This window comes from Cydia pomonella, chromosome 22 (assembly GCF_033807575.1).
Source record: "Cydia pomonella isolate Wapato2018A chromosome 22, ilCydPomo1, whole genome shotgun sequence".
NCBI lineage: Eukaryota > Metazoa > Arthropoda > Insecta > Lepidoptera > Tortricidae > Cydia > Cydia pomonella.
Window position 1 is genome coordinate 13,884,184 of NC_084724.1, and position 143,792 is coordinate 14,027,975.

General features: G+C 37.9%; 1 protein-coding gene across 1 annotated transcript; it reads right to left on the bottom strand.

Annotated features, from left to right (window-relative positions):
* Nucleotides 1–9,994: 9,994 nt before the first annotated feature.
* On the bottom strand, nt 9,995–121,558 carry LOC133530379 (orexin receptor type 2-like). The gene is made up of 8 exons (XM_061868293.1): nt 121,423–121,558; nt 65,797–66,446; nt 62,530–62,686; nt 54,322–54,460; nt 52,875–52,978; nt 33,842–33,941; nt 22,260–22,381; nt 9,995–11,068 (listed from the first exon to the last, which is right to left on the bottom strand). The coding sequence occupies exons 2-8, from the start codon at nt 66,307–66,309 to the stop codon at nt 10,905–10,907; spliced, it is 1,299 nt and encodes a 432-aa protein (XP_061724277.1). The 5' UTR covers nt 66,310–66,446; nt 121,423–121,558; the 3' UTR covers nt 9,995–10,904.
* Between the last annotated feature and the right edge of the window lie 22,234 nt (nt 121,559–143,792).

Consider the following 143,792-nt stretch of genomic DNA (forward strand, 5'->3'; position numbering starts at 1 on the left):
AAAACGATAAAAAAAGTAAACCTACATTTTACGTACCTATAAATTAGTGATCATTCAAAAAAACTAACGAGCTGAAAGTGATACGCTTAGCTCGAGTTTCACACTCGTTTATTTAATGAAAAGTACGAAATTCAAGTGCAAAAAAAAAATACAAAAACTAATATCTGCATACACCTCCGGGAATTGCACCCGGATCGTCGCTGTTACCACCTATTCTACGCGGCTATTTGCCAACTGCGCCACTATAGGACATAGTTAATATACGTAAATCGGTGAATTGTAGAGATAGTAGAAAGTTAAAAAAAAGTGCAAGTCGGGAAAAGTGCAGCCATCCAAGTTAAGTAGGCATCCCTACTGTTGTTTCTTCTTACTGTAATCTCACTTTAGGGGACTATGCAAATAAAAGAAATGGGTTTTTATTTTTAGATTCACTAACGAAAACATCTGCACAGATCTCCCTAGAGGGGATATTTCTAGAACTCCTACTAAGCATATTTAGTGCCTTGATTAAGCGAGGATAGCGAGCGAAATTAATCGTCGACCAAATTGTCAAGGAAGTAAGTATCTTGATTAGAATTATACCTACATATTTTTATAACGTGCCTTACGCTTTTTTGCCAAGATTATGAGAATAATAAATAAACAGAGATTGAGTTCAAACTTCAGCGTTTGCGTAATCTGTGTTGTTTGATGAAAGAAGCTTTGTAACTTGGCAAACTTTTAGGAAACGGGAGCTGACTTAATCACAGTCAACAGCTATTTATACAGAAAAATACCTACTGTTAATAGAGTTCTTGGGATATTTAATTCGACACTCATCGATCTTTGACAAATCTTGACCTTCAATTTTTGCTTATACTATCTAAGTAAGTTTTGGCATTTAAGATCTATTTTTTTTTTTCAAATTAGATTAATGGCAAATTGGACACTACTAAAACCGAGTTTTGAATATCGATACGAACTCTCGAATATTTAATACGATTACGAATATCGATAGATAGGTATATTTTCAGATATTTGTTGTTTTGTGTGTTTTTCGTGATCTCTGTATGTATGTCTACTTAATTAATATATTAATTATATTTATGAAATACATTATCTACGACACCTCATAGTCATGGTCATGGTCATTTATTTCATAAAGGCGGTTTACAAAAAAATATATAATAAATATAATAATAATTGGCATCAAATTACAATATTGTAAAATTAATAAGTTAAACTTGGTCACAATATGAAAAAATAAAACATTAAAATTACGAGTACCATGTGGTTAAACGCAAAATAGTTATTTGTTTTACAAGGAGGCAAAGTTGTTGTTTAACTGCTCGTGCTAATATTGATACCCGAGCAAGCGAAAGATTCCAAAATTGAATCACGAGCGTAGCGAGTGGTTCGAGAAGTGGAATCTTGAGCGTTGCGAGGGTTTCAAGGCACGAGGGTTAAACTAACTTTGCCTCCGAGTGAAACAACATTTTTCATCACACCAACGTGAGGAAAATACTAAGTATGAAATACCAAAAAAAAAATCAAACCAAATCTAATGCAAATGAATGTAATTAAAAATTTATCATCCAATATCGTCATTTAAAAGTCAAATCTACCAGCTAACATAAGGAAACAACTCAAAATTTTCATCTGATTACTTTGCCCCACATGTGGATAAAATGCAACTTTCTCATTAGTTTTTGTCGTCAAGCTCACCATACTTATTAACCTATCGAATGAGCTAATGGTTTTACGGATACTGGAAAGCGATATGTAAATGTACTACATACCTATACGAGGCCTGGATGTTAGTGAGATGACGATATGAGTTGTGCTGGTGTCCGACTTTATTACCTACATATAACATGAGTATCACATGATTATCCACCTGGTTTCTTGAGCTTAATAGTCGCCTCCAAACCTCCCCTTATAGCGACCCCTTTCCTCACACAAAGTTTACCTTAAGTTCATATTAGCCTCACTGGATCACTGTTCACTCTGAGTACTGATAACGTTGGTCACAATATACTAGAGACACATCATTATTCTAATAACACCATAAGAACGTTCTTGACTTGATCTAAAAGCAAATATCACTGCCGCGTCGATCTGTTCGCACACAACCTCCTTTTTCATACTGTCGTTCTCATCTACCCTCTCACCTTCCCTCAAAAAATCCCAATAACCTCGAAGCGGTTACTTAAGTTAAACGTGACTACTAGCGCCATCTACTCCATGACGTTGGCAAATATTAGCGGGTTCGCAATACGTTGGCGACACTCCCGCCCAGAAAGAAAATGCTACTCTTAATTGAAATTAGATGTCTATAGGCAAACATATAAATAAATCAACAACTAGATAATAAGAACACTTGTGAATAACAATGTGTTTTCTCGAACCGCATGGTTCACCCTTTGCGTCGTGAATCGGCACGGCCTGAGACTTTGTGCAATTTCTGATGACGTTACAGAAATGTGCTGAGACACTGCGTTTCTGAGATCGATCCAATCGTGCATCTGGTCTGAGTTGAGTTGTGATTGTGAGTGATCTGTCTTGAGCTGATAAAGAACAGGATTCTGAGTCTGGTCTGAGCATTCATCAATGTTTGTGCTGAGCCAAATAATAACAGGATCCTAAGACTGATCTGAATACTGATCAATTTCCGTGCTAAACTGATTGAAAGCAGGATTCTGAAACTGGTGTGAGCGTCCATCGATGTCTGAGCTAAGCTGAGTGGGATCACGGCTGCGACCTGTCATACTTGGTCCATTACTGGTCTCTCCGTCAACCCATGACCAATGTTATTTCTTACACTCCAGCGCGTACGGTTCTCGATTGCTCCGAGCAGTCTCTAGTTGCAATTTAGGTCACGAGAAGAGACCGCGTCATGCGGCCCATGTGTCAGAGAGTGGCAATGCGATCTGATATCAAATATCGGTATTATTAAACAGTGAGAGCTCCGTTCGCGATAGGTTTATCCCATCTGTAACTACCATCTGTGATTCGCTCTGTCACTTTGTCACTTTGCTCTTTTGACATCGTTATTAACATAATAACCTATTTCACCACTTCAAGTGTCACAACTATTACTACAGCAGACGTAAACAACTGTAACTGTTTTGAACACTGCGACGACCGCGAGAACGAAAAGAACATACGTTTTTTATATGCAATGATAGTTACCACACAGACAAATGCGGCCATCTTATCCGAACGGGTGTATGTAACCTAAATTCCCACTACTTCTCTTTACTGAATATTACTCGCAGTAATCTACTATGTTAAGTATTCGCTTTAAATCTATTCGCTTATCCATTAAGGCCACTGTTGACATGTCCATCTCTGGGTGCACCCACTTCATGTCCGGCAGCCCTCCCCAGCCAAGGGAGAATCACGCTATTTTTATATAATCACAAATCAGAATGTAAAATAGAATCTATTTACAACTCGACCACACTCCTTTTTAGGGTTCCGTAGCCAAATGGCATAAAACGGAACCCTTATAGTTTCGCCATGTCCGTCTGTCTGTCTGTCTGTCTGTCTGTCTGTCTGTCTGTCTGTCTGTCTGTCTGTCTGTCCGAGGCTTTGCTCCGTGGTCGTTAGTGCTAGAAAGCTGAAATTTGGCATGGATATATAAATCAATAAAGCCGAAAAAGTCGTACAATAAAATCTAAAAATTTAATTTTTTTTAGGGTACCTCCCCTACACGTAAAGTGGGGGTGATTTTTTTTTTTCGCTTCAACCCTAGATTGTGGGGTATCGTTGGAAAGGTCTTTCAAAACTAATAGGGGTTTTCAAGAAACATGTTTTGATAAAGTGAATATATTCGGAGATAATCGCTCCGAAAGAAAAAAAAAATGTGTCCCCCCCCCTCTAACTTTTGAACCATAGGTCCAAAAAATATGAAAAAAATCGTGGAAGTAGAGCTTAAGAAAGACATTAAATGAAAACTATAGCGGACATGATCAGTTTAGCTGTTTTTGAGGTATCGCAAAAAGTTTTCCCTTCATAGTAAAAAGACTTACTTTAATTAGGTACTGATTATGCAAATTTGCCTATTTGTTTAACTCGGGTGAAAGGTACCATTTACTACACTTTAAGCTCCAGTTTAGCTTATTGTGACGGAAGAGTAACTACGGAACCCTACACTGAGCGTGGCCCGACATGCTCTTGGCCGGTTATTTTTTTATGCTAATTGGACATTCAACAGACTTGTCCAATCAGGCTCCCACTTCGAACCGTCAAATCCAAAACAAGTGATGTGATATTCAAGGCACCTTTTCTTACCGTTCATTTCGATTTATCAAGCAGATATTGAGTCAAAATGAACTCTGTTTTTTTTTGTTTGCAAAGTGGTTTTTATTCTTCTTATCATTCTCTGGTGCGTTTATATCGCGCCTGGTGTGAAATAATCTAGTTTAAATATGTTGGGACAGTCAAGTTGTCAGCAACAGTTTTAAAAGTATTATATCGCGTCCGTGATTTTATTCACGTCGATTTACGCATAAACATTTTTGCCACACTTTATTCTGTCTAAATTGAGCTACACTGATACCGCCTTTGGGGGGTGGATGCTGGCGAGTACCTCGGTATTAATTCAACGCATTCAAAATGCTTTTCTTTTCTGTTTCTTGCCGTTCTCACATCACACCATTTTTAAACCGTTATAACCTATTAAATATGTCTGCCAGACCTACCTTACACTTTGCATCATTGCTTTTTGGAGTCATTCGCGATTAACAGCCGTCTTATCTATTTGAAAAACTTAAGATTTCGAAGGGTCATATACGTGGTGTCCTCAGGCTTAACGGCACGCAACACAGTAAGTCCGCTTTTCGTGGCAGCTTTCGATATGTTTACTCTTTGATTACATCCCCGTGCACATGCATCAGTCCTGCTAAGGATGGTAGAAACAGCAATACATATACTGTACATCCGAGGTACCGATCCATCTTCCTCATTCCGATCAGATCTTAAATTAAGCAAAATATCGCCAGCCTTCCGCAGCACAGTGTTTTAACTGCTGTGTCCATCAAATTGACCCAATCTGTTTCTTTTATTCACGAATAATCACTTCACAACTTTAACAACCATGCGAGACATATAGATGGGTACTCAGTAGCAAATTCTCAACGTGTGCCAATTAATAAAGAATACAGTGGGTGCGGCGTATACTCTTTAAGGCTTTGCGCTTTATTGACTTCGCATTCGCAAAGGCTTTTGATTTCTTTAACTGGAGTTAAATGTTCAGAGTTATGAGAAATGGGGATACCGTAACACGTAATCCTTTTATAGTTGAACGAGGAGTGCAACTGTTCACTGAGATCTGTGAATAGACAATGAGTATAGGAAGGTTGTGAGGGTGATGTCCAAGTTGGTGGCCAACTAATCAATAAACTCAGTTTTGCAGATGACATGAGTATCACATGATTATCCACCTGGTTTCTTGAGCTTAATAGTCGCCTCCAAACCTCCCCTTATAGCGACCCCTTTCCTCACACAAAGTTTACCTTAAGTTCATATTAGCCTCACTGGATCACTGTTCACTCTGAGTACTGATAACGTTGGTCACAATATACTAGAGACACATCATTATTCTAATAACACCATAAGAACGTTCTTGACTTGATCTAAAATATCACTGCCGCGTCGATCTGTTCGCACACAACCTCCTTTTTCCTACTGTCGTTCTCATCTACCCTCTCACCTTCCCTCAAAAAATCCCAATAACCTCGAAGCGGTTACTTAAGTTAAACGTGACTACTAGCGCCATCTACTCCATGACGTTGGCAAATATTAGCGGGTTCGCAATACGTTGGCGACAGTTTTTGAACAATCAAGAGGGCCTTTCCCAGTTGGTGTGGTGAAAAATATATTCCTAAATTCGTGTAGGGAATAGCAGAATAAGTAAATTAATAGTGCTTCGACATATTTAACATATTCAAAATCGAATAACCAAATAAATTGAATAAATGTAATTAACCGACTTCAAGATTTCAAAAGGAGGAGGTTATCAATTGGGTTGATATGTTTTTTTTAAATGTTTTTTACTGTATACCTCCGTCATTTCTGAACCGATTTTGAAAATTATTTTTTTGTTTGAATCTATATATATACAGATTGGTCCTGTTTTTGTCAAAACTCAGTTCTGATGATGGGATCCATGAGGAATCGAGGGAACTCTTCAAATGTGAAGAGGATACATATAGTGATTTTTGTATTTTCATCGACAAATCAAGCATTTACATTCAAAAAGTGACATTTGATGAAATGGAATTGCTGATGATGATCAGAATCGAACTCTTCAACGACGCATAGTTCACGTTTGGCGATTTGTCCTCTTCGCTGTGTTTGTGAAGCAGTTAGGTTTTCAAGGCACATTTTTGTCAAGCTTGAGTTCTGATGATGGATTCCATGAGGAATTGAGGGTACCTCTCAACTCTTTTAAGCAAACTTATAGCCATTTTTAGGGTTCCGTAGCCAAATGGCATAAAACGGAACCCTTATAGTTTCGCCATGTCCGTCTGTCTGTCTGTCTGTCTGTCTGTCTGCCTGTCTGTCTGTCCGAGGCTTTGCTCCGTGGTCGTTAGTGCTAGAAAGCTTAAATTGGGCATGGATATATAAATCAATAAATCCGACAAAGTCGTACAATGAAATCTAAAAATTTAATTTTTTTTAGGGTACCTCCCCTACACGTAAAGTGGGGGTGAAATTTTTTTTTCGTTTCAACCCTAGAGTGTGGGGTATCGTTGGAAAGGTCTTTCAAAACGAATAGGGGTTTTCAAGAAACATTTTTTGATAAAGTGAATATATTCGGAGATAATCGCTCCGGAAAAAGAAAAAAATGTGTCCCCCCCCCCTCTAACTTTTGAACCATAGGTCCAAAAAATATGAAAAAAATCGTGGAAGTAGAGCTTAAGAAAGACATTAAATGAAAACTATAGCAGATATGATCAGTATAGCTGTTTTTGGGTTATCGCAAAAAGTTTTCCCTTCATAGTAGCCCATTTGTTTAACTCGCGTGAAAGGTACCGTTTCATCCCTTGGTTAACAATTTATTATACTTTAAGCTCCAGTTTAGCTTATTGTGACGGAAGAGTAACTACGGAACCCTACACTGAGCGTGGCCCGACATGCTCTTGGCCGGTTATTATTATTATTTCATGCATGGTGCGGAATAATTTTTTTTAAATACAGTCGAATACCTTATTGCGGGTATTTTACCAGTCAACCAGCAAATCTGCAATGTGTCAAGATGGAGACATAATTAGGTGTAGAACGCTGTCTTTTTAATTTCATTGTATGAAATCCAATATCAATCTTTCTTTCACCGGTCTCCCTCATTGAAGTCGGTTTTTCTTTTTCTTAAAAATTATTAAATATTCCAATGAACATGTGAAGTACATGTGAAGTGAAGTATCATTTTCGTTAATAACAGGAATCTTTTTATCCTTTGAATATCTCTAGAAGAGAGAACTAAAGAGAACTAAACAAAATATACGAGTAATTTTAACAAGTCACTATTTAGAGACAAGCGCCATCTACCTTCTATTTTCCGTACTACGCAAACCATTTCACGACGAATGTTACAGAAAAATTGTATCACTCGTAATTCATGGATATGTTTATAGATGGCGCTTGTTTTCAGAATTCCCTGCAATGCGTGTTTAAACGGAACCAAATTGATGGAACTAAAATAACTTCAGTGATAGTACATTGTAGCGTCTATCCTTGCAAGCTGCTACAGACACTGTTTAATAGATGGCGTTACATGCCAATATTCGAAGCGTTCTGTAACAGACATGCTTGTAGATAGAAACCATCCATCTCTGACATCTACTTTGCAGCTACAACTTTAACTAAACTAGTATCTGTGAGCCCTCGCGAACTTCCATGGCTCCGCCATTTAAAAATGAAAATCTTAAAACGTAGTCGACAACAAATGTATACTTATAGGTACATAATTATCGGACCAGCTCACTAAATCTCACGAGAATCTGTTGAGATGTACGTCGTATATCTCAACAGATTCTCGTGAGATTATACGACCTGTAGATGATAACAGCCGGACAGACATATGAAAGCAATTGTTCAAGCTGACACAGAGCCTCACGCTCAGTAACTAAATTTTGAAGTCTAAGGAATTACGCCAAATCTAATGACGTACCGACTCTCGGCCCGATTTGAAATTTAAGACACGTCAAATATTAGGTCTAGATACGATATGGACCGGATATGTCAGTGTCAAAAGTGACGTTTTTTTTTTTAAAGAACGTATGTAAATTTAAGGGCCGATACAGACGGACTGCAACCCGACTACAACTTGTATGGGAACTGCATGCCGACTGCACTTCAACTGCAACGTCGACGTGCAGTTCCCATACAAGTTGCAGTCGAGTTGCAGTCCGTCTGTACCGGCGCTAAAATGGTCAAATCCGACCAGTGGCGTTTTTCATAAACGCACTACAGGCTTCGATTAGCTATTCTTCGCTTGTCATGATCTATCATGATTTATGTTTTTGTAAGAAAGAGATAAATTAATGCATTAAGATTGTAAAAATGTATGAATAAGGAGATACGAGTGTATAGGCTTGCCGACTTCCAAGTAGGTAAATAAATAAATAAATGGGAAAACACATACAGGAAAAATTTGAAAGAGGCCGCGCCACTGACGACCAGCTGGCGGACGGTTTCAATGTGTGCGTGTCATGAATGTATGTAATGTACCTAGGCGGGCTGAGAACATTTTCTTCAGTTTGCTACGAACACCTTTCTAGCTTGGTGATAAGGTTCAATTTAATAAGTTAAAAAAAATTGAGAGCGCCCTCCACTTTAGGTACTACTTCGTGGATTAATATCGTATTTTACGAAATATAACGTGATAATTGATTAACTTATCTATGAAAATGTATTCTGTCTCTTTTTTTCCCTCGATCGGTATAGTTTTTGCAACATTTGACTGTCAATGTGTATGTGTGTCACGCGTAAATACTAAGAAATTGGTGTGTGATGGAATCCTAGTTGTGCTTTAGCGAAACTACGTCCTTAGTATTCTATAGGTCCATGGGAAAACATAAAACTTTGTAATTTATTTCCATTTCACCCAAAAGCGTTCAGAGTGCCCTTTTGTTTCCGGCCGTCCGTGGACTCTACAGATAAAGGCTTTTTGGGTAATGTACCTACTATTGTATTGAAATGATTAATCCTAACGAGTTTTTCACTCCGCCGAATTATTTGGTATTCTTGCTACTTTTCCGAGCAGAATTAAATTGTTATAAAATGGAATGCTTCGGTTTGAGTGTTTATTTCAGTGAGTGTTGGGGTTAAACCGGTAATTGAAATTTCTGAGTTCTTAGTTGTTTGTGTCTGGATATACTCAAAGCTGCTTGAACTTTATGTGCTTAATTTTCTATTAACTATGTGATATCATCGTTTCTTAACAATACCTCTGCACACACCTCTCACACCTGAGGATGTCGAAGATCAGGCAAAGTGGAGAAGATTAAGTAGGACAGCGGACCCTGGCGCTAGGCAGGGAAAACGCTAGGTTGAAGAAGAAGAAAAAGAAGTGTCTGACAATTGATTGTAGCATACATATCATTATTTATTAGACGATCAACGGTCTTTTTAGGGTTCCGTACCCAAAGGGTAAAACAGGACCCTATTACTAAGACTCCGCTGTGCGTCCATCCGTCTGTTTGTCTGTCTGTCACCAGGCTGTTTCTCATGAACCGTGACAGATAGGCAGTTGAAAGTTTCACAGATGATGTATTTCTGTTGCCGATATAACAACAAATACTAATAAGTACGGAATCCTCGGTGGGCGAGTCCCACTCGCACTTGTCCGTTTTATTTTCAGGCGGCTTGTGACTTGTGATTTTAGGAGGGAAAAGGGGTAAAAAATAAAATTATAAATTTAATAAAACACTTTTATAAGATTTCAAACATTCATTATGACAATCATATTTACAGTATTATAAATATCATATCAAACTATTCATACAGTTTACACTTACCTATTTAATAGTAGGTATATAGTTAATAGTTAAGTATATAGTTAAATGAAATAAGTATTTATACAACCTTTTACATAAATTTGGACTGTAATCAATTAGGCAATAAAAGAATTAGGTTTCGTAGAAAATTATCTTACGTTAAATGCATTCTCAAAATATTTACATCAATCCTTATTATATATTATAGTCTATCTAGTCCTATAAAAAAGTCTACGTTATAGATAAGCTTTCAGGGCAGTTCACATTGTATGACGTTCTTTTAAAACGGTTTTTAATAATAATAATAAATAGTGCGTCATTGAAGTTTTATTGTCAAAGATATCGTATCTTTCTTTTCACAGTACGTATGTTGCTTGAGATCATTAATAATATATTTTCATTAATTTTAATCAGGAATTTAGTGAAACATAACTTATATTTACACTATATTGAATAAAAGGTTTTTTGTTCCAGTTTAATTTACACTGTTGAAAACTATCTCGTCAAAACGGCTATAAGGCTGCTAAATGAAATTATTTGAGGGGCGCGTGCCTTACCGGGCTGTTAGAGCTCCGGAAGTAGGCTGTGATTTAGAATTGACTAGAAACAGAGGTTAAAATTGGTTAATTCAAATAAAGTACAAAGTGAGGAACTAAGTACGGTCGAATTTCTGCTGAGAAAGGGTAATTTCAGACATTTCTAGTTTGATCTACAAAATTCTTATCAGTGCTCGTGGCGCAAAGTAATAAGCGATTGTAACGTTCTTAATAACTATTAACCTTTTACCAGGTGTAAAGGTTACAGGAATTACGCAAAATTGAACCCTATCACTTTGAAATAAAGTTCAAAAGTTCTGCCTAACCCCCGTTTTGTTGAACGTGGAAATGATAAAGATCTTTTTAATATGCAAATTACATCCTTCTACGAATATCCGTTTGTCATTTCACAGACGAGAGATCTCTGTGTGAGAGACTGCATCTCGAAGGATGGCTTAGACTTGGCGGTATAGGTGAGGGTCGTGGAGTGCTCATGCACGGAGCCGGTGGAACAGCAGAACGCGCGCTTGAACTGGTGGCGGAAATTTTCTGGAACAAGAAGTTTCAAAATATCAATGGATGAATAAACAATTCACTTTCTGATAGAAACCGCGCCGTCGGCAGGGTGTTCATCCTCATACCCTAGAGCCTAAATGGTCGCGCATCGTGCGATTTAAGAGGAATGTCCTCCCGCAGTAGCTCCGGTTGTGGAATGAAGTCCTTGCCGAGCTTTTCCCGAGGGTCTTCAGAATGGGGTTCTTGAAAATAAGAGTGTACAGGTTTTTAAAGGGTTGGCAATGTACATGTAACACCTCTGGAGTTGCAGGCATCCATATGCTACGGTGACTGCTTACCATCAAGCGGGACGTATGCAGGTTTTCCACCGACGTGGTTTAAAAATTTTTACAGAGAGAGCTTCAACTCTGTCTTCGTTGTCTCTTTCTAAGGTTTGACGAGGGTTGCATTTATCTAATTAAACCTTTTCCGGTTTAGGTTAATTTTTCAGGCTTGTCGACCTGTGTCAAGGCACCTATGTGCCTATGTCCCTTCCACCTACCTAAACCATCCGTTATTTTATGCACGTAGTCAGTACTTGAGCTAGCACAACAGGAGTTCAAACAAACTTAAAATTCACGTCACTCGGCAAAGTTTTCACGCTCACATCTAAATTTATTGTGTTGATTAGTGTTGGTTAGGGTGTGTAATCTGAATTCAACCAGAATTAAATTATCCGGATCTACAGTCGACACACAGAAGTCTACCGCATAATTTAGAGCCAGAAGGAGTCACGTAACTATTTGTCAAGAAAACGTACGTTCTCTAATTACGGCTATGGATCCCTATTTCAACCCCTATAAGCAAGGATCGACTTTATTTTTTAAACAACAGAAAGATAACTGGGCAAACCTATGATAAAACAGTCCATAACGGGTTTTCTTTCACAAATGCATAAACGAACATGTTAGAGCTGGACGCAAGTTACTAATAAAATTCATTTACATTTCATTCTCGTCAAAATAATGGCACAATTATGCGGGACAAATTCTGATCTGGAATAGGCTGCCCTTAACTGAAGGCCCTCATTACATTATATGGCTCACTCTTATTTTATTTTATCTGGGCCTAATTTAACGAGACATCTTTTCTTCTGGGCTATCTTCAATGTCTGTATTTATCTTCGATGCTATTTATTGGTGTTCAAAAATCCTTGAAGATGTTTTTTCACATTCAAATAAATTAAAACAAGCGAAAAAGCTATGGAAATGATTAAAAAATATACAGGGCGGAAAAATCGAATGCCACATGGATGGCAACTACCTTAAATATTGTAAATAGCACATTTTCTGTAAGGGAGACTTTCCTTTGTTTTTAAAAACAATAAATACTGCATTTAAGGATTTATGAAAAATCGCTTGCCTCAGTCGGGACTCGAACCGGTCAAATGTGACAAAAAATAATGTGTGTATTTTATGATGCAGATTGAAAGGGTTACTGATAAGGTTCATTTTTCTCTAAATAACAAATACAATCAGAATAACGGAAGGCCATGAAAATTGTAAACGAAAAATTAAAACACACAAAATAAAACAATATTCATTTAATAACCTTACTAAAACCTTGCTAACTAAAGTAGTTGTTCAAAATGAGCCCCGTTTCGGCGTCTGCATAAATTTAATCTTTTGAGGAATTGACTTTTCGTAGCTCGTTGCAGTGAATTGTGGTGAATATTAGTAATAGCTGCATGGACTTCGGTTTTCAATTCGCATACGTTTTCGTAAGTTCTTTTATAAATAACATCCTTCACGTATCCCCACAAAAAGTAGTCCAATGGTGTTAGATCCGGAGATCTGGCCGGCCATTTAATATTCCCTTTTGTACCGATCCATGTCTGGAAATGGTTATTTAGATATGTAGTCGATAACCTGCTGTTATGTGCTGGTGCACCGTCTTGTTGGAAAATAAAAGTGTCGTATTCTTCGGGTAGATAATTTAATGCATTTCGCAATAGGTCCAGGATTTCGAGGTATTTTACTGTATTCAGGTGTCCTTCAAATATGTGAACCATAACAACCCTGTTTTTCATTATCCCGCACCAAACGTTAAAAGAGAATCTCACCTGATTATTAGTTTCATGTGTACGCAGCGGGTTTATACGGGACCAATAATGGTTATTGTGACGATTGTACATACCATTATTACTAAAGTTACTTTCATCTGACCATATTATGTAATCCAAAAAATTTTCGTCTTGAGCCAATTTTGCCTTTTTCGTTTACAATTTTCATGGCCTTCCGTTATTCTGATTGTATTTGTTATTTAGAGAAAAATGAACCTTATCAGTAACCCTTTCAATCTGCATCATAAAATACAGCACATTATTTTTTGTCACATTTGACCGGTTCGAGTCCCGACTGAGGCAAGCGATTTTTCATAAATCCTTAAATGCAGTATTTATTGTTTTTAAAAACAAAGGAAAGTCTCCCTTACACAAAATGTGCTATTTACAATATTTAAGGTAGTTGCCATCCATGTGGCATTCGATTTTTCCACCCCGTATATTCTTCCACCCTGAGATAACCGCAGCCAATCTTACAAATAAGGACCAACTTATTCTTCGTACCGTCGTAGATATCACATATTTATGTTATTCGCTAGATCCTGGTTCAAATTTAATTTACCGCGGCCGCTGCTGAAAACCATCGCGAGCTCGGACTTCTGGCCTTCTGGAGGTATTTCGGTGGTTCCGTGGGAATATGTCGAATCCTGCACCGCAACAGAAAACTATCTCGCCAACATGATTTTTTAGCTTCAAAGATGTTGTATTGGAGTTTGTAAGGTATCTATCGGCTTTAGTTGTTTGAAAATAAATGATGTAGGTTATTTGAATTAGAGGCCTATTTCAGCAAATTTATCGGTAAGAGTTTGCAAATCATTTAACACTACGTCGTTGTCACCCCCCAGGGTACCGTCATCTAAATACCAAACATTAAAGCAACAATTTAGACTCTCAATGGTGGGTTGATTTGCCAAGCTTAACAAAGCCGGGCCCCAGGGATCTCTCCGTTGACATCCGACAGACGACAACATGGAATTTTTTCTAACAGTTAATTTGAGGGGATACTGTAACATCACACACAAGCGAGCTTGTGAAGGCCCTTTGCACCTCTGGGGTGCTTTAGGACAACAACAACAAGTGTAACATTGCCAAACAAAGTTGAAAAGCTCCGGTGTTTTTTCTTTGACTTGAGCGAGCAAGGTAACACGGTCGACAGAGTTAAAAGTATATTTAACATCGACTTTTACCAAAACCTCACATTCTTTTCTATTAAGCTTCTGTACCGTTATTTGAAGCCTATTTAATATTTGAGCGTGCGATGCTGTTTGACAGATGACGTAGCGGTTCATTATAGGCTGACACCTACCCCCATAGGTACTCGTATTTCAAGTTTTAATCCCCTCCACCAGGCGCCCGTGGCGTGGTGTGAAGCCTATATTAAATTCGCCTGTGGCTACAACACTCAGTTGCAATAAACCAAATCACTTTTATAATGCCCGTCGAGGGTATTTTTAACTCACTGCGTTTTCTCCTACCATGCAGGTTGCAATAAGCAACATCTATAGTCTATACATACAGGTCAACTGGTATGTCTCTTCATATTGAAATAATAAATAATATCTAATGCAACCCTTTTTGGAATGTGGTATATTGCAACTTCGTTTTATTTATATTTTGAGACCCAATGAGGGACTCCGCGGCCACACGCCACGGGCGCCTGGTGGAGGGGATTAAAACTTGAAATACGAGTACCTATGGGGGTAGGTGTCAGCCTATAGTAAACCGCTACGTCATCTGTCAAACAGCATCGCACTCTCAAATATTAAATAGGCTTCAAATAAGGAATTTCGCTTAATAAGCGTTTTATTGTAAGGTAAAACGCTGCTATTAATGAATGTCCGAAATATATGCACCGCCGCCTCGCAGCCGCCCTTCGAGCCAATATCCAGCTGCACGGTCTGGAAATAGTTGGACAATTTCGTTGACACATCAGTGCAGCAGCAATTGGCGGTCAGGCGACGGTAGGCTGACCCGACTGCTATTGGCCTAATTACACCATCTTTGTTGGTCAATGTACATAGGTTGGCACCGTAAAGGACATTTGTTATCCGGGTTTACCGATCGCGAGAGCATGAAATTGGTCAGGGCTGTTAGCTCTTTAAGAAGCGAATCATCACATATGTGACTTAGAAGGTCTTTCAAGTGCTGAGGAGATAAGCCGTCGATACCGCCCGCAGAGCCATTTGGAAAGGAAAAAACAGATTTGAAAATATCGTCAGAGGACACATGGAGACAAGGGCCGGATGGGTCAGGTGGATCAGGGAGGGACAGGTTGGCATCCGGGGTGGGGTGTTTACTTCTTAGGGCTTCAAGGGTGTCCGCTGTGTTAGGAGCTATTACGTCGCTGGAGAATAATAGCCGCGCAGCTCCTTTGATATTCCTTTCCCCCATCTTGGTTTCTACATTACGTGTTAGGGACAAATTTTGTTTAAGCCGCGATGTCGGCAGATCATTAAAATCATGGGGGTTGATGCAGTTCTGCTTAATTAAGGAAGTTAGTGAAATACCACTTTGCCTAAAATGTTATTTTAGTTAATAAAGTTTTTTTTTCATAAGTTTTGCTTTAACCCAATGGGTATCGTTGAATTAGTCTTCAAAATGAATAGGGGTCTCCAACAACCGTTTTTTGATACAGTGAATATTTTCGGAAATAATCGTGAAAGAAAAAAATGTCATTTTCCCTCTAACTTTTGAACTATGAATCCAAAAAATAAAATAAAAGTAAAACTAATTCAATGAAAACTATAGGTAGCGAACATGATCGGTCCAGCCGTTTTTGAGTTATTGCAAATAGTATTATTTTTTAGTAAAAGCTTGTATTGTATATGATACTTACTAATAGCCCCAGTTTAGCCTATTCTGATAGAATGCTAACTACGAACTATGGTAACACTACACGGAGCATGGCCCGGTATGCTCTTGGCCGATTTTTTTTTACTTTGTTTTATCTCCTTCATTGCCAATGCCCTTTGATTTACTTATGCCTAAGCAATCCATAAGGTCTCTCGTAATCGTCCCGAAACGATTTCCATTAAAGTCAAAGATAAACTGAATTGTATTTATATTTTATCAAAGAAAACAGTTTACCCGCTTCGGCAATTTTCGTATAGAACTCCTCAGTTTTGGAAATCAATAAAAAATGAATCCTTTGTCATCCGAGATGAAATGAATCGGCATCTTATTCATCAAAGATTCAGTATTATTTACGATTAATATACTATACTTGTATCTGACAGAATAATCGTAAACTGCTAGAAGTTCAAGTACTTAAATCAGTATTGAACCTAAATGGTCATACAGAATTCAAAAATAATCAATGTTAACTAAATATTATTTTCTAATCCCTACCCAATTATATCTTACTTTATATAATACATATTACGATCTTCATTTTTAGGGTTCCGTAGTTCACTAGGAACCCTTATAGTTTCGCCATGTCCGTCTGTCCGTCCGCGGCTTTGCTCCGTGATCGTTAGTACTAGCAAGCTGCAATTTGTCATGGATACATAAATCAGGCATGGCGACAGAACGGTAAAATAAAAACTACAAACAAAATTATTTAGGTTATCTCCCATACAAATTGATTACTTTTTTTTGCTTTAACCCAAGGAGATATCGTTGGATACTCTTTCAAAACAAAGGTCTCGAACAATTTTTTTGTGATGAAATGAATGTTTTTGGAAATACTCGCTACGAAAGAAAAAAAAATGTCTCCCCCGTCTCTATCTTTTGAACCACATGAAAAAAATTCGTAATTCAAAAGCTTAATAAACACTTTCAACGAAAACTATAGCGATCATGATCGGTCCAGCTGCTTTTGAGTTATTGCAAAAAGTCTTTTCTTCTTAGCAAAAAGACTTCCCACCAAAAACAGTTTCATGTAAAATAACCTTACCCCATGTGACGGTAGCGCAAAGGAACAAACATTCATACACACATACACATTATCCTCCGTTCTGATGTCACTTAAAAATGATTATACTTCGTATCCAAATCCAAGACAACAAATATAATTTACTAGCAGCAGTACACGTTATCGTGCAGTCCAAGTCACACATTTTAGAGATTATAGTATTTAAAAAACAAGTTCGCGCTGTCCCTCTCACTCGCTACGCTGCGTTCCTGCTTCGACATCGCTCCTCCAGTACTCATTACATGTTTTTGTGTTAGTCCGAGTCACACGTATTTTCGCCAAAATAGTGTTCCTCTAAATATGTGTACCTAATTGTGTTTCGATTAATGTTTATTGTGCGCTGAATAAGAAGTATAGAATCAAAACATTATTTGAACTGCCGACCGCCGTACCCTCGAACGAAAAATTGATGTTTATTCAGCTCGGCAAGTCTAGTCTCGTTTGCCATACTTACATGGCAGTTAAACTTTCAATTTGAAATTGTAGGTATATTCGTTTAGCTTAATAAACTTATTACCTAAGAAATCAAGTAAGTAATTTTTACGTCCATACGAAATCACTTACTACAACTACCTTCTTTTTTGAATAAATAAATTACGGCAAAAATAAGTATGGGGCTACAAATAGATTACAATTTGAACTTTAAATAATTGTAATACGTACTATTATAGTATTATTTACTAATATAATATTATTTAGATTTCATTTTATGATTGCATAAAATGCAATGTTTACTTACAATTTTTTTTTTTTTTTACGAGATGCTTTCGCGTACAGATTTAAATATACAAACCATATCTGAATAAAGTTAATATATACTAGGTAATCGTTTCACGAAAGCGGCTTTTACCATGTCCGATCTACCCTACCATACAATAAAACAGATAACAATGGTAATTCTTGCCGATTGGTAATAAGTGCCTATGAATGATAACAAAACGCGTCTTTATGCAAATGTACATACACAGTACCAACAAGTTTAATGAGCGTCTTATGAGGATACCTTTAGGTAGGAAATATACAGGAGTAATGTCAATCAGTACACAATCTATAAGACATTGGAAGACTATTTAGTCTGACTGACAGTTTAAAGTGTTTAATGCCATTAATCGACGTATACAAACGGGACGTGCTATGCGTGCTCCGATACCGTGCGCCCCATGCCCCATATGAGGGCCATAGTGAATCTATCGTATGGATCATGACGGATTAGGTAGTAGGCTTTAATCGGACATCGCGGTATCGTCGAGTCTTGGGTCCAATCGATGTGGTCGCCTCCTAAATTTGATCATCAGTTAGTTACCCGCTTTGTTATTATTAGACAGCTTTGATTAACATAATATAATATAATTTTAAAATGAAATATATTATGGAAAGATATACTTGATTTGTGTAATATTGTGGACTCCGTCTAATAATAATTCTCCTTTCCGTGAGTACTTAGAAGCTTAGGTTTACTGTGCAACAAGATATTCATCAAACAGAAAATCGGTATTAACTGTGTTGATTAAAGTTTTAATGTAATTTTATAATGCACATTAATTAATAGTTCAAAATTAAAACACATATTAAATAAATATTTTCTTATAAATGAGATGTCGACGTGGTACTATATTTGCCCCACTTTAATAGTGAAGAGGCTATCATTACTCCACAATCATTGTGTCGAGGACTCCGCTTTCACAGCGTCGAGGTTATATTTGCCCCACTTTAATAGTGAAGAGGCTATCATTACTCCACAACCATTGTGTCGAGGGCTCCGCTTTCACAGCGTCGAAGCTATATTTGCCCCACTTTAATAGTGATGAGGCTATCATTACTCCACAATCATTGTGTCGAGGGCTCCGCTTTAACAGCGTTGAAGCTATATTTGCCCCACTTTAATAGTGATGAGGCTATCATTACTCCACAATCATTGTGTCGAGGGCTCCGCTTTAACAGCGTCGAAGCTATATTTGCCCCACTTTAATAGTGAAGAGGCTATCATTTCTCCACAATCATTGTGTCGAGGGCTCCGCTTTAACAGCGTAGAAGCTATATTTGCCCCACTTTAATAGTGATGAGGCTATCATTACTCCACAACCATTGTGTCGAGGGCTCCGCTTTAACAGCGTCGAAGCTATATTTGCCCCACTTTAATAGTGATGAGGCTATCATTACTCCACAATCACTGTGTCGAGGGCTCCGCTTTATCAGCGTTGAAGCTATATTTGCCCCACTTTAATAGTGATGAGGCTATCATTACTCCACAACCATTGTGTCGAGTGCTCCGCTTTCACAGCGTCGAAGCTATATTTGCCCCACTTTAATAGTGAAGAGGCTATCATTACTCCACAGTCATTGTGTCGAGGGCTCCGCTTTCACAGCGTTGAAGCCATATTTGCCCCACTTTAATAGTGAAGAGGCTATCATTACTCCACAATATTGTGTCGAGGGCTCCGCTTTCACAGCGTCGAGGCTATATGTACCCCACTCTAATAGTGAGGAGGCTATCATTACTCCACAATCATTGTGTCGAGGGCTCTGCTGTCGTAGTGTTGAGGCTAAGTTTGCCCCACGTCATAGTGAGGATGCTATCATTACTCCACAATAATTGTGTCAAGGGGTCTGCTGTCGCAGCTGTCGCAGTGACGAAGATATATGCCGCACTTTTAGTTATATGTACTATACAATTCCACAATAATCGTATCGAGGCCTCCATTTCCGCAGCGTCGAGGCTATATGTGCTTCATTTTAAGTGTCGAGGTTATAATGCTTCGGTCATTTGGTTCTTCGGTTGCTTTGCTCCTTTTGGTCGCTTCGCTCTTCGGTCGCTTCGCACTTCGGTCGCTACGCTCTTCGGTCACTTCGCTCTTCGGTCTACAGTCGGTCATTATACATATCTCAAAATGATATCGTCAAAGATATATAACGTTGCTCTACTATAACAGTGTTGATGCCAATGTAATGATTGAAGACTTTAATAGTATTGGAAGTAGCTTTACGCATGTAAATATAAGGGACTAAAGAGCAAAAATATTTAAGGTTGAGCTAAAGTTTACAGGACTTGTAAAAATAATGAAATATAAAGGAGGTTCTTGTTACGCTGAGGTAATTTAATAGTTAACACCTAAATGCGGCCTATAATACCTTAAACAAAATGTACGCAATGTCATTGCCCTTACAGACAAAGAAATGCTGTATGTAAACAACATATAGGAAAAAATATATCTGTAAACCCTTTAACCCAAATTTATGATTCGTACTCATATCACGCTGTTATATACTCCTAATAACTTCAAACGTCAGCTTTGATATGCTGTCAAGAATATACCATATCAACGAGCCTAATGTAATAAATCCGGTACAATTTACTTACGGATTCTCAGCTCCAAACTTCAGGGGAACATCGCCGCATCAAACAAGAGGTGAACCGCCGTTGATGCACTATCCCGCGACGCGAAATAAGTGCTGTAAATTGTGCAACCATGCAACTAGAGTTATGCTGCCACGTGTTGCAGTCGCTTGCGCTAAGTAGCTAGATTAATAATCGCAATAAAGGGTTGAAATCCTTTAACAATAACATTATTATTGTCTGAAATGTAAATGCTCGGGTTGTCATATTGTCTTGCTGTAAAAGAAAGCTTAAATAGTTTTCATTTTTCGTCGCAATGCACACTGTACAGTTTTATTGTAGGTAACGTTAAAAAATGTTACTCCTTAAAATGAATTACAAGTTACAAGTCATGCCAGATATTTTGTTCACAAATATATCATAACTCAACACATAATCTACCTAAGTTCCTTGCCACTTGTTAGCGTAGTAGCCATCATCGTTCAGATACGCATAAGCAGATGAGATTAGCTATTTAGTTATAAATAATATCATATTACTATTTCTTGATCTGTGGTAATAACTAAAATTAGTCCATCTATATTTTCAAAGTGATAAGTTTCAAATACTTAATACCTACAGGATACTCTACTAGTAATTGTCCAGACTTAGTTTTAAAGTACTTACATATAGCCTTGATATTTATGGTAGCTTTACAATGAAGAAAATTCTCCTTTATCTACCTCACTCAAAGGCTATTTACCGAGGAAAGTATTGATTGCTGTATTCAAAATTAACTTTAAAGTGTCGTAACATAAAATTAGATTATATTTTAGGGTCAGTAACGCGCATGTAATATACCTCTGCAGTAGCGGGCATTCATAGGCTACGGTGATTGTTTACCATCAGGCAGGCCATATGCTTGTTTGTCTCCGTTGTAATTACATCCAGAGAATGGTTGGTAAATTCTAAATTATACAAAATGGTTTGTTTATATGGTTACAGACAGAAAATGCCCATCTAAAACTTATTTAGAGCCAACTAAAGCTTGAAAACACATTTACACTTAATGGCGTCCTGGCTTGTAAATGACATAAAAATAGTTGTACCTTGTGAATATTAAGATATATACAACTTTATCAATATACTACAGTGAAATCAAAGAAAGTTTTATACTTTTTAATATTAACGAAATGAAATACCAAGAGCAATTTCACTCCTTAATTTTATTATGCTATACATACATTTTACATTTATACTATGTGGATACATAAATAATTATTTAAATTGGATATAAATTAATAACTTCTAGGTGGTACGTTGTTCTCTTTAGTCAAAATCAATAATATCAGTATGTTCGTAACATACTGATTTGATATCGATATTTTATTTTATTTTCGCATTCAGGATTTGAATTTAAATACAAAGCTCTGAACATCTGCTAGTAAATTATATTTGTTGTCTTGGATTTGGATACGAAGTATAATTAATAATCAAACGAACTTACCTGTGAAGTTTGATTACAATTATGCGAGTATCCAAATCCAAGACAACAAAGACCCGCCCCCCATCCCCAAAAATGAAAATAAAATAGTCTCTGTTAATAACACAAAAATAACTCTGAAATAATGAGTACTGGAGGAGCGATGTCGAAGCAGGAACGCAGCGTAGCGAGTGAGAGGGACAGCGCGAACTTGTTTTTTAAATACTATAATCTCTAAAATGTGTGACTTGGACTGCACGATAACGTGTACTGCTGCTAGTAAATTATATTTGTTGTCTTGGATTTGGATACTCGCATAATTGTAATCAAACTTCACAGGTAAGTTCGTTTGATTATTAATTATTTCTTCTGACATAATATGAACAAGTTCAATGACATTTGCATAAAACTTACCACTCATGAAATTATAAATGACGGGATTGATAGCTGAATTCACGTAACACATGTTATGTGACACCAGCGCCAGTAATGAAATGATATCGTTGTTGTTGACGCGATCAAGTACACCAGTATATCTGAAACAAAAAAAATGTATATAATAAAAAAAATACCACTTTCCTTCGGTCTAAACTTGAAGAGGTTTGTCAAGAAATATAATACGAACTAGTAAGATGAGGTAGGGGAAGTGCGCCATGCCGTCTAAGTGCGCCTACCTTGAATATATCGAAAACTGCTTAAGTATATACTACTAATATTACTAGTATTCTACAATACTTAAACTCTACGAGTGTTGTAGAATACTAGTAATATTAGTCGATATATTCAAGGTAGGCGCACTTAGACGGCATGGCGCACTTCCCTACCCCACCTTAGTTCGCCCCGAACTGAGAACACGCGGTCCCTACCAATGTATCTACACTATGGCCACTCATTCTTTCTTGCAATGGAGTTGATCAAAATAGCAAAACTCCTCACAAATAGCTTTTGCTGTGACGTGCCCCTAAGCAGCACTATATTTCAAGTTGAATGTATATCCGAAACGAAGCTGACAGGCAAGCTTTTATAATTAAGCATAAAATCAATATATTCAATGTGGGTACATGTAACGATATTTTAGCACACCCTTTGTCTAAAACAGCTAAAGATTTGTACAAACTTGTCAATTTAGGAATTAAGCGACGGTAAAATTGTGATTTTGATTTGTAACAATGGGGGTGACATCATCAAACATGATATAACCCCTTTATTTAATAATGATTTAAAAAAAAAGTTGAATGTAGAAACTTCGCTACGCTTCGCTCGCTCGTTCGACAACCTCCTCTCTTCGAGAGGAACGGCTCGATGGTATACTTGCCATAATATAAGTTGCAACGATATCTCAAAGAACTTGTATTGCAAGCCTTTGCTTATTACATTTCATGATTTTTTTCGAAATTTCGTATCGATATAACTATTTATTAGCGTCATGCACCATCCCAATAACGGCGTTAACCTGTTAAATCGTTAACCCAGTGTCAATTAGGTAAGCATGTAAACTCCAGGTTGAAGTAGGTTAAAATTGCGGGTGAAGCGCATCGAAGTTCTTACATTCAATTCGGAACAAACTTGTCAAAGTGGCACGTCCGTGCATTTCGAAGTTTTTGGTTCTTGTTTGTTTGTTCCATGTTTGTTCCGCAATAAGTTAAGAAAAGTTTTCTGATTTTTACACAATTTGATTTAGCTTCACTGCTTTATAAGTATGTATGTACTTAAATTTATTTCTATATATGCTTCAAATTTTATAACTTAAATTTGAAGCACTTCCAGTTGTCTGTTTGAGCTGAAATTTGGCATGCTTCTGTATTTCCAAAGACGATGCAATAATATTCTATCATGAAGCTGACTTGCCAGCCTAGCCAATATGACAATCGCTATCGCTACGACAACGAAACGCTGTGTCTCTCTCTATCACTCCTCCATATTAGTGCGACTGTGACAGTTGCGTGTCGATCGCTACGGAGCGTAAGCGATTTGTATGTTGGCTACGCGGACTGATGATTTAGTCGGTATATAGCCAAGGAAACGTTTCGATGAAAAAATAGACACCTTGAGTTTAGACTCATTAGAAAGATCTCAAGATGTACTTGATAGATATGCAAAGTTTATACCTTTTTCAGTTATAATAGTGTTTGGTTAGATAGTTAGTGGTTTTAGTCTTTATGTTGGAAAATGATTTTATGTTAAACGATGCAAATGAAGTTATTATGATGTCATTGTAATTTTTGTTTTTTTTTTTTTTATTATAATATAAGCACTTTGATTTTTGTATTTTTTTTCGAATCTAAATGTGATTGTAAAAATGGAATGTACCTACACCCTAGTTATTTCATGTTGATAAAAGAATAATGTTTCTTATAGAAAACCATGCAACGCGTTATATAACGTTTGTTAAAATTTAGGTTATACTATTTTTTGTTCTAAATCATGCATTAGTCCTGATAAATTCGATACAAGATATAAGAGTTAAGAGATATAACACTTATATCATACTACGGTTTGTAATTAAAACTGTTATTCCATGGCAAAGGACCACATGAGTGTTTTAATGCCTAGTGTGGGTTTATGAAACGAATAAAATAAATTTGAGTTTCATTATGTAGCAGTCACAAAAACTACTTTTATGAATAAGGAAATTGATGTTTAAAATAAAATACATCTAGTGTAATTTTATTCCGTATAATTGTTATGTAATAAATTCAATTATTTACGAATTGGAAGTTGTGAAACAGAATAAGTATTTAGAGATTCTCGCATTGGCTTCACAGGAATAAATAACATAGGTATAAACTATCGGAAACATCTTGTTTATAAGATAAACACTATTCGGAGATCAAGGAACATCGCGGGCAATATTGTATTATGATAACGAAGAGAAACGGATACGAGTTGTCTGTTTACGTACTAATTTAGCGATGAAGTGACAACGCTCGACTTAATTTGATATTTAGGTACAAGTTGTATGTTGGAAATAGGTACCCAGTACTCTATTTTTATACAATTTTGTTGTTTGACGATTCTTTCGTGAAATTCTTATTATTAAGTTTGCCATATCTATAATAATTCAATGTTTTTTTGAGAACAATAATAACTACATCAATATATTGCTCTGATATTTACCTAGATTAAGATGATATTTGTAAAATTGGACGATTTAAAAGTGCTTGTTGCTAGGCCTATTTGCATAAAGAATATATTGACTTTGACTTTAAGAATTGGTTTTTAAGCGTTAGTACGCGTTAGGTTTACAACTCAGTACATAATGGTGGTCAACTTTTCATCTAACTTTTTAATATTCTCTGCCTTCGAGTGAAGTCTCAGTAGCTCAGTTGGTAGAGATGGGCCAGTGATCTAGTCACGAGTTCGAGCCTCATCCGTGATAGTATTTTTTACTTATTTTAATTTATTTCTAACCTTTTTATCATCATCGTATATTTTAAGCCGCAGGCACCAGCGATTGTTTTTTTCGTTCGCTGGCAGGCACCCGTTGAGTGATTGATTGCTAGGAAGGCCGGAGCCATTTTGGCATCATCTTTCTTCGAACCTACAGGTTGAGATAGGTAATCAACCATAAATATACTGTTAAGATCATAATCCTTCTTTTAGGTTTGTTGTAGTCAGATAATGACCTCATAGCGCGGAGATTACATGTCCTATCTCTATGCTCGGGTATCTTATTCCGAAGCTTCAGGCAATGGAACTCGTCTTTGAATTCGGATCCGGTGTTTATAGTTCGCAATGCTTGTAAATAACTAGAGACGCCGCGTTCGACGTCCGTAAGCGGCCCGCGGCGACCAGAACCCCTAGTGTACATTTTTTCGATAGCGAAACGTGACGTACGCGTTTCCGTTCTCATTTTGTATGGGATTTAGAAACAGCGCGCCAAGCGGGACGTTTTGAAAACTCAAAATCCCATACAAAATGAGACAACGCAAACGCGTACGTCAAGTCTCACTATCGAATAAATTTACACTAGGGGTACAGATGTATTTACTTAACCGAAATCAGAATACGATTCGAAAGTACCGTTGGCACAACAGTACTTCTAATTACTTAATAATGATAATCATAAGTCAATCTATGATAATACCTTCATACCGAAAGCCCATGACTGAGCAAGCGAAGGTTCTCCGTTTCAGCTTGGGCAATTATACTTTCGTATTATGTAGGTCGTTTGTCCGGCTGCTCGGCGGTTTGTATTTCTCACTTAATTCTCATGAAATTTTTAGCTGCTTTGATTTTTTAACAAATTATAGTATGTAATTTTTCTAACTCAATAGGTAGGGTGACAGGTGTCATCTCCATATGCATAATTTATACCCTTAAAACGCCAAATCTCGCAAATTGTATTGAAATGACACCTGTCAGCGTATCCATCGAGTTAGTAAAATACTATAGATTTTGCAATTTTTGTTTTTTTCTAAATTGCCTAAGCGTAGGATAGGATATCGCAAGGCAACTCGCAGAGGCTATAATGGAAACCAGTCACGTCTACACACATACATATTTCGGCGCATTTTTTGATTAATAAGTGGTAAATCTTTATGGTGCAACTCTGTCCGCCCGTCTGTCTTTCACGTCGCTATATCTCTCTGTTAAATATGAATTGCGGAAAATTATTGGAATAACGAAAACTATAAATTGAATTTGATGTTTCTCCAAGCTTTGAAACTGAAATTAGTATCTTCATTTATCTGCACACTCTACCATTGACAGTTTTATTTCATGTATTCATTCAAAAAAGACAAATCTGTGGTCAATCGTATTCTAATCGCGGTTTAATATCAACCGAAGACATTTCTATACTGACCATAAAAAACTGTCTTGTTTTACTTAACGCTATAGGTACAGTCAGCATCAAAAGTAGAGGATCAAACAAGGTTTCAAAAGTATCTGCCATTCTATAACAGCTTAACAAAATGTGATGGTTCTATATGTAGAACAATTAAGACGGTAAAAGATATACTTTTGAATGTAAATTTTAGAGATTTATCTATATTTGGAAAAGTTATCCAGAATATCAGATACTTTTGGCGCGTTGTTTCATCCGCTACTATTGATGCTGACTGTACACCAATGGCATGAACTGAAAACTGCGACCTTAACACACGATATATGTACGACAAAAGCGGAACCATCATACTCTCGCTAGAGATTAACGACTCACTCGAACCAAAATTGCCCAATACTAATGAAGTTTATCTAAGGTAATATATCGTGTAAATGTCAACAGCCACATATCAGAGTTAATCGCACTGTTGGCACAGTCATGTCAACACAAAGTGTTTGTTGAATGATTATTGTCGCTGTGCCAAAACCGTGATTTACAATAGCAGTTACAATTTGTTACTAAATTAAACTTTACGACATATTAAATCTATTTATAACATATATGCCTACTAAACGACAAATTTATTAGGTAAATTTTATGCATGGTAGAAGAGGAAACAACAAAACACATTCTCCTAGACTGCAAACAGGTTGAAGTATACAGAAACAAATATCTTGGGACTCCGTGCACACTAAGAGAGGCAGTTAGCAACCTGAAAACTTTGCTAGGCTTCGTGGAGGAGCTGCGGTGGTTAGAGTAGCGCTACTTCGTATCACGCAAAATAGGCACATGCAGAATATTATAGGACATTATTACACAAATTGACTAAGTCCCACAGTAAGCTCAATAAGGCTTGTGTTGAGGGTACTTAGACAACGATATATATAATATATAAATATTTATAAATACTTAAATACATAGAAAACACCCATGACTCAGGAACAAATATCCATGCTCATCACACGAATACATGCCCTTACCAGGATTTGAACCCGGGACCATCGGCTTCGTAGGCAGGGTCACTACCCACTAGGCCAAACTGGTCGTCAGAATGGATGTCGATTTGCGGAAAATGCCCAGAAGCACTAACTAACTAACTAGGTAAATTTTAAAACATATTTGCAAACGGGTCTATCGCACACACCCGCGTCGAAACGTCGGAAATATGTTTTAAAATGTGTTAGGCATCTTTACTTAAGAGGGAAGAATAGCTTTGCGATCCTAACGAAATAACGGTACTTTTTCTATGAAATTCCATTTCCGTAGAAAACAGGGCTATAACGGCGAAAATCGAAGTTCGTCAATTGCGGGTTTTTTTTCTCTGTCACTCTAATTACGTCTTAGTGAGAGTATAAGAGAAAGATCCCCGCAATTTGCGAATTTCGTCCCCTGTTTCCACTAACAAAATCTGAACATATCACTTTGATGTCGATTGCTTCAGCATAATATTATTCTAGATTTATAGGTCTTTTTTTTGCAAATTTTGAAAAAAGGAAAACATATAAACCTAGTTTTTTATTGTGTCAATAACAAACTAAATAAATCGGCCAAGAGCATAACGGGCCATGCTCAGAGTAGGGTTCTGTAGTTACTCTTCTGTCAAAATAAGCTAAACTGGAGCTTAAAGTATAGTAGATTATTAACCAAGAGATGAACTGTGGGTGTACGTCTTTTTACTATGAAGGGGAAACTTTTTGCGATAACTCAAAAACAGCTAAACTGATCATGTCCGCTATAATTTTCATTTAATGTCTATCTTAAGCTCTACTTCCACGATTTTTTTATATTTTTTTTACCTATGGTTCAAAAGTTAGAGGGGGGGACACATTTTTTTTTCGGAGCGATTATCTCCAAATATATTCAATTTATCAAAAAATATTTGTTGAAGACCCCTATTAGTTTTGAACGACCTTTCAAACGACATCCCACACTGTATGGCTGAAGCAAAAAAAAAAACCCACATTACGTGTAGGGGAGGTACCCTAAAAAAAAAAGATTTTATTCTACGACTTTATCGGCTTGATTGATTTATATATCCATGCCAAACAGCTTTTCAATTTATTATTAAAAAAATCCTACTGCTTGAACAAAGTATTATGTTTCCATGTTTCCAAGATATATCTTAACAACGTAATGAAGGGTTGATCATCCCGGAAATTCCGAAAATACTGACAGGTATGAAACAATACCTACTTGAAACGTAACCCGTAAAAGTACTTATACACATTGTTCGGACATCTGTTGCGTAGACCGCTTTTAAATTAAAAACATTTTGTGATTACGGATATATATCTAGGAAGAAGTAAATTAAGAAGAATTAAAAAAGCCGACTGGATATTAAATTTGTGGTTGGAGGACTTTATTACGCAGCTTAATATTAGAAAATTGGACATACTTTAATAGTAATTTGAAAGGTTATATCGGTGATATCTCAGAATATTTTATTTTTAAACCACAGCGATGGCAATTAATTACACGGCTCTCTAAGAAAAGTATCACACAAATAATATTATGAGATCTAATACTACAATGATATTATTTTGCATTTTTCATCACACTTGCTCGAAAAAATCTTATTTCATGCATGCTGAAAAAGCCTATATTGTTCCCGCGAGAGTTATGGATTGTAAAAGAAAGCTATAAATCCCCAGGGAGTTATTTAAATTTGTTACAAATTCATACGAATTAACTAGGTATAAATGAGTTTTACTTTTTATATATTAACGTTTATAATTCAGTATTTTTGTTCATGTTTATAAATAAGTTGTTGGCAAAGTTTTCATTTTTGGTACAAGCTTTTATCGCTGACTGTACTTTTCTTTCCACAGGTAACTAATACTCATCGAGCCAATTCTAAAATCTCCAAACACAATTAGGTAGCGTTGTTTTATCACAGCGTTCCTATGCCCACCTCCAATGTCCATCACCAGATCAGCTCGACGGTACCATAATATTGTATTGTCACTCGATTTACATATGTATGCAAATTTTCAGCTTCGTCGTAAACCGGGAAGTTGGTCAAATTTAACTTGCAAGATTTGACCCGTACATACATAGGTACATTGCAAGTTAACAAAAAAGCTTGTAATATTTAATTTGATTAATTTGATAGCCGTTTTTTTTTACACTTTTTTAAATTGTGGCTGTACGTCAAATAGGTCTGTGCCTTCGATGCGTAAGCTGTCTAAACATGACACTATGGCGGACTAATGTTTGAAATGTGACCGTATTTAAGAATTATTTCGCTTAAAATTTGTGAATCTTAAATACGGTGACATTTCAAACATTCGTCCGTCATATTGTCATTTTTGATCAGATGATCCGGCATTCAGCCAAAAAAAAATGAAGCGGTTATTAAAATTAATCAAATAAAATATTAATAAAATTACAAAAAAAATATATAAGCGTCAGTATTTTAAAATTCAAACTCATTTATATCTACTTGAAAAAAACATTATGCCCAATATGCCCACTGCGTAATTAAATTAAAAAATTCCACCGTGGGCATTACATATCCCATTGTATATCAGTACCCCTAGTGTAACTTTGATCGACATCATAACGTGACGAACGCGTTTGCGTTAAGTCTCATTTTGTATAGGATTTTGAGGTTCCAAAACGTCCCGCTTGGCGCGCTCTTCCTAAATCCAATACAAAATGAGACTAAACGCAAACGCGTACGTCAAGTTTCAAAATCGAATTTAGTTACACTAGGGGTACAGTACGCTGGTATATAATTACCCCGTTTAGGTACGAGCAAGTGTGATGTGGTGTGATGAAAAAATAATTAAAAGTAAAGTTTCTCCCAATCCTATTGAAACTTAGGTACCAGATCATCTTTACGACGTAATCTATTCAAATTGTAACGATTATGTAAATGCGTTCAAAGAAATCTCTGTCACTAAGTAGGTGTTTTTTTAGGTATTTTCCTAAATCATGTTTTCTTTGATTTAACATTTTTCCTGTTTTGCTTCTGAGGGAGAGATATCTTTTGAAGATTTGATATGTAGATAGTAAGATTTAATATATTAAAGTAGGTCGTAATGTATTAATAAGATATAATGTTTTGAAAAGATGTGTCCCGCCAAGTTTATTTCCGATCCATATTGGGATACCCTCCTCCAATTGAGGGGGGATTTAAATCTTCTCGGGTCAGAGGTGTAGGCTTAGAGCCGGTTTAGCTTTATTTGACGTTCATAAGCGCATGTTGTAATATGCCTACTTGAATAATAAACTATCTTTAATATTAATAATAGTAGGCACTTAAAAATGTTTCGTTGTTAATGAAAATGAAAAATGAAAAAAAATGAAAAATATTTATTTAAGATAAGTAAGTACATTTAACTTAAAGTGAATATCTACATCCAGAAAATATAATCCTAATAAAATATAAATGTGAAAATGGTAGCCAAGTTCAATATTAAGTACCTAAACATTAGACATGCGCGAAACAGTGCTTCAAAAAGTAATGCTATATCACATCACTTTTTCGAAAACGTAATGTTACACTGAGATATCACATCACTTATCACTCGAAACGAAACATTACCCGAACGAATACAGCGCGCGGGCGCGCGCGTGATGGCAACGTCACACTCATCACAGTACCAACTACATTACGCAGCGAGTGTTAGGACTCTAGGGCGTATCATATCGGCGCGTCGTTCTATTACGCATTGCGTTTTGTCACCGCCATGTGATAGATCGTTTTTGTAATGTTTTTATTTTTATAGTCGTAAAATATGCATCATAGATAAAAAATAAAAGAAAATATCTGTTAATTAATGAGATTACGCCATTGAGAGTCACTAGGTAGTATTTTTATTTGGGTATATCAATAAAATTATGATATGATACTGATACGAGAATGTACTGTAAACACTAGCTCACTATTAAATTAAAGATAAATAAGTAACTTCACTCGTGCTTAATTTAATTTGCCGTGAAAGTCAACCAAACCAAACATTTCACAACAATAATAAACAGTAAATACGTTTTTGTTCGTCAAATTCAAACTCGCAAGCGAATTATCATTTAGCCGCAACCTTATAGGTAAAATACTAAAAACATTGTAAGCTCTATGGTAACGCATTACAGTTTTAAATCGATTGCAGGTGCAAAAATCCGTTATCGTATCAATTTAATGAAATTTGCAATAACTCAAATGCGACTGCTACGACCGGCCGAGCGGACCGATCCGAAGTGTTCCGAAAGCATTGCGGAATGAGAGCGAGCGAGCAGTGAGTGCGGGTGCGAGCGGGATAGCAAAGTAATGATAGCATGGCAAACAAACATCACACATCACACCATCACGTCTCATTACTCATTATACATTACGCGGATTCTACTTGAACGGACCTTTCGTACCGACTACCGGCGCGTCAATCTATATTGATGCTTTACGAGTTTACGCGCGCTTCGGCCAGTCATATGCTCGAGTGATGTTTGAAGTAATGCTTGGTTTCTCGGAGTGATGCGTAATGCAACATTACGCGTTTGAGTGATATCTCATTTGTGATGTTACGCGCATTACTTACACATGTCTACTAAACATCCTGTCGACTGCACCTACTGACTGCACCTGACGAATTTCGCAAATTGCGGGGATCTTTCTCTTTTACTCTCACTAAGACGTAATTAGAGTGACAGAAAAAAATGCCCGCAATTGATGAACTTCGATTTTCGCGGTTGTAGCCCAGATCACTTATGGATAATTTGAAACCATATAATATATGTGATAAGTGATTGTCACTTTCAATAAAAACTATAGCGAACATAATCAGTCCAGCCGTTTTTGGATTATTGCAAAAAGTTTTATCTTCTTAGTAAAAAGACGAAATAATGTACACTATTTATAGTAATAACCTTCGTTTAGCTTATTGTGACAGAATGGTAACTACGAAACACTACACTGGCCATGACCCGACATGCTCTTAGCTGAGTTTCCTTGAACTTTGCTTAATTTTTCCATGACGTATTTGTTAATCCTCCAAAACTTTAATTCATAGGTGTTTACAATCATCATATCATCATCAAGCCGTTTAAGCTACAGGAGGCCACAAAGAAACATACATACATACACTCGAAAAACATTACCCTCCTCCCTTTGGCAGTCGGGTAAAAAATAAATTGACACAATTTTTTATCGCTGACTGTACTTTACTTTCAACGTCATCTACTACTTATCTAGATGAGTCTAACAAACTCTACCTCAATGAGTTGCGTTATTTTATCACAGAGTTCCTATGGCCAACCATCCCCATCATCAGATCCGCTCGATGTCATTTATTGGATTGTCGTCAATCTTTCATACGTATGCCAAATTTTAACTCAATCGGAAACCAGAAATGGTATGGAAATTTTGAAGCCGACTTCCATAGTTGATTTTTATTCAAATGATTACATTGAATTAGAATTATGCTATAAAATAATTATTAAAATTAATAATAAAAACTATAAGAAAACTTAATCTAAAATATAAAAAAATCAATCTAAAATAAATCTATAAATGGCCCCTGCGACATAGTACCGAAGACACTGGCAGCATTTTCTCGCTGGATCGTTAGACTGATGCGTTGAGCGAGGAAGCTGCCAGCTCTTTGATCTCCTGTGGCGTTTCCGAGTCTCTTAGATCTTTGAAGAGACTCAGAGCGCCAGGGTCCCACGGACAAAGGGTCTCGACACCGAATTGATTATAGTCAAATAAAGGGATAAGTCCTCCTTTTATATTAACCTATGTCATAAAATCATAACTTATAAGGAGACAACCTGTTCACTAATGTCCACACGAGAGGCAAAGTTTGTTCAAGTAATACCTATGTTTAACCCATAAATGTATTTTTAATGATTATAGAATGTTTATTCACAGATATTATCAGTTGACCTCGCATCACACGTTTGGTTTGACCGCTTTTCGTTCTGTGCCCTATATCTTGAAAACGGGTAATCACATGACAAAAATGTTAGAAACATAACTTGTAGTAAACTGTATGCTCTTCAATTCTTACATAGATGAAAACAACATTGGATCTAAAGAAACTTTTGCGAAAAACTGTTTTGAATAACTTCCGACGCGCACACGATCTATGCTTAGATTACCTGAACAGGGACAGCGTGTGCACGGGCAGGTTTACCTGAGTAGGGACTGAGTGTGCACGGGTAGATTTACCTGAGCAGGGACAGCGTGTGCACGGGCAGGTAACATACGGCGAACATGACTACCACCGCTACCAGCATCTTGGCCACTTTACGACGCGATAGTCGCTTGTCTGTAACAGAGAATACAATATTTGTTTCCTAATACATAACGTATATTAAAGAAAAAAAAAACGCTGGGTTGCACTCCAGGAGTGCCGACAGAAGTGAAAACTTGAATATTAACGTTGTGCATTTTTAATATTTCGGAATGGTTAGCGAATAATTTTGCACGAATTGCTTTAATTATTGGAATAAAAGTACTATCATTTATGTGGAAAAATACAATATTCATTTATTGAACTATCGTACACAAGCATGACAATTTATATTGCATTAAAAAATTTAAACTCTAGAACTATTACAATTATTTAACATTAAAAAGTTTATTTCTAAGAAAAATCAACTTTTTTACATTATCATCATTACTAGAACCATCATGGAGTTTTTTGATCAGGTCAGGTGTCCGTCTTACGAATTTTTAATCTGACAAATCTGTCTGTCAAGTGACCTGTCGCGAGTTTAACATTTTTCCCCATCACAAAAAGTGCACAGCCATCCATCCTTCCATTGTCATCCTTCAGTCGGGTGACAATGCAATATTATGGTACCATCGAGCTGATGATGGAGACAAGAGGTGGCCATAGGAACTCTGTGATAAAACAACGCAACCTAATTGTGTTTGGGGTTCTTAGAATTGTCTCGATGAGTATTAGTTGCCTGTGGAAAGAAAAGTACAGTCGGTGACAAAAGCACATATCATAAACCTTCTATGATGCCTTAAAAATTCGTAAATAATGGTCAACATTACGATAAACTGTTTTATTACAACAAATTTCTTATCTATGATAATGTTGTTATTGCTTTTTAACTACATCAAAATCGATTTGGTTATGACATTCAAATTTGGAACATCAATCGAGATGCCTTTTTGTTCGAAATGAAATGTCAATTGCATACAATTTTGACATATCTCGCATGTTAGTTTGTATCGAATGATACGAAAATAGGGCCCCGAATCTAGTTTGTCTCTGAATTAAAAAAAAAACTACGAATGCGTGCGCGTGACATGCCTGAAAAAAAGCAAGAAACCGCAATTTGACGTACAATTTATCTTTTAATTAGTTTTAAGTATAAAATGAAAATATTTTGTTGTTTTTAAAGTAACTATAGCAAAAGTTTCGTGTAGAATGAGCGATAAAAAATATTTTGGTGACTCTACCACATATCCGCGAGTTCCTCCAAGAGGGCAACGATGCCCCAATATTGATTGTAATTTGGGTTAGCGAATATATCATAGAAAGTTTATAATATGTGTGTAGATAAAATAATCAAATTAAACAATTTTAAACATAAACAAAAATATTAAATTATAAACGTCAGTATTTTAAAAGTAAAACTCATTTATGCTACTTGGTTTGTATGAATAAGTGACATCATTTAAAAAAAATGCTTCAAGTCCCTAGGGAGTTATAGCCTTTTTTTTCACAATCCATAATTCCCGTGGGAACAAAATAGGCCTTTGCCCTTCAGTACACCTGCATGAAATATGTTCTTTTTCGAACAGTGTCATGAAAAGATATTTAACTCTTCTAACAACCAAACGGATGCATAGAGGGGAAAGCGATAAAATACCTACGCCAACAATCCTTCCTTTTATCAAGTTCTAAATTGTATGATAAGATCAAGTACCTATCCACGTTAAACAACAGAACAAATAATGCGATCAAGCAAAAGTTTTCTATTAACAGCATCCCGTTATTAAAAGTTTTGCCCTTAAGTTTTGGGACCATCGGTACCATTCTTCTAAGTACTTAAGCGAGTTTTGCAAATATTTAAAGCATTTACAGTTCGCATTAAAAGCCGAGGAAACAATGTGCCGTAAGTATCTACCACCCTGGAACACCTTGCCAAATAATTAGATAAATATTTGGGAATAATCTTACACAGATCGGCCTAGCCCCAAACTAAGGTGTCGGCTTACGTGAGCGAATAACTCGTGAACGCGAAGCAGCGCGGTGCGGCGCGGGTGAATTCAATCCTTTGATACCTATGGAAGTGTCCTACGTGGGCGATCTCGTTGTGAACGCGAATGCCGTTGGGCCGCCGCGCCGCGCCGCGTCGCATCGCGAGTTATTCACTCACGTAAGCCACTGCGTAAGCAAAGCTTATACTGTGGGTATACTTGTTGACGATATACATACGTATATAGATAAATACATACTTATATACATATAAAACATCCATGACTCAGGAACAAACCACACAACCACCTGTGCTCATCACACAAATAAATTCCCTATTCAAACCCGGGACCATCGGCTTCATAGGCAAGGTCACTACCCACTATAGGGCAGACCGGTCGTCAAAATGGACTCTACAGTTCACGTTCAAAAGTATATGTTATATTTAGTCTAATTATTCTGCATTTTAATTAAAATATTAGTATGCATCATTATTGATTTCGAAAGTAAAATTTAATTTAATATTAAGTTCGATAGGCGCTTAGTATGTAAATAACGCTGTTTTTTTTTTAATTATACAAATAGTAAATAAAAACCGGCCAAGAGCATGTCGGGCCACGCTCAGTGTAGGGTTCCGTAGTTACTTTTCCGTCACAATAAGCTAAACTGGAGCTTAAAGTATAGTAAATTGTTAACCAAGGGATGAAACGGTACCTTTCACGCGAGTTAAACAAATAAGCAAATTTGCATAATCAGTACCTAATTAAAGTAAGTCTTTTTACTATGAAGGGGAAACTTTTTGCGATAACTCAAAAACAGCTAAACTGATCATATCCGCTATAGTTTTCATTTAAAGTCTTTCTTAAGCTCTACTTCCACGATTTTTTTCATATTTTTTGGACCTATCTATGGTTCAAAAGTTAGAGGGGGGGGGACACATTTTTTTTTCTTTCGGAGCGATTATCTCTGAATATATTCACTTTATCAAAAAATGTTTGTTGAAGGCCCCTATTAGTTTTAAAAGCCCTTTCCAACGATACCCCACACTGTAGGGTTGAAGCAGAAAAAAAAATTCACCCCCACTTTACGTGTAGGGGAGGTACCCTCAAAAAAATTAAATTTTTATATTTTATTGTACGACTTTGTCGGCTTTATTGATTTATATATCCATGCCGAATTTCAGCTTTCTAGCACTAACGATCACGGAGCAAAGCCTCGGACAGACAGACAGACAGACAGACAGACAGACAGACGGACATGGCGAAACTATAAGGGTTCCTAGTTGACTACGGAACCCTAAAAAACACTGTTTCTTGAGCTTAGGTTCGTAACCACGCAATTACCCAGCTAGATGCTAAATTTCAACTTGCTTGGTCATCTGGAAGTGGGTTCGGTTTTTGATATTAGGTGAGTAGGTACGTCAATTCATAACCGGTTGAGCTATATTCATGAAGTTAGGGTTCTAGTTAGTCTTAAGGGTCATAATAAAAGAACCAAATTTCGTATATGTATTTACGTTTAATACATTTTGAGTTACGCAGGCGTTAAAGTGGCTCCAAATTGTACGTGTAATATAACACACGGCCGCTACGTCACCAGTTCTCTTCTTTTGAACTTGGCTTAACACGCTGCCACGTGTCTAGATTCAATTCAAAACTGCATTCCCTGAAGTGGCCATGATTGCAGCTTGATCTACCTACATAGATAGATAGATAGAATTTTATTGGTATTAATCATATACTGTCAGTTACATTTATTTATTTATTTAACCTTTATTGCACAATACAAAAAAAAGTACAAATGGCGGACTTAATGCCTTAAGGCATTCTCTACCAGTCAACCATTGGGCCAAACAGAAACTTACAATTGGTGCGGAAAAGAAAATCAGTACAGAGAGATAAAAGCCACTATCTAAACACTACTATTATAAACAAACATGCATAAATACATAGTATTATAATAAATACAAACATACACATATATATTGAAATATTGTACCCATACGTCCGAAAAGTATTTACGAAATTGGTGTTTTAAGGAAAATTTGCTCTGTGCTTTTCGTATTGGGAGAGGAAGATCGTTCCAGAAACGAATTGCCTGGAGGGCCAAAGAGTTGGACATGAAACCAGTGCGGTAAAGAGGAATAAAGAGTTTAAACTCCGGGAGGTACGAAGGCCGCAACCGGGACGAGGTGTTACAAATTGAAATTTTGATTTAAGGTAATCTGGTGCAGCTGGATCAAAGAGGATGGTATAAAGCATACAAAGTATTCTAGACGACCGACGCTCGCGGATCGGGAGCCAGTCTAGTTTGCGGCGGAAATCAGAAACATGGTCATACTTTCGGGGCCCGTAAATAAATTGGATACAATACAATATTATAATAATCAATAACTAAACTAATAACCGGCCAAGAGCATGTCGGGCCACGCTCAGTGTAGGGTTCCGTAGTTACTCTTCCGTCACAATAAGCTAAACTGGAGCTTAAAGTATAGTAAATTGTTAACCAAGGGATGAAACGGTACCTTTCACCTGAGTTAAATAAATAGGCAAATTTGCATAATCAGTACCTAATTAAAATAAGTCTTTTTACTATGAAGGGAAAACTTTTTGCGATAACTCAAAAACAGCTAAACTGATCATGTCCGCTATAGTTTTCATTTAATGTCTTTCTTAAGCTCTACTTCCACGATTTTTTTCATATTTTTTGGACCTATGGTTCAAAAGTTAGAGGGAGGGGGGGACACATTTTTTTTTCTTTCGGAGCGATTATCTCCGAATATATTCACTTTATCAAGTTTCAATTAGTTTTTAAAGACCTTTCCAACGATACCCCACACTCTAGGGTTGAAGCGAAAAAAAAAATTTCACCCCCACTTTACGTGTAGGGGAGGTACCCCAAAAAAAAAAAATTTTTAGATTTTATTGTACGACTTTGTCGGCTTTATTGATTTATATATCCATGCCAAATTTCAGCTTTCTAGCACTAACGACCACGGAGCAAAGCCTCGGACAGACAGACAGACAGACAGACAGACAGACAGACAGACAGACAGACGGACATGGCGAAACTATAAGGGTTCCGTTTTATGCCATTTGGCTACGGAACCCTAAAAAATAAATCATTTAAATGCTTCTACTCATCCTTCTTGACGTCACCTAAATGTAACTACAATTACTAGACTGAAATAAAATATTCACAGCTAGCGTATTTTTAACCCGGGCAGATCAATCATGCTTTCATTACAAGGCGAGAATTGTTGTTACAAGTTTAAAACATTTGCCGCTGAAAACCCGACGTACGCTTAAGGAACGTTAACTATACAGGATGATTTCGGGGTCGTGGAGCAAGAGAACAAGACATCACACAGAATTCAAAGATGAGTCTAATGATGTTGCTCATTATTTATTATCACCAATAATTATGAGTATTTTTCAGATGACAAGTAGAAAAAAACATGTTTGCGAACAGTTTGGTCACCCTACTCAATATGACGTCTTGTCGCTTTCCATACAGCGTATGTCAAAAGTCATAGGGTGACCATGATTAATTCATATAAGATTAATTTTACTTGAATAATAATAAAAATTAACCTAATTATCTTTCAATCAAATACTACCGTATGATAATGTAAATCATTTATAGATTCAGAAAAAGTGGTTCTGGATCACGACCCAAAATCACCCTGTATTGAATGACGAAAGCAAAAAGCACTGGGAGAGTAGGTACAATAGTGTTTGCAGAAACTCGAATCATTTAAGTTTAAATTTGAAACACGCGACTTGTTTTTACGAGACTGCACTAAAAAAACTTCCGAGTCTTTTAAGTGACGAGTTGAGTCCTTTAATGAGTCTTTAAGTGCATTTTTAAAGGACTCGAGCCTCTGAATAAATACTCCGTTAACAATTTTCTAAGTTTTTGAAGTGAAAACTTCTTTAGCGGCGCTGTGCACTTTTTGTGATGGGGAAAAAATGTAAAACTCGCGATAGGTCGCGTGGCCGACAGATTCGTCAGATTGAAAATTCGTAAGACGGACATGTGACCTGATCGAAAAACTCCATGATGGTTCTAGTACCTAATGATGATGGTATGTGAGAGTCGTTGAAATTATGGATGGAAGTTGATTTTTCTGAGAGAGAATATTGTATTTTACCACATAAATGATAGTATACTTTGTAGCAAAATTGCTACATAATCAACATCTGTCGGTTTATTTTTAAACTTCTTCTTCTAGTTGTCAGCTGGCTCAGTTCTCTTTCTGTTGTCTCTCTATGCGGTTTCATAATTCAGGCGTTGATGGTTAGATGGCGCTTTTAGCAAAAAAAAAAGAAAAAGAAAGCGCCGACCTTTTTTCGTATAATTCCTGGCCGTTTCTAATAAATTAAGTGCTTATTTGCGCTTATTTTGAATTTAAATTTTTATGGAATATTCGAAAAAGAGAAGATTGAAGTTGTTTTTCGGCAGATGGTTTGGTGAATTTGGAGTGGAGAAGTCGTTTGTGTTCCCGGGTCGTTTTAAACCAGTTTTGCAATTTATAGCCAGTTTAATAGTTAACACGAAGTCTTTTTAAGTGCGCATAAATCCACGGGTGGAGAAGCTCCTGGTAACAGTTGACTACCAAAGGCGCGCGTAAATCGGCGTTCGAAGAGGAGAGGCCTCTCATAAACAGTTGGTATCCAAAGCCGTGCGCAGGTCGGCGCTAGGCAGTGGTGAAGTGAAGAAACCTCATCGTTATCGCCCGGTCTGTTGCCATACGCGCTAGCCAGGAAGCGACAGGTCTCCAAAGCCGTGCGCAGGTCGGCGCTAAGCAGTGGTGAAGTGAAGAAATCTCATCGTTATCGCCCGGTCTGCTGCCATACGTGCTCGCCAGAAAGCGAGTAAGGCTTACCTCGTCGGCTTGTTTAAAGTCGCCAACTTGTGCGCCATCCATTCTACACGAGTAAACCTGAATCCAGCTGCCGGTACCTTGGCGTGTGCCACATTCATCCCCTTTACCCTGTTTCCACTGAAATATTTTTTTTGTTTTTAAATTTTAACAGTATTATCTAGTTCTAATTATTTCTTGTGTATTTTTGTGTTATATTTTTAATTTATCCATTTGCTAAAGTTCTGTGATCCGCCATACTAAATTTTCCTAAAAATTCTAAAAGCCTCTTTTGTTGGGCTGTTTAATTAACCGGTTAAAAATTTAGGTATCATGCGCCATCGTATCAACCCTCATAGTCCATAATTATTCATCACATTAATTCATTTTTTCTCTAAATTTTCAGCCGTATTTTTTTATTTTCCTTGCAGTTTTACCCCTCCTTTCCCCTTATGCGGAAGGCAGACTTTTAGTTCTACTATTTTAAAGTGATTCTGCATTCGTTAAAACTTTCGACGTAGCCGACTATGATTTCAAGGTCGAGAGTCAACTCCGCGCTTTATCACAGAAGGCCAACCAGTCGGTGGTTGATTTTGTTATTCAGGCACGCGATTTAAACGCAAAGCTTCGTACACCGGTCTCCGAAGCCAACTTATTTAACATTATAAAATATGGAATGAATCCTAGATATCATCCTTGTCTTGCAACTAACGTGGTTAGGGATATTGATGGTTTGTTAGAAGTCGCGAAAAATTTTGAAGCCTTCCAAGGTCCACGTCCAGCACGTTTGGCTATTGCACCGATTAGTGCTCAAGTGGTAGAACAACCCAGTACTTTAGTGTGTATGAAGTGTGATGCAACCGGTCATAATTACCGTAATTGTCCTTTCGTTTCAGGGGCAGTGTGCTTCAAGTGTAAGCGTGTTGGAGCAATTACCCGCGATTGTCCTAATTGTAATCCTGGTCCGTCAAAAAACTAATTGGTGGCGCACTGAGAGGTCCATCGGTGTCGCCTGTATATATTAATAATTCCCCGGATAATAGACTTTTTATTGATGTTATAGTCGCTGGCTCCCCGGTAAATGCTCTTTTGGATTCTGGTGCTCAGGTTTCACTAATTGATATTTCTCTCCTGTCGAAGCTCGGTATAGCTTTCCGCGAGGATATTCGGCCTTATGTTGTCTCCGCCGACAACTCTCCTATTGAAATTTTAGGCGGTTTGGATATCCCTATATTTTTTAGTGGCATTCGCATTATGCACCCCTGTCTAGTGAGCAGTAATCTTCCTACTGCATTTATTTTAGGGATTGAGTTTTGGAATTCTTTTGGTCTTATAGACATTTTAAAGAAGGCGTTTAATGATGGTTTGTCTGGCAAGCTTTATGTCGCTTCACATCATGTTCCTGCTGCAGTCCCACAAGTCGTAGGTCAGGTTCGCTATGTCCACCCCCGTACGGTGCTTACACCCGATCAGGAATCAAAGCTACAATCTGTTATTAACGAGTTCGAGGGGATTTCTTCTGATAAAGCTGGTTTAGGTTGTACATCGTGGCTTTCGCATAAGATTGAGACTGTTGGTTCACCTATTCGCCAACGTTACTATCCCTTGTCTCCTGTCAAGCTTAAGGTTCTCAATGAAGAAATTGACAAGATGTTAGAGTTAGGGGTCATTCGTCCATCGCGATCACCTTGGGCTTCTCCAGTGGTGATGGTTACCAAAAAGGATGGTAGTGTCAGGTTTTGCGTGGACAGCAGGAAGTTGAACAGCGTTACCATCAGGGATTCATATCCTCTCCCACGCGTCCAGGACATCCTTGACAACCTACGAGGTGCTAGATATCTAACTTCGCTGGATTTTAGGAGTGCCTTTTGGCAAATTCCATTAGCTGATAAAGCCAGTTGTGAGAAAACTGCCTTTATTGTACCGCAAAGGGGTCTTTTTGAGTTCGTTCGCCTTCCGTTTGGTTTAACCAATGCTGCATCCGAGATGCAGAGGCTCACTGACATGATTGTCAATTTCGAATATACCCCTGACTCTGACGATTTTATCTTTGGTTATGTAGATGATTTGATTTTGGTGTCCCGTGACTTTGTTAGTCATATGCGGCTTATTCGTAAGGTTCGTGATAGGTTGAAGGAGGCTGGTCTTACGGTTAATTTGGAAAAGTGTGAGTTTTGTAAATCTGAATTGAAGTATCTCGGCTACATTGTCAACGAGCGTGGTCTTCAAACTGATCCGAAGAAATTAGAAGCTATTAGGGATTACCCTACTCCTTCTTCTGCCAAGTCTCTACGTGCTTTCATTGGTATGTGTTCATATTATCGTCGTTTCGTGGATGGTTTTTCTTCGATTATTGCTCCACTCACGGCACTTATCGGAAAGAGGAAGGGACGTGACCCCATCGATTGGAACGATAGTGCTGGTGAAGCTTTTTCTAAATTAAAGGATGCCTTGATGAACTCTCCGTTGATGGCCTGTCCAGATTTTTCGAAACCTTTCATCCTCCAGTGTGACGCTAGCCAGGTTGGTCTGGGGTCTGTCTTGGCTCAAGAGATTGATGGCGTCGAACATCCAATTGCTTATTACTCCCGTTTATTTACTAAGGCTGAACGTGGATATGGGACAACCGAGCATGAGCTTCTCGCTGTTATTGATTCCATCAAGCATTTCCGTGGGTATCTCGATGGAATGAAGTTTAAGATCGTTACTGATCACATTGCTCTTAAATGGTTGATCACTCTTGATAATCCTACTGGACGTTTGGCTCGTTGGGCGACTTTGATTTCCCAATATAATTTTGAAATTGAGCATAAGAAGGGTGTTCTTAATGTTGTTCCTGACGCCTTGTCCCGCGCTCAAGTTGGGCTTATTTCTTTCGCGCGTGGTGTGGATCCTTCTGGTGATCCTTGGTACGAACGTATTTACCAGGGAGTTTTGGACAATCCTCAGATGTTTACTGCGTTTGCTCTTCGGGATGGTGTCTTAATGCGCAGGGTCTCTATTGAAAACCTTTTAGCACCTAATCCTTGGCGTATAGTTCTTCCTGCCTCAAGGACTAGAGAGGCGGTTGCTGAAATTCATAATGGGTTTCCTAATGTTCATCCTGGTGTTATGAAGACGTATTTAAAAGCTCGTGATGTATATTATTAGCCAAATATGTACCGTGATGTTACCAAGTTCCTTTCCGAATGTCAGGTCTGCAAGTCTTTTAAAATTGCAAATTCACAACCCCGTGGTCTTCTTTTGTTCCCTCGTCCTGTTGCTGCTCCAATGGATCTTCTTTCCATTGACTTAATTGGTCCATTACCTGTTAGCCGTAGTGGTTTTCGTTATATTTTGACTATGGTTGACGTTTTTACCAAATTTGTTTGGTTGGTTCCGTTAAAGTCGGTGAATGCGAGATCTATATCGATGGCTTTAGAATCGGAGGTTTTTTTGCGGTACGGTGTTCCTACTAACATTCTCTGTGACAACGCCACTGTTTTTCATAGTCGTCAATTTCTGGATTTCTTAACGAGCTACAATATTCCAGGTCCGTGTTATACCCCATATTATTCGCCACAAGCGAATGTTGTGGAGAGATATAACCAGGTCGTCATTACTACTTTGAGCATTCTAGTTGAAAATGATCAACGCAGTTGGTCATGTCATTTACATCGGGTCGCTCTCTATTTGAATTCGTGTATAAATTTGGCTACTGCCTACACACCGAATTTTTTAATGTACGGCCGTGAGTTGTCAATGATTCGAGAGCGTGTTGAGAATCAGGTTGTGGACCAAGATGTGGGACTCAGCCGGATGGAACGTGCTTCGAATCTTCAGACGCTTCGAGAGGTATATGATAAAGTTTCTGATTCGATGGCTTTGGCCTTTCATCGTAACGCCGCCAAGTTCAATACGAATCGTTCTTCGTCCAGAATCGTTGTTGACCAAATCGTTTGGCGCAGGAATTTCCAGCGTGGTTCTGCCGACCCTATTCGGGGCGGTAAATTCGCTCCACGTTTCGTTCGGTGCCGAGTGGTTAGAAGAGTGTCCCCGCAGGTATACATTTTGGCTGATACCGATTCCGAGCATATCGGTACCTATCATATTAAAGATATTTTGAAATAGTTTCTTCTTTTGGCCCGTTCACCTAAATTATTCTCAAAATTCTAAAATGCGCTTTAGTTCGCCCTTCCCCTATTGGTAACCCTTACTTGGTTCGTTTCTTATCGTTCTTTTTAGTATTTTCGTTTGAGCGTTTCCTTACTCCTTTTTTCCGGATTCGACTTTTTCTACCGTTGGTGCTTAAGGCCCCGGTTATCTTTCTCGGTTTATGACAGTCTGGCTATGTAATTTGATGACTCGGTGTAAGAGATCAAGATCTGTAGCCAGGTGCAGTTTCTGTCCTATCCCGGCCGTTGCGTTTTGGACCGCGTGACGCGTTGGTTGGCCTCGTGTCATCTCGTTAATCTATTAGGTTAGTCTTTTGGGGTAATGTTAATAATTGTCTGAGGTTGGTTTTATTGGAATTTTATTGAGGGTTCTCTTGTTATATTATTTTGGGCTTAGCATTAGGTTGATTTTTGTTTAGGGTTAGTCTTCTTGTTTGTTTGTCTCTTTGTTTGGTAGGGGGGTGCTGTAGCAAAATTGCTACATAATCAACATCTGTCGGTTTATTTTTAAACTTCTTCTTCTAGTTGTCAGCTGGCTCAGTTCTCTTTCTGTTGTCTCTCTATGCGGTTTCATAATTCAGGCGTTGATGGTTAGATGGCGCTTTTAGCAAAAAAAAAGAAAAAGAAAGCGCCGACCTTTTTTCGTATAATTCCTGGCCGTTTCTAATAAATTAAGTGCTTATTTGCGCTTATTTTGAATTTAAATTTTTATGGAATATTCGAAAAAGAGAAGATTGAAGTTGTTTTTCGGCAGATGGTTTGGTGAATTTGGAGTGGAGAAGTCGTTTGTGTTCCCGGGTCGTTTTAAACCAGTTTTGCAATTTATAGCCAGTTTAATAGTTAACACGAAGTCTTTTTAAGTGCGCATAAATCCACGGGTGGAGAAGCTCCTGGTAACCGTTGACTACCAAAGGCGCGCGTAAATCGGCGTTCGAAGAGGAGAGGCCTCTCATAAACAGTTGGTATCCAAAGCCGTGCGCAGGTCGGCGCTAAGCAGTGGTGAAGTGAAGAAACCTCATCGTTATCGCCCGGTCTGTTGCCATACGCGCTAGCCAGGAAGCGACAGGTCTCCAAAGCCGTGCGCAGGTCGGCGCTAAGCAGTGGTGAAGTGAAGAAATCTCATCGTTATCGCCCGGTCTGCTGCCATACGTGCTCGCCAGAAAGCGAGTAAGGCTTACCTCGTCGGCTTGTTTAAAGTCGCCAACTTGTGCGCCATCCATTCTACACGAGTAAACCTGAATCCAGCTGCCGGTACCTTGGCGTGTGCCACATTCATCCCCTTTACCCTGTTTCCACTGAAATATTTTTTTGTTTTTTTAAATTTTAACAGTATTATCTAGTTCTAATTATTTCTTGTGTATTTTTGTGTTATATTTTTAATTTATCCATTTGCTAAAGTTCTGTGATCCGCCATACTAAATTTTCCTAAAAATTCTAAAAGCCTCTTTTGTTGGGCTGTTTAATTAACCGGTTAAAAATTTAGGTATCATGCGCCATCGTATCAACCCTCATAGTCCATAATTATTCATCACATTAATTCATTTTTTCTCTAAATTTTCAGCCGTATTTTTTTATTTTCCTTGCAGTTTTACCCCTCCTTTCCCCTTATGCGGAAGGCAGACTTTTAGTTCTACTATTTTAAAGTGATTTTATAAATTTTGTAAATCTTAATTTTTTATACAGGGTGAAAACAAACTTTGATTTTTTTGAAAAAATGTTTTAAAAATTATACGTAATCTGCAAAAGTTCTTGTTTTACTGCAACTTACGTATACTTTTGTACTGATAATTAAAGCAATTCGTGCAAAATAATTCCCTAACCATTCCATAATATCAAAAATGCACAACGTTAATATTCAAGTTGACACTTCTGCCGGCACTCCCGGATTGCAACCCGTTGTTTTTTTTTTATGTACTAGTAGCAATAATGAGAATAAGCGTTATTGGTCTACTTAAAAGTCCCCGCCTCCCCTGCAAGCTAGGCCGGATTTAACCTTCCCATACAAACGAAGTTTCGTTCTCATTATAAAACTACGTGTTGAACTATAATGAAACTTTGCACTTACAAAGACATGAGGTATATATGTCTGTAATTAGTCGAAAACGAGTTACTGATCTGCAACATCCACTTGCAACCAACATGCAAGGGTCCAGCCCGCGTAGCCAACGTGCCTATCGTTCACACTCCGTGGCCAATGTAACCTATAACTGTCACAGTCTCACTAATATGGAAGAGTGATAGAGAGAGATGGCTACGCTACGCTACGGACCGTTAACGATTGTAACGTTGGCTACGCGGCCAGTATATAAAACAAACGAATTTTCTATGAAAAACTTAAATTTGCTGTTTTTTAGGGTTCCGTAGTCAACTAGGAACTCTTATTGTTTCGCTATGTCCGTCTGTCTGTCTGTCTGTTTGCTCCGTGGTCGTTAGTGCTAGAAAGCTGAAATTTGGCATGGATATATAAATCAATAAATCCTACAAAGTCGTACAATAAAATCTAAAAATTTAATTTTTTTTTAGGGTACCTCCCCTACACGTAAATTGGGGGTGAAATTTTTTTTTTCGCTTCAACCCTACCGTGTGGGGTATCGTTGGAAAGGTCTTTCAAACCTAATAGGGGTCTTTAACAAACATTTTTTGATAGAGTGAATATATTCGGAGATAATAGCTCCGAAAAAAAAAATGTGCCCCTCCCCCCCTCTAACTTTTGAACCATAGGTCCATAAAATATGAAAAAAATCGTGGAAGTAGAGCTTCAGAAATACATTAAATGAAAACTATAGCGGACATGATCAGTTAGCTGTTTTTGAGTTATCGCAAAAAGTTTCCCTTTCATAGTAAAAATACTTTAATTAGGTACTGATTATGCAAATTTGCCTATTTGTTTAACTCGGGTGAAAGGGACCGTTTCATTCCTTGGTTAACAATTTACTATCCATTAAGCTTCAATTTAGCTTATTGTGACGAAAGAGTTAACTACGGAACCCTACACTGAGCGTGGCCCGACATGCTCTTGGCCGGTTTTTATTTAATATAATATCTCGAACTACATAAACTAATTACAGCACTATATATATATAAGTGCCTTTTATATATAAGTACAAAGTTTCAGACCAATCTGTTGAGAGTTTTTTAGGTTTTGGTACTTTGTAATTGTTTATAATATGAAACAAAAAAGCGACCAAGTGCGAGTCGGACTCGCCCATGAAGAGTTCCGTACCATTTATGACGTATTAAAAAAAACTTCTTACTAGATCTGGTTCAAACCAATTTTCGGTGGAAGTTTGCATGGTAATGTATATCATATATATTTTTTTGATTTTACATTCTGTTATTTTAGAAGTTACGGGGGGGGGGGACACTTTTTACCACTTTGGAAGTGTCTCTCGCGCAAACTATTCAGTTTAGAAAAAAATTATATTAGAAACCTCAATATCATTTTTAAAGACCTATCCATAGATACCCCACACGTATGGGTTTGATGAAAAAAGATTTTTTGAGTTTCAGTTCTACGTATGGGGAACCCCCAAAATTTATTGTTTTTTTTTCTATTTTTGTGTAAACATCATAATGCGGTTCATAGAATACATCTACTTACCAAGTTTGAACAGTATAGCTTTTATAGTTTCGGAAAAAAGTGGCTGTGACAGAATCGGACAGACAGAAGGACATGACGAATCTATAAGAGTTCCGTTTTTTGCCATTTGGCTACGGAACCCTAAAAAGGAATCCTGCCCCAGTTAGAAAACGTGGCCAAGTAATGAAAAAAATGTAACGCAGTCAGATATCTTGATGCCTCGGGTACTTTCTTCTTATGGACGCAGAAAATTTACCATTTGAAGAAAGATCCAGATATATTTGAGTTGGGTGCCTGACCGCAGTGTCAAAACTTTTGGTGAGTGGCGGGTCATACCATTTATTTTAATGATGCGGGTGACATAGCCTTTTCTAATTGACTTTGAAACTGAAGGGTTTTTATGAAAAAGGCCGCAGAAGGGTTAAAGTTTTCCAAACGTTTTTCATACCTATTCAGTTTATCCTGTATAGATATAAGTTGAATAATTTTGTTGTATTTCGTTGGGTTTAGAACTTGCATTATTATTCTGACGGGCTAAATGGATCTCTGTGAAATAACAAAGTACGCAACTTTTATTTTGTTAAGATTCGTTGGTATTGTCTCTATTAATTGACAACAGCTATTTATTTTAAACTTAAAATTTTACGAGTAGTATGAATTTCTGAATATTAATATAAATTGAATGTCGCTTAGTACAAAAACTATAGATGAATAAAAAAAATATGATTTTACCAATTCTACGACACGATAAGACAGAGTCAGTCACGCTATTGTCATTTATCATGAGAAAATCTTGGCTATCATGTCATATTGGGTTCGACATTATCAATTAACGACGTATTTATTGAAATTTATTAACATAGTTAACTTCCTGTCTACTAATCGTTTTTAAAATGGACAAAGCCGTTTGGATCGATGAGGTATACTCCTCCAAAGCATACCAAATATTGTTTTGTCCCTTATGATATTCCCTGCTAGAATGATTCGTCGGAGACATCGGACAAACATTTTACTAAATTACATTCGTTAAGTGTTTATCCGTCGGTCCGTTGTATCTGTCTGAAAGCCTGGTGTCGTATTCATATATCAGTATTCGTTATTATATCCAAATCGTCGTAGAAATCTAATATTTTATCAAAAAAAATTTAAAACAATCATGAACCAGTTCAAATATTGACAAGGACAATGTCAGATTTATTACGCCAAGTAATGTTTTTTGTTTTTCGATTGAGACAAGACTTGACTCAGCGTATTCGTCGTTCGTGGAGAACCAATAAAATTAAAGGGTCTATGAAATGTTGTCAATTATCAATGACTGTTTTTTATAAGGTTTTAATTTAAAATTTTGTAATTATTATACACGTTATAAATAAACCGGGTTTCATCACGTGAACTATAATTATTATAATTTTTATAATTTCAAAAGTGTCGTCACGTTCTTAGTCACCGGAAGACACCTCCCACTACTCTAACTAGTACCGTCAAGTTGTGGATATTCTAACGTAATTTTAGAGAATATGTTACATTTATTGCATTAGATCCATGACCTGAAGATAAACATTTCACCCTCTACCTACAATCTGTCGTCCTTTGCTTGATCTTATCAAAATAGCCAGGTGTCCAAGGGAAAGGGTCTGCTTAGCATACATATTGGATACCTTAGGCAGTTTCACACGTTTGTCCTCTTAAGGTATTCCGAGCCTACGCATTTTACCCGACTACGGTATGTGTTATGATTTTAGCAGTCTACATACTCATAATGAATACCTCGTACCTTAATTATACTTACTTCATTCCTGCGGCAAAATATCTCATCAGTGCCTTTCATGCCTTAGTTGATAATCTACTATTTCTTTTTTTTAATAAATAATATGGATTCCTCATCATTTTAGCGAAACTGCTATCTGACCTTCCATCCCAGAGCGGAAATAAGTTTTATTGATCATGTTCATTTTCCTCATGATGTTTTTATTTACTGAAGAGTAACTCCACGTACTCGTATATACGGTTCAAGAAACTGAATGGTGTAAGTTATGGCTTTGCCGCTCGAGGGGTTGTTTATTGAGATTATGTCCATTTTCCTCACAATGTTTTCATTCACCCATGAGCAACTACTTAAGGGGCTCCGTGGTGCCAATGACCTTCGATCTGAATCCCTAACTTTTCTAATATTTTTTGTAGCTTATCATATTAACAGCAACTGTTTTAAGTAATATACTATCCCATATTTACTTTAAAGTTCATTGTCTTCGAGATATTTGGCATCAATTTTAGGCCAAAAACCTGGTTATTTTGTGTTAATAAGTTTAAAATTAAATATACTGACCAGTTTTTAAAAAGTTTTCAAATATGAACCCAAATATGTCGACTTCGTATATGTAAAATCCTTCACAATAATCGAGTAACGAAAAAAGTGTTTTTTTAGACATAAAAATATACGTTTTTATTTCTTCCAAAATCCGGCAGAACAGAATGGAGATAAAAGATTGAAGAACCGATAGCCGCGCATTGTGTCTTAATATAATTATATCTGTAGTGCAAATGTAACGACTCAATAACGTCAAAAATCGATGAAAACCGCAACATATATACAAAAACAGTTGTGCAAGTTGAAGAACATATTTCCAGTTTTCTAAAAGTCAGTCCGTCTTAGAAAGTTCCCGTTCAGATTAGGGAGGTTCTCAATGTTCTTAATTGGTGACAACTGTTTCATTTATTTACGTCACTTATTGACGTCTATTTTAAGTTTCATAGAATTCGAAACTAATATTAAGATGGCTTGGCAATAGACGTGCAGAAAAAAATACTGAGATCATTTAATAGCAACTACAATTTTCAAAAATTGCGGGCCGGTTTCATCCTACGACCAATTGGTTTAAAGAACACACACTTTACCGCCAGGCGAGCAGCCCTCAGCTACTGTTATAGATTATTGAGCTCTAAAACCGTTCCTTAAAATAAATTCTCCAAACAATATTATCAACCATTTAGCTACAATGTGAATACGCCCCAGCCCAAGCAGTCCAATCAATCAATCTCCAAGAACAAACAAATCCACAGCAATATCTGTTGTTTATGGGTCTGAGGGTTCAACGCAAAATACTTCTGCGTAAATATTGCTCACAGGAATGTTAATTATACGAGTAGGAAACTCTAGCCGGGGTATTTATTGATCTTTCGGTTTTAATTTAATTCTGGTAAAAGTCAATCTGATAATATACTGATGGGTTGAGAAAATATGAATGAGGCTAAAATACATAATTATGGAAATGAGCTACTACTCTTCAAACTGCTAAATCGATTTCAATGAAATATAGCTACGAACCGCAAAAGCCGTAAACCGCATCGAAATCGGGCCATCCGTTAGAAAGCTAGGATGCCACAGGCAGACAGATAGACACGGCGGACCGTATGCTTATAAGCCACCGACATGGTGTATAAAAAATTGGTTGCGTTGTTTTATCACAGACTTCCTCTATCCACCTTCTGTCTCAATCATCAGATCAGCTCGATGTTATCATAATATTGCATTGTCACCCGACTTGCATATGTATGCAAATTTTCAGCTTCATTGGAAGTCGGGAAGTGGGTCTAATTTAACTTGCAAGATTTGACCCGTACAAACAGTTACATTGCAAATTAAATAAAAGCTTATAATAAGTTTTTGGCAAAAATTTCACTTTTGGTACAAGCTTTTATCGCTGACTGTACTTTTCTTTCCACAAGTAACTAATACTCATCGAGACAATTCTAAAAACCCCAAACACAATTAGGTTACGTTGTTTTATCACAGAGTTCCTATGGCCACCTCCTGTCTCCATCATCAGATCATCTCGATGGTACCATAATATTGCATTGTCACCCGACTTACATATGTATGCAAATTTTGAGCTTCATCGGAAACCGGGAAGTGGGTCAAATTTAACTTGCAAGATTTGATTACAAACAGACAACGGTCAGGTGAAAGTAAATAAAAGCTTGTAAAATACGAGTATATATATTTTCATGTACTCATGAATGTACATGTTTTGGTTTTCTTTATTTATTCTGGTAAGTAGGCTAGCCTACATTGTAGTTTGATGGAATAATTAATTAATAATTAAATAAATATTGTCTAGTCTTAATAGTAAGAACGTGTTTACCTTGTTTTCAGATATTCAAACTTTGTTATAACAACAATAAATATTTGAGAATAATAAACGTCTATTAAATTTAATCAAAGTCAAAAGTTTAAAGTGTTGCTTTATGAGTGTTACAACAAACAATGTTAAAATACAGTCTTCATGAGATATATCGGGGCGGCCAAGGTGCTCTCAAATATCTGAACACGCCTCTAATGTCAAGACGTTAGAGTACGTGTTCAGATATTTTTTAGCAACTCGGCCGCTCTGATATATCTGATGGCGGGTGTATCATACTCTGAATAGGAAGTAAATAAAACCTACTTTCATTAATGTGTTTGCAGTGCGCCTGCCCGGGGAATTGTTCCGACCTCCACAGCTCCAAGATGATCAAAGAATATGCGCCTCCTAGCAGCACCAGCGGGACCCTGCAACAACGATTAAATTAGCCTACATGTTCCGTTTTTTGCCACTTGGCTACGGAACCTTAAAAAGACCAATTCTTTGAACGAGGAAACTGCCAGCTGTGCGTTCACCGGTGACCTGTGTAATCTTTTTGGATAGTTCATATTACTTATTAATTTCTTAGCTATCTAGTACGGTTCAGCTATTTAGATTAGAATAATTTATTAGCATAAAAAGAACATAATACACAATTTTATTTAAACGAACAGAAAATTGCGCGAATATGTCTTCACTCACCTTGATATCACGAAGTGATTCCTAGGACACACTACGTGACGCTGATTTTCAGTGAAGCCTGGTAAAACTAATACTAGAACTAAAACTGAAACAAGGGGGCAATAATATCCAAGAAAACATTAAAACCTTTGTATAGGAAGTGTAAATATTGTATGAAAATCTTGATACAAAGTTAAAATTTTTTTGTTGATACATATTATTATTTGAAATTAATAAAGTTTTCGCAGAAGACAGGTGAAATGATATAAATAAAGTTTTCGCAGAAGACAGGTGAAATGATATATGTACGGTTTTTCAATTTGTTACCTTGTGTCAAAGAGTGGTAACCAACTTAAAAAGAAAGAAGGGAAACGTATATAATTGGCCGTATATCTCGTCTATGTCTGCGTACGAAACATGTGTTAATGTTATAATCCAAGCATCATTAGGTATATTAAATCTTAGAAATTACTGTCCAACCAGCTATTTTCATTGGCCCATCAAACATTTTTTGCACGTAAATATTTACTGTATAAAATAAGTGCAAACCGAGACCGACCATGCTTGTTTTCATAAAAATACATCATTCTATAACGCGTTTCGTATCTAAGAATCATGATGTAACAGATATTTGAAGAGTTACATACAGAAGTATTCGAAATTCCTAATATTTGAAGTATAAATTGGGTAAAAGACAAAGTATATATATTTTATATTATACATTTCAATATTAATTTTTTCTTACTCTGTAAATATTTCTAACACCTAACTGGGAGAGAATGCCTTCTGGCATTAGGTAGTAGTAGTAGGTTCGCCTTACGTAATTTTTTTTACTGTGCAATCGATTTTACATAAATAACGTAATGATACAGCTAGTCTTAAGTAATAATTTCATTATTATTTTGTGTATTGATATGCTTTATTTTGAGAATTATTTAAAAAAAATATATAACTAATACGACCGTACTAGATAAACGGTACTGAGAAAGGAAATAGAACTTGACTATGTTTTGTGCTTAGCTTGCGAATTCCACTAGAAATAGCCCTGAATTTTTAAATTTACCCTCAAAATTAAGGCATTGACACTTACGCGTACATGAAGACGATTTTGATGACGTGCCAAACAAGATCCGCGTGGGCGGACCAGGTGGGTTGACACTGCACCATGTGCGGCAAGTCGAAACGTAGAGGCTGCTGCACGGTCGTCAGTGTAATGAGGTCCGGGCAGTCTAGGAAATAAAATAAACACGTGTTAACAAAAGCCACTATATTCGGGGAAAACGTGGTTTCGTGGTTCAGTAAATAAACTTGTCAATAATTCATATTTCACCTTAAAACAGTGAGTAACTAATCCCTAACAAAAGGTTTCTTCCGACACATCAATTCATATATTTCTCTCTCTCTCTCTCTCTCTCTCTCTCTCTCTCTCTCATTTACTCTTTCATTTATGTAAATATTGATATATATATATATATTTCAAATTCCATGTAAACATAATATGCACTACCCGTTCCTGCTTGGAGGTAATAAACATTTTTTCAATTCAATTTCTTTATCTCTCAATAATTCATGTCACTTATGTACATTTCCCATATTAAACAAAGAGAATTTAAAACAATTGTTTTTTTTTTGTAAATTCTTCTTAAAATTATTTGCAGCAAACCAATAACACACTTAAGATAGAGGGTCGTTTGGCTCAGCAAGTTCAGTCTTTTCTGTTCACCTTGAAAAGTAACGAAGTGCCATCGGCGGACATGACAATGCTGGTATTTTGGCTCACAATATAGGACGTAAATGACCTACGTAAACCAGACCCAGAGAAGGGCCTAAAATCGATCCCTGCGGCACACCCAGCTCTACTACTTCATCTGATGAAAAGGCGCTATTTAAAGCATCCTTTTGGCTCCTCTTTAATAGATATGAGTGTAAAGGATTGAATGCTTGTACTTGAGTGCCATAGAAATAATGCTTGGTAATTAACGTTTTATGGTCTACACAATCAAAGGCTTTGAAAAGGTTGCAGACGACGCAAATCGCGTCCTAAGACCCATCCCAAGCTTGCAAGATGAATTTAATTAAACTTATACCCGCATCATCAGTGGATCTATTTTTGGCAAAGCCAAATTGTTGTGTATGAAGAATCTTATTAGAATTGAAGCGAGGAATTAATTGAATAAGGATTATTTTTCGACGGTGAAGTAAAGAGTTAACATTATTGTATTTGAAAACAATTTAAGATATTTTACGCCCCCATGTTTTCGAATAATAAAAGTACTTAGAAATAATCCTACACCGTATAAAACAAAATTTCCCGCCGCGTTTGTCTGCATGTTCACGATAAACTCAAAAACTACTGAACTGATTTTTATTCCGTTTTCATCTATAAATGGAGAGATACCTTCCGGGAGGTATGAGTGGCCGTGTCGGCCTTTCGGCTGCGACGGCTGTTGCGAGTCGCTCCCCACTCAATCTTGAATCAATCTTCGTCGTTTTGTGGGCGATGTGGCTGCTATTATAATAAAATTGATCTGTACACTATACAAGCTAACTCGAAAACGGTTACCTGGCTCACGCCCCAACATACCCACTGGCCTACACCGCGTGAAACGCGGGGCTCCCTAATAATAATAAAATCATGGACAATACATTTTCGAAGATACAGAGGCATATGTATTTTATTGTTTTTATTTAGTGTTATTTTGTAATAAGTATGAGGTGTATTGTTTTATTACGCTTTACTCCCCATGCAAAGCCGGGGCGGGTCGCTAGTTAATATTAAAACAAGTGAAGGCATTAGAGTATTAGCAGGCTTATTTTATAAAAGCATTTCCTTAGTATACAGAATCTGTGTTAATTTATTTTTAAAAATAAGACATACCTACTCGTGTAACACCCTTGGGGATTTATTGTAATTACAGGTATATAATTTACTTAAACATGGAGGCGTCCTTGTCTGTTCTTAGATATATTTTTTCTTTACTTTCATTTTCATTGGAATTTTATAATTTAGATCGACGTATAAAAAGTACAAAGAGACTTTTTTAGGAAAACATTGTGCGTAGGCATGTAAAGTGAGTAGTATTTCTAATTTGAGTCACAATAATCTCTCCTGCTTGCGTTGGATATTAAAATCGTTTTATTTCTTCTTCTTTTATTGTGTATCGAACTGAATTGATGTATTTTTTAACGGAATGGACTACAAATACAAAAACGAAGTATACAAATAATAATAGATTTGAATTTGTTGTAATAAGGTATATGGCGAAAACCGACTGTGAAGGTCATAAGGCCACTAAGTTATTACTCGTATTATTTCATATAGAGACACAGAGACGTCAATTCAAACAATGAAGGAATCGCAATCTGTAGGCGGTGGGGGGGGGGGGGGGGGGGCGAGGTAAACCACTCAACCAAAACGTCGTAAGTGTAAAAATTTCTACAGCGCTTACAAATTTTGATCGTGAGATTCAACGTCCCTGTTTCGTAACGCCGTAAGCGCCATGAATGGCGTCGGCGCTCAGGACGTTTGACGCCGTAGAAGTGATAACTTAATGTCTATCACAAGATCCTCGGCGAGTGACAAAGATCTGTCAAAACGAGAGTTGCTGTCGGCCAACATCAACGCAAGGAGCACGACGGTTCTATACGAAGTAATAATAAAGTTCAATGCACAGGGCAAGAAGTATCGTGTTTGCAAGTATACGCACAACGCTGAAACAGAGTCAGAAAGAACGACCTTATACAATCCTTCTGCTCTCCCGACCTTCTGTAAATGGAATATAGATCATGTCAATCACGATGGCGCGTGCATTAATGGTTAGATTTGACATATCTGCGCGTCGTCGTGTATGAGTTAAAAGCTACGAAAGAGCTTGTAGGCGGTCTTCTCTTATAAATTGTCTTTTCCACATTGAGCTTAAATAAATAAATAAATATTCTTCTTCTTCTTCTTCTGGCCTTATCCCATTTTTATTTAGGGTCGGGTCTCCTAATCAATTTTCTCCAGTTATATCTGTTCCGGGTCGTCGTTGGGTCTATATTCTTATTCTCTAGGTCTTTCTTAACTACGGAAATCCATAAACAAATAAATATTATAGGACATTATTACACAAATTGACTAAGTCCCACAGTAAGCTCAATAAGGCTTCTGTTGAGGGTACTTAGACAACGATATATATAATATATAAATATTTATAAATACTTAAATACATAGAAAACACCCATGACTCAGGAACAAATATCCATGCTCATCACACGAATAAATGCCCTTACCAGGATTTGAACCCGGGACCATCGGCTTCATAGGCAGGGTCACTACCCACTAGACCAGACAGGTCGTTAAAATAATTCTGGATATGAAATATGGGGACATACAAATTATCTGACGGAATCGTCGATTTTCATGCCGTAAATTTGCAATGTGGCGTTTCACAATATGCAAACAATTACAAGAAATGCGTAAATAATGGTGCGTTGTATGTCTGAGATTATTGTTTTATCCGCGAATTATACTTTTTTTTTTCTTGCGAAAACTTACAGCTAATGTAACAAAATAGGTTTCGAAATAAAAACAGTAAGCCAATTACAAGTTTCCACAGGTAGAAAGATCTTTTGTTAGTATAATGGCTCCTCTAGACGATGGGACAGCAAGTAGGGAGGGCAGTGGTGTCGGATGGCTTATGGCACGACGGGATGGGGATGGGATGGCTACGATGCCAGTTTTCATCCGCAAAGGTAGTAGGTCGGCGATAGTGCGTACGGATTTGACCCATGTCCCATTCCATTAGTGCGTGCTCTCAAGCATCGCATGGCCATGTCTCGCTCGTCCAGCGCTGGGCCATCGTGTACAGCGTTGCAAACTATTTGCAGGATACAGCGTCACACTTAATTGTCTATAATTTTATATCTTCAAATTCAAAAATGTACCTACTTCAGAAGAAAATGTTATTAACATTAATTTCGCAGAAAAATCCCCTTTCATTCATTATTTCGGATTACAGCCCACACTTTTTAACTAGATTATATTTTACCACCTTTTTGGGTGTGATTATTATTTAAATTAATGCTAAATAACATTATTCTAGCCCTAATGGCCACAGGGCAGAGCTGCGACCGGATAAGTAACCGACACAGACGTTCTTTGTAGACTACGAAAGCCTCGAAATATAATAAGAACCATTGAATCATTATTACTACGTATACAACCGACGCAGAGAACCAATATTTTGCGCCATGACTTGTTGCTTTGACAACAAACCGTAGAAGCGGAGCGTGAATCGCGACCTAAACGCGTAAGAGCTGTGAATTATAATGCCCTTACGATGTTTTAGTCGCGTTCAGGTTTCGATTGCGATATTTTCATTGTTTGGTATGGCTTCTCTATAGTAATAATACTCGTAACTTAATGATTAGAATAGTGTGACTCCACCTTTAGCTACCGTAAAACCAACTTTAGTCCAAAATAAACTTAAATATTGTTGATAATGTTTAGGTGCGAATGTTATTTCAATTATTTGATGTCGTAGTTTTATCTCTGAAGATTCTTATAAATGGAATAATAAACTACGACAAAATCTAAAAGAACTTTATACTATTGAACTTGTGGGCCATATAGCTGCAGTGTTGGAACCTACCTACGCATAGGTATCGTTGAATGTGTGTCCTTATTCGTAATTGCAAAGTTTAATAGAGCTGTTGTTATTTTACATTGAGGTTTTAACTAGTTTTGTATATGTACGACTTTTTAGAAACGAGGACAAACATTTTAAACATTCACGTGCCAATACGCTCCACATGTCCTTATTCCCCAGGCTTATTCAAAGGGTAATTCGTTTACAAACTTCGAGGTGGCCTAATTAACCCAATTAATCATTTGTTTAGTCGTGACTAATTACAAAAGCGATTACCCTATTTATTCAGACGCAGCAGTTATAGGCGCTTCTTTGTTAATTTGATAAATTAGAAATCGCGAGTTCATAAAATTGATTTTAAAACTTTAAGCTTTTCTGACACGTACTGAATTCAAACCTACCAGAAAAACGGTTGGAATTGGCATGAATCATGCATGATGCTTTACTTGTTGACCGAAGCCTTAACGAAGATCTCCGTTTTGACTCGAGCAATTTTTTTTTCGTATGTCTGGATGTCCCAATTTTTGTTACCAGATTCCATGATGATTTTTTTATTTTGCAGATTCAGTTTTTGGATTTTTTCAAAACGTGGAAATCGGCATAAAGGACGTAAACACCAATAGGGTCTATGGCGCTTAAGCTCATTGTGAGTTCACTGTGATGAAGTTTTAAATTTTCTAACCTTATCGCGAGGTCTACAGCTCAAAGAACCACTAGTATATTTTGTGCGAAAGCTTTATAAACCCTACTGCAAACAGTAGCACAAGAAGTAAGATCAGACTCGACGCCTGGTACCTATGACTTTGTTGTCGACTGAGCACATAGAAAGTCGAATAAAATTCTAAATTGAAAACTTTCTCTTAATATATAAAAATGCTCAGTGTAGGGTTTCCTAGTTACCATTCTGTCAGAACATGCTAAACGGGGGCACGGGAGCCATTCATTAGTAAGTATCATGTACACTACAAGCATAAGGAAAGTACGTTCGCAGCGTTTTGTACGCATTTTTACTAAGGAGTGGAGATTTTTATACAATAACTCAAAAACGGCTCACAGGACAGACAGACAGACAGCGCGAAACTATAAGAGTTACTAGGTTACTACGAACCCTAATAATGATTGACGTACCATTTTCAAACTGCCAGCATTCCTAATATACGAGTACACATCAAAACCAAATATATTGTACCTCATTAAAACAAACAGTTATATTTTCAAACAACAAAGCTTATATTTCACTGTGTGAAGACTTTTAGTACTGCCTTCGTATTAAAACTTTACCTATTATAATAGAAATAGACAATAACGGATAATTTCAATAAAATATACAGTTAAAATTACAAATAATAATAATGATAGTTTTCCTAACTAGCCGACACCTGTCTTCACAAGCCTATTTGCAACAGTGGGTGATATAGGGACAGTCGAGACGGTCTGCAATCATCTCCAGCGATGGCAGCATGGTTCTATTTTTATCACCTGTCACTATGCCCGTCACTTTCGCACTCACATCGCCCAACAGGAGGGCTAAGATGGTCGACGTTTTATCATTTGTCACCATACCTGTCACGTTCTAACAAGCATGTAAGCGCGAAAGTGACGGGCATAGTGCATGACAAGTGATAAAAATGGAACCATGCTGCCATCGCAGGACAGTGTTAGAGTTGGCACGCACGCGCCGCAAACAAATACAGTCGGCAACGCGCATGTAACTCCTCCGGAGTTGCAGGCGTACATAGGCTACGGAGACTGCTTACCATCAGCCGGGCCGTATGCTGGTTTGCCACCGACGTACTATAAAAAAATACAAACAAATATAACTACAAATCACCTACAAATATGCTACTTGGTTTGTATGAATAAGTAACATAATTTAAAAAAAAGTTATAACTCCCTCCCATAAATGAGTTTTACTTTAAAAATACTGAAGTTTATCATTTAATATTATTGTTTATGTTTAAAATTATTTAATTTGATTAATTTAACAGCCGTTTAAAATATTTTGACACAATTTTCAATGTGGCTGTATGCCGAACACGTCTGTGCCTTCGATACCTAACCTGTCAAGATATTACAAAATGGCGGACGAATGTTTGGTAAGTCACCGTATTTAAGAATTATTTCGCTTATAATTTAGTACTTTCTTTGCAAGTGTGATGAAAAACATTGTGTGTAACTCCGGGGGTAAGAATATTGCAAACTCGGGTCTTTAATTCCCTCCAGCCTGCAGCTGTCGGGAATTACCATCCTCGTATCCAAAATCTAACTTACCCCCCTCGTAATCAAATTAAATAATTTTAAACATGAACATAAATATTAAATTATAAACGTCAGTATTTGAAAAGTAAAATTCATTTATGCCACTTGGTTTGTATGAATAAGTGACATAACTTTAAAAAAGCTATAACTCGCTATGGATGTTTTTTTTTTCACAATCCATAACGCCCGCGGGAACAATATGGACCTTTGTCCTTCAGTACACCTGCATGAAATAAGATCTTTTTCGAGCAAGTGTGATAAAAAAAGAAGTGGCGATTTTGTTTACGAGGAACCTAACGTTTCGCCTACGTAAGTACCTAAATGCAAACTAAATGGTCAGTTAGAACTTTTACGCTCGTTGCGGCAATGGCGGCATCCCCAAGGCACCATAAACACGTTTCTCAGTAAGGAAAGGGTAAATTCCTTAACGATGGAAGGGCCTCTAACTTATTTTACGGTTGTTTGTGAGTCGAGCTGAAGTATTCTACGGGCTGTCGCACAAATGCAATTTACTTCGTGTAATCATAGAAAAATAAGAAGTAAGCATAGAGTACTCAGTCCCCCCAGTTAATCAGTAATCAGTGTATTTATTGCTTTCATAGGTTATACAGGTTGGTACATTATATTGGTACAGCTATGAAACCCTGTAGGACACTGCAATATAACTTAATAACTATGGCTTAAGGCTATCTCTAATATTTGTTTTTAAATGACCAAGCGATCATGCATCATATATTATATTCATATACATCTTTTAAACAGTTACAAATATGTTTAGGTTGCGATATCTAACCTACTACTTATATTAAATACTATTACTATAATTAACTATCTAAGAACTCTTGCACTGAGTAAAAACAGCTGTCTAATAAATATTTTGTAATTATTCTGTTAAATAAAGTATTTTTTTCTTCGTCTCCGTCTTTAATTATGATACCGAAACGCTTATTATTTTCCTGGTCGACATGCATCGAGTATCAGTAATTATCAGTACTGCTACTTGACAATAGATGTTGCGACGAATGCTCAATCATTTTCAGCTAATATTATAACCGGAAATCTATTTTCAACTCCAATTGTTGAGAATTACAATTTTCGTCAGTCGCGTACAGTAGCGGTACTGATAATTCCGCTACTCGATGCAAGATGTCGACTTCGAAAATAATAAGCGTTTTGGTACCAAAACTGATGTATAGAGTGAGCACTCCATATTTTCTTTTTATTTCTATATAGTGTAAAAGACCATTTTTCGGCGTTTAAAGTCGATGATTATTGTTCTAGGCATATTTTTGACCATTTGTCACGAGAAAGAAACTATATCTGCAAATCTTCAGAAAATTCGCGTTAGTACGCAACGCAAACGCGAATTTTCAATCGTATAAACGCGAGTCTAGGCTGGTGTAACTTACTGAACAAGAGCGACACGATCCAAATGATGCAGATAGTGGTTTTGACGTGCACGATGGGTTCGTTCTGCCGGCGGTGGCTGAACGGGTGCACGATGGCGTAGTAGCGGTCCAGCGCGATGAACGTCAGGGTGAGGACCGACACCGTCACCGACACCGACTGTTGGCAAATACGGCTTGGTCAAATATCTGGACTCAGTGCAAACTTAAATAGGTGTCGATCTAGCACGGTTGACCGATTGAAGTATTGACCTATTATGTGTCAGACGGACATTTTGTACCCGTAAATAGTTATTTGTTTAACCGCTCGTGCTACTATTGATAACCGAGCAAGCGAAAGATTCCAAAATTGACGCACGAGCGTAGCGAGTGCTTCGAGAAATGGAATCTTGAGCGTTGCGAGGGTTTCAAAGCACGAGGGTTAAACAAATTATGCCATTTTTTCATTTTTCACCACACCAACGCGAGGAAAATAATGTAAAAAATATATCAAATGAAGGTTATTAAATATTTATCATTTAAAAGTCAATTCTACCAGTCAACATCAGGAAACAACTCGAAATTTGATTACTTTGCCACACATGTGGATACAACGCAACTTTCTCATAAGTTTTTGCGCGGTGTGGTGAAAAATAATTCATCGATAACAAATCGTTACCACAATGATAATTGGTATATTACCAAATTTCTACCAGGAACAGCTGATTGTGCTGGATTCATCATTGAGAAAAAAAAACTTCATAAACATAAAAAATATACTTTCTCACCACACTAGCTCGTAAAGGCAGAAAGTGGCTTTTTATCCACAAGAATGGAAAAGTAATTTGATAAATATTTTAAGTGGTTTTCTCCTGTTGGCTGGTGGATTTGACTTTTTAAAGTATAAATATTTAATAGCGTTAATTTGTATTTGATTTGTAATGTTTTAGTCAGTATTTTTCACTCGGACTCTGTAGCAAAGTTTGTTTAACTCCCGTGCCTTGAACCCTTCGCAACACTCATAATTCCATTTTTCAGACCACACGCTACGCTTGTGTTTCAATTTTTGGAATCTTTCGATTACTCGGCTATCAATTCTCTCAACGAGGAGTTAAACAACAACTTTACCCCCTTTTTAACCAAATAACTATATATTCTTTAAGGTTCTTTGGTGAAAACAGATAGAAATTGAATAGGTACATATTTATAGCTCAATATGTGTATATATGCCCCCAAATCTAATATCTTTTGACCCGTATGTTTATTACAACCACTTCTATAATATAATTATTCATCAAATAAAACAATTTTGAGCAATTTACCAGCACATAGGGTCACGGGTAAACTAATTTAATCAAAGTTAACCTTGAAATGTATACGAACTCCATTTTACGCGATATAATTCGTTTATATTGTTTCATTTGATGAATCCGCTTGAGGTTAATTTACAGGGAAATATTGAGATAACGAAAGATCAAAAGTATGGGACACTAGCTTCCTGCGCGACTGTCGGCGTGGGATAATCGTGGTTGATAGAAACTATCCTATGTTTCTCGGGCTGCAAACTATCTCGGGAACAAATTTCATTCTTATCAGTTTAGAGTTTTAATACATTAAGATAAAGCTCTTAAATAACCTATATATGAACTAAATTACAAAATTAAATCTAGAAATCGTATCAGTATTGCGATACAACGAGGAAATGCCGCCAGCATCCTTGGTACAATGCCTCAAGGGCCTATTTTAGATATAAGCTAGTTATAGTAATCATCTGTATATATCCATTATGTATATTGTTATTGTCAATAAATCTAGAAATAAAATAAAATCAAAAACTATAAATAGTTATTTGTTTTACAAGGGGGCAGAGTTGTTGTTTAACCGCTCGTGTTAATATTGATACTCAGGTATCAGCAGCAAGCGAATGATTCCAAAATTGAACCACGAGCATAGCGAGTGGTTCGAAAAGTGGAATCTTAAACGTTGCGAGGGTTTCAAGGCACGGAGGTTGAACAGACTTTGCCTCCTAGTGAAACACAAAATTTTCATCACACCAACGTGAGGAAAATATTAACTATGAAATACCAAAAAAAAATCAAACCAAATCAAATCCAAATAAACGTAATAAAAAATATATGTCATTCAAAATCATCATTTAAAAGTCAATTCTACCAGCTGACATAAGGAAACAACTCAAAATTTGTGTTTGATTACTTTGCCCCACATGGGGATAAAATGAACCTTTTTAATTCGTTTTTAAATACTCAAGAGAGCCTTTATTAGTTGGTGTGGTGAAAATATACTTACCTACAAAAAAAGAACCAATTACAAAAAGAATAAAGTAGTATAAAATATAAAAGTATAAAATAAATATTATAGAGACATTCTTACACAAATTGACTAAGTGAACTAAAATCGCATGCGAGTTCACGTGCCGTCTAAATCAGCTCTAAGTTCCACGGTAAGCCAAGAAGGCTTGTGTTGTGAGTACTCAGACAACGATATATATAATATACAAATACTTAAAGCTTAGTTCATATAGAATTGGCACATAATTAGCAATGTTTAAAAAATAATAATTCCATGGCGGGAAATAAATGAGAGTTACTGTTCAATTACCAACCTTCAAAGTATTAAAGATAAAAATATTATTTTTCTAGCTTTATGCATTTTAAATTTTTCGAACATGAAAATTGAGAAAAGGAGATTGATCGTGCACAAATACTTCGAAAATTCTTATCGATCCCGGACGAAGACAGCTAAGTCGCTTAAGATGCTAAAAGCTAGTATTTGTAGGGTCAGAAAACGTTACAAGGAGACTCTATCAGCCGAAAAGAAAATACAAACTAATCGTAGGTCTGGAACAAATAACAAGATTTTGGGGAAAAAGTCCCAAGGTCACTCAAACAAAATTCAGCCAAAAATGTCGAAAAAGTGTTGTGCAGAAGATGAAGGGGGTCCATTATGAAAACAATTCGTAATAATTTACATAACAGAGTTTTTTTTTAATTTATACATATTTGAGAGTTAAATACATTACTATTTAAAATTCACTATTCATATAACTTTCTTATTTTATTTACTTAAAAAAATAACAATCTTCTAGTGCGTACCAATTCTATGTGAACTATGCTTTAAATACATAGAAAACATCCATGACTCAGGAACAAATATCTGTGCTCATCACACAAATAAATGCCCTTACCGGGATTCGAACCCAGGACCATCGGCTTCATAGGCAGGGTCACTACTAGGCGAGACCGGTCGTCAATATATTAAAGCATGTCTTACCTGAAAATATACAAGAGTTTTGCACAATATCTCCCCCAGGAACCACGTCTCAGTGACGTCCCAGACCACAGTCGGCGGCAAGCACAGCAAGATCACCAGAAAGTCTGCCACCGCCAGGTTCACCAGGCAGAGGTACGTCACCGAGCCTCTCATAGAAGAATCCCTGAATACCGCTATACACACCAGGGCGTTGCCTACGAGGCCCACCACAAAAATCACTGAATGTGTAGCTATTAGGCCCCACTCGTGCGGCTTTGGAAATATATAGTTATTTAACATGTCTATGTATTCCTCTTTGGTTATGTTGCAGTACGCTGGATCTCCCCTGCATGTCACGTTAGGTGCATCAATCTGATTGTCAACAGTTTTATTGATTGCGTTTGATTCGTCTGTTATTACATTTTTATTTATTTGAGAATTACTTATTGTCGTGGTCTCAATGGTTTTGGAGTTAACATAACTTGGAATAATGGAAACGATGATTAGAGTGATGATTATAGGGTGGGGAAACATGTTGTAAAACGGTTTTTGTTTTGTTTAATTTTCTAGCATTTGTTGTCTTCTGAGGTAGCCGAGTGAACCGTAGTCCTCAAGGAGTCAAGGGAAATGGCTAAGATGAAGTAGAAAATAAGCTGTCTTCGCTGTTCTACCTGCAACAATAAAAACCGAATGTCACAAATTCTGTCATGAAGAAAATTTTGGTGCTACAACATCAAGCAGAATTATAATGTTCAAAACTGGTCAAGTGCGTGTTCTTTTAACTCGCGCAACGAGGGTTCGGTACAAACTTTTAATTATCTCCTAGCCATACAAACATTTATTCAGTTTTAAGTCTAAATAAAAAACGAAGTCAAATACAATTTTATTATGTGTATTTATATTTTCATGATATATAAATACATTATGTAACATTACCAACTTAACAACAATGATTATTATGTTTTTTTTTGTTAATATGATATTCTTGTGTTTGATTTTAGTTTGTATGTAAGGATTTAATGTAATAAATGAAACACTTCACAATAAAGTATTTCAAATGTACCTAAATGTATGTAGGTACGTTTTTTCTAAGAGAGTTTCTGTCCGTCCTTCGGTCTGTCTATCTGTCACATCGATAAATAACATGAACTACTTAAGCTATCAAATTGAAATTTGGAATACTTATGAAAAACCCAGACACGTTGAAAGTATTAATTTTTTAATAACTATGGAAAATGCCCGATATGAAGAGTGGGCAAAATTTTAAAGTGTAGTTACTAAGTCAAGTAGAAATCGTTTGAAAGAGCTCAAATTGGTAATTGCAAAAAAAATAAAAAATATTCGTAGTGGAAAAAAAAAATAATTATGAAGGAAAATGTGAAAAGAATACCATTCCCCCCTTTATTATTACAAGGGGGGCCTTATCTTCGAAGTTTACCGAAGAAAAATTATGAATTTGTGACATAATATTAACATTACTATACATTTTACAGGAAAAATGTAATCAGTACCCCTAGTGTAAATAAATTCGATTTCGAAACGTGACATACGCGTTTGCGTTTAGTCTCATTTTGTATTGGATTTAGAAAGAGCGCGCCAAGCGGGACGTTTTGGAAACTCAAAATCCTATACAAAATAAGACTTAACGCAAACGCGTTCGTCACGTTATGATGTCGATCAAATTTACACTAGGGGTACAGACCTCTATCTTGATAACTTTTTTTTAATTAACAAATAACATTTCCGATTAAAATTTACAAATTAACGAACTTTACGTATGTTTATTACACTTAAAAGTTTTTTCGGATTACATTAAAGACACCTTTTCTCTAATAAAAGAACAATTTTTGAAATCGGTTCACATGATACGTGAAAAACCAACATACGTGCATTACATCGAGCAAATTAGTTAGACAACTATACTTAGTGTAAGTACTTCTGTACCCCTAGTGTAAATTTATTCGATAGCGAAACGTGACGTATGCGTTTGCGTTTAGTCTCATTTTGTATGGGATTTAGAATCAGCGCGCCAAGCAGGACGTTTTGGAAACAGAAAATCCCATACAAAATGAGACTAAACGCAAACGCGTACGTCACGTTTCGCTATCGAATAAATTTGCACTAGGGGTACTGATCAAAAGTCTTTCGCCTTTATAATTACACTAGATAATAATTCCACGTTTGTAAGGAACCCTCGGTGCGCGAGTAAAACTAACTCGCACTTGGCCGGCTTTTTTAAGTATGTTATTAATTAACACTATGAAAAGCTAGGTTTACTTGTAGGTTTTCCTTTTTTTTTCAAAATTTGCAATACAATTTTTTTTATATTAAAAAAAAGCGAAACACATCTAAATCAAAGTAGTTTGTTAAGATTCAGTTCGTGGAAAACGTTTCCCCCCGGAATGGAATTCCATAGAAAAAGTACCGTTATTTCGCTAGGATCGCAAAGCAAATTCCTCCTTAATATAAAATAATTATAAAATGAGCTCCAGTTTAGCTTATTGTGACGGAAGAGTAACTACGGAACCCTACACTGAGCGTGGCCCGACATGCTCTTGGCCGATTTATTTTCACTATTTCGGGAATGAATTTTCAAAAAACCGGAAGTGCGAGTCGGACTCGCCCACCAAGGGTTCCGTACTTTTTAGTATTTGTTATTACAGCGGCAACATAAATACATCTGTGAAAATTTCAACTGTGTACACATGGCCTGGTGACAGACGGACAGACGGACGGACAGCAGAGTCTTAGTAATAGGGTCTCGTTTAATTTTTGGGTACGGAACCTGTTAGCGACGCGACTGAAAAACCTTAGATGACGCTAAGATTAGTTAAGTTTAAATACGATTAAGGCTGTATTCGAAATAAAGATTTTATCCGTTAGGTAGGGCAAATATATAATTAGATTGTTATTAGACATAAGAATTATGTAATCGTTCGTTATATCAGGTATTATTCGATATTTAGGTCACGCAAACCCTAAATCCCAATTCCTTATTCGAAGAGCGAGATGGACGAAGGAATAAGAAAATAAAGAAAACTTATTCATTGGTTCATAATTATAGCCAATCACACGTAAATAAAGACAAGGAAAGGTAAGAAACAGCGAGACAGAAAATCTCGATCGTGATTGGTCAGTCAATTTCCCGTACAGAATTCGATTACGCTCAGTTGTACTATGAGACGCACATATTTAGGTTATTATCGCAGTAATTACTTTAATTAGACTACTGAATGTTACGTATAATCGTAGAGCGTGAATTGCTTAACACCCTAATATAGGTCATATTATCGTAATCCTAGCTATTAGATAATAGCATGCCGTAAACCGTCGAGAAACGGGCTATTGTTCCGAGCGCGGGCGAACAATAGGCTTTGTATTCGTGAAGTAAGCAAGTCGGACAGGTGTTATTGTTTTGTTTCACTGACCTAGTAACCGAGTTAGCGTGTTATGCAATATTTAAGTCAATAATTAGATATTTGTGAGAATTATAGTTATGTAAACGATAACGAGATAACACGATTTAACCCGAACAAAGCCGAATCAAGTAACCGACCAATCAGAGGGCTTGATTCAGAACGAATCGAAACGCGTCTTATCTCCTTATCGTAAGGGTGTTCCTTTTCTACGAAATTCGTATATAAGCGAGGAAGGAACGGAGAGAAATCGTAGTCAGTCGTCGAGTGATCCAGCAACAAGAAGCCTCAAGAAAACCAAGAAGAAGCCAACCGGAAGAGAACCAGAAGCGGTTCAATCGCGTAGTAGGGATTGTAGGAGTATTTTTATACCTTTGTATCGCGTGTAATAAAAGTCAGTTTGTGCGAAACAGTAGTTTATTTAGCTATCTCCTCGCGCATCGTATTCGCTCCTCTTCACGCGGCGACGTAGAGGGCCGTGGTCACGGTCTTGGCAGTAGGAGTGGTGGCGACAGCCCGGTGCCTTCTCCATTGAGCTATCGTCGGCAGATATAGCGCCGCGGGCTGCTATATTTTCCTGGTCCTTCGAACCGGATTAACTGTCAGCCCATCAAGACCGTCGAGATCAGCTTCTACTCTGCGTGAAGAACCCCATCGTGCGACATCGTCAAGATGCCGATAATTCGGACCAAGAAGGCTACGTCGGTACAGAGCGACGAAGACAGGCAGCGTTTCCTAGAAGAAGGCGCGGCGGCGGCCCAACATCGTGAGGTTGCCCGCGAACACGCTGAGAGGACTGAGGACGCCGACGCGGAGCGCCCTCCCCTCCCCCCTGGCGAGTCGGCCGACGCGGCAGCGGTCACCCATCGAGCTGCTAGTGCGGAACCGTTAGGCGCAGCGGCTACATTATCGATCGACGACGTCTACCAGAGGCCACCGAGGTCTCCCTCGCAAGATACGATGTTGCTATGGCGAAGGGACCTGAACAAACGCCTGCGACGTCTTGCGAGACCTACACCGATCCCGTTACGTCATCCGAAGACAGTGGTTAAAGACGTTACCACATCGCAACGACCGAAGGATACTCCAAAGGAGGCGAGCACTCCGCACGTGCACACCCGTGCGCAGTCCGTGTGCTCACAAGCGAGTACCGTCATCGAGGCCAGACTCTCGCAAGCCGAGCTGGAGGCGAGCGAGCGGCTAGCGGAGATACAGAAGAAGGAGCTGCAGTTAGAAGCCGAGTTAGTGAAGAAGAGGTTGGAAGCCCAGAAGCTGCAAATTCGTGCAGAAGCCAGTGAATCCGACGCGGCATCCGATAGGAGCGAAACCGGACCGCAACACCAGCGCATCCTGACATGGATGGACGAATCGCAGGACAAGACGCTAACCGAGCCCGTCAAGTCCAAGAAGAGGTTAGCCAACGAGCCCCCACCGGATTACGAGACTCCAAGGCGCTCCACGCGGGAAGAGAGGCATATTCGACGTCGCTCACCGAGCCGCGAGGACCGTCGGCGATCGTTATCGCCACCGATCGAGCCCCGTACGCCGCACACGGAGCGTACACAGCTCACTCAAGAAGGAACCGTAGCGGAGTCTATGTTGCAGTTATTCGAGAAGATGCAAATGGCGGCTCGACCGGCACCGAAGGATATCTTCGAACTTCCTCACTTCTACGGAGATGTGAGTGAGTGGCGAAGTTTCTACAACACGTACACCGAGACATCGAGAAGATATAAGTTTACCGACTACGAGAACGTCGCTAGACTGCGTATGGCGCTACGCGGGGACGCGAAGACATGTGTGTCACACGTCCTATCGACCGCAACTCGTCCAGATATGATTATACGAATACTGAAAAAGCAATTTGGTCGGAGCGAAGTATTGCTAGACAGAGCAATCGAAGATTTGCGCAAGCTGCCAGCGTTGGGACCTACAGCGAACGATCTCAACAGCTTCGCAATCAAAATTATGAACATAGTGTCCACTATTATGGATATAGATCGGAGACACTACGCCGACAACCCGTTGCTGATTCGCGAAGTAACGGACCGGTTATCGCCCCATATTCGAAGCAGGTGGTGCGACTACGCACGCAATCATCGTGATACCGACGAACCCGAGATCCTGCAACTTGCTGACTTTCTGATGGAGGAAAGTGAACAAGAAATGGCGTTTTGTCATGCCCGCGCAGCCCCGAGGCGTGCGCAGGTACCGTCAGCAGCACCGAACGCGCGCGCGACCGGCACTCGTACGAATACATCCGCGCCGCGTTATCAGATTCCCGCTACCACACCCGGAGGTCGATACGCCACAGCACAGAAGGTGACGTACGCGACGCGTCAAGCCAGTACATCGAAGTCGACGTGCCTGTATTGCGGCGGCAATCATTCAACGCCGGAATGTCGCAAGCTAGCCGCACAAAGCATAGGCGCAAGATGGGAGTGGGCAAAACTCAACCGTATATGCTATAGGTGCATGGACGCGAAGCACCTCAAAATACAGTGCAAGGCGAAAGGGTGCGGTGTGGCAGGCTGTCCGCACGTGCATCATCGTCTGCTCCACGCGGAGACGACGCAGGAGCCCCGTGATAATACCGCGATGGCGATGACTCATGCTACGCAACGAGCGGCCGTAGCGCGAGTTACTACAGCATCGATCGAGCCGACGGCGGCACAAGAGCCGCAATCTACGCAAGTTACGCAACGAGAGGACAACGACCCACGAGTCTACGTGTCATCGACCCCGAACTACAACGTGTTGTTGAAAGTGTTGCCTGTAACGGTAACAGGCCCGCAAGGAACAGCGCATATTTTCGCTTTTATCGACGACGGATCGACATTGTCGATGATCGATCAAGATGTTGCTGATGAGATAGGTGCAGTGGGTCAAGACGAGCCGTTATGTATTCGAGGAATAAGGAATCTCAAGCACACGTCGATAACACAGACTGTTAAGGCCACCGTGAGACCGGCGAAAGGAGGTACCGAACACGAGATTACCGTCAAGACCGTAGATGGCCTAGGAATCAGGTCACAGTCGCTCAATAAGGAGCAACTACTCAAATATAAACATCTGGCGGACTTAGGCGACGAATGCTACGTCGGAACAGGCGTACCACAGATGTTAATCGGAGGTGATTATAGTCACTTGATTACACCGACGGAAATCAGGCAGGGCGGCGAGAACGAGCCGTGCGCTATGAAAACACCACTAGGTTGGGCGTTTTTCGGTAGAATGCCACGCATCATTCGTACGAACGAGCAAACCGTGCTACACTGCCGTATGGGGGATGAAGATCTCAACGAGCAAGTGAAGAAACATTGGTCGATCGAGGCGTTAGGCGTAACGCAAAAGGAGAACGTGAGTCCGAGCGATCAACGAGCCATCGATATATTTAATAAAACCGTGAGAAAAGTTGGAAATCGCTACGAGGTTGGCCAGCTATGGGCGTCAGACGACGTGAAGCTACCACCGAGCTACGCTATGGCGCGTTCAAGATTACATAGCTTGGAAGCGAGAATGCGTCGCGACAAGGACTTCGCGGAGGACTACGAAGCCCAGATTCAGAAGTTGCTGAAAAAAGGATATGCCGAGCGTATTATGGAACCACCGCAAACCGATAAGACTTGGTTTTTGCCGCACTTTAGTGTTTTTAATTTGAATAAAGGCAAAGGAAGAGCCGTATTCGATTGTGCCGCGAAAAGTCAAGGAAATAGTCTGAACGACTATATTTTAGCGGGACCAGACCTGCTAAAAAGCCTACTGGGTATACTACTGAGGTTTCGCGAATGGAGCTTCGCAGTAGTAGCAGATATACAGGAGATGTTTCTGCAAATCCAGATTCGAGCCGAAGACCAGCAGAGCCAGCTATTCTTGTGGCGAGGTACGAGAAGAGACATGGAGCCGCAAGTCTACAAACTAAACAGAGTTTGTTTCGGAAACGTATCGTCACCGTTTCTCGCGCATTCAGTGCGCAATCGTAACGCAACCGACAACGAGGACAAGTATCCAGAGGCGGTCTACGATATACACAATAATCATTATATGGATGATTATGTGGCGTCCTACAAGACTGAAGATGAGCTACTGAGAGTGTCATCGCAGGTACGAGACTCTCACGCCGAGGGAAACTTTCACCTACGAGGCTACGCGAGCAACAGCGAGCGACTGTTAGCGAGCATCGAGCCAGAGCTTCACGCACAAGAACCGACGCATCTAGGCGAGAAGCAACAGACCGTTCTAGGAATGACTTGGGATCCTAGCACCGATACTCTAGGATACAATACGAAGATGCTGCGCGTACCGGACGCAGTAAAGAAGCACGAGCGACCACCGACGAAACGAGAGTTACTCAGCGCGATTATGTCAATCTACGACCCGATGGGACTTATCGCTCAATTCGTGATAAGCGCGAAGATAATATTTCAGCGAGTTTGGTCAAAAGGAACGGATTGGGACGCACCGCTACCATACCAAGAAGCTGAAGACTTTTTTCAGTGGCTGAATGCACTGAAACATGTAGCTACGCTACGCATACCGCGACAGTACGAGACACCGAGAGCTGCTACGAAATATACTCTGCATATTTTCACCGACGCGTCAACGGAAGCATATTGCGCTGCAGCATATTGGCGCATAGAAAACTCAGAGCAAGAGGTTCGAGTAAGTTTAGCAGCGGGCAAAAGCAGAGTTTGTCCACTGAAGGTGCTATCCGTACCGAAATTGGAGCTAACGGCGGCAGTCATCGGAGTACGGTTAGCAGAAACGATCTGCAACGAGCAACGATACGACATCGACGAAGTGATTTATTGGACGGATTCAAGAGTTATTACAAGCCATTCGTATCACATCGATTAGCCGAGATCACCGAGAAATCGAATCGTCAAGCATGGAGATATGTACCGACCGATCTTAATCCGGCAGACCATGCTACACGAGGCAAGCCTACAAGGAGGATCGACATACAGGACGATTGGTACAGAGGGCCGCAGTTTCTCTACCTAGCCGAGGCGGAGTGGCCGAGCCGAGATATCACAGTAAACCGCACCGAAGATCTTCCTGAAAGGAAGCTGAAAGTCAAGTCAGGAATCGTTTTATCGACTACGACATCGAAAATGGAGCCATCAAGCGTATTACCCGATATACGTCGCTTCAGTAATTACGATCGATTGATTAATTCTACAGCCTACGTGCTACTTTTCATCGATAAGCTGAAATCCAAGAATAGGAGACTACAGCTACAAGTGCAACACATTAAGCGAGCAGAGCATATGTGGATACAGAATAGTCAACGGAGAAGCTTTCCAGACGAAATACGTACTCTGCACATCGGACGCGAAATCGACAGGAAATCGAAGTTATATACGCTAGCACCAGAGTTATGCGACGACGGCGTGCTACGTATGAAAACGAGATTGGGCAACGCTCCAGTACTCTACACGTCACTACATCCGATAATACTGGACGGCAGAGACTCATTTACTCGATTGCTGATTCAGAGAGCCCACAGACGATCAGCGCACATACATAATGAAGCCGTGATAAATCAGTTACGTCAAGATTATTGGATTTTGCATCTACGACCGATAGTGAAAGCCGTAGCGAGAGACTGCGCACTTTGCAAGCTACGTCGAGCTTCACCGCGAGCGCAGCCCTTCGGAGACCTACCCCCCGAGCGACTACAGGCTTATCAACGACCGTTTACCTATACCGCGCAAGACTATCTAGGCCCCATGTACGTGACAATAGGCCGGCGAAGGGAAAAACGCTGGGTCTGTTTATACACATGCCTAGTCACCAGAGCCATCCATCTGGAGAGCGTGCATAGTTTGTCGACGGACAGCGCGCTACTCGCCCTACGACGATTCGCTGCGCGACGAGGATGGCCACACACGATGTACAGCGACAACGCGACATGCTTCAAGGCGGCATCAACGGAGCTACGAGAAGCATATAAGCAGTGGCTACCACAGCTACGTGCTTACGGTCTACATCATCGGATGGAATGGAAGTTCATCCCGCCTGGTAATCCCTCTGCAGGCGGAGCTTGGGAACGCATGGTGCGTACCGTGAAGACGGCAATGGCGTACACATTCCATACAAGAGCACCGCGAACAGAAGTCTTCGAAACACTATTAGCAGAGATCGAGAATATCGTTAATAGAAGACCTCTCACACACGTTAACGTCGACCCGCAATCCGAGGAAAGTCTTACACCGGCACACTTTCTACTACTGCACAACGCAAACCTACCTATGATCGGAGTCTACGAAGAGAACGACAAGAAGCAGTGGAAGGTTGCACAGGCGCTCGCAGACCACTTCTGGCGGCGCTGGACGAAAGAGTACTTCCCACTGTTAGCACCACGTAAATCGTCCGACGAGGGAGGACGACAGATCCAGCCGGGAGACGTGGTCATCATCGCTGAACCCAATGGACCTCGCAGCGTATGGCCCAAAGGAGTCGTCGAGGTCGTCTATCCAGGCCCCGATGGACGGGTCCGCTCCGCAGACGTCAGGACGAGGCACGGGACGCTACGCAGGCCGAGCTGCAGACTGGCGGTCATCGCGTCGCAACCCATGCAACAGGAGTCTTCGACTGCGGGGACAAAATGTTAGCGACGCGACTGAAAAACCTTAGATGACGCTAAGATTAGTTAAGTTTAAATACGATTAAGGCTGTATTCGAAATAAAGATTTTATCCGTTAGGTAGGGCAAATATATAATTAGATTGTTATTAGACATAAGAATTATGTAATCGTTCGTTATATCAGGTATTATTCGATATTTAGGTCACGCAAACCCTAAATCCCAATTCCTTATTCGAAGAGCGAGATGGACGAAGGAATAAGAAAATAAAGAAAACTTATTCATTGGTTCATAATTATAGCCAATCACACGTAAATAAAGACAAGGAAAGGTAAGAAACAGCGAGACAGAAAATCTCGATCGTGATTGGTCAGTCAATTTCCCGTACAGAATTCGATTACGCTCAGTTGTACTATGAGACGCACATATTTAGGTTATTATCGCAGTAATTACTTTAATTAGACTACTGAATGTTACGTATAATCGTAGAGCGTGAATTGCTTAACACCCTAATATAGGTCATATTATCGTAATCCTAGCTATTAGATAATAGCATGCCGTAAACCGTCGAGAAACGGGCTATTGTTCCGAGCGCGGGCGAACAATAGGCTTTGTATTCGTGAAGTAAGCAAGTCGGACAGGTGTTATTGTTTTGTTTCACTGACCTAGTAACCGAGTTAGCGTGTTATGCAATATTTAAGTCAATAATTAGATATTTGTGAGAATTATAGTTATGTAAACGATAACGAGATAACACGATTTAACCCGAACAAAGCCGAATCAAGTAACCGACCAATCAGAGGGCTTGATTCAGAACGAATCGAAACGCGTCTTATCTCCTTATCGTAAGGGTGTTCCTTTTCTACGAAATTCGTATATAAGCGAGGAAGGAACGGAGAGAAATCGTAGTCAGTCGTCGAGTGATCCAGCAACAAGAAGCCTCAAGAAAACCAAGAAGAAGCCAACCGGAAGAGAACCAGAAGCGGTTCAATCGCGTAGTAGGGATTGTAGGAGTATTTTTATACCTTTGTATCGCGTGTAATAAAAGTCAGTTTGTGCGAAACAGTAGTTTATTTAGCTATCTCCTCGCGCATCGTATTCGCTCCTCTTCACGCGGCGACGTAGAGGGCCGTGGTCACGGTCTTGGCAGTAGGAGTGGTGGCGACAGCCCGGTGCCTTCTCCATTGAGCTATCGTCGGCAGATATAGCGCCGCGGGCTGCTATAGAACCCTAAAAACACTGATATCAGTTTTCGTCTATTTCAATATAATGCCCTTATAGCCCCATACAAATTTGAATCCTCTATTTAACCGTTTTAGGGGTTGAATTTCTCGAAATCACTTCTTGTTTCTTATACACATTTTAAATTTAACGTAATGTGCATCCACTCTCTACCATTTGTGGTTTCGGCTCTGCGTTGATGAGTCAGTCAGTCAGTCAAGACACACGCATTTATATATACCTATATAGATATGAAAGAATTGCTCGTTTAAAGGTACGACGTTGAATTATATTTAAATGGAAGAACTTTGAATACCTTATTTAGATCTGAGATTCGTTTGTAAGATAAATTTGCTTTTTTCGGGATAACGAAGAGGAAAATTATCTTTGATGAAAACAGACAAAGATATATTTTTGAAGTGAAAACTTCTTTAGCAACGCTGTGCACTTTTTGTGATGGGTAAAAAATGTTAAACCCGCGACAGGTCACGTAACCGACAGATTCGTCAGATTGATAATTCGTAAGACAGACACGTGGCCTGATCGAAACCTGTTACAATGTCATTGAAGCCAGTATTAAAAGTGACGTTTGAAAAATGTCATTTTTGACATTATCAGATCAAATCCATAAACATTTAAATTCAATTCATAACCTGTTATTACAATCAGAATACCTTCAAGTACATTGTGATGTTTTTAGAGATTTCGATGACGTTGTTCTTGCAATATATCTATGTATGTGTGTACGGGTCAAATCTTGCAAGTTCAATTTGACCCACTTCCCGACTTCTAATAAAGCTGAAAATTTGCAAACATGTGTATGGTGACAATGCAATGTTATGTTCGAACTGATTTGATGATGGAGACAGGAGATGGCCATAGGAACTCTGTGATAAAACTTAATTGGTTATTATAATTGTCTCGATGAGTATAAACTGCCCGTGGAAAGAAAAGTACAGTCAGCGATAAAAGCTTGTACCAGAAATGAAATTATTGCCAAAATGTAATTCTTCTTGTTTGTCTGGAAATATCGGAAGTTCTTTATAGTGATCCGTCTTCATCTTAGCTGTACTTTATAACATTAAAGGGTACCCCAAGCTTTCGTTAGGTCTGCACTCATCAGACTTTTTTTAACAGTGTAAGCTAACACCTTGGCGGCACAAACCGAGCCAAGGTTAAAATGAAGATGTAAAAATAAATCAATTTTAACGTGTTTACGGTAATGGTATAAATATTTATGTTACAGTCTTATGATTCAGAACGTTTTAAATGCGATTACCAGAAGATAGCCAAACAAGAATGAAGTACAGAAATTTACTTATAATTTATAAAAAATATATTAAACCAAGTACCTACATTAATAAAGAAAGAGTAAAAAACTAAGTGAGTGAAATTACTTATAAAGCAAATTATCAATTATTGAAATACTGAATAATAATAATAATAACCGCAGGGCAGCTTGTGGCGAGCTGTTGGGGAGTAACGACCCCACGGACCCGAGTACTCCCGAGAGTCGGTCAGGGTCTCCGTCTCCGGCGTGTCTTCGTCGGTCGGAGTGGACCCCAAGGGGACCCGCAGGACTCTCAGCTTTGGCTTGCCTTTGTAGGGACACATGTGTACACAGTTGCAGGAATGCTGACATGGCATTCCACGTGCAAGCCGCGAGGCGCGGGCCCCGGCAGTTGTCCCCCGCCTTTCGACTAGCTCGGTTCTCTCCCAACTATACATAGGTATAGTGTTCGTAGAAGCAATTAAGTTTTAACCTTGATCTGTGTAGTGTAACAGTGAAGTAATAAACTTTTGTATTTTCCGTGCTAAGTGACTTTCCCTTCTCACCAATTAGTTAAACCCTTGGAGTCAGATAATAGACAGTAGATAGAAACCTACAAGTGGTGACCCCGATAAAAACGCGATAGTGACTATAAACGATTTAGTGCGGAAAGTTGTTTTCTGTTTATCGGGGGCAACTCATTTTGCGGGAGTGAACCGGGGCAAGTACACAAAGACATTCTAATATGTCGGACGGTGAATGCGAGGCGCCCGGCGTCAGGGAGCGCGACCAGCGCCCCCCGCCGGCGGACGCGTCGTCTGCAGCGAGAGAGGAACGGACCAACAGGCAGTTGGACCTGGCAGCTGTCACGGTGGCATCAAGGTTGCCAGAGTTCTGGGCGGACCAGCCCAGGCATTGGTTCCTGCAGGTGGAGGCCATCCTAAATCCACAGCACCTCAAGGACCAGGCGAGGTATGACCTAGTGCTGGGGAAGCTGACGAAGAGTGCGATAGGGCAGATCACAGACCTTCTGCTTCAGCCGCCAGCAACAGGGAAGTACGTTGCCCTTAAGGAAAAGCTCTTGGAGATTTATGAGGACTCTGCAAAGGCTCAGCTGCAGAAGCTCCTCAGCGATATGGAGCTGGGCGACCAAAAACCATCACACCTGTTGAGGAAGATGAGGGATCTAGCGAGAGGCAACGTCCCTGACCAGACGCTGTGTATTCTGTGGCAGAATCACCTACCTCAAGCGGCTAGAGCAGCAGTTGCAGTCGCCGACACGCAGAATTTGGACAGTCTGGCCGCCATCGCAGACAAGGTGCTAGAGGCGGTGAGGCCGACTGCCCACTTGGCCGAGGTAAAAACATCGTCCTCGCGAAAAGGAGCAACGCCCATCCCGGACATGACAGCGGTGTTAGCTGCTTTGGAGAAACTCGACGCTAGGATGTGCAGTCTGGAGGGGCAGTCAAAGCGGTCGGATCGGTGCCGTTGTCAAATGCGAGGAAGATCCGCATCACGAGGGAACATGCGTCGCCGTTCAGCATCGCGCGGAAGGAGCACCACCAGAAAAACGCCTGAAAGCCCTGACTGGCTATGTTCTTACCACTACAGGTATAGAGAGAAGGCGCAACGATGCGTACCACCTTGCGCTTGGAGAACAGAGCCGTCGGGAAACTAAAAGGAGTACAAGAGGTAGCGGAAACTTGTACAACTCCACCGTCGCACCGCTTGTCAGTGACAGACTCTAACAGTGGTTTTCGTTTTCTAATCGACACGGGTGCCGAGGTCAGTGTAATACCGGTCAAAAACAAGTACATTATCGGTGAAAGTGTGTGTAGATTATATGCCGCTAATGGTTCAGAAATTAAAACGTATGGTATAAAGACTCTAGATTTAAATTTAGGTTTGCGAAGAGCATATAAATGGTCATTTATCATTGCTAATGTCCGACAACCTATATTGGGTGCAGATTTTTTAATTAATTATGGTCTTATTGTAGATTTGAGATCCAAGAGGTTATTAGACAGTTTAACCTACTTAAGTGTAATCGGATCCATTGAGCATTGTAGTAATCCGTCAATTAGAGTTTTAGATAGAAACCACCCTTTCCATGACTTGCTAAGTAATTACCCGGACATTACCAAACCCGTAAATTTCAGAGAACCACCTAGCCATAGCATCAAACATCATATCGAGACCAGAGGACCTCCAATTTTCGCTAGAGCGAGACCACTGCCTCCGGATCGCTACAAAAAGGTAAGGGAAGAATTTAGAATTATGCAGGAGTTGGGTATCTGCAGGACTTCAAAAAGTCCTTGGGCAAGTCCGTTGCATGTCGTTCCAAAAAAGAACGGCGAACTTCGCCCATGTGGAGATTATAGACGGTTAAATCAGGCCACAAAGTCCGACAGATATCCAATCCCGCGCATACAAGATTTTACGTACATTTTGACAGGAAAAAAGATTTTTTCGACAATAGATATCAACAAGGCATACCACTTCATTCCGGTGGCGGATGAAGACATAGAGAAGACAGCCATAATTACGCCTTTCGGTTTGTGGGAGTTCCCAAAAATGTCATTTGGTTTGAAAAATGCAGCGCAGACATTTCAGAGATTCATGGACACCACAGTTTTCCCAAATTTTGATTTTATTTTTGTGTACATTGACGATATTCTCATAGCTAGCGACTCGGAGCAAGAACATGAGGGACACCTTAAAGCTGTGTTCGAGAGGTTGAACCAGTTTGGAATCACCATCAACGTGTCAAAATGCTGTTTTGGTAAGTCGAAACTGGATTTTCTAGGTTTCGAGGTGTCTACAGAGGGCATACGGCCATTGCCAGAGAAAGTGCAAGCAATCACAGACTACCCGAAACCCGAGACGGTACAGGACTTACGCCGTTTTCTAGGTATGGTTAACTTTTATCGTGCTCATTTACCAAACGCAGCATCATACCAAGCAGAGCTCAACAAGTATCTGCATAACAGCAAGAAGCGGGACAAAACCAAGATCGTATGGACAGCAGAGTCGACTGAGGCGTTTGAGAAATGTAAGCAAAGCTTAAAAAACGCGGCTACATTGTCTCACCCTCACGTTGATGCTCCCATGGCGCTGATGTCAGATGCATCAGACCGAGCAGTTGGTGCAGTTCTACAGATACAGGTAGGAGACTCATGGAAACCTTTAGGATATTTCTCTAAAAAACTGACGGACGCACAGCAGAAGTACAGTACTTACGACAGAGAGCTGTTAGGAATTTTTCTCGGAGTTCGTTATTTTAGAAAAATGTTTGAAGGGCAACCTTTAATCATTTTTACAGATCACAAACCTCTCATTTATGCATTCAAAAACGGAGATAACAACAAGGAAACGCCTCGTAGGGCAAGGCAGTTGTTATTTATTAGCGAATTTACAACAGACATTCGATATGTAGAGGGTAAGAATAATATTCCGGCAGATTGTTTATCGCGAATAGAAACGGTTTCCTGTCCCACGATTCTCGACTACGGTGCAGTTGCTGACGCACAGCAACGTGACAACTTCATTTCCAACGAAGCGCTCGGCGAAAACAACAGCTCACATTTCAGAAAGGTATTTTTGCCCACTGGCGATAAGGCAATCTATTGCGAAACTTCAACTAGCAATATTAGACCTTATTTGCCTACTGACTTTAGGAAAGTAGCATTCGAGTCAGTACACAACCTTAGCCATCCAGGAATAAGGACTACAAGGAAAATGATCACTAGTAGGTTCTTCTGGCCAGGTATGAATCGTGATATAGGAATTTGGGCGAAATGCTGTCTACACTGTCAAAGAGCTAAGGTAACAAGGCACACCTTGTCAGAGTTTAATGAGTATCCACCCGTCGATAGGTTCGAACACATTAACGTGGATATAGTAGGACCTTTACCCACTACGGAGGAGGGGTATAGGTATTGTGTTACCGTCATAGACAGGAAAACGCGTTGGCCGGAAGCTTTTCCCGTCAAAGAGATCACCGCAGAGAGTGTTGCGAAAGCCATTTACGACGGTTGGATAACTCGTTATGGGTGCCCACTCAAGCTGACCAGCGATCAGGGTAGACAATTTGAGAGCAATTTATTCAATAATTTACTCAAAATTTTAGGTATCAAAAAATTAAGAACAACGCCCTACCACGCGCAGAGCAACGGATTGGTGGAGAGGTTCCACAGGTCCATGAAAAGCTCGCTTAAGACAAGCTTAGACTGTAAGTCATGGGTAGACCAGTTACCGTCAGTCTTATTTGGTCTCCGTGCAGCACTAAGAAGCGACAATAGCGTTAGCGCTGCCGAGATGACATTCGGGAGGAATCTACGATTACCAGGTGATTTTTATGATACGAATCAAGCAGAGTCAGGCGACGACGATAGTCTCGTGAAACGGATACGTCAAACAATAGGTAAGTTAAAGCCCACTCTGAAATCTCATAGTAGTTCAAAATCATTCTTTGTCCATCCCGATTTGAGAACATGTACTAAAGTTTTTGTGCGCGATGATACAGTTAGACGCCCACTTAAATCACCCTATGACGGACCTTTTAAAGTTGTGAAACGTTATGATAAAGTTTTTAAAATTAAGCTCCCTGACCGTGTAGTAAATATTTCAATTGATCGACTCAAGCCAGCATATCTATTAAATGATTCGAGCGACTTAGAGTCGGATCAAACTACTACCGACATAACTGACAGACAGACTAACTTGAGACCTGAGGCTACGGATTTACGGCCTAGCCTTAGGACAACTAAGAGTGGACGAGTCGTCCGCAGCCCTATTCGTTTTGATATAGAATATCAGTAGGTCAAGTTATACTGGTTATGTAGCTACAACTAGCTAACCTGTGAGTAATTACATTTTGCATCATTACAACACATGTTATCGTATGAGGTTAAACTCATTATTAGTTTTATTCATTTATTGTTGTAATTGTCAATTAGTTGATTCTATATCATTGCATAAACGCAAAACTAAGTAGTTTTCAACACGTGTAACAACATGCTTAGATATAATGTTTTACTTTGGAAGTCGTTGCACAAGAAATAAGTATGTCATTTATTTGCAGTATTGTTCAATATTTTAGATATTTAAAGATTCGTTATTTCAATTAGATTTCATTGCATCAGATTATTTTCATCAGATCAGTTCAAGATGGGTTACGGACAGAGCAAGGAAACCAATAATGAAGTTATAGCTCAAGCCCAAGTCGTTTCAAACGTCACGCAAGTCGAGACGAGATTGAACATATTATCCATTATACTGATAGTGGTGGCAGGCCTGATAACGATCAGCCTGCTGTTCGTATTTAGAAGATTTTGTGTGCACAAAACCAGACGTTGGTTACGTAAAGAAGTCGGAGCCGCGAGTATGCTGACGCAGCCAGTGGTCCGGGTGCAAACCCTACCACCCCAAGCGGTCCAGCCTAATACAGCTCTGTGAAAGAATTTTTCCCGTTATTTCTTGTGCAAGTGACATTAAGGATTAGTGTTTTTAGGTTTAAGTTATGAAAGCACCATTTTAGTTTCGTGATTATTTTTATTCGAATTATGTGCACTTTAAATTTTGCCATTCATTGCAGGTCATGCAGTTACATTGTATATTGTAAACAACAGTAGTCATAATACCCTGTAGTGTATTATCGTGTGAGAATGAATTCCTGGTATCGCCCGCCGGCCGCCGCGAAGTGCAGAGCGCGCAGTATACGGTTACAGCGAAGTGTTAGGTCGAACGTTCACTGGCAGAGAGGCGATACCAAGCTATTCATGTTGACTGAACTTATGATTTTATTTTATTTTGTAAAAATTTTTTTTTAAGAAAAAATTTGGGAGGACTATTGTAGGGACACATGTGTACACAGTTGCAGGAATGCTGACATGGCATTCCACGTGCAAGCCGCGAGGCGCGGGCCCCGGCAGTTGTCCCCCGCCTTTCGACTAGCTCGGTTCTCTCCCAACTATACATAGGTATAGTGTTCGTAGAAGCAATTAAGTTTTAACCTTGATCTGTGTAGTGTAACAGTGAAGTAATAAACTTTTGTATTTTCCGTGCTAAGTGACTTTCCCTTCTCACCAATTAGTTAAACCCTTGGAGTCAGATAATAGACAGTAGATAGAAACCTACACCTTCATTGGCCGTCCAGAGAGGAGTCGTTAGAGCTAAATGCTTCAGGGGTGGAAGTGAAAACTTGCATAAGACGCGAGTTGGCACAGTGGCTGTTATCAGCCACTGGGTAGAAAGCGGCGTACACCTCTCGACACCCCTGAGCCGCTCACACCGGTGTTGCTCCTGGTCGTCTTCAGGACGGCATTTTCAGGGGCCCATCTAGTGGGCGGCGAGTCACCGCCTGCCTCGATAACTAGTGAAAACATTGTTATGGCAGGTGTCCGGACGTCTTTGCAATAACCCAGTCTCATTGTCCTCCCAAACTTCAATCCATAGACCGTTATACTGTTCACTTTACTACAATAGTCCCAATGCCTGTTGCGACCGGTTCATTGGTGTCTATTGTTGCGCCCGTGAACGGGTTCCAGCAGGCGTTCTACATGACATTAAAGCTCTCCAAGAGGCCTCTACGTGTTGGATCTATATCCCCATGCAAGCCTATCAAAAGACCGGGATTTATAGGCCCGTGAAATCCAAGGAGATACAATAATAATAATAATAATTCAGCCTATATACGTCCCACTGCTGTGCACAGGCCTCCTCTCATGCGCGAGAGGGCTCGGGCTATAGTCCCCACGCTAGCCCAATGCGGATTGGGGACTTCACATACACCTTTGAATTTCTTCGCAGATGCATGCAGGTTTCCTCCCGATGTTTTCCTTCACCGAAAAGCTAGTGGTAAATATCAAATGATATTTCGTACATAAGTTCCGAAAAACTCTTTGGTACGAACCAGGATTTGAACCCGCGACGTCCGGATTGAAAGTCGGACGTCATATCCACTCGGCCACCACCGCTTTGATTGGCTGGAAAACATTTACATTTACATTAATTTCTTATTAAAGTTACTTATTAAAAAACCTTAACTTTGTATGAAATGAAAATGTTGTATAAAATATGCGTAAATCGTCCTTAGCCTACGCCGACGTTTTTAAAGTTTAAATCCATTTTTTAATAAGTAAATTTAAAAAGTAAATGTTTTCCAACCAAACATTGTCTATGGAAATATAGTTTTATAAAATGTATGTGATAGGCCACCTCATTGTTTCATATTTGTCTATTGCAAAACTTATCTAATGACCTTAGGGGGCGTCCATTAATCGCGTCATATTGTATAGGGGGGGGGAGGGGGTCAGCAAAAAATCACCAATGATCACCACAGGGGACGGGGGGGGTATGGACACGTATCACGTGTATTTTTTTTTTCATCTGTGCTATACTGTATTATAGTCAATAAAATAAAAATAATAGTTTTCCGCCCTTATTATCCTTCACGTGTACTTAGGTTCATTTGTTAGAAAACTGTTCTTTAGTTATCGAAAAAAATACACGTCATATTGGATGGGGGGGGGGTCCTGAAAATATCACCAAAGATCACCATGGGGGAGGGGGGGGTCTAAAACAAGCCAAAAACGTATGACGCGATTAATGGACGCCCCCTTACGTATTAGTCCCCTAAATACATTTACATTTGTTCAACGGTAGGATGTTTTTTTAAAGAGATTTATGTTCACGAACATTAGTTTCCATTAAAAATATACTAACATTAAGCGCGAATAACGAATACAATTTGGTGTGGACAGCATTAGGGTGAATAATTCTCTCCATATCCATCCTAATGTTTTCGACACCAAATTCCTCAGCTGTATGTGGAAGTGAGTAAAAAGGTGTTGTTAAATATTGAATATATGTTCGTATATGCAGGTTTTGCTTCAAGAAGTTTTGTTAAGTGGTTATTTAGTTATAAGCCTTATTGAGCTTACTGTGGGACTTAGTCAATTTGTGTAATAATGTCCTATAATATTTGTTTTATTTATTTATTTATTTGTTAGTTTAGTTAGTTATATATTTTATGTGAGCTATTATTTGCGTTGAATAAATCCAAGGGTAACTCATTGACAAACTGCGCCCGCAGTTTAGCAAGGAATAAAGTGGTGTCACAATGTTGTGTACCTTCATGATAAATAAATAAAATAAAAAACATACTAGAAATAAGAGAGGTCCCAAGACACTGCCTTGAGATACCCCTTGCGGATTCATATCATATTTTGATATTACTTTTGTTACGGTCTTTGTATTCTTGTCATATGAGTCTAGTAACGTATAATTACCTTTTGCGTTTACTAGCAATCACAATTCCTTTACTTTTTCGGTTTCTTTCTGTGTTACTTTTTTTTTTGTCGTTACGCAAAGGTCAAATCTAAGACTTATGTATCAATAAATGTTTTATAAGCAGATCTAAAGCAGAGCGCAACTGGGGAAGTACCTCTATCTTACAGAAAACCGCAGCCAAATAACGCTAGACCCTACTCATAGTGTTGTGTTCCTGCCGGCGAGTAAGGTTGCCAGAGCTGAACGAGGGTGCGAAGTGTTAGGTTCGGCAACGCGCATGTAACTCCTCTGGATTTGCAGGTGTCCATAGACTTCGGAGACTGCTTAAGCGGGCCGTATGCTTGTTTGCCACCGACGTAGTATATTAAAATAACCGGCCAAGAGCATGTCGGGCCACGCTCAGTGTAGGGTTCCGTAGTTACTCTTCCGTCACAATAAGCTAAACTGGAGCTTAAAGTATAGTAAATTGTTAACCAAGGGATGAAACGGTACCTTTCACCTGAGTTAAACAAATAGGCAAATTTGCATAATCAGTACCTAATTAAAATAAGTCTTTTTACTATGAAGGGAAAACTTTTTGCGATAACTCAAAAACAGCTAAACTGATCATGTCCGCTATAGTTTTCATTTAATGTCTTTCTTAAGCTCTACTTCCACGATTTTTTTCATATTTTTTGGACCTATGGTTCAAAAGTTAGAGGGGGGGGACACATTTTTTTTTTCATTTGGATCGATTATCTCCGAATATATTCACTTTATCAAAAAATGTTTCTTGAAAACCCCTATTAGTTTTGAAAGACCTTTCCCACGATACCCCATACTCTAGGGTTGAAGCGAAAAAAAAAATTCACCCCCACTTTACGTGTAGGGGAGGTACCCTAAAAAAAAAATTTTTAGATTTTATTGTACGACTTTGTCGGCTTTATTGATTTATATATCCATGCCAAATTTCAGCTTTCTAGCACTAACGACCACGGAGCAAAGCCTCGGACAGACAGACAGACAGACAGACAGACAGACAGACAGACAGACAGACAGACAGACAGACGGACATGGCGAAACTATAAGGGTTCCGTTTTATGCCATTTGGCTACGGAACCCTAAAAAACGACACGTTGTGACGTTAAAACATTATCTATAACGAGTAACCTCTCGAGCCGAACTATTATAAGTACCCTCATAGTGTCGCCATGTCCGTCCGTCTATCCGTCCGTGGCTCTGTATTGCAAAAAGTGTTATCTTCTTAGTTAAAAAAATTACAAAGCGCTGCGAAGGTACTCGCTTGTGTTTGTAATGTACATGATACTTACTAATACCCCAATTCGTCAGATTGAATATTCGTAAGACGGACACGTGACCTGATCGAAAAACTGTTACGATGTCATTGAAGCCAGTAGACCGCCGCGCCGTGTACAACGGGTTTCACTCCGGGAGTGCCGGCAGAAGTGTAAACTTGAATATTGTATTTTACCACAAAAATGATAGTACTTTTATACTGATAATTAAAGCAATTCGTGCAAAATTATTCCCTAAACATTCCAAAATATCAAAAATGCACAACGTTAATATTCAAGTTTTCACCCCTGCCCGCACCCGTTGTTTTTTTTCGTCAACAGTTCAGTTTAGTAAACGACCATTACGAAACAAAAAGGACTCTTTATCGCGTATAGAAACTAATTTCCTAACGTAAGTAAACATGAGGTTTATTTAAGCGATCAATTCCCGTTTTAGTTTCATAATACCTGTCTATGAATACGCTCCTTCGTAACCAATATGGAAAACCTCTTGTATCATGGGGAGGAAACCCGCGTGGCCGTAATATATCAGCGCCACCACAAGTAAATATTAACTTATTGTGCGCCCGATGAATTTTCCACGCCTGTTTCCTGTATAATAATTAATTCCACGTTTCCATGGAAGCCTTATATAATCCTGCAAGTTGATAATGCTCCATTTCTTACGTAAATCACAACCGCTTGCAACGAAATGCCCTATCGATTTTCTAATTACAGAGCAATAATTGGCGGCCCGCGGCGCCAAATTATTGGAAAAGAATCAATAACAAATACGGCCCGCGGTTATTTATGCGCTACGAATCATAATTATAGCTCCCACTAAACAGAGAAAAAACGGCGTAAACCTAAACTGTTTACTCGCCCTGTCGTGCTATAAGCGGCCTTATAGCGTAAACAAGGGTTGAAAACAAAACAAACTTAAATAAATTTTCGTTTCCAGCTTCGTCACTAAAGATCAAATTGCACTGAACACGTTTTTGTATTTGTTCCGTTTTATTCCTGGCCATAAGCAATTCCGTCTAATTCATTCCGTATCAGCGGCTTTTACTTTCATGTAATCTTTATTTCCATCATTATGGTCGCGATAAAATAAGTACGTATAGAGTAATGTCTTGATCCTGAGCATTAGGCTGATGGGGGTTGAATAGAGGATTTTAGGCTCATTTACACAACAAATGGATTGTAATCAATCATGCGCCCAGCGAGGCCGACGATATTCAATTGTTTTCAGGCACAATACCGTTTTCTTATAGGTACCACCCTACCTTAGAATGCTTAAATGTATATACCTAAATTAATAGAACAAGTCATGGGGTATCATGAATAAGTATCGACTATCAAGTAACATGGAAACACATAGAGTACAATCGTTTTCTTGAAATGGATATTGAAGTTGTTAATCTAACCGAGATGAGCAAACGTGCCACAATTGACACTCGTATTATGAATAAAGTATTATAAAACCCACCAGTTATCATAAAACATATGACCCATATCCATATACATACACCACTCACACCCACTCACTTAATTTGGACGATCCAACTGCGTATCCGTGGATTTATCTGGTGACTCGTCAGCTCGTTTTTTTCCTATATCATAAAAATAAGCATAAATGGAGGCCTTAATGTCAGTGTACATATTTTAAAAAAGTTAAGTGATTCAAATAAAATGATGACAAAGCCTCATCGCAATAATATTCAGGCACATTGCAGTCATCGTCATAAGTCATCATGGAAAAACACGGTAATAAAATCCTCCCTAGGGGGCATATTTGAATTCCTTCCGTCCCCCCTAACTACCTTTCAATGCAACGCGGATGGCGTCAAATGGAAATGAAATGAAGGCACTTAGTGCCAGTTACTCGGTTATTCGTGCTACTATCAGCGCGATGGAAATCGTCTACCTAAGTTGGATTATTTGTCCCTTTTATTTTCATTCTTTGTTCAATTTTTTGTCACTGATCTTATGTTAAGCCTTTATAAGGCAGAGGGAATATATTTCCCACCTGATTCTGAACTTTATTTCAAAGTGATTGTGTGTACTATGCCTCACCCCCACATGTACGTAGCATGTACGCGTTACTTTCTCAGAATATACTCGTATTTAGACAGCAACCGTTGTATCATTGACGCCACACCACAGATAGTTTAATGGTGTAGTGACAATAGTATGAGGTCTCTGGCGAGTTTCATGTTGTTTGTCGCTGTGACAAGGTACGAAATGGGTAGGAAATTAAATTCCCTGACCGTACCTACATTTTAATCATAAGGGTACTTACTCCCTTAGCCTTCGCAGCGCTTTGTACGTCTTCTTTTTAATAAGAAGAGAAGACTTTTTGTTATTATGACCGATCATGTCCGCTGTAGTTTTTATTGAAAGTACTTGTTAGAAGTTTTTTTTTATGGCCCATGGTTCAAAAGGCCACATTTTTTTGTCGGAGCAATTGTTTCCGAAAATCCTCTTTATCAAAAAATGGTTGTTGAAGAAACTTATTCGTTCTAAAAGACCAATCCAACGATACCGCACACCATTGGGTTAAGGCGAAAAAAAAACTTTTCGTATTGGAGGTACCCAAAATAAAAGTATTTTAAAGTTCTTATTTTACCGTTCTAAATATAAGACACGCATACATACTATAAGTAAACATAATATTGATGAATATTATTTGAACTCTTGTTTTAGCAAATGCTTACGTAACATCCGCTTGAAAGAAAACCTATACTATACTCGTAACTTCAATAATAATAAACCTGCACCGAATGAATCCCAAAGACCAAAGTTACCTCCAGGGACAAGGTAACCCGACTTTACGATATCCTATTTAACTCTATTTCCGCGCGCTATGTACGCAATATTTTCTATTTTACAAGCTTTTAACTTTCCCTGTTCGTATGTAAGCGAGTTAGTGTGGATCAAATCTTGGAAGCTAATTTAACACACTTTCCGATTTCCGATTGAGTTCAAAAGCATACATAAATATGTAAGTCGGGTGAGAATGCTATATTATGGTACAGCCAGCATCAAAAGTAGCGAATGAAATAACGCGCCAAAAGTATCTGATATTCCGAATAAATTTTCTAAATGTAGATAAATCTTTAAAATTCACATCAACAAGTATATCTTTTACAGTTTAAATTGATCTACATACATAACTATCACTTTTTATTAAGCTGTTACAGAATGGTAGATACTTTTAAAACGTTTTTTGATCCGCTACTTTTGATGCTGACTGTACCATCGAGCTGATCTGATGATGGAGACAGGAGGTGATGTTTATAGAATTATCTCGATGAGTATTAGTTGCTTGTAAGAAAAGTACAGTCAGCGAGAAAAGCTCGTACCAAAAAGGAATTTTTGTCAAAAACTTATTCCTCCACCTTCTAACGTCATCGCCCACGCTTAGGCTATAACTGTCGTTAATATTTGTAACGTACAATTACTGGGAACAATTACAAACTTACCAAAGTCAGTATATACCTATCTAAATATAGTATTAAAATAACAATTTCAGAGTAATTAATGCCGTGATTTGTAAGAGCTATGTGATTACCAAATCGTAAACCGATGTAAACGTAAACAGTCGATCCGAACACTGGTTAATGAAAATCGATCGCGTGAGTTGTGATCTAAATATAGAATTCAACAACAAATCTTTATTTTATTTTGCCTAGCAGGAAACGGCTTACCAAAACAGCTGGTCGACGCCACTGGGGATAAAAGAACTGGTAGCTAATCTCTCTCGTATCAGGCAACAGAAGATACATTAGAACCTTTGCAGCAAACATCACATCTCTCTTTCTCACATACACACACACACACACACACACACACCATGAGTTTAAAATAATAAGTTAGATTGTTTGTTAGTTTTAAAAAGTAGTTTAATTTAGATTAGCGCATTAATATTTGTAAACTCTAATTTTATCTGTATTATATTTATATTTGACCTATCTATGCCTGGTAACGAAATAAATTTTGTATTGTATCATCAAATCAGCTCAATGATACCATAATATTGCTTTGTCACCCGAGTTACATATGTATGCAAAATTTCAGCTCAATCAGAAACCGGGAAGTCGGTCAAATTTAGCTTCCAAGATTTGACTCACACAATAGTACATTATGTATTAGTATAAGAGCGATAAACAAGAATTTAAGAACAAGTGTTAATTTTAAGCCTTAAGCCGAAGGTGAGGGCTTAATTAACACGAGTTCGTAATTATTGTACCGCCCGTGGAACACACAATGCTACTCATTACAGTTGTGAAGGAAAATAGTATATTGTTAACCAAGAAATTAAAGGCACTTTACTTTTCATTTCGAATACGATTAGTGTTTAACTCGGGTTAAAGACAATATTTCAGTCTCGGACTATTGGCGCTATGGGTGCCTTTCTTCCGTTGGTCAACAATCGACTAAGTATACCACACCAGCTCGTAATTACCTGCTTTCTTTTTTCTTCAAAAACTTGTAAGAAAGTTGTATTTGGTCTACAAAAGTAGCAAAGTAGATGCAAATGTTGAGTTGGTCCCTCATGTTGGCTGGTAGAATGGACTTTTAAGTACTGAAAAGCCTTAATTTGGATTTGCTTTATAAACTTAGTATTTCCAACGACTAAGTTAGCTGTTGGAAATTCTAACTTTTAGAAATGCGGTTAGTATTTTCCTCGCGTTGTTGTGGTAGAAAATTGTGTTTCACTCGGAAGCAAAGTGTGTTTAACCTTCGTGCCTTGAAACCCTCGCAACACTCAAGATTCAATTTTTCAAACGACTCGCTACGCTATTAGCACGAGAAGTTAAACAACAACTTTGCAACCTTGGAAAATTACTAATTTTACGTCATAGATATTACAAATTGGATTACTGGCAAAAAATATTTCTAAAAACAAAATACAATTACGTTTTATTCTTCATAAAAAATAAACTTTATTAAATTCTTGAACAGTTAAAACATTAATGATTCTTATTGGTCAATTAGTGGACAAATTAAACGATCTTGAACATAGAAATTTCGTAAAAAGACTGACTACTGGTGCCTTTACCTAACCAGCTGGCATTTTTTTTTAAATTAACAATAGCATCTGACAAAGTACCAAACGGGAGACGATGATAATTCTTTTTACGTGTTTCAGTGACTGCCATTTCTCAACCTACCAACGGAGCGGCAGCTGACGTCGTTTTTTCGCCCGGGAGGCGATTGGTCATAGAAATCTGTTCTTGGCTTACGATCTACATATATACGTTCCAAATATTCAAGCGTGTATGTAATTTGTACTGAACTGTCAAGAACAGTTTGGCTAATATTTATCAAGTGTATTTTAGCACGATTTGCTGCTTAAATGGCATATAGCTCCTCGGTCATCAGATAATTAAATAATGTAAATTGTTGGAAATACTTTTATTAAGCGTATTTTAATATTTATTTCTTAAAATTTTCACGTTTTAAACCTTGACGAAAGAAAGCTAATCCGAGTTTAATTTTCAATTTTCCGTCAAAATCAATATTAATGTTAAACATGAACGAGCAGGAACATTTAATGTAGAATGTCAACCATCTTGGACTAAAAGGTTTCCCGAGATAATTGAATCAAAACTTTCCCTTTTGTGAGGGCTTTTGGCAACTAACTTTCATGTCGATTTAATATGACATGATGAGCCCACTGCCCTTATATAGTATTATTATTGTATTGTAGTATTCCATATTAAATCCATTAATAGATCAGCTTAAAGAAGTTTTTCAAAATCCACTGATGGATCCAAATGTACAAAAAGTCCACTTGAGTACGTTGTAAAATTACCGGCAAGATTTTAACATATCAAATAGATTTTTGTACTTATTAGTTGAAGTTGAATGACAGTTGTAGAATTGTTTTAGTAACAGTTTGAATGAAGTGAGCTAGGCCCACTAGGCCTAAGTAACAGTTTGAATGAAGTGAGCTAGGCCCACTAGGCCTAAGCCGATATAATATCATTTATTCATAGCCACATTAGTTTCAAGTAAAAAAGTTTTCTTCAGTCCACAGTCGTGTCCTTTTGTCAATCAGACATAAAACGAAATTACCAAAATAAAGGTCCGCTATATAAACAACCTTCATTTGACTCGAGCATAACCGACCAAGTCTGCAATTTCTAAAGAGTAAATACAGCAGAGGTTAATAAACAGATTAAATCTCGTTCATGGCGTTTTTTGACTCTGTTCAATAAAATTTACGTCTTAAGAGGTTATTAACTTCGAATAAAACGCGGGAAAATACTTTCACAAATCAACTTTATGGACAAGCAGTGTGAAACGAAGTCTGCTGGCATTCAAAGGGTTGTGTCAATATAGAACTTAATCAGGCGACACCTTACTGGAGGCTTAGTTGGAGACCTTTAATTAAGTCTAACAATAAACGTCTTAATAATGACTTACACAAAACGCTCAATCAGCTTTTGTATAATGCTAAAGATAGCTGCTGTGTGTATTAGTTGTCACCGATTAATTATCATGTAACTATCAATGGAATTAATTTCCTTTTGGTCTATGTCTCGGGACTCCCTCTGGTCGCATAACAACTTTTGGCATATTATTAACTGTCATAATACTTTATGCATGAAATTGTAAGTCATAAAAACTTTAATCATAATTGTTCCTGAGCATGGTTTTTGTCATAAATGAGTTATGTTATAATTTTTATAGTCATTGATTTAATTCGCGTAAAATTTTAGGTTAGGTTCACAATAACACAGGCAAGGTATGCACAATAGTATTTTATACAACCGTGATATAATAGAGAGCTTTTCAGTCGAGTACCGTGTTTTGGCAACGAAGCTTGCTGAGTTGCCAAAGTGAGGTACGAGATTTTTAGACAGTTTTTTCTAGATTTTAGCCACTGTAGCCTGTGGAGACTAACAAGCAATGGTAAGCGGTTTTCGTAGTCAATGGATGTTGCTATATTAATGGTGTCACATGTGCGTTTATGACTTATGAAACAATTGTTTCTACTATACCTACAACCTAAAATTAATAATTAATTACAACTCGAAACAAAACGATAGCTCAAATTATTTGTATCGTTTATTTTTCGTCCTATTGACCGCGGCGAGCTGTGATTCGTCTATTTCATTATAGTTGACTAAACCGTTTTGAAATGAATTAATATTAAGAGTAGTTGAGTTTCCCAACTCAAATACTCTTAATATTAATTTGGTATACGAAATCTTAATTCAACCATTACAGTCGACGAGGCGTCAAACCTCTAATAAAAATAATCGCCACCAGCAAGGACATTTTTGAAATAGGTAAATCAATATCTTGTCCGGTCTGGCCTAGTAGGTAGTGAGCCTGCCTATGATGTATGATGAGCACGAATATTTGTGTCTGACAAGGAAAGGTACCCAACTGTCCGGTTCCGATTTGATTTATATTTATATATGTTATAGAGTAGTCTAAAATAACGGACACGTATTTTTTTTTAGCTGCCCAAACTCAACCTATTGGGAGAAATTGTCCTCCAAAGTACTAAAAAGTTACTAAATCTTCTAACTCCTATAGAAAGTGATGCTCAAGCAACTTGCTAGTTAGTGGCTGGTTTGAGTATATGTTTGAAAGCAGAAAAAAAGAATGAGCACGTGTTTTGCTATATGGGCTAAAACTCATTTTTTCCTAAAAAAATCGACATTCAAAGTTTTATAATATCTTATCGCTAAAGTTACACATAAAGACGGGTGTTTTTGAGGAAAACTTGAGTTTAAGCAGATATAACAAAACACGTGTACATTATTTTTTCCTGTTCTCAAACATATACTCAAACAAGCCATTAACTAGCAAGTTACTCGAGCATCACTTTCTATAGGAGTTAGAAGATTTAGTAACTTTTTAGTACTTTGGAGGACAATTTCTCCCAATAGGTTGAGTTTGGGCAGCTAAAAAAAAATACGTGTCCGTTATTTTAGACTACTCTATAACATATATAAATATAAATCAAATCGGAACCGGACAGTTGGGTACCTTTCCTTGTGAGTCACGGGTGTTTATATAGTATATATCGTTGTCTGAGTGCCCACAACACAAGCCTTCTTGAGCTTACTGTGGGGCTTACTTAATTTGTGTAAAATGTACATTTAGTTGTCGGAATGTTAATGTGTACAGTGAATATAATTCTTAAATACGGTGACATTTCAAACATTTGTCCGCCATATTGTGATTTTTTGACAGGTTGGGCATCGAAAGCACAGACCTATCCGACGTTCAGCCACAATCTAAAATTGTCTAAAAATATTTCAAACGGCTATTAAATTAATCAAATTAAATATTTGACATGAACAAAAGTACAAAATTGAATTTTTTTATGTATTAAAAGTAAAACTCATTTATGCCTACTTAATTCGTATGAATAAAAAAAAAAAAGCCATAACTCCCTAGCGATCCATAACTCCCGCGGGAATATAATAGGCCTTTGTCCTTCGGTACACCTGCATGAAATAAGATCTTTATCGAGCAAGTGTAATGAAAAATAAATATCCGAACTAAGAGGGACGTTTCGATTTAAGGCGCCGGGTACTTCTGAAGTGTCCTCCGCTGAAGATCGGTCCTTGACGACCACGAGCCTAAGGAAACTCTTCGCTTATCGAGAGTTTACTAACGATGACTCTGTTGTTGTGTTGTTGTTGTTGTTGATTAACTCGATCAAGATCTGTGTTATTAATTCCATCAACCTACACACATATCATAAAACCTCTATGACGCTTTTAAACACCGCAAATTATGGCCAGCATAAAGATAAATTATTTTGTTATAACTTTCTTATCTGTGTAAATGTTATTATTGCGTAATAATAACTTCGAAATCGATTTAATAATAATATTTATATTCACGCATATCATAAACTCTCTATGATGCATTCAAAATCCGTAAATAATGGCTTACATTACGATAAATGGGTTTTGTTACAACAATTTTGTTATCAGTAAAAATGTTGAAATTGCTTCATTATTATATCAAAATCGATTTGGTAATGACATCCAAATTTCGAATATCTCTGAAACAAAAGCAATTTCATCTGACCTCTATTCTAATATCAGTCGAGATGACGTTTTATACGAAATAAAATGTCAATTGCATACAATGTTACTTGGTGTCAAACCATTTTTTTTGTGTAATTTTACATTTAGAGATAGTTACATCTCTAATAATGTATTTATTATTTCATCGATTCCATATTTGTAATTGTTTTTTGTAATTTTATTGTTTGTAAAAATGGACATGTAAAAGTGCCCCTGTGGCCTATTTGCTGAATAAATGTTTGATGTTTGATGTTCATATCTGCGAGTTCCGCCAGAGAGCAACGATGGCCTAATGTTGACTGTAATATAAGGGTAGGGTGTAATATAATAGTATTTTATGCATCAGTTGTATAAGAAGGGTCAAAAAAGGCGAGTGGCGTGAGTTACAATGTGAGCCGGAGCCGAAGGCGTAGGCGAACATTGTAAAGGAATACGCCACGAGAATTTTTTGACCTACTTATACAACGTTGCATACAATATTTTTCCTACGAGTCAACAAAAATAAATCTTAATTTAGGTAAACAAATTACAGCAAAAGTATATAGCCAAGACGCGCGAGCATACCTTGTTACGCGCCCGGCCCGGCCCGGGCCGCGGCCGGCCGGTCGGCGACACCTCCTCGTAACTTATGAGGCCCTGGTACTTGCTACTTGCTAAATTAATTTTTGGGACAGTTTTTTCTCAGTTTTGGCCACCGTAGCCTACGGAGACTAACAAGCAACGCTAAGCGGTCTTCGTAGTCTATGGGTGTTGCTATATTACGGGTGTCACATGCGTGTTTCTGACTTATGAAGTAATTATTTTTACTATGCAACCAAATGAATATTTTGTAAGTTGGCATCAATGGACTTAGTTTAAAACCGTATTCGTTTTGGTTTTGTTAGGTTGGTAGCCATTAATCGCAGTAACGTTATAGCGTATAAAAGCACAAGAGCTTTTATGAGGAATAGACAATATAGACTTTTCTTGAAATCTTTTATGTATGTTCTTATATTCGTGTTAATGAATGCATAAATGACAGATAACAGTAGAGGAGTAGGAAAAGTTTATAATATGTGTGTAGAAACATAATTAGGCATTAAAACACTCGTGTGGTCCTTAATCTCTCATTTCGTTCGTTTCTTAATCCTACGCTCATATTTTAATGCGTTTTGTTATTTTATGTAGCAGTCATATAAACTACTATACATACATATTCGAACATCTCTGAAATACTAAGGAATATAATTTGACCTCATTTCTTAAATCAGTTATGATGACATTTTATTCGAAATTAATTTTAATGTCTTTCATTATATATGTAGAGTCTGGCTAGCCAAATATTGTTGACAGATTTTTCCTTGTTTTATCACCAATAGTCTATGATTTAAAAAAGAACATGAAGGCCGTTGTCAATTTATGCTATTCATTCACATTGTTCGCGGTTTTTAAAGGGTTAATTTTAAATAATATTAATAATGAATATACCGAGTGGGGCCCGCAAACTATTATTTAAGCTCGTAAATAAGTACGACAATGTGCGAAGTTGAAATATATAAAAATATCTTGGCGAAACATGTCTATATATGTCTTTGTATTTTACATAGTGGTAGAAATTATGTGAGCTGACTTTAAGTGCACGTCAACGTATATTTAACTGATTTCCTTAGGTACCTTACGTGTGCACAGAAAATCAAAAATATGTTCTAGTATCAAAACTATAGTTCCTACTACGCAAAGTGTGACCAGCCCAAGTGTTTTTTATTTCACGCCAAAAATCTGTGTAATATTTCGTTAGCCGGACTCTAGCAGTCACATAAACTACTATTCTCACATACTTTGAAATCAGAAAATTTTATTTGCTTAAAACCATGGTCAGTGCAAGGTTTATGTTTTTTTTTGTGTTTTATTCTCGTAAAATATTTCGGAAGTATAATAAGTAACTAACCTGTACCCCTAGTGTAAATTTGATCGACATCATAACGTGACGAACGCGTTTGCGTTAAGTCTCATTTTGTATAGGATTTTGAGTTTCCAAAACGTCCCGCTTGGCGCGCTCTTTCTAAATCCAATACAAAATGAGACTAAACGCAAACGCGTACGTCACGTTTCGAAATCGAATTTATTTACACTAGCGGTACAGATACCCTAACAACTTAACAAGTTAGAGAACGAGATCATCTGTTGCTAGGCTAATTCTAGGTGTCCTCATAAATCCCTTTATTGAGTAGCGGACAACGCCACCGGGACCTATCAGGTTAAGACTTATGACTACTACATACATACCAAGTAATTATATATTCTATTTGAGTTCATGTTTGTGTTGGATTAGAAATACAACGAACCACCACCAATAATTAAGCCTTGCCACGTTTATGCTTCATTTAGATATACCTCATAATTCTGTTAAAATTCTATAGTATTCTATAACTCTATATTCATTGAAGAAAACATAGGAGTCACTAATTGACCTATAGGTTAAACATAGAAATCCATTAGGTAAACACATAAACTTTCTACATTTTTATATTGCGTACAGAATCAATGAAAACCTGGAGCCAGATCTAGATTTTAGTTTCTGATACGGTTCTGAAATGTCACTGTTTACAGCAGATAGATCATAACATTTCTATAAACGTTCCAAAACAACAAATTCGAGCTCCTAGTCAAATAAAATTGGTGGGGTAATTTAAATTACTTTTGCTGGGACCACTTTCGAATACTTGATTCGCGATATTAAATACTGGGTTCAAACATTCAATATTCGGTTATTGGCTCGAACCCTTTTAGAACCCGTTCAAAATTAGTTTCTTTGTGTAGACAGGTAGGCAGATGAATCATTTCTATCGAATTAAATGCATTCCTATTATTTTCATTGGACACAGATCGATCAGTTCGGTGGTCATTACATTAACTATGCATAGTATTAAGTATTTAAGTATTAGTGTACATTCTGAATGAGGTATATGGATTGTAGGTCCAAATATACGAGTATTTATTTACTTTGTCTGTTTAACTTTCCAATCCCCATGGCTTCGACATTTTGAAAATTTTCCAAAAACGGAATCGATAAAATATTTAACAAATCCTGCTCACAAAAATCACGACAATCAGAATCAGAATGTTTATTTTCTTAATGTTTGTGAATTGAATTCAGTACGTATTAGTATGTATTTACACTCGGTTAAGAAACGCAACCTGTATAGGAGACCAGCCGAATATTTACCCAAGCTAAAACGGTGACGATTCGCGTTAGCGCAATACGAGAAAAATATCGATATATTCATTTATACCCCATAGAAAATTACATTCACTTGAACATGTATTCACTACACGATCATCAGAGGAAACTCAATAATAATATGTAGATAATCACCAAGTGATCTTATACAAAAATATCACAATTCATCGAAACAATATATACAAGCTTTTATTTTAACTTGCAATAACATAAATTGCACGGGTAGAACCTTACAAGTCAAGTTTGACCCACTTTCCGGTTTCAGATGAAACTGAAAATTTGCATACAAATGAAAGTCAGGTGATAATATAATACTATGGTACCATTGAGCTGATCTGATAATGGAGACAAGAGGTGGTATGGGCACTCTGCGATAAAACAACGTAACCTAATTGTGTTTGGGATTCTACAATTGCTGAAAGAATAATATAGTTAGTGCTGAAAGCTTGTATCAAAATTGGAATATTGGACAAAAAACTCATTATTTGTATAATAATACAATTCTGAGACTATTATACATAGTATAATAAGTTTTTGTCAAAAATTAAATTTTTGGTTCTAGTTTTATCGCTGACTGTACTATTCTTTCCATAGGTGACTAACACACTCATCACGAGAATTTAAAAAACCCAAAACTCAATAAGGTTGCGTTGTTTTTTCACAGAGTTTCTATGGCCACCTGCTGTCTCCATCATCAGATCAGTTCGATGGTATCATAACCGAAAACTGCGTCGTCAAAATGATTCTTAGATTTTAAGTTTTTTCTTATTGTATGTATGTTAGTCTGTAAGGTATGTATGTAGCCTGAAATTAAATGATATTTATTTATTTATAGCACCAAAGTTACCGCTGGCGCTGCGGCATCCTCGGCCGAAAGCCTCAAGCGCCGCAAATATTCAGCACTAGGAAGCAGCTACATGTTTGCGGCGTTTGGCGTTGAAACCTTGGGGCCATGGGGGCCAAGTGCGCGTCGGCTTTTTAAAGATTTGTCGGCGCGCTTAATAGAGGCCTCGGGCGACCAGAGGGCTGGCCACTATTTCGCACAGCGTATAAGTATCGCCATACAGCGGGGAAATACGGCCAGCCTTCTAGGCACGTTGCCCATTGACGGCGATTTGGGCCAAATTTTTTATCCTTAGTTTAAGTTGTTAGTAAGTTTTATTATGTATGTTTATTTCTTTGTTTTTGGATATTAAAAGTATAATTTTTAGTCATTAAATTAAATGATTAGCTGTTTGTTATTTAAATTATACTAACTTTATTTATAATATTGCATTGTCACCGGAATTACCTATGTTTACAAATTTTCAGCTTCATTGGAAGTCGGAAAGTGGGTCAAATTTAACTCACAAGATTTGACCCATACAAACATAGTTAGATACATACTTACATTGCAAGAGGGAAGTATACCACATGATCAAACATGACAAAAAGACAAAACGTTTTTCCACTTCTAGATATTTCCCATTCTCCATGTTTTTTAGTATACGAGTATTATTGACACAAGCAAAAACTAGGTTTATAGGTTTTCCTTTTTTTTTATGCAAAACATTTTTTTTTCAAAGAAACGAAACCTATAAGCCTAGAATATATTATGCTGAAGCGATCGACATCAAAATCACAGTGATTTGTTAAGATAAGTGGTAACCATTTTCTTCCAAAATGGAATTTCATAGAAAGAGTACCGTTATTTCCTTAGGATCGCAAATCTATTCTTCACTCTTAAATAAAAGCTTGTTAAATACATGCTAAGACCCATCGGTGGTTTTATTTATGTCATGGTATATTTATACTCCCAATGTAGCCACAATACTACCTTTAGCTTCTAATTCACTATGATAAATACAATTACTTTATTCAACTTCCTACAGAAAGAGCGCTTCCTACGTTACAAAAGGAATTGTCAGAGTTCCTTTTACCTATTAGATACCTATTTCTTTTTCAGGAACCTTTAAAAGCACTTCGCTTTTTCAAATTTTTCCTTCAAGCGTTAAAATGCTCCGATAATACATTTATGCAGGAGGGGGTAATTTGGTTTCGCTACAAATAATTTACAAATCGTTTCAATTGTGTATAAGCACCATGTACTACTTATAAAGACGTGAAAGCCAAAGCTCTTCTGCTTGAATAAAATTTCAGCTCCAACGAATCCGGAGGAGTGACATTCAATTTGACGGAACCCACTCCATATTGGATTTTTAGCTTTTGCGTAAGGGCCCGTCATACAGGTCGATTAGTGCCAATACCTGTAGATTACCAGGTCACCATTACAGGTATCATTTTTCTAATCATTTTTAGTTTTGGTTACATTTACTCGATCTAGTAAGGAATAGTATGTAGATTCTTAACCAAGGAATGCAATGGACTTATATTTGTCGAGGTAGTTTGGCGCTCGAGCGCAGTGAGAACGCCAATAGTCCGAGGCTGTAAAGGTGCCTTTCACTCGTATAAAACACTCTAGTTTTCATTTCGAACACGAGGAAAGTAAAATACATGTGTATTTAAAAAAACATGACTAAGTATACACCGACATAGTAGGAGTAGACTACTTAAGGGTACTTTCAATTAAAAAATTAGGTAAAAGTATCGTTATTTGTGAAATGGAATGTTACATACCAGAATGGAAATTGGCCAACATATCCATATATTACCAAATCATAAAAAATAAATAAAAAACGTGCTAGGAATGTAATATGCTCTAGTGCACAAACGCATAATTTTCTGCACACTTCATAGAACAACAACGATCCACTTTCATGAGAACTGAAAATGAATGTTACTAGTTCCAATATATGAGAATAAAGAATCTTTAAACCGATATAAATATCATATATTCTTGATTTGAAATTGGTCAGATTTCACATACATATTTGAAAATAAATGCGTTTGTTACTTTAGATGAATGATTAAAAATAAACCTACCAGTGTTTATTTCTTGAATTAACTACCCCATTCCCGCGCCAGCCTACTGCGTTATCGCGGGAATGTTGATGGCGCAACGGTAATGTCCTTAGATATGGAATATAACCCTTAGAGTCGTGTTTTTGTCGACTGCAGCTGTCAACCGGCATTGTCGTAGTTACAAACTGTATAGTATTGCTAACATGTGATTAGTAAAGGTTACCTTTTGAGGTAAAGTAAAGGTTAGTTAGTTAGTAAAGGTTACTTTTTCAGGCCAGACAGAGAGCAGACGGTATTTTGGATACCAGTACTAACCATGGCCATGATCGAATGAAGCCTCATCTCTCGTCTCATATTTAACATATTACAGTTTCTTTTGCAGTTAAAGAAGTACAGATAGAATATTCGTATATGCTAATCATAATCATATATTTATTGCGTACATGTTGGTACAAAGTACAAACAAATACAGATTAAATTTACAAAATTAAGGTGCAACATGCGACCCTGTTATTAGGGTATTGCAAAACTATAACCAAAAAACTATAATTAATTCGTACATAATCTAACTTTTATCAGCATGGTCGTTTAACACTCAGTGCCAAGAGCCCCATTTCCAGTATAAGATGGACACACCTAGCGTGTTTCTGGCAATGAATGTGTTGTTCTATTTTTTCAATGAAAATGTTGGGAAATTGCCAAAAAACCGCAATGGCCCGATGGTAATAGGCTGAGCTATATTCAAACACGAATAAAAGGTAGGTATGCCATATTGTCTGCGTGGCCGACTGATAGGCGGATTTTCCCACGTTTTATAAGTTACGCAGTCTTACGTAAGTGAATAACTCGCGAACGCGAAGCGATGTGGCGAGGGTGAATCAATCTTTTGATACCTATAAAATTGTCCTACGAGGGCGAACTCGTTGCGAATGCGAAGCGGGGCGATGCGATTCTTCTTATTTATTGTACTTTATTTGTTAGGAAAACTTACAGCTAGAGTAACAAAATAGGTTGCGAAACAGTAAGCCAATTACAAGTTTCCACAGGTAGCAATGGCGAAGCGGCTTTCCGTTTGATTTTTAGACGCGAATACGACGCGGCTCTCTGCGTAGCGCATGTAGAAATACCATTACCCCTAGTGTAAATAAATTCGATTTCGAAACGTGACGTACGCGTTTGCGTTTAGTCTCATTTTGTATTGGATTTAGAAAGAGCGCGCCAAGCGGGACGTTTTGGAAACACAAAATCCTATACAAAATGAGACTTAACGCAAACGCGTTCGTCACGTTATGATGTCGATCAAATTTACACTAGGGATACTGATGATTTTATTTAAGTCGTAGACTAACATTTAATTATTTTGTAATCCTTAGGCAATATATATATATATATATTCAAATTGACAGAAATAACTTAAGCGCCAAGGTACTTCCGACTATTGTAAGTTCGCTGTAATAATGATTCGATAAAGTAATTATTTTCTAATAAAACCTTTTTTTTTACTTATTTCGAGGTCTACAGCTCACAGTGCCCCTAGTTTCGCTTATTGGCAGAACGTTAGCGAAGATCTCCGCTTCGGATTGGCGAGATGTTCTGCTCTGGAGGTCGCATTTACTTAACCGATTTTCGCGAAATTTTGTGAGCCGATTTCGCGAGTAGTTCGCTTACGTAAGATGCTGCGTTACGTAGATGGTCTGTCAAAAAGATTCGGCAAAGCGCCAAAAATAGGGGGACGAATAAATAGGCAGATCTACCTACATTAGAATAATTTCCAAACAAAAGTAACATTTCTTTACAGGCATTTCTTCTTTCTATTTATAAACCACTTTTAGAATATTTTATTTTTAGTACACATAAGTATTTTATTTTTAGTTATTCAATGAATGACGTTGTTATTTGCCTAGATTTTAAGTTAAATCGTCGACAATTATAAAATAATATTAGTTAATTTTAATTTGACTTCGTTTGGACTGTACGAATAGTACATATCAATGTACAACCATACAAATATGTATTTTTTTACAAGGGGGCAAAGTTGTTGTGTAACTTCTCCCGCTAATATAGATACCCGAGCGAGCGAAAGATTTCTAAATTGAACCACGAGCGTCGCTAGTGGAACTAAAAGTGGAATCTTGAGCGTTGCGAGGGTTTCAAGGCACGAGTGTTAAACAATTTTTGCAACCGAATGAAACCCAAAAAAATTCACCACAACAAATACAAGGAAAATATTAACTCAAGCAAAATCTATTAAAAATCTATATTATTAAATATTTATCATTGAAAATCATCATTTAAAAGACAATTCTACCAGGAATCATAAAAACTCAAAATTTGCATTTGATTACTTTGCCACACATGTGGATAAAATGCAACTTCCTCATCAGTTTATGAACAATCACGAGGTCCATTACCAGCTGGTGTGGTGAAAAAAACATTTCCTGAAACATTGATTTTTCAGATATACCGTGCATCATATGTGTGGCCGCCGCCTAAGGTACATATTGTAAATTCGAATATAATTTTTCCAACCTTCAACCGCAGATGTGAGCCGTACCGAACAATTTTAACAAAAACAAATCGGATTTCTCGAGTTACAAATACTTTAGGATTTTTATTTGGAGCACAAGTACTAAGAATTTCCTGCTACCTAAAGGTTGTCTGGAAGAGATCGCTTTTTAGCGATAAGACCGCCTGTTGTTACCTGGTTCTATTTTCCTTTAAAATTCATTTGTAGTTTTACATGTATGTAAAATGTATAATTGTTGGTGCAATAAAGAATATTTACTTACTTACTTACTTAAGAGATACCTTTAACTAGCCGTCGGTGGACCTTGTGTTTTCATAAAGGTTGCCGATGGTATTCACTTACTTACAGTAATTTGTAACACATACCTGGGGGCCTAGCCATGATGGCAACCGTAATCGGCAAACACCAAACGAAAAATAAAATGTATCGGGCATTGACATGTATCTTAGGACGGGCCTTACGGGCAATAAGCCAGTTTTCTGTTAGAGCACCGTTTTTATAGCGTAAAGGAATATTTAGAATATAGTAACAATTTACAGGTCGGAAATTGCATGTAATTTTAATTAATTTTATTATTTATTAATTAATTATTTATTATGAATTTTATTATCTGGACTTAAATTTTATTTTAATTTATTGTAATAATTCGTAGAAAATATTTTTGTAAAATTTGCGTTGTCGTTTTGTGCGACTGAATACTACATACGCTATCACTACAAAACAACACCACTGTATTCTAGAATTAAGTATTCTCGCAAATAAAAAATCTTTATCTTTATCTTTAATAAGAATGGGGCCAGTACAGCGGTGTCACGCACACGGATTCAAGATAATCGTGCAGTCTAACGCCACAACGCGATTGGTTGATGAGTTCGCATCACGCGCGCGATTGGACGCAACTACTAGTTGCGTTAGATTAGACTGCACGATTGGCTCGAATTCATGAGTTACACCACTGATCTGGCACCATTCATAGTGCTCGTAAGGCCTGTCCGTAGATATTTGTCAATGGTATCGGGATGATAGATGCTACGAAAAGTCACATTAATTTTTTTATACATTCAGTTTTGATTTTCTATCAACGTTTTTCAGCTTGGCTAGGCCCCTGTACGTCAAAAGTATTTATCATTCTCTAACAGCTAAACAAAGAGTTATACTCCTATATAGGAGGTATAACTATCATATATATGTAGATCAATTACACTTTAACAGATAATTTAGAACGTGAACTGTAGATATTTGTGGCTTTCCATTACAGAACCTTGAGGACATGCAGCATAAGAACCTTCTAGGCGTGGAACGCAACATTTATTTCTATTTTGGAAAGTACTCCAGAGAGGCAGACACTGTTGGGTACTGTTTCATCCGCTATTAATATTGACTGTACTCTTATTTATAACTTTAATAGCAATTTCGGCAAGAATGTGGCGAGCATTTATTATGTACCTAGTTAGAAGAATAATGAGTCACATATATTTTATTAGTATATAAGTCTTCAAATTTAAAGAAATTCTCTCAGCGTGCGACGCGGCGCGGAGCAGTACGCGAGTCACGGCCGTCGTGAACGCTGCTCGCACTGTTAGTGCATGAGAAAGGAGACCTAGGCTCTCCGAAACATGTCGCACGAGTGACTAAAAACACGTGGGTGGAATCCGTACAATTAGTTTAATGTTATATGGCTCTTCTTGTTAATAGGTATACGTAATAAACGACTTGAATATAAGAAGTATACAAGCATTCAATTTGCTTTCGCTTGTAAAATCGTTAAAGCTGTTAAAACAGCATTAAACACGTAGTCAAGTAGAAAATGTTTACATTAAACTCTTACGAATCTCAACGTCGTAATCGCGAAACAACGTGGGTTTATAAAAAATAGTCTTCCCAAATGTTAGTCGAGTGAGTCATTCCTCTTTATTTCACCAATAGTTTGAACAAAGTAGTTAAGATTGAGCGTTTTTCTTAGAAAACGGTTCTTGATTGAATAAAAAACTTGAAATAGCCCCAAGTCACACCTATAAAGTGTTGGGACTACGCCTTTCTCTGTGAAAGGCCTGGTGTAATGCGATAAATATACATAATATTACATCAAACTCTCGCATTCTGTACACAGTATATTTGATTGAGACGGGTCTTACGCGATATTATTTCGTACATTTTACTTTATTCGACGTTTAAGCTGGGTTGCACCAGCTGTGCGGATGACGGACGTCCCAGCAAAATGGTAACGGAGATATGGGTAAACAACCCTAATCTACCCGAATTTACTAAATAAATAGTCATAATGTAAGTTAATATACCAGTGCTCGACACTATTACTATGTATATCACCTTCAATCTGAATTCGAATCAAAATAGAGATGAAAGACGGATTGTAAATTATTTAGTATGCTGTTAAACCTGGGACCAATCTTAGGACCGCAATAGGATAAATACCTTTTTATTTTAATATTTTTTTTTAAAGAGTAAAATAGTCTTGGAAACATTGGTGGCTATTATGTGTGTAAGATAAATAGAAACTAGTCTAGCGTAACGACGACAATTTAATGAAATGTAAGGGACCGTGTGCCGAGCGTGCCGTTTTCCGTGTCATTGGATGCACGCTGCCGGCCGGGGCCCAAGGTCCAAGGGAATAAATGGAATCTTAAATGAACTGAATTAACGTGAGAAAGTAGAAAAACCGACGCCTGCCAAATAAACGGTATTCGTTTTATCATCAGCATAAAAAGTTACATCAATGATTATGGTGGCCTAACCCTCTTACCGCTCATCGACATCGTTCATCGACAAACGAACTTGACAAAAATTTGTCTTGAAAATCTAATTTGCTTAACAAACACAGCGAAGAGGACAAATCGCCAAACTTGTACTATGCGTCGTTGAAGAGTTCCATTCATAATCATTTCCACTTCATCAAATGTCACTTTTTAAAATGTAAATGCTTGTTTTGTTAAAGAAAATACAAAAATCACTATATGTATGCCTTTCACATTTGAAGAGTTCCCTCGATTCACATGGATCCCATCATCAGAACTAAGTTTTGATAAAAACGGGATCAATCTGTATATATATAAATTCAAACAAAAAAATAATTTTCAAAATCGGTTCAGCAATGACGGAGTTATGGAGTAACAAACATTAAAAAAAAAAACCTCCTTTTGAAATCTTGAAGTCGGTTAAAAATCACGTATTTCCATACATTATTTAAGTTATCGAAATTATTGCGACCTTCTTAATCATCAAGAACACAACACTACAGTATTAATAAAACTTAATCACAACAATAATTTATTAAACTTGTCATTATTTGTTAGGAAGACCGAATTCTAAAAACGAAGGAATGCGAGTGAAAACAAACATTGTTGCTTGAAACATTTGCATGTAAAAAGTACAGTGATTTAGATCTATGGCAGAGGTGATCTTAAAATAGTTCTATAGTAGCTACAATCGTCGGGTTACCGGCTCACGCGTCACTGGATATTTGTAATATCCGGATCCCTTTGGCATAATTATTAAAAGTCATAATGTAATGATAGTCATATTATCATTAGTCATAACTCTGAAACCGTCAACTTTTCAGGAATTTCCTCAGGTTATCCTATGGATAGGTTAGGTTTGTTTTATGGCAATCCAGAAAAGTTACGCGTTTCTAAGAAAAAACAAATTATGACAAACAATACATTATGACTTAAAACTTTATAGGAAACAAAGAGACCCTGTAATATCATGTCGTTCGAAGGCTTTAATCAGAAAATGTGTCTTCAGCCGAATTGCCATATAAAATTGGTATAGCATTAAATTTAGCTTCAGTTACATCTTTCGATTTCTACATATAGAAGAGTAATGTTTCTTCGCAACTAACTTTTTCTAGTTGTTAATGTGTGAAAAACGTTTCATGTCTGATTTGTTACTACGGCCTCAGGAAAATCGTCTACCATTTATACCCGAAACTGCGTCATATCCCATAAATCAAGTGTAATTGATTCCTCCGACAATCCTCCTAAATTTGCTGGCAGTATTTGTTTTCTCGTGTTTCCGTCGCTGAATGGCCAGTTTGTAGAGCTAATCGACACTGTTGCTAATTACACGAACATCAAAGCAATAAGGCGAATTGAAGACAGTCGACGGAAGCTAACCGCATGGGTGTGGCCTGTTACTGTACTGAAGCGAATGTTCAAAGGATAACCAGCCGATGAATAAATCTATGTATTTCTGCAAAAACGCTGATGTTTTAAAATACTTCGATTTAATAAAACTCGCCGCCAAAAGGCCACTCTCATAGGTAATTGAAGTTAAGCTCTCATTTTAAAACGACAATGTTAAAATTACATGAAACCTGGTATGAATATTTAGGTACGTGATATTATCTATGTCCGGTACAAGTGTTCGTTGCTAGAAATTATAATACGAAAAGTTTTACATACAAAACATAGATAGTTTCTTTGTATCTATAGCAATTTTAAGCATACAACTTTTTTTGGCAGTAGCGTTAACGAAGTTCTTCGTTATATCTCGGGCATTATACTTTCGTACGTTCTCCTCTACAGGTCGCAATACTTAAATGATTGTAGTGAAATTTTGTGATCAGATTAAATGATAAAATATTTATTTTATCGATCCAGTTTTTGGACTTTTTTTAAAATGCGGAAATTGGCATAAAGGAAAGCGTGTATGACGCTTAAAACCATTGTGAATTCACCTTGGTAACGATTCCACGAACTCTAAGCTTCACGCGAGGTCTAAAGCTCACAGAAGCGACTAGTGTTAATTATGAACCGGGTACGTCCTTAAACTACGTCCAAAAGAGAGGTATGGGCATTGTGAATGTCATCTCGCTTTGTGTGGTAAGGTACAGCACAGAAGCCCAACTGGGGAAGTACCTCCACCTTACAAAAAACCGCAGCCAAATAACACTAGACCCTATACTCATAGTGTTGTGTTCCTGCCGGTGAGTAAGGTTGCCAGAACATAATGAGGGGGTTATGGTCGGCAACGCGCATGTAACTCCTCTGGAGTTGCAGGCGTACATAGGCTACGGAGACTGCTTACCATAAGGCGGGCCGTATGCTTGTTTACCATCGACGTAGTATAAAAAAAATCAGAATGTCGTTTGAAAATTAAACCATAACTTCGACTCTCTCTCTATTCTCTCGTATGTACCTATATAAGTACGCATGCACGTGACTACGTGGGTGGCCGTGTATCCTCATCACTAGTTTCTGGGCCCGGGCAACAACCCGGAAAGAATGTGAAAGATTAGCGATGGCCAATTTTAGGAATCCACAGTAATGAACACAATTCGTGGACAGAGAGTTCGGGATATAAGCCTGTTGCTTAATTACAGAGATTCTGTTTTCTATCCGGTTATTTGTATCAAACGCCTGTTAAGGAATTTGTGGCTATACAGGCTTATAAATTGGGAAATTCCTTGCGTTTAGTGATTTTTTGCGGAATGTTAATCGGACATGCCAAGGGAAATGGGGTTATTGCGAGGATGCTGCCGATTTGAGATATTTACACGGTAGGGAAGGGACGGTGTACGCATTATATATGCATTGAGTGAGGGGCTATTTGTTGAGCCGGTTTTATTTTTGTCAGGGATTTTATTTTATTTTAAGGCGTAAATTTACGGTCAGCCATTAAAATTAGCTTTTCGTTCCTGAAAGGTAACAATCGCAACGCTATACTAAACTTATGTTGTCCGTCCGTCCTTCTGTCTGTCAGCGGGCTTTATCTAGGGTTACTACCGTTATGAGTACACAGACACTTAAAATCTTCTCAAATGTGTGATTAGTTTGACTCGTTTCCTATTTCCGCTGTAACAATTTAATCAATATTCATTTATATATAAAACCGGCCAAGTGCGAATGAGACACGCATTAAAAAAGGGCGAAGTTATTGCCTAAAAGAACCCTCGAGCCGCGAGGCCCGTGCGTCTACTTGCAATTGGACACATGACACATGTCCATGTGTGTGTGACACGTGTCATGTGCATGGATTTGACACATGTTGAATATTATAACAAAATTTAGTTAAATGTATAGAAAATGAGCCATCCATTATAAAAAAGTGGAATTTAAAAAATGATATTGTGATTATAAAAAAATACAAGGCTCCGAAGTCTCAAAAAAAAAATTTTTGTCGTTCAAAAATAGAAAAGAAAATGGTACCATTCGATTCCTTACATTTTATTGAAAAATAAATTGTATGACAACTATACACATAAACGCAATATTTTAGGGTCAAAATGGCAATTTCCTTGATCTTCCATACATTTAGGACAGACTTATATGATGTGACGTGCACCAGCTTATCATTTTGTTAGAGGCATTTCAATCGTCGAGTGCGAGCGTCAGACTTTAACTCTCATTTCTGATCTTTTTGTTGCTTATATGCCATGAGTCCCATATAGACATTTGATCCTCAGGAAAATCAAGATCGTTTGACATTATTTACAAAAAGCGGCCAAGTGCGAGTCGGACTCGCGCATGAAGGGTTCCGTGCCATTTGAGACGTATTAAAAAAAACTTGCTAGATCTTGTTCAACATTTTACCACTTTGGACACACATTTCACCACTTTGGAAGTGTCTCTCGCGCAAACTATTCAGTTTAGAAAAAAATGATATTAGAAACCTCAATATCATTTTTGAAGACCTATCCATAGACACCCCACACGTATGGGTTTGATGAAAAAAGATTTTTTGAGTTTCAGTTCTAAGTATGGGGAACCCCCAAAATTTATTGTTTTTTTTTCTATTTTTGTGTGAAAATCTTAATGCGGTTCATAGAATACATCCACTTACTAAGTTTGAACAGTATAGCTCTTATAGTTTCGGAAAAAAGTGGCTGTGACAGAATCGGACAGACAAACGGACATGACGAATCTATAAGGGTTCCGTTTTTTGCCATTTGGCTACGGAACCCTAAAAACAGTCAAGTAGCCAATTGGTCGGTTTGTTTGTCTGACTGAGGAAGGAGCTATGGTTTAAGTTCTTTAAGTTGTTTAGCTTGCCCTGTATCTCATTAGCTTGAGAATTTGAGTCTTGGAAGCACTAATAACGACACCAAATTGTTGACATGAGTTATGTAGTGCGTCAACGTAGCCTTGGAGATGCGCCATGCTGTCGGACATGAGGCATATGTCATCAGCGTAAAGAATCTCCAAAATGGAGATCCTTTGAACTTTGGACTTCGCTCTAAACCTCGAAATGTCAAACACACCCTTCTCAGTTCTGACATATAGCTGAATACGGTTACCACAATACTGCAGTGCATCTCTCATGACCACGGAAAAATATATTGCGAAGAGTGTGGGTGCTAGAACACATCCCTGCTTTACACCACTTGTAATTTGGATCTCCTCGGAGAGTTCGTTTTCGTGCCGAACCTGGGCTTTCATACCAATGTGAAATTGGCGAATCAGGTTGACGAACTTCTTCGGGTAGCCAAATTTACAGAGAACAATCCAGAGAGCCTCGCGTGGAACTCTATCAACCGCCAAGAGGAGGAGAGGCTGACCCGGCGGCGCTGAATCTAGATGGGAGACCTCTGGATGAGGTCTCACACTTTAAATATCTTGGGAGCACTATCCGGCGTGATAACACCCTGGCCTCGGAGATACCTTCACGTATCGCCAACGCCGCTGCTAATTTCGGACGACTCACAGATCGCGTCTGGAGGTCCCATGATCTCAAGCTCGAGACAAAAATTTGCGTCTACAGGGCGCTAATCATCCCTGTCCTTTTATATGGAGCAGAGACATGGTGCCTCTACAAAACAGACATAAAGAAACTGGGCACTTACCACCTGAGGTGTCTGCGGTCTATACTCAGGATCAAGTGGCAGGACCATGTTCCCAACTCTGAGGTCCTGCGTCGTTCCGGAATGTATGGCATGGAGGCCTTACTAATGCAGCGGCAGCTCAGATGGTGCGGGCACGTCCTTCGAATGGATGACCACCGCTTGCCTAAAGCTGTGCTCTACTCTGAGTTGGCGGTGGGTAAGCGGAAGCACGGTGGTCAACACCTGCGCTACAAGGACGTGCTCAAACGGCATCTGAGCGCTTGCGCCATCGACCCTGAGCGTTGGGAGGAGCTTGCAGGAAGGAGGTCTTCTTGGCGTTCTACCATCCATAACGGTGTCAAAACATTCGAAGATAACCGCCTCACTAGCCTAGAAATAAAACGCCAGTTACGGAAAGAGAGACCTAAGCCCTCCTACGTGTACACGTTCAACGCAGCTGGCCAACTTTATTGTCACGCGTGCAATAGAGTATTTAAGACCAAGTTCGGCCTGGCCAGCCACATTAGGGCTCACGCTAGACAACGTCCATAATGTGTTTATTTGGGGTCGCCGTCATCGAAAACGATGAGGAGGACTATATATATATATATATATATATATATATATCTCATTAGCACCACAGGTGTCAGGTTTTCACATTCAATACGTCTTGTGCAGGTGGAATCCGCTTATAATGATATACGAGTAATAAGCAGAAGACATATAAAGCATAGTTGCCCTATTTTAGTTACGTTTCCCAAATTCATTTGCGATAGATGAGTTGTATTAGCTTTGTATTTTTATTAACTTTCACTAAGTATCAAAATTAAAACTACCCATGTGCCACACACGCTCCTAAGTCTTAGACAATATGTGGGATGTGGGATACGGCCAAGAAAACCAAGGGATATTTCAGTATAACCGATCATAACTTCATGAAAATATGACTATTAGGTCATAGTAAGCGAAATGTCACTATAAGCGAGGTCATCTTACACAACATTGTTACAAAGAATTTTATATGAAACCAATCTTCGCCCTATAATTACTTCGTAATAACCGGTTGGTCAATATAAGCAGACATAATAAATGGATTTGACTGTACTTAATGCTGTTTAAAAAAATGCTTTATTGTAAGAGACAACCTAACTGATGTACTTTTAATTATCGATTTAAAAAAAGATTCCCAAACAATATTGAATATGATTTAGGCACGATCCCGACCTATTTTAACGTGATGAGCTGTGAGCGGCATTAATCCCGTTTTTCGGCGTCAGTTCACGTTCTACCCATTACTGACTTACCGCCCCTCTCAACAAAATTATATGGAATGACGGCTGTACTTTTTACCCGTCATCTCGCAGACTTGACAAATAACCTCATTACCACGTTTGTCATCGCAAAATATCCTATTAAGTCCATCTATACGAAGGCCATTCTCGGCGTAAAATTTGGAACGGGGCTAAAGATCTTTGCAACCAAACCCTCATAATAATACAATGGTAGATTAATTTAGAATTTTGAATGGTAAATTAGGCAATGTTGTTAAAATAGGGATCACTTTGCGAGTAGACAAGCAATTAGAAATAAAAGAGAATAAGTAAGATGATAAGTTTTACATGCAGTACCTACTCCTTTAATAAATAAATGTATGTTACAGGCCAATTTGAACGTACACTGATATCTGAATGACATATATGTAAATGATTTCATTCAGATATATTGCATTTCGCTCGTACTTGTCTCTATTTGTATTGGCGCGAGCTAAACGCACGATATATATATATTTTTATATTTTATCTCTGACACTTAGAGACTTATACATCTCTAAAGAATTTTAGTATTTTATGGTTTTATTTTTTTATCATAGTTTTTTTTGTGTAATTTGACATTTAGAGACAGTATACATCTCTAATAAAGTATTTATTATTTCATAGATTCGATATTTGTAATTGTTTTTTTTTTTTAATTTATTGTTTGTAAAAATGGACATGTAAAAGTGCCCCTGTGGCCTATTTGCTGAATAAATGTTTGATATTTGATATTTGATAACTAAACGATCATTCAGATATCATTTGGATGTCAGTGTGCATTCGAATTGGCCTGTAAGTTAAGTAGCTTACGTCAATCACGCAATAACGATTGGCACCCCATTCGTCAAAATTGGCTTCGTAGTTTCGACGCCACGACGGAAAATAAGAAATATATTATGAATCTACATTATGTATATATACATAAATATCACTAATAGTAGATTATTTTAACCAAGGGATGAAAGACACCCATTTCTGTCGAGGTAGTTTAGCAGTCGAACGTAGTGAGAGCGCCAATAGTCCGAGACTGAAATGGTGCATTTCACTCAAGGTAATGGTACTAAAAGTACTCTACTTTTCATTTCGAGAAAAGTAAAATACATGTAGGTATATTAAATAAAAAAACATGACTAAATATCATAATCATAATCGTTTATTGCACCTTGGTAATAAAAACTTTTTACAAAAAAAAGTAAACCGACTTCAAAAAGGATAAAATAAAATATCATCCTTTTTTAAGTATATGCGTTACCAACTGATTTGTTTGAAGTCGGTGCCAAGCGAACTTTAGAAGCATACCATGATTTTGGTGCGATAAAGATGCTATATGAAAGTATGGACAATACCTTGGATTGAATTCAACAACAATGAACGTACTTTCTCAACCCCAGACCAATTAATTCCTAATCCTAAGCCCCAATTCCTCAACATCCAACCCCCCGACCACTCATCTCCTACCCCCCGATTTCTCAACTCCCAACCCCTCAGTCCCCGACCTATCAACTCACCGCCCCCTCAACCCCCTAACCTCTCAAACCGTGACTCGTCAAGCCCCAACCCCTCAACCCGCAACCTCAGATCCCCGTCTACCTCACACACCTCTCACAACTACCCCTCACCTCTTAATTCCAACACCACCTACATCAAAAATCATAACACACCCAATTTTAAGAGGTAAGTTCCACATATCGCCCGTGGTCTTTATAATGTTTGTATGTCACTTTATTCCATCTCGCTCGTACTTGCATCCTATTAGTGCGAGCGAGATGTATAGAAAGGAAGTTACGAACACGTCAGCTAAGATGTAGACTCAAACTCGTGGTAAGGCTACAGTTGCACTACATCAATTGGTAGTTTTCGAGAAGAAATGCTTGAGTTGCTTAAGGATACTGTCAAATCACCATACATGTGCCTTTAAAAATTGAGGAGTTCCCTCAATTCCTCATGGCTTCCATCATCAGATCAGAACCAAAAATATTATGGGGCCACGTTGGAGGGAGGGTGGATGAGGTCCTTTCAAACAAAAAAAGAATTACTCAAATCGGACGACGGGTGTCGGAGTAATCGGTGAACATACTACAATAAAATAATCATCATCATTATCATCAAAATATCATCATCATCAGATCCATTTCATCAAATTGATCGTTTTTAAGAGAAAATGCTCGAATTGCTTAAGAAAACACCCAAATCAACATACATGTGCCTTTAAAAAATAAGGAGTTCCCTCAATTCCTCATGGATCCCATCATTAGATCAGAACCAAATTAAAATGGGACCAATTTGGAGATGAAACTCCTTTCAAACAAAAAAAAAATACTTAAATCCGACGACGGGTGTCGGAATAATCGGTGAACGTACATAAACAAAAAAAAATAGCCACAACCGAATACTAAACCTCCTTCTTCTATGAAATTGAAGTCAGATTTTTTCTTTCGGAGCGATTATCTCCGAATATTTTCACTTTATCAAAAATGTTTGTTGAAAACCCCTATTAGTTTTGAAAGACCTTTCCAACGATACCCTACACTCTAGGGTTGAAGCGAAAAAAAAATTTCACCCCCACTTTACGTGTAGGGGAGGTACCCTAAAAAAAATTAAATGTTTAGATTTTATTGTACGACTTTGTCGGCTTTATTGATTTATATATCCATGCCAAATTTCAGCTTTCTAGCACTAACGACCACGGAGCAAAGCCTCGGACAGACAGACAGACAGACAGACATGGCGAAACTATAAGGGTTCCTAGTTGACTACGGAACCCTAAAAACTATCAGTGAGAAAATCGGTTACTGAATAATACCTATGCTTTTCAGCATGGAACGATTTTAACTTAAATACATAGAAAATGGGTGTTTTATACGTATTTACAATACATATGGTGCTACTTTACCGCACTAGTGCGAAAATTATCATATTACGTTACTGTGTCGAACATTTAAAGGGCCATATGTACTGTCAAAAGTTGTACGATACATGTACGAATAGGTAATGCGCAACTCGTGTCGATTTAAAACACTCCCTTCGGTCGTGTTTTAATTTATCGCCACTCGTTTCGAATTTCCTATTTTTCGCACTTGTAATGTAATATTAAGTATTTATCTGGAGTCAGGAACAAATATCTGTACTCATCACACAAATAAATACCCTCACCAGGATTCGAACCCAGGACCATCGGCTTCATAGGCAGAGTGACACACGATTAGACCAGACCGGTCGTCAAATAATTGCTATTATGAATGTTAATTAAAATCTCTAACATATCTGGCTAGCCTCGGCCTACAAGTTAGATAAGATAAAACATGATAATCGGTTACATAAACCTTTAATTCTCCCTTTAATTAAGTTTACAAGCTTTCTGGTGCCGCTTTTGATACTTATTATAACCGCCCTTAAAATTGATGGAGCCCTTAATTCTTTGGCATTTTCTTTTTATTATCCTCAGTGATTTATTCTCGACGCGAAAAGCGTCAGGTAACAATGTTTTTTTTTGAGGTTACAATGTTTTTTAATTGTTCTGAATAATGACCTAAGTATATACGCACCAAAAATTATCGGATCCTCTATATCCAAACTGAGGATGTATTTTCTTTCGCTCTAACTTTATAGTGTCGTTGGATAAGTAGGTCTTTCAAAACGAATAGGGGTCTTCAAAACAACAATTTATGACTAAGTCAATATTTCCGGGAATTATCACTCTGAAAGGAAAAATTCATGAAATGATAAAAGCCTTCTAGATCAACGAATGAAATAATCAGAAAAGTAAATAATAAAGGCTTTCAATGAAAACTATAGCAAACATAATCGGTTCAGGCGTTGTTGAGTTTTCGAAAATAGTTTCTTATCGAAGCTATAATTAATACCTCATTTTTTTTTATGACTGTCTTGACTATTATTTTTCTTCCATAATAGTTAAGTACATAATAAGCATATTTTTAAAAAACCACTGTTTTGAGTATTGTAACACTTACATCTAACACTAAAAATGTTTGACAACAAGCTCTGGGAAATAATTAAACAACTTGCTGAACATGAAACTTAAATAGTTGAAACAATTGTACAAAATTTTTCACAACACCAACGCGAGGAAAATACTAACTATGAAATATAAAAAAAATAAAAACCAAATCAAATCCAAATGAACGTAATAAAAAGTGTATCATTCAAAATCATAAGTCAAATCTACCAGCTAACAATAAGGCAACAACTCAAAATTAGCATCTGATTACTTTGTCCCACATGTAGATAAAATGCAACTTTCCCATTAGTTTTTGAACAACCATCAGCCAGCCGCTAAGCTAAAATGGGACTGGGCCGTACATATCTGCCGTTTCCCAAACGACTTGTATACCAAGCAAGCTACCGAGTGGACACTAAACATAGTGCGTCACGGCAGACCTCGGAGATGGCGGGACGATCTTGACGTCTTTCGGAAAGATTAGCTTAATATTACCTTGGACTGAGACGCCTGTAAGAAAGAGAGGGGGGCCTTTGTCCAGCAGGGGGCAACAACAGGCTAACAAATAAACGAATAAAAATAAATAATTTCGAACGACCAAGAGGGCCTTTACCAGTCGGTGTGGTGAAAATTCTTTCCAATAATCAACTAGGACTCTTTCGCCATGTCCGTCTGTCTGTCCGTCGGCGGATTTGCTCTGTGATCGATAGTGCTAGAAAACTGCAATTTGACATGAATACATTAATCATGCATGGCGACCGACCGGTAAAATAAAAACTAAAAAAAAATTAAGGTACTCCCCATACAAAATGATTTTCGGAATTAGATTGTTCCTATTTGGCTACGGAAGCCTAAAACACAATTTATGAATACATTTTTGAAATTTTTAACCGTAATACTCAAACAAAATAATAATATATAAAAAATAAGTAAATATTTATACCGCCTCCGGTTTTCGGGTTAACAGCCTCCTAGCCTAGATCCTGGCATTCCCGGCGACCAAGCGGGAGGGCCAGGGGATTTATTTGTGTGCGCATGTTTTTCCCTGAGCTATGGATGTTAACTATGTATGTATCTATAGGTATAAGAATGTATAGCGTCGCCGAATCCCCATATATAAGCTTGTAGTAAGCTTTAAATAATAAATAAATATTATAGGAATGATAACACAAATTGACTAAGCCCCACAGTAAGCTCAAGAAGGCTTGTGTTGTGGGTACTCAGACAACGATATATACTATATAGGTAAATACTTAAATATACACCGTGTTTTTATTGAATTGCGTTAACTCCGGGGTTTCGGTAAGTACGTTTAAGGAAACTAAATGGCATAGTTAATTTTCAAAAAAAAAAATTTTTTGTTGTTGTTTTTTTACTATTTTTATTTTTATAAAAAGTAACTAAATGTTGCATATTGCGTTGTTGTAACACGGGCATTACATTTAATTTAAGCAAACAATTGAAAACTGTGATATATCAATGTCATTTCTAACATCGATCGTCCGAGATAGTACGTACATTTAGTAGCAAATGTATGAACTCGCACTAAACACTAATCAATAAGTAAACAGGCCCTAAGGCGAGTGTACACGCTCGTAAGGGCCTTATAATATAAAAAATTATGATTGATTATCTCCGAAATGGAGTTAGTTAGAATATCGGTATCTTTGGGAAAGTTACTTAATTTAAGCTCAGGAATGCACCCTCGAAATTAACGCAAATAAAAAAAAACACGGTGTATAGAAAACACCCAAGACTCAGGAACAAATATCCATGCTCATCCAATAAATACATGCCCTTACCAGGATTTTAACCCGGGAACATCGGCTTCATAGGCCTAGTGGGTAGTGACTCACTACCCACTAGGCCAGAACGGTCGTGTTTAATTACTTTGAGGCTAGTTCGATCTGTGTAAATTGTCCTCAAATATTAATGACCGAGCGTTAGCGAAGGTCTCCGCTTCAGCTTTTGCAAAATTGCTTTCGTATGTCCGGATGTTCTCCTCTACAGGTCGCAATTCTCAACCTATTTTCGTAAAATTGTGGACTGGTTCAATTATTAAATATAATATTTTGTCGATTCAGTAATTGGATTTTTTTAATGGCCGTGCCATACATTTATAGGTCTACACCTACATATACCGAGGTTACATATTATACCCTGGGAGTTTTAAGAGAGAATTATACCACGTGATCGCCGTCCATACAAAAAGAGAAAACATTTTTCCACTTGTAAATGTTATTGACACAATAAAAAACTAGGTTTATAGGTTTCCCTTTTTTATAATTTGCAATATTTGCAATTCCTATCGGCCGCCCTAGGTATCGCTGCAGCGACATGGTGGAGGCGGATCTGCGCGAGCTTCGAGTAGACAATTGGCGAGAGGTCGCACAGGACCGAGAAAAGTGGTGTTGTCTTGTGTCGGAGGCCAAGTCTCATTTTGTCGCTGAGCCAACGGAGTAAGTAAGTAATACAAAAAAAATGTTTTTTTTTTTTTAAGCGAAAGTTGTAAACCTAGAATATATTATGCTGAAGCGATCGACATCAAAATCAAAGTGATTTGTTAAGATTAAGCTAGTGAAAAAACGTTTTCTACCGAAGTGGAATTTCATAGAAGTACCTTTGTTTCGCTAGGATCGCAAAGCTATTCTTCCCTCTTAAGTGTAAATTAAACATATATAATTTGTGACCTCCATATCATTTCATTTTTTTTTTTCAATTCTTATATTATAAATCATGTTTATTATTATTTCAATTCTCAATTCTAAAGTTAACTTCAAATAACTTCTTAATCTAGACATATCTATTGACGTACTTACCAATTTTCCAAAACAAATGAAATCAATCAAATTATTCACACTGTGTTCACTAAACTTTTTCCCGCCTTCTAGAGTTCACGAAGGGCACAGCTGGCACAAGTTGCGCGCCCGCCCGACACCAAACAACTGCCCCACGGAGGCGCGGACGAACCACGCAGCATCGTCTACTGTACTCAGGAAAACCAGTATTACTGGAACTCCGATTACGCATAGGTCATACGGATCTTCATGTCAGACTTTACGTGAACCTGTTTTATGTAAGTAATAGTGAATGACAGCCATATAAACGACCTTTTAGGGACATTATTCCAATAAGGATAATATAGTTTCAGTTTAATTTAGGGCGCCATCTGAGATCCTGAAACTGAGAAAGACAGTTATCGATGAAATTGATTAAGGTCCGAACCTTCAAGTGGTCAAAACGCATTGCTTCGATAACAAGCAGCAGGTTTTAGAGTCCCCGGGAAGTTCGGCCGAATTTCACCTTCCCATACAAACGGAGTTTCGTTCTCATTTTAAAACTACATGTTGGACTGTAATGAAACATCGCACATACAATGACATGAGGTATATCGAGAGCTGACATTATAAAACAAATAGACCACAACAAGTTTTGTATGAAAATCTTAAGTTCACTGTATTTTGTAGAGTGCCGTACCCAAAGGGTAAACGGGACCCTATTACTAATACTCCACTGTCCGTCTGTCTGTCTGTCACCAGGCAATGTCTCGTGTACCGTGATAGACCTAGACAGTTGAAATTTTCACAGATGATGTAAGTATTTCTGTAACCGCTATAACAATAAATACTAATAACCGGCCAAGAGCATGTCGGGCCACGCTCAGTGTAGGGTTCCGTAGTTACTCTTCCGTCACATTAAGCTAAACTGGAGCTTAAAGTATAGTAAATTGTTAACTTAAATGGCAAATTTGCATAATCAGTACCTAATTAAAGTAAGTCTTTTTACTATGAAGGGAAAACTTTTTGCGATAACTCAAAAACAGCTAAACTGATCATGTTCGCTATAGTTTTCATTTAATGTCTTTCTTAAGCTCTACTTCCACGATTTTTTCCATATTTTTTGGACCTATGGTTCAAAAGTTAGAGGGGGGGGGGACACATTTTTTTATTCTTTCGGAGCGATTATCTCCGAATATATTCACTTTATCAAAAAATGTTTCTTGAAAACCCCTATTAGTTTTGAAAGACCTTTCCAACGATACCCCACACTCTAGGGTTGAAGCGAAAAAAATAATTCACCCCCACTTTACGTGTAGGGGAGGTACCCTAAAAAAAAATAATTTTTAGATTTTATTGTACGACTTTGTCGGCTTTATTGATTTATATATCCATGCCAAATTTCAGCTTTCTAGCACTAACGACCACGGAGCAAAGCCTCGGACAGACAGACAGACAGACAGACAGACAGACAGACAGACAGACAGACAGACAGACAGACGGACATGGCGAAACTATAAGGGTTCCGTTTTATGCCATTTGGCTACGGAACCCTAAAAATAGAATACATTAAATATTTAAGTGCGGCTCTCTTTCAACAAACGTGCGTAATGGTACAGAAGCCTTCGTGCGCAAGTCCGACTTGCAAATGGCCGGTTTTTGAACTATGGTATCTGAGGCTACATAAACTAATTACAACCTAGTTAAATTAAAGTCACCTGTCGTATGTAGTTGTGAAGTGTTCGAGTAGACATTTGTTTTGTTTGTGTGTGTATTTTAAACATGTATTGTCTATTCGAACACGTCACAACTACTTACAACAGGTGACTTACTTAAGTTTTTTACCTATATACCTTATCTATTGTAAATACAAAGTTTCAAAGTAATCTAAGAGTCTTTCAGAGTAAGAGCGTAACTACGTTTGTGTGGAGAACCGAGCTAGCTAGAGACCCTTAAACAACAACCCGACTAGGGATTTCTCCGCAAAATAATGTTCCTCTTTTAAAATGGGTATTAAAATTAATACGCTTCGTGTTTAGTAGCACCCTCAAAACTCCTAAGCCCGTTCTGATTAATGAGGTGTCAATCAATTCGTTTTTATGACGCGGGTAGCATGGGCTACGTTTTTTTACCCAACTTTAAGAAGAGGATGTTTTTTTTAAAGAGAAATCTGGAGCCTGGTCAAAGTTTTTAAACCTTTAATGCTTGACGGAAAAAGTATGCAGGAAATAGGGGGGTCGTGGAAACTGATGGGGGTTGTGGAAAATGATGGGGGTTATGGAAAAGATTAAACTAAGGGCTTTATGAGCTGTAGACTTCGTAATAAGCTTAGAAAATGTCAAAGTGACAGATACTTACTTCGTTGATAAATAAGTAAGTAAATAAACACTTTATTGTACGAGAAAAATAAATATGACATCAGATGAAAAATAATTGGGTAGTACAAAGGCGAACTTATCCCTAAGATAAATAATTGTAGTGAACTGACAATGATCTTAAGCGCCATAGACGCTATTGGTACTTAAGTCCTTTATGCCAATTTCCGCATTTTGGAAAGTTTCCAAAAACTGAATCGACAAAAAAATCTATGTCATCATAGAATCTGGTCAAATACAATTACGCTGCGTTGTTTAATCTCAGAGTTCCTATGACTATACCTCCTGTCTCCATCATCAGATCAACTCGATGATACCATAATATTGCATTGTCACCCGACTTACATGTGTATGCAAATTTTCAGCTTCATCGGTAACCGGGAAGTGGGTCAAATTTAACTTGCAATATTTGATTCGTACAAACATACATAGGTACATTGCAAGTTAAATAAGTTTTTGGCAAAAATTTCATTTTCGGTACAAGCTTTTATCGCTGACTGTACTTTTCTTTCCACAGGCAACTAATACTCATCGAGCAAATTCTAAAAACCCCAAACACAATTAGGTTGCGTCTTTTTTTATCACAAAGTTCCTATGTCCACCCCTTGTCTCCATCATCAGATCAGCTCGATGGTACCATAATATTGCATTATCACCCGACTTACATATGTATGCAAATTTTCAGCTCAATCGAAAACCGGGAAGTGGGTCAAATTTAACTTGCAAGATTTGATTACAAACGGTCAGGTGAAAGTAAATAAAAGCTTGTAATAAAAGCCTGTTATAGCAATTTTCAGACGAAGATACCTATTGTGCAAACTTGTGCCTAGGGTATTATTGGACCAATCGACACATTTGGAAACTTTATATATGTTAAACTGCGTATATTATTTAATAGCTCCGTAGCAATATTCTTAACATGAAAAATCATTTCAGTTCCTCTTCGAACATATTCTTACTCGTATTTTAAAAATTAATATAGCATGGATCGACTGAAAACGTCCCTCAATGGTGCGGGTTGCATTCCTGGCATACTTTAATTCCATGGAGGAAATACAATTTTCCGCAGCTCATGTCTATTACTTGTCAGACGAAAATAAAATATTAAATTCATCGCCGACAGCACGCACGGTCGCACACTGTTATATAAGTACGAAACATTTCTGTCGATTTTTAGACCAACGTCAGATGTGGGCTTACACTGCAATGCGATATCAGGGGCCCATTTCTCGAACAGTGTTAGTCAACGAACTGTCAAGCCGTAGATAACAAACTAATAACGTTCGAGAAATGGGCCCTGATCTGTTACTGTTTATTTGTTAGTACATTGCAATACGTCTATGTAAACAGATTATATCGCGTATAATGAATTTAAAATACATCCTGATTCCGAACCAGAATCAGAATCAGAATCATTTATTTTGCTAGAACATTACACAGATATTACAATTTGTCATGTCAGTAGATAGGTTACATGAATGCATGTTCTGCCACACTTGGCATGCAAAATTTACACTAGGTAATACATTTAGCCTAAGTTTACGATGACATTAAATTTCTATAGCTAATAGTTCTGAAGCTAAGAAAATTATTACGAGTATTATACAAATTTAAATAAAATATTATTATTATTCATACAGTTTCTGGAAATATTCCTGCAAGGAGTAATAAGGTCTGTTTATTAAATAACATTTTAGCCTTTTTGTGAATTCATTTAAATTAGTGCACTCTTTAACCCTATCCTGTGTTCGTCGTCAACGGAAGATTGAGGAAAAAATATATAGAGTCAGACCAAGATAAGTTGGCAGCGATTTTGATAGCTCAGCCTGTGCAAGTGTTAAGTAATAGTAGTTTATTTGACTGCTACATAATAACAGGCATTAAAATACACGAGTGTGAGTTTAAGAAACAAACGAAGTGAGTTTCTTAAAAGGATCATACGAGTGTTTTAATGCCTAATTATGTCCAGGTACATACACTATGTTATCTACACACATATTATAAACTTTCTATGATATATTCACTAACTAAAATTACAGCCAACGTTGGAGCATCGTTGCTCTCGTGGCGGTAAACTTTTGCTATAGTTATTTTAAAAACAACAAAACATATTCATTTTATACTTAAAACTAATTAAAAGATAAACTGTACGTCAAATGGCGGTAAATGAAAACATTTTTCACGCATGTCACACAATCGTAGGTTTTTTCTAATTCAGAGACAAGCTAGAGTCGGGGGCCTATTTCCGTATCATTCGATACAAACTAACATGCGAGATATGTCAAAATTGTATGCAATTGACATTTGATTTCGAACAAAAAGGCATCTCGACTGATATTATAATAGAGGTCAAATCGAATTGCTTTTTTTCAGACGCTCAAAATTTGAATGTCATAACCAAATCGATTTTAATGTTGTTATGAAGCAATTACAATAACATTATCACAGATAAGAAATTTGTTGTAACAAAACAGTTTATCGTAATGTAGGCCATTATTTACGGATTTTGGAGGCATCATAGAGGGTTTATGATATGTGTGTAGATAAAAGTTATAATTTCATAGAATTTTGATGTTTAAAATAATACTTGCACTGTCTGGGCTGTCAAAATTGTTGCCAACTTATCATGGTTTGACTCTATTCACCGCTGTCAAATTACAATTTGCAAAAGTAATGAAAAAGAAACAAAAACTATAAATTTTAAAACCGATTGATTATACATGCGAAATAGGGTCATAAGACTCATAAGGCTAAAGTTATACATTACGACTATTTTATGTAGGTAACACTATAAAACTAAAATGTCCACACCATTCAATTCTATGGTCTCGCAGACCTATATCTTGCTTGTTCGTTTATTATATGGACTACTGGATCCTAAGCAGGTGGTGATCTTTAATCGTAAAGTTTGAATATTTCTTGATCTCAATGGCCTCTCGCAACATTCTGGGAATATATCGCTTCTCTTTGGCCAGAACCAGAGGCTTATCAAACTATTGAGTGATCGGGTTCATTTATTTTATCTTTATTGCATAAAAGCAAAAAAAATACAGTACAAAAGGCGGACTCTCTAGTATTTTACCTTCTTACTCAACAGCGCGACGCAAAGAAGGGTAATATGCTTATCAGTATAACTAAAACTTAAAACTTTTCATATTTTTGTATAACTCTTCGTGTGTCAGACGCCATTTTGCACATTTCTGGCGTTTGCCGTACTATCGCCGCTGCCACGAAAGAATAGCAGCTCGTCTGCCGGTGTCCCGCTGCGGGACAATGTTTAGGTACTCTCTCCTGATGGAAAGTTAAAAAATTTGTTTTGCCCTGCACTAACTTATAACAATGCTAGATCATTAGACAAGGGTAGGCTACAGTTGGTCAGTATCGTCAACAAACTTTTCGGCTTATAGAAACATGATTATTCCGTGTTTAATTGGGCGACGGTGTGTTGACCCGCCTAACGCCCGGCAGAAGTGGCAAAATGTGCATAATGGAAGCCGACAGACGGTAATGACATATACGAATCTACGGGCAGACGTAGCCATATTTATTCCCTCCCGCTGCGGGAATTCGGCACACGTAGGGATAAGAATAAAATATTCCAATAACTTTTTGGAAACTACTTGTAAATCTGTAGAAGCAAAGCTACGTCTACCACGTTGACGAGTCGATTAAACTTAAGTTTCTGAACATGCTCGATTAATGCGTTGCATTTTGGAGCAAATTCTTAAGATGCCGTAGGTTCAGAGACCGGAGTTTTTAAAAAATCGTACCGCTTTTTAAGATAACAATACGGTCCTCAAAAAAATAATTTGCAATCTTGAGGATTTTCTCTAGGGACTTCAGCGATTCGAATCCTGATTTTCTGACTTACGCTCCATAGAAAAAAAATCACGATCATAGGTCAAAATGCACTTTCTAAAAATAAATTTAAAAATATTAAATTAAACAATAAATTAGTAATATTTAATATTCTTTTATATTTTATATTAACCTATCTTATGGACAATAAAGTGTTAAAATTGCTTCTAAAAATGTGCAATAAAAATATGTTATTTTGACGGAACTCTGCTATTATTTTTTCTTTTTTAAAACTGACAATAATTTAAAATTCAAAAACATGACATCCGCACCCACACCCATCTCGCTCGCGCCTACGCTCAGTGAGAGTAAGAGAAAAACACGGACCTACGAGGCCTTAAGCTTGAAGCGGAAACTAATCTAGAGTTAAGGTAACATTTCAATCGCAAAAGTATTGAATGTTGCTGCGTGATGCGAGAAACAGCCGATATCACTATAAATCGCCTTGTATTGAGTGACGGATTATTTAGACATCTTAATCGTGACAGCCATTTAGGCCGCGAGTCAGGAACAAATTTCCAGAACTAATCGCCTCCCGAGCAATAACTCTTATAGTGGTTAACGGCTATGTATGATGAACTCTCGTGGACGTCAACTGCCGCTCCGTTGGTGGGTTGAGGAACGACAGTCGCCAAAACACGTAAAATAAATGTTGTCATCCCCTCCCGTTTGATACTTTGTCAGGTGATAGTTTAGATGCTATTGTAAATAAAAAAAATCGTCAGCCAGTTGTATCTCCGTAGAATGACCGTCAGCTGGTCACATAAACATAAATAAAAATATTTTTTTCAGTCATCGCCTCCCGACTGAATCATTGTCAGATGGTAGTTTAGATGTTATGGTAAATAAAAAATATAGTCAGCCGGTTATATCTTAACTAACTACTAACTGTAACTTTGCCAACATCATACGAGTTCTCGCCCGGGAGGCGATGACTGACGAAATTTGTGCCTGGCCCGCGGTTTAATTCGGGAACGACGGTAAGTCAATTTATCAAGGACATGACAGTGAGATTTTCCGTTTCTGAATTTATCGCTCGCCTCTCGGTGTTCTATCGGATACATTTCAGGGAGTACGCACAGGAACTGCATGACCTGATCCTACCTTCCCCTTTCCATCATCGCTCTTCCAGGCGCGGGGAGCGAATGCACCCGTTCGTGGTAAACGTTCCATTTGTTTGCACGAAACGTTTTCCCTCCTCTTTTTAGGTACGGACCCTCCCGCCATCTGTATTCCCTGATAAATATGACCTAGGTGTCTTCAAACCAAAAGTGAATAGCTACTATTGAACCGGTGAGCTCCATTTTAGGCTCTGTCTTCACTTTCCATCAGGTGGGACTAGAGCCAATCGGCGATCAGGTTATAAAATGAAAAAATATATGCAACACAGCAATGCTTCCTCCACCGAAATGGTTACCTTTAACCTAGTATCCCCGCGCAGCCACAAGCGGGCAAAACTTGCAACTGTCGGGACAACACCCGCGGCCCCGATCTAAACTTCGCTAAAGTAACCCCTTATCTCCTAAACGTAGTTTAAAACTTCGACGACCACATGGGGGGATTCCGCCGGGATTTTTCGTTCGAGTTGTATGCAACGCTTTTATTCACACGGAATCTACGTCTACACGTTTTATCATGAAGCTTACCTTTATCTACCTTACCTTACCTTACCTTACCTTTATTCTATGTAATAGGTTTAGATACAATGTGATATGCAATAAAGATTATGAGTATGAGTATCTTTATCATAAGATAAAGAACTTAATGATAACACAATGGTCAAAGTAACATCATTGACCGAAGCGAAGTTCTCCGTTTTTATTTCGGTTATAAATACCTCATAAGTCATAACATACAATATCCCAACCCGCTTAGACGTTAGCCCAATCCCTCTTCGGAATGAGGCTAAGCGTTTGATAAAGCTAAGACGCAGGCGACGCAGTTTCGCGCAGCACAGTACAGTGCAGATTATGTGAAGTATGGATCGTCCTTGCCGCGTAGCGTAGCGTGAGAGGTGGTCTGTCACCAGCAGTGCAAGTAGTAAAGGCTAAATATCCTTAATTCATTTTGAGTCCTAGCTTAGGTTATTGTTTTACTTTAACACTATGTCCCATTAAACTCGGTGTATACTTGCAAAGTTAGCTATAAGGTTATCGGGGTTATTCCGATACGTTTTAGATTAGTAGACTTGTAAAATTAGCAAGAAATGCATCTGTATTTGCACTTGCAACCAAAGTTAACAGCAAGTTGAACTTGAAACAATGTCGTACCTACTAACAAAACAAACTTACTGCTACCGATACCCGAACATTAACTGTCTAACTTAGCTGAAATTGTCTTAAACACGTTTACAAGTTTCCTTGTTAACTGGAATACCTGGGGGTATTAAGCTGTACCAATTAATATTCTGCTAAGACAGCCTAATGCCAGGGGGAATGATAAGTAGGTCTCCCCTAGAACTTCATTTGACGCACCGAGATTAGATAGTAAGTGTATTGATTGCAAGAACACGCACACAAATACCCGGGACCGTGCCGTTTGTTAGTTTAAAATGTTCTGGGCCTATTTTTGTCCAACAATACTTACCAAAAGTGCGAAAACGCCTTGCTAAGCATTGTACTTTTAGAGACTGGTTTCGAATAATCATAGTAGATATATTTTCGAAATAACCGAATTTCACAGTGGAATCGAAAACTTTCAAATATATACCTATTGGTAGAAGAGCCAAAGAGGGGATTGGTGTAGTTACTTGAGCGTGACAGATTAAGATATCAGTGATATCTTGCTACCCGTGGCGTCTTCCTTAAACACTTTTAGGCGTCTATGTTGATCCGTTGGTTGTTTTAGAAATCGTGAAGTAAATTGTGGATTCGGTCATTTTCGTCCAAGTAAGATAAACAAAAATAGATAGATAAAGCGTTTATTTGTTTGCTGCAAATACACACAATTTAGAAACGCATAGACAAACAGAGAAGGAGAAGAAGTTAATGCTTTATTTGTGCTATGAATACATAGGCAAACAGAGGAGGAGAAGTTAATGCTTTAATTGTGCTATTAACACATAGGCAAACAGAGGAGGAGAAGAAGTTAATGCTTTATTTGTGCTATTAACACATAGGCAAACAGAGGAGGAGAAGAAGTTAATGCTTTATTTGTGCTATTAACACATAGGCAAACAGAGGAGGAGAAGAAGTTAATGCTTTATTTGTGCTATTACTGTATCTGTCAATTATTAGTACGCATCTGACGGTTACAATGTGAAAAACGGGTTTGGCAATTTTTAAAAATCTGTAGGCGCTTCCCTGATCAGTGGAAAATAAAACATTATATAACCGTTTGTTCTTCCTATGTTCTGATCTTACAATTCCAATAGCATCTCCTGCTCCCCTATCATAAAATTAAGAAGGTTATATTTGAAAATGGAAGAAATTACAGCCCTGACTGTAGACCGAGGTTACAGCACCTGCAACTGTACATCTATTAGGCACGCTCGACACGAGAGTCCTCTCGAAGCAAAAGGGCTCTAGAGCTAACGAGATGTTAAAGTGTATGTAGAGTTCAAGTAAACCACGGATACCAAGGGCTGAAAGGCAGCCAAAGTACCCGAGTTAAACACACTACGTACTTTTCATATCTAATACAAGGAAAGCATTATACATGTATGTTGTATTACAAACACAGTACTATATCGAGATAGAAGAAAAGAGTGTATGTCCCTTGCGTACAAAAAAGTCGCCGCGCGGCTCCTATGCTCGCCGCAACATCAATCGGCTCCCGACCGTTTTCCGCGTGAAACGTCAGATTTCAAAATCAAAATGACGGTTTGTTAAATAATTAATTGTTCAAACACCGCAAATAAAGTTGGAGCTGTTAGTCCTGGTATTTCCTTTCAACGGTAAGTACTCTTTGTCCTAAAATATCTGTTATTTAATTCAAAACAATTTATATTGTTTCCGTGTATTATTTTCAGCATGACAGGAGCTGGCGATGGCGTGTTTTCATTGCGGCTTGAATTTGCCGAGCTAAACTTAGCGTGCGTTCAAAACCAGCGATGTATAAAGTCCCTTTGTCAATTTTTTCTCACTCGATTAGGTAAAATCGATTTTGAAATGAAAGGAAATAATAATATTTTTTTTATATTATGACGTACCTACATAATATACGTAGTGAAAAGCCATAGTAGGTGAGTACATTGTATTAATAATTATATAAAGAAGGGCGGTAAAGAAGATTTACGAACGAGTGGGAATTAAACAAACTAACAATATCTATCTTTATGTAATAGTAGGTTAGCAAATCAAATCAACATTTGAAATTTTAATCAGCATTTTTCAAACAATAAAATGTTTTATCTACGCACATATCATAAACCCTAATTATGTCACATGTGATCCTTTTTAAGAAACTCACTTCGTTCGTTTCTTAAACCCACACTCGTGAATTTTAATGCCTTTATTTATTTAGCAGTCACATAAACTACTATTAAGTATCTGGGAACTTAAGTTATCATTAATGTTTTTTTACCCGACTGCCAAAGGGAGTGTATGTCTGTTTCTTTGTGGCCTCCTGTAGCCTAAACGGCTCGATGGATTTTGATGTATGAGGTATCGTTAGATTCGTCTTGATCACGGGGGTGTCATCAGTGTCATTGTCGTTTTTATGGGGGTAGCTAAAATATTATAAATAAAAAAATAATTATTATAAAAAAAAACCCGACTGCACACTTAAAAGAGGAAAACAAGCCCCACAAGAATATTGTTGTCGATGGTAAGTATCGCAGGCGGGAACCAACTTGACCGCCACCAACGAAAATACCTACCTAATTAAAATTCTGCTAAAAGGTGAACTTAACAACCAACAACCAAAATGACTATAAGTAACAAATCCATTTAAAACCAAATTTTAATTGCTATTATATTATAATAATAATATAATATAATAATAATTCAGCCTATATACGTCCCACTGCTGGGCACAGGCCTCCTCTCATGCGCGAGAGGGCTCGGGCTATAGTCCCCATGCTAGCCCAATGCGGATTGGGGGCTTCACATACACCTTTGAATTTCTTCGCAGATGTATGCAGGTTTCCTCACGATGTTTTCCTTCACCGAAAAGCTGGTGGTAAATATCAAATGACATTTCGTACATAAGTTCCGTGAAACTCATTGGTACGAGCCAGGATTTGAACCCACAACCTCCGGATTGAAAGTCGGACGTCATATCCACTCGGCCACTACCGCTTGCTATTATATTATTTAAAAAAAAACGTACTTTGAAAATAATATGCTCTACTGCAGAAACTTATAATTTTCTGTACACTTTTTAGAACATCAATGACTCTCTTTCAGAACATGCAAATAAATGCGCAGGACTTTTTCAAAACAACTCAACCCCGTACGTTTCTATACAGTTGTATATATCCAAGATCTGTACAAATCGAGTAGAATTCCAAATGACAAACCTTACTCAAGACGGAACGAATAATTGAATAAATGCGATCGGAATGAGATGCTGTTTGTACACGTGAATGAATGTTCTCAATTATATCCAAGGATTTTATCAGAAAATTACTTTTACCAGCTGCGATGTTTCTTAAAAAAGGTTTTAACCCTTATTTGGCACAAAAAGTGGAAGGTCGTGAGCTCAAGCCCCCTCGAAGCTCAATATCCTCAATGATTCTGTTTTGGAATAAATGCTAAGAGTTTTTGCGCGAAATTGCCAGTTTAAGGGGTGAAACTCCCCTAATATCACTATAGGTACGAGTATCTAGTCGGGGTTTTCAAAAATAATATTTTTTTAAGTAAGAACGAATGAATCAAGAATTTATTTTATTTTATGTTCAGTAGCATAGAAACTAGCATAGCAACGCCATACGATCCACAAACGTCTTAATACATTCACAGATACGTCAGGCATAATATGCACGCAATTTAACAATTATGTACCTACGCATTCTCAATATGACACATTAGGCGATAATATTGTATTACATTCATCAATATTGTAAGCGCTTGGAGACACCCACGCCTCTACACACACTGTAATGCAACTAAACTCCCTCGTCGACTGTCCACTTGACCAAATCAAACGCTCAAACGAAGTGGGCGTTACGTCGGACAACAAGATTAATCGATTTTAACCGCTTATGACGTCATAATATTTATATGCACAGACAAAAGTAGCGCAGCAACTTGACGTACACTAGAAAATTGTAAAGAGCTTTCAACACCGTAGAAAGGTACAGACAGACTTCCCCTTAATATTAAAAATGCCCCAAATAAGTTCGCTTTTAAGAAATCTATACGTACTTTCTTCGCTGGTACAATGAAGGATTCCTAGTTTTATAATGTATATATTGATATACTTTCATAGGTATTTTATTTGTATTGTATGTATTGTATATATTATGATGTTTTTGCATATGTAGGTATGTGACATTTTCATTAAGCTTTGCGTTTTATATTTTTACCCACGACGGAACGGAGACGGTAGGGGTGAGAGGATGTTTGTGCAAACCAATGTTGCCATTTTTCTTAAAAACTGCTAGTGATGGGTTCGGGTTTGATTGGTACATGTTCTTAGATAGGTGTTACAGTGACAACTCACCAGACGGCACTGGAGTAAACATTTATTTGTAAATCCTTTTTAGGGTTCCGTAGTCAACTAGGAACCCTTATAGTTTCGCCATGTCCGTCTGTCTGTCTGTCTGTCTGTCTGTCTGTCCGAGGCTTTGCTCCGTGGTCGTTAGTGCTAGAAAGCTGCAATTTGGCATGGATATGTAAATCAATAAAGCCGACAAAGTCGTACAATAAAATCTAAACATTTAATTTTTTTTAGGGTACCTCCCCTACACGTAAAGTGGGGGTGAAATTTTTTTTTTCGCTTCAACCCTAGAGTGTGGGGTATCGTTGGAAAGGTCTTTCAAAACTAATAGGGGTTTTCAAGAAACATTTTTTGATAAAGTGAATATATTCGGAGATAATCGCTCCGAAAGGAAAAAAAATTGTGTCCCCCCCCCCCTCTAACTTTTGAACCATAGGTCCAAAAAATATGAAAAAAATTGTGGAAGTAGAGCTTAAGAAAGACATTAAATGAAAACTATAGCGGATATGATCAGTTTAGCTGTTTTTGAGTTATCGCAAAAAGTTTTCCCTTCATAGTAAAAAGACTTCTTAGCGATAAGACCGCCTGTTGTTACCTAACTTTTACGTGTTTTTTCATTTCCTGTCTATTTTTAAATGTATGGTGCACAATAAAGAATATTTACTTACTTACTTACTTACTTACTTACTTTAATTAGGTACTGATTATGCAAATTTGTCTATTTGTTTAACTCGGGTGAAAGGTACCGTTTCACCCCTTGGTTAACAATTTACTATACTTTAGGCTCCAGTTTAGCTTATTGTGACGGAAGAGTAACTACGGAACCCTACACTGAGCGTGGCCCGACATGCTCTTGGCCGGTTATTCAACTACGTTTTAACCGTCGTGGGATTTTTCAAAACTTTTAATTTTGTTTTTATGTTATTAGTAGTAGCAGTAGCACCGCCCATAATCTCTCTGATTTGCCTTACTACTAGTCAACTGGAAGGGAATGCTTTTGGCATTAAGCCCGCCTTTTGTACGGTAAGTTTTATTTTGTGTAATAAAGATTAAATAAAAATAGATTTACAAGAAGCGGTTTTGAAATGCCACCTGTAGAGAAGAACAGTCGGGCGAAACGAAAGCATTTTTGCCCAAGCTGAAAAAGAAGACCTTCGTGTTTGTTCGATGAAAGTACACTCCTCAGTAAAACCTCTTATTTAATAATAAATATATCTTCTATTGAGGTATAAAACTTACAATCACCGTGACGAGAAAAGGCCATTGCCAAATACTGATTCAAACGGAAAAGCAACAGTCGGTTGGATCAGAAATTCGTTTGAAGGTTTGAACTTTATGTGGTGGTTTATTGGAGCAATAAAATCGTGCCATTATAGCACTAGCTTCATGTAATCAAAGCTGTTTTAACCTTGGTGCTAATTGATTATTTTCTTTTTTCGATAACTAGAGTTGGCACTTATCCGATAATTAGGTACCCACTTTTCGATCGAAGCTCGAAGGGATGTTTTTTTTTAATTTCTGACAGTTTGTTTTTCAGAAAATACTTTAAATCTGTGCAGGCTAAGTGTGAAGTTGGTGGTGGGAAAAATACAAAACACGCACGCACGACGTGGTGACAATATGAACTTTCATGGGACAACATTTTCATACTATTTGGCAGCCGCCTAATTTCAAATAAGCAATATTTTTTTATACTACTTCGGTGGCAAACAAGCATACGGCCTCCAGAGGAGTTACATGCGCGTTGCCGACCCTAACCCCCTCCCACCCTCGTAGAGCTCTGGCAACCTTACTCACCGGCAGGAACACAACACTATGAGTAGGGTCTAGTGTTATTTGGCTGCGATTTTCTGTAAGCTGGAGGTACTTCCCCAGTTGGGTTCTGCTCTAGATCTGGAATGACATCCGCTGTGCTGTGCCCTACCACACAAAGCGAGATGACATTCACAATGCCCATACCTCTCTTGCGGACGTAGTTTAAGGACGTACCCGGGTCCAAAACCGACACGGCTATTGCGATCGAATATATTATGTTTAACTATCATGATTATTTTGGCTCGATAAAAATTGCTTTTCTGCACATAGTTCCGAAATTTTCCTTTTACTAGCTTTTGCTATATAAACTAGTTGTATGTAGCTCCGCGGGAAGCCGCCGCACACTGCGTTTTATTATAAGCAACCCATAAACTGGCGTCGGCATAGTTATTATCGTAAAAGCTTCAAGTGTATGAGTAATTAATCTGTTGTAGACAAACATACCTACACGTGTTTCGATTAGTATTCTAGGAAGAAATGGGGGAACGGGTGTACATTATACCTACTATTGTACAATCCCATAATTTCTTGACAAAAAAGCGGCCAAGTGCGAGTCGGACTCGCCCATGAAGGGTTCCGTACCATTTATGACGTATTAAAAAAACTACTTACTAGATCTGGTTCAAACCAATTTTCGTTGGAAGTTTGCATAGTAATGTATATCATATATTTTTTTTAGATTTTTCATTCCGTTATTTTAGAAGTTACAGGGGGGGGGGGGACACACTTTTTTTCACTTTGGAAGTGTCTCTCGCGCAAACTATTGAGTTTAGAAAAAAATGATATTAGAAATCTAAATATCATTTTTAAAGACCTATCCATAGATACCCCACACGTATGGGTTTGATGAAAAAAGATTTTTTGAGTTTCAGTTCTAAGTATGGGGAACCCCCAAAATTTATTGTTTTTTTTTCTATTTTTGTGTAAACATCATAATGCGGTTCATAGAATACATCTACTTACCAAGTTTGAACAGTATAGCTTTTATAGTTTCGGAAAAAAGTGGCTGTGACAGAATCGGACAGACAGACGGACATGACGAATCTATAAGGGTTCCGTTTATTTGGCTACGGAACCCTAAAAATGATACATATATTTGATACAACTCCTAGCTTTCCTGCGTAGTTGGTAGTAACCCTTTTTTACGTGGAGTAATGAATTTAGGCGTTCCGCCTAGCCGGGGAACTGGAATGGATATGTCAGACTCGATCAGATACCGACTAAACCCTCCACGGTATGCCCGTCTCGCAGCAATGGTGGCGGTGACATGGACGAAGTAATCATTCTACAGCGAACACCGCCGACAGCCGATGATGTCCTTTCCTTGGACCCGAAGGCCCTGGAGCCGAAGCTCCCCCTCTCGAAGGTAGTGTGCAGAACAACACTAAACACTACATACTCATGACAACCTCCACCGGCAGCACCGGTAAGTAATTACTTAGAAACCAAGAGATTAAATACTACATTTATTTGTGTGTTTATCGCAAATATTTGTTCGTCAATTATGAGTGTTTTCTGTTTAAAGGTATTTATATATTATTTATATATATATATCGTTGCCCAGTACCTACAACACAAGCCTTATTGAGCTTACTGTGGGTCTTGATCGATCTGTGTAAAATTGTAATAATAAATTTGGAATAGTTATGAATAACGCTAACCCAGACACATTTTTATTGTAAAAATATACCATCCTTCCCCCCCCCCCCCCTTCAACCCCTTACATCCGAAGTTTAACGAATAATAATATTAACATTACTATAAATTTTATTGGAACAATATAATCAGACTTCTATCATGATAACTTTTTATTAGTTAACAAAAAACATTTCCGAATTCAGTTTGCAATTTAACCAACTTTACGGGTGTTGATTTCACTTGTAATTTCTATGAGATTACATAAAAAAACACGTTTTTTCTAATAAAATAACAATTTTTGAAATCGGTTCACATGATAGAGAATTATCCTCGAATAACCAACATACGTGTATTACATCGCACACAATAGTTAGTCAATTTGCCGATAGATGGCGCTATACACAATTATTATTAGTATAGGTACCTCAGAGCAAGTCATTCGCCTTTATAGTTACACGAGATAATTCAAAGTTTGTACGGAACCGTCGCTGCGCGAGTAAAACGAACTCGCACTTCACCGGGTTTTTCATAAGATCTACATCAAGATATTCCTAATAATCCCAAATCGTTTTGAGGATAATTGAGAATCGAGAGTTCATTAGCATTGAACAAACAGCCTTTGACCCGAAACGCGTAGGTAACGTAAGTTTCCTTTCGTTACAAGCTCACACAAGCATATCAAATGAAACTCTTTTGAGTATTTATTGCCTTTTCAACACAAAAGTCTGTAGGCTGATATTTGCCCTCGAGGCATGGTTCGTTTACTCTATCTTGTGTATTCAAAGGAACTTGAACTTTATATTTTAGTTGTGTGTCTACGCGGAAGAGTAGGACTTCTGAAAAAATCTGTACCGTTACTGCCTATCGCCTATCTTTTGCTTTACGAGTGCAACCTAAGGTGCATCGGGGAAATTTCGAAATCGATATAATTTTCAAAATAACCAACGACTACTAAACTTGAAGCATTTTCTGATAGAAAGAGAAATGCCTCGGTAAGCGTTGCAGTTGCGTACATAAGTATTGTCAAAGTATGAGGTAGATGAAAGTCATCATCTTCCTCGCGTTGTCTCGGCATTGTGCCACGGCTCATGGGAGCCTGGGATCCGCTTGGCAATTAATCCCAAGAATTAATTACGAAAGCGACCGCCATCTGACCTTTCCATCCAGAGGGTAAACTAAACCTTATTGGGATTAATCCGGTTTCCTCACAATCTTTTCCTTCTCCGAAAAGCGACTGGTAAATATCAAATGATATTTCGTACATTAGTTCTGAAACAGTGGCTGTGACAGAATCGGACAGACAGACGGACATGACGAATCTATAAGGGTTCCGTTTTTTGCCATTTGGCTACGGAACCCTAAAAAATGATTGGTAACTCGCGACCTCCGGATTGCAAGTCGCACGCGCTTACTGCTAGGCCACCGGCGCTTAGTTCTTAAGAGTGATGTGTGTATCTACTAAGACAAAGTTCGCCCCGAACTCATAACTCGCGGTTTGCCAAAAACTATGTAGAGCAATTTAATTTAAATTAAAGTTAAGTAGATGTAAAAACAATATTATTGTAGAAATGTGTAAACTGAACACTTTTCATTAATACCAAACTAGAGCATACTTTCGTGCAAATAAGATGAACCATATCAGCAAGACCGCTCACAAATAGCTTTTGGGTCTTCTAAGTTCTTGTAGCTCCATAACCCCTTGATCGAGCCTGCTCATAGTTTATTGATTAAAATATAATGCCCTCAACACTACATTTACCCAATTTTATTTAAATTAGAATAAATTTACTCATGTTATTTATTGCCCATCAAACTATTCTCTGATAGTTCAGCTTAAAACATCGAAAAGCCGGGACGTGCCCCCACCCAGCCGTCTGAGCCAAGCTGAAGGTATTAACTTCGCTTTGCTTCATTCACTCGTTCGATATAAGTGATTTTCAAAATTAGATACCCCGCTTTTGAAGTTACCCCAATGCAAGGGGCATATCAAAAATTCAATTTTCCTTCTTCAGAAAATTATATTTGTTCATAAATAATTTTCTTTCATCTACCCAGAGATGTTTGGATCGGATTTATGTATTAACAATCTCAAGTAGTAAGTACATAATTACCTTTCTAGCTTAATATTTATTGTTAATCCAGTAACTTTATCAATTAGAGTTTGCGTCATATCCGGTAGTTCTGATTTTTGCAGACTTGTTTATGATGTTGGCCCAGTGAATAATCGAAGTTTGTGACCTCAAACGCCGAACGCAACTTTGTAAACAACAACAACATCGCAAAAACCGCGATAGGTATCATCTTGTCTCGAGAAGGAACTATCAAAAACTAGTCCTTTAGGATTATAATAGCCCAAATATAAAAAAATACGAAATTTTCGCGGTTTACTTCGACTTTTTGCAAAGTTGCGTTCGATGCTCGAGGTGACAAACTTGGATTATTCACTGGGCCAACATCATAAACAAGTCAGCAAAAATCAGAAGAGCGACAAAGTTAAGTTTTGAGTTATGTTTGCGAGGTCTAACGAGGGCTACCACATGCGCTCACACTCGCTAGGGTCGCATTATTTCATAAACGACCAACTAATAGGTACGTTTTTTTGCTTTTCTTTGTTATTAGTGACAGTGTACGTGTTTACGTGGTAAATACGCTTATTAGAGAAAGGTAGACAGATAACGTGTACCTCACTGTAATTTAAAAATAATTTAATTATTGTTTAAGTTCAATCGATGTAAATTAAGAACTTCAAAGCCACCGCCCTATTGACTGGAGTATGTAGCGCTGTCTGTAATTTTATATTTAAGTCGAATGTCACTCTTAGTAGTTTTTTGAGTATTTCATTAAATGCTACAATGGCGGTCGTAACATGCGAGTCCTGATCTAATCCTAGCTTATAAGATGTGTGCAGATAAAGCAGTAGTATTATATAATGTATGCATTAAAACACTCGTGTGATCCTATTATGAAACTCACTACGTTCGTTTCATAATCCTACAGTCGTGTTATAATGCCTTTTATTATGTAACGGTGAAATAAACTACTGTTATTATTATTACTTAGGCACTTACCTGCTTACAAAACTGGGTATTCGTAGTTTTCATTACCCCCATGTATCGTATTCATATTCCTTTATTGATAAAATCCCTTCGGCCGCGTACGTAACCGGAGTTTCGTAACCAATTGCGACAGAAGAAATAATCTACTTTCTAATTACAAATTTTACATGTCAAAAGGTAATACAACATATAATTAGGTCGATGTCAATTTAAGTACAATTAAGTAATAATAATCAAATACAATTACAGTAAAATAAAACGATATAAAAACCAACCCGTGGAAAAGCAATTTGCCCGAGCTATTTGATATTGGCAGCTTGTCAGTGCTGTAGTTTATATTTAATCGATTATAAGAATTTTTCTAATATAGGCACACCTAGGGACATGGATTTTCACTCGCTAAACATATGTGGTGAAACTGCTGCATCTGATGAACACCATCAAATTATGATATACTGTTTTGTGTCGTCGGTACTTCTCTTTATCACCGGATGATGATTAAATGTGAGCTGTAGATGTTGCGTTAACATTCATAAGCTTAAAAAATGTAAATACAAATAACACTTACTTCTTTGAGGCATTATCACGGCGTTTTAAGTCCTTTATGCCAATTTCCACCACGTTGAACATTTCTAAAAAAAATGACAAAAAAAATTTTTTACTACTGAACCTGCTCACCAAATTTACCTGTAGAGGAAAACATTCGGGCATACGAAAGCAGTTTGCCCGAGTCAAAACGGAGACCTCCGCTAACACTTCAGTCAATAAACCAGTACATTAATGTAAAATGACATTGCCATCGCGATTCGAGACCGCTTTGCATTCTCATTTCCTCGTCGTAATATCGCAGATGCGTAATAAAGTGGCATTTCCCTCAATAATCACTTTACGCACTCGTATACGTATACTTGCACCTTTGCTACTCATTTACACTTCATTTCCTTCACGACATTACAATTCTCATTTCGTTTTTAGGGTTCCGTAGCCAAATGGCAAAAAACGGAACCCTTATGGATTCGTCATGTCTGTCTGCCTGTCCGTCCGTATGTCACAGACACTTTTTTCCAAAACTATAAGAGCTATACTGTTGAAACTTGGTAAGTAGATGTATTCTGTGAACCGCATTAAGATTTTCACACAAAAATAGAAAAAAAAAATTTTTTTGGGGGTTCTCCATACTTAGAACTGAAACTCAATTTTTTTTTTCATCAAACCCATACATTTCATTTCATTTCGTTCGTTCAGTTAATCGATTTACATTATAAATCACTTTATCTTAAGATAATTACACTTTTGTATAGTCTGTATTTAGATTAATTATAATTTTAAGTTGTTTTTATTTATTGTTTCTGACATGTTGTTGTACCTTATTTAGAAAATTACATTGGTAGAAATACACTTAGGGTAAGTTAGGTTACGTGTGGGATATCTATGGATAGGTCTTTGATATATTGAGGTTTCTAAAATCATTTTTTTCTAAACTAAATAGTTTGCGCGAGAGACACTTCCAAACCAAAGTGGTAAAATGCGTGCCCCCCCCCCCCCCTGTAACTTCTAAAATAAGAGAATGATAACACTAAAAAAATATATGATCTACATTACCATGCAAACTTCCACCGAAAATTGGTTTGAACGAGATCTAGTAAGTAGTTTTTTTTATACGTCATAAATGGTACGGAACCCTTCATGGGCGAGTCCGGCTCGCACTTTGCTGCTTTTCAACCTCCAACGCAACAGAGGAGTGTGAGGGGAAAGTGGGGAAATGGGGAACGGCGGATATTTAAAATTATTTATAAGGATAATTTAATGAACCGTTCATCGTCATATTTAAGTAAAACAATCTTGCTTTATTTCTGTTATTTAACTTTTTGGGAAGGACAAATTTGATAATCTACAATCATGGACACCCTACAACACTTAATTAAGAAAGATAAAACCTCTTTAACCGTTATGAGTGTTATGACAGCAGTTTGATTATGAAGAAAACACACTTGAGTGAGATACGATTTTTCAAAAGTAACCAGTCTCCGATGACATTCAATTTGTCACTTGTTATGGATAAAACAAAGAGGGTGACCATACATGGCGTAAATAAATTATAACATTTTTTTGTACAGTAAAAAAATAAAAGAACGTTAATCTCACAAATACTGGTACGAAACAGTTGCTTATAACTTACTGAATGCTCAAGCTTGATCCTGCTCACGTCTCCTGAATCACCCTGTATAGAACTTATAATTGCACAAAAAATCTTGAGTATGTTTAACACAGACATAAAGAGGCCTTCATGTACGTAAGTGACTGTAAGATTCGGAAGCCATGCACATGTCACAATTATTCGAATAAAATATTTTCAACTTTTGTTATAATTTTTATCATACATCATAAATTGTTTTAGTTGAAGAGTCCAAATGTTGTTATTATCTCGTATTTGGTATCTGCTTTCAAACCCCAGCGGCGGTATCATGGTTCCTTTTTTATCACTTGTCATTATGCCTGTCACTTTCGCGCTTACATACTTGTTAGAACGTGACAGGCATGGTGACAAATGATAAAGAGCCGACCATCTTAGCCCTACAGAGTGGCGGTAGCACAGTCGCATTTTTATCACTTGTCAATATGCCTGTCCCTTTCGCACTTACAAGCTAGTAAGGACGTGACAGGCATAGTGACAAGTGATAAAAATGCGACCGAGCTACAGCCGCAGGTGGTTTCGAGTTCACCAAAAATATAATCATGAGTTATGCTCATTTTGATTAATATTAATTACTTGGGGTAATTAGGAACTACATAGTCCTACTACATACTGATTACGTCTAATATTATTTAACTTTGCAATTTGTTATGTATTGAGGTAAAAAAAAGAAACTTGAAAAGTGATAGGAGTACTAGATTGAAAAACTTCAGTGTTTCCATTTCTCCCGCAGACCGTTTCCAATTACCCCATACGGTTTCGGGTAAATTGGAACGGCAATGTTTTTGATTGCGTCCAAATTAAGTATGATAGATAACGTTGATTTAAAATTATGGTTTTATTAAAATAACATAGGCACATAACTAAACCAAC

Coding starts and splice junctions, on each gene's coding strand:
- LOC133530379 (XM_061868293.1), bottom strand. CDS start 66,309: ATGTTTCCCCACCCTATAATCATCACTCTAATCATCGTTTCCATTATT. Junction 54,461..62,529: donor GATCGTGTCGCTCTTGTTCA/GTAAGTTACACC, acceptor TTTATTTCCTAG/ACTGCCCGGACCTCATTACA. Junction 11,069..22,259: donor CATTTATAATTTCATGAGTG/GTAAGTTTTATG, acceptor TTCTTGTTCCAG/AAAATTTCCGCCACCAGTTC.